Source organism: Gossypium raimondii, chromosome 1 (genome assembly GCF_025698545.1).
Source record: "Gossypium raimondii isolate GPD5lz chromosome 1, ASM2569854v1, whole genome shotgun sequence".
Classification (NCBI taxonomy): Eukaryota; Viridiplantae; Streptophyta; class Magnoliopsida; order Malvales; family Malvaceae; genus Gossypium; species Gossypium raimondii.
The window spans coordinates 12,437,418-12,581,596 of record NC_068565.1 but is presented as its reverse complement, the minus strand read 5'-3'; the positions used below and the strand labels follow the sequence as shown (position 1 = coordinate 12,581,596).

Here is a 144,179-nt window from a genome sequence, read left to right as displayed (position 1 = left end):
AATATGTAAATTACAAGTAATTACACTCAAATCTAATTTAAAAAAAAAAAAACTAAACGCCAGCAACAAAATCAAATTATACATAAAAACTCAAAATTTCCTCTTCTACAAAATATAATAGGGGATTTGAGAAAAGGAAGAGGGGAGCTCAACAATGTTGTTTTATGTCAGAGTCAATGTCAACATGGTGGTTCGAGCAACAGCGGTGGGGGACTTAAGAGAAGGCGTTTTTTTTAGAAATATATTCTATAATATTTTTTTAAAATATTTCTAGATTTTATACAAATTTATTATATTTTTTTGTAAATATTGATGTATTTCTATATAAATTTTGGTTTTTTTTTAGTATTAGGACCAAATTGAGACAATATGTAAATGTTGAGGGTTAATTTTTTTAAAATTATGACTAAATTGATAAATATGTGAAATTTGAGGGCTAAATTTGTTATCATACTAATTTTTGAATTGCCACCTCACTCTTCCGTCAAACATTTAACAACACTTAATGAAAATTAACTAAAAAGCCCGATTAGTTGAGTGACCATTTGGAAATTTTTAAAAGTTAGGTGACTAAAAAAGAAATTTAAGCATAGTTAAGTTATATGTAGTGTAGTTTACCTTATTATTTAAGAGTTTAAATGAGTTGGTATTACCCATCAATCAAGTGTCAATTGAAACTACCAAAAAAATCATTATTTTACAAAGTAACAAATATTATTTCGAGGAAATTATTTTTATCTTTTTTAATATTTTTATATAAAATATAAAAAATACATATAAATAATAAGATTTGAACCCAAACATCAAAAATTTTATTATCTCAACTTTACAATTTTAATATTTTGAACGGGGTGTATCTAGTGAGAGGGAGAGACAAGTGGAAGTGTCTCTGTTCGAGCCAAAGTGGTCAACAAAAGAGGCTTCTATCCCTGACAAGAGGCAAAGGACGGTTGTGCCGAAAAGCGAGCATGCATTTTGGAGGTATGGGGGAATTACCATTTGATAACCTAGTTCTCGTTTTGCTTATAGGAGTCCCTCACCTGAAAGGATCTTTAGGGATACTCCACCCGCTACTCCGAGGGGTAATCTATTTGTTACTCTTCCTCGGAGGCATCCTCATTTTGGAAGCGCTCCTTTTGACACGTCAACTTAGAATATTCCTTCCAGAAAGGCTCATTCCATCACTCTTTTACCCACTGTACAATTTCCCTCTCACATTACTAAAGGTGCTAATGGGAGTGAGCATCCGGATGGTTTGCACAAATTTGTTTCTGTTCCTTTGGAGGCTCCCATTCGGAAGGAAGCAAGGCGCAACTCTTTTGAAGTTGCTGGTAAGTTCTCCTAACTTTTGTGTGTTTGATTCTCAAGTTGGTTTGATGAGCTGATCAACTAGTTTGAAACAGGATTTAGCCTAGCAATCGTGCCTTACCTTGGTGCTAATCAAGCCACTAGGACTTCTTACACGCCCCTGGATGGCTTTCAATAAGGTAATCATTTGGTCTAGTAGAACTTGGTTGGTATGAGGCAACAATACCAATAATAAATGGGGACCTTACGGGGGTCCAGAGTGAAAATGCATGTTTGAAAGAGAAGAATGCCCAACTTCGGTTATGTGCTGAACTAGCAAAAAAATGACAAGCTTAGTTGCTAGAAGATAAGAAAAGGCTACGAAGAGCTTTGGTGGACCGAGACATCGAAGTGAAAGGCCTAAGCCTTCAGTTAAAACATATATGTGTGGCCTAGGAGAAAGACCGAAAAAGATAGGAGGATGCTCAAGTAACTGTTCTGAGTTCTGACTATTATCGTAGATCGGGTCATGCTAGCCATGCAAGTGGCATTTGGTCCCATTTACACTCATGGAATGAATTTTAGGCCTTTTTTCGATCTGATTAGGTGTGGCTGTCGGCTTGATTTTTACATCAACTACCCATTTGAAGACAATTGTCATTACTTTCGCCAGGAGATGAGGCATTTTGTTTTCTTTGGGAAGTCCTCCCGGAGCAACCCTTTTGAAGTGAAACTTGGAGGCATGCGTCTACTCTGGATGGTTTGGAAGAAGGAGAGGAAAATAGGCTTGTAGGTGAGGAGTCAAGTCTTTAAGCTTCCTAGTCGGAGCATTCACTATCTGAGGATAAAGACAATGCCTCTTTGTAAATGCTTTTATAATTTGTAATTTTTGAAAATATTAATAAAATTTTACTTTTGTAACTATTGCTTGCTTCCATGTCATACTTTTATTTCGTATTGCGTATTCGTTTCTTTCATCCTGAGGATATAGCTCATGTCTTCTTTGCAGATATTTTTGGGTGGTATGTTATATCTTTGCTTATGGGTGAATATCCTCCATCACTACACGGACATCTATTTATCACAGATGGTGCACCATTTCTTTGCTTGCTACAAGTTTGTTCTACACTGCATGTGATGCTTATGCCTTATACTGATAGTATAAGCAAAGATATTTTCTTTACCATTTTCTCTTACTCGTTATAAGTTTGTGATTCTTTGTTTTCATCAGGCAAACATTACTTGTTTCTCAGTGAATGGTTTAGCAGGCAGTTGAAACGATGTTTTGATTAAGGCATGCTGGGGAAGCTTCTAGAAGGGACAAAGGGGATGTACGAGTATTAAATACGCAATCTGAAAGTTGTTTATGGGGAAGCTTTCTATCACTGGTTAATAGTTAGGAAGGCTGATTGCTTGAAACATTTCATGCAATCGAGGTTTTTCCTATAAAATCTTTCCTTTTCCTTTCAATACTCTTATTTTGCAGTTTTCTATTCTTATTTGTTTCGATTATTTTTGCTTGAGAAACTCTAAAGTTACTTTGAGCAAACCTCTTACCATTTTTGCCTTGAAAACCTTAAAGTTACTCTGAGGAAATTCTCTCTGTCTCTTTCTCTCTCTGAACTTGTTCTATGGTTCCTTTCTAACTCTCCACCTCTTTAGCTGAATCAGCCTCCACAGAACCACCATTATCTAATCCCTTGTTGTACCTTGTATCAACAAATGGTATTATTATATCCTTACCTAAATTTGGACCCAGTTGAACCCTACATTGGGCCAACTAAGGTTTACTGAATAGCATAATTGAATAAGAACCCTCACCTTTTCTACAAATACCCCAAGATACGTAGGGGACGTTTATCCACTCAAAACCCTAATATACTAAGCTCTCGCCCTTTTTCTACTTGAGTCCCTTTACTTTTCTGAGCCTCAACCCTAGAATGGATGAATTGGCATTCCTCAACACATCCCCCTCTTTTCATTCTCTATCTTCGTTGATATCGTGTATCAACATATATAATTTTTTTATCACATTATAAATGCATTACGATTTCAATTGTACCCAACATTGTACTAACTAAAAGCAGATAAGTGAAAAGGATAGAAGCAGAGGCAGCACAGAGGAGACAAGATGAACGCAGATCAAAGGCAAAGCTGAGAAAGCTTAAGTGAATGAATTAAGAAACTAGGGAAGTCGATCGTCTAACATCACTCAACAATGCTCCCTCCTAACTTTACATTTATCTTTTGGATGGTGATTCACTAGTTTTTAACTTTTCATGTAAGGACCATCTTAAGAAATATTACATTAAATTAAGTTCCTTTATTTCATTTATATATTAAAACTTACTCTTTTTTTTATTTTTTTATTTTTTTCTTTTTAAACTTTAAAGCAGGGTGAAGCCAGAAAATTTTTAGGGGACCGAAATTAAATTGTAATTTTAATAGCCTATATATTTATAATTTTAAAGAATTAAATCAAAACTTTTATCATTTTAGGGGTCAAAGTGTATTTTTAATTTTACTAATTTAAAATTTTAAAAATTCTAAAAGTCTAAATCAATAATTTTCCAATTTAGCTACACCCTTGCTTTAAACAAATTTGATATTAATTAATTTTTTGGGACTATAATTAAATTACTTCCAAATTATTATTAAATTTTAAATCAAGAATGGGAGATGCGGAAGTTTGAACTTTTTATTTAATATTAAACAAAATTTGTAACCAAGGTAAATGTTTTGTAATTATACTGATAATTTTTTCTTTTTAAAGTAACATAAACATTTCTTGGGCTAAATTAGCTGAATGGACTCATTTTTTTTAGCTAGGCCTTTAGGCCATTTTTTATTTTATTTAGGGAAATAGAACCCATTGGATCCATCCATGCAGTTCTGTATATAGGCTTTCGTCGACTGTTGATTGGGCTAAATATGTAAGATAAAGTTGATGTGACATTCACCTAACTTTGAAAACAAGGTGAATGTGAATCTTTTGTCTTTATACTAATATTTGCATAATAATTCTTACCACTCACTTTTTTTAAGTTTTCTTTATTTAAATATTAAAATAAAAGTACTATTATGTTCACCCCGGGACGAAATTTCGAGTATATATAAATGCATACACACACAGCTAAGCTAACCCTTGGGGCTGGTAGTGTTTGTTTCATTTGGTTGTTTAAAGTTGCAGAGGCCGAGGAGGTAAATGGTAACAGAAATGGAACATTTGGAAAATTTGCCAAATCAGGGAAGCGAAAGGTGTTTGCAGGCAGCAGAGTTTTGAGGGTAGTTTTCATCATCTCATCACTCTACTCCCAGATTATTCGCTTCCCTAATTTGGACGATTTTACTTGCGTTCCTTCATCACCCCTCTCAAGTTTCTCATCGAAAATCAGTGGAGAGAACCTGGAAATATACTTTCACCTCTGCAAAAGTTTTCGAGCTTCAAACAGGTAAAACAGATAATTCTCTCTCTCTCTCTCTCTCTCTCTCTCTCTCTCTCTCTCTCTCTCTCTCTCTCTCTCTCTCTCTCTCTCTCTCTCTCAACCCTTCAATTTCCTCTGTTCCCTTTACGCTTTTCTTTGTTTCCATGAAAAGTTCGAGAAAGAAGAAAAAATTTGATATTAACTTAAGGAAAGTCATTGTTACTTTTATTTGATTCTTATATATTCGAGAAATTATTATACGCACTCTTCCCACTATATTTTTTTATGATTTTTTAATTATTTAATGATATTTCAATATTTTTTCATATTATTTACACATAATTTTTTATAATTTTTTATCTTAAACTCAAACTTAAATCTCGAACTCAAAATTCGAACCACAAACTCAAACCCTAAATTTGGATTCAAAATTTAGAGTTCGAGGTACGAGGTCAAGGTTGGAGGGTTGGATTTGAAGTTCGAGGTTTAGGATTTTTGGCTTAGAGTTTGGGGTTTGAAGTCCTAGGTTCATGATTTCAGATCCAGATTCAAGGTAAAAAAAATTAACAAAATTAAGTGTGAATGATATAAAAAAATTGTTAAAATATCACTAAATAATTAAAATGGGGCCGTGAATAATATGGTGGGAAGAATCCATCAAATAATTTATCATAATATTTATTTGAAGCTTTTAATGGTTTCTTGAATGATTTTAACATCCCATCACTCATGTGGTACAAGAGTAAAGTCAAATAAGGATTGTATCAAGAATTTCAATATGATCAAAGTTTGAGATTTGATCTTTAGAGAATTTGATGATAAAAAATATGTCACACTATATTGTAATAGAAATTCTATTGCATTTGTATGCATATGAAAATTATGTATTTAATATATATATGCGCTTAAAAATAACATATAATAAGTATTAAAGCGTATTGTTTGAAATTAATGATAATACATATACAATATGTACAAAATTAAAATAAAAAATTAATTTAAATTGCAAGTAAAAAGAAATCAGATAGGTCAATACATCAGAAATTTTGCAAGTAAAATTAATTTAAACCTATTACACAGTCTGGCTACACAGTTGTGTAACCCTTCCATACGACCATGAGACCCTCACATGGCCTAGCCATACGGCCGTGTGACCCATTCTTTACAATTTTGCTTAGAAATTTATGATATGTTTAGTCCTTGTATATCCCCTGAATTATTTTCAGAGTTTTATTCACTCAGTTAAGTCCCTGATATTGTTATTTTGAAATCTGCAATTTAATGACTAAAGTGCTATTGTTATATGGTATGACATGTGAATATTACATGCCTACTGTCAAAGTAATACTAAAAAATTGTTAGTGTTAATACTGTTACCACCCTATTGAGTACATGTTAAGCATGTCTACTGCTAGTGTTGAACTGAATACATGTTAAGCATGTCTACTGGTAGTTTTGAACTGAATACATGTAAAGCATGTCCACTGTTTTTGCATTGTTCTTTTACAAAGCATGTCATATTGCATTGCATGAGGTGAGACGCTATGCATGGAGGAAGAGTGGCAGTTTAATAATCTGCAAACTAGTAGTGGCTTATCCACAAACCAACTAGCAGTTTATCTGCAAATGTTTTATTTGAAAATATTGGTGGTTTACCCCCAATTTTTACAACCATGTGTAATAGTTCGATTTTCAGTGGTGTCGAAAATAGTGGTTCGAGGCCACCAAATTCGGCAATTAAGTTTGTAAATATTCTTATTTAATATTTACAAGTCAAATATGATTTTAAAAAATGTTTTTGAATTAGTAATTTGTGTTTTATAATGATTTATTAGGTCAAGTGGTTTTAGAAAGTGAGGTATCGGGACTTCGTTTCTGTAAACCGAACCGTGAATATTTTTATAAATATTTACGGAGTGTCATTAAGGTAGTATTAAATTTTCGTTAAAAAATTTTAACGTTTCAATATTTAATTAATTAAAAGGACTAAATTGAAAAAGGTGCAAAATTTACTAATTATAATATTTAAGAGATTCAATGACTTGATTAATAAAAGAGGAAGGACTTAAGAAGCAAATATACCAAAATTAAAAGGGTGAAACGGCATAAGGAAGGAAAATAATAAAATAAAGCCATTCAATGGCAAATTTATAATTTAATTGAAATTAAAATGAAACAAATTAGAAATTGAAAATTTTCTAGACATTTCTTCTTGTTTCGGTCTAAACTGCCATAGAAGAGAAAGTTTTAAGCTGGTTCTTCATATTTTGTTTTATGTAAGTTCAATTCTTACCGTTTCTTATATTTTTATAATTTTGAGATTGTTACAATTAGGTCCAACTAAATCTTACCTTAGTTTTTTATTTAACTAAAATTTTGGAAGTTTCCATTGATGAATATATATGATTTTAGTTATTAAATGATGTATTTGAGATATTAATTCTTATTTAAAAGTATTTTATTAAGTGTTTTGATGAATTTCCGATTGGGGACTAAATTGTTGAAATAGTAAAAATACAAGGATTTGTTGTAAAATTATTGAAAACATAGGATGTATTGAATGCCATGAATATTCAGCTAGCATGGGTTTGCATTAAAATAGTTAATTTGCATGATTTGGGCTTAGAGACTAAATTGAATAAAAGTAAAATTTAGGAAATTTTGTAAAATGTCAAAAACCAAATTATATGAAATGAATTGTTTTATTGTATAAATTATTAAATTGAATGAAATTATTAATTTAGATCAAGATCGGTGGAAAATCGAGGAAAATAAAAAATTACCAAAATGCCCCTAAATCTTGGTATTTTTGCAATTTAGCCAAGTAAGTTTGTACAGTAAAAATTTAATATTTTGTATAAGTTGATTAATGGTATTATTTATTTGTTCTATTTTTGGAAATGAATTATTGTTAGAATTATAAAATTGAATTGGATTTCGGTTTGATGGAACGCGGGATTTGAGTACATTCCTAAATTGTTGTATGATGGTATTGGAGGGAGATATCGACATATTAATCAAGTAAACCGGGGTTCAGCATTTGTTGCGAATTCTCGTGTTTTACTTTCTATTTGGAGTGATTGGGTGGACCAGCTCTTACGAGCTTCTGTTCAACTCTTATGAGCTTCCATTGGCGTGTTCTAGTGGACCAGCTCTATGAGCTTCTGTTGATGATGTACTCTTATCCGTAAGTCGTTCTTCTATGGAAAATCTTGATAAGGTAAATTTTTTAATGAGTTTGAAAGATTTGTTAATTATTGAATGACTAATGCCAATGTATAAATAATTATGGTTTGATATGTGAATAGTTATTTAAATAGCAATTATGTGAATTGGGACATTGTTAATCAAATAAAAGATGTTAGCATGTGCAATTTGAGTATAGTACGAAATGATGTTGAAATGATGTGCTAATATGTATGAATTAAAAAGGTTAACATTTGATAGTTAATTGAAATGGATTGAATTGGTATATAAATTATGAATGTGTTGATTATTTGAATTGAAAAGAATATATATATGTGCAAATATAATAATTGGATATTGGTTGTATTTGGAAGTGAAATTAAACCCTATTAACTGTATCGGGTGATTCGGATATAGATAGTATGCTATAGGATAGGAAGAGTTCAAGGATTTCTTCGATTTCGAGTCAATGAAGCACTAGGTGTCAATTTACTTCGGTTTAACCGATGAGACACTAGGTGCCAAATTGGTCTGTTGGTTGGATTCGTGTATCCGTCCAAGTCTGAGTCATGTTAATAGGGGTAATTAAATAAAACAGTACTATGATTGATATTGGATGATATTGTATGAGAATTGAAAATGGGATAGTGATTTGAAACATGAAAATGAGTTATATACATAAATGCACTAACTTGTGTATTGATGATGGTGATTAGGCTTATGTCAAGCTTGAGATTATTATTGATGTATATGCTTATGTCTAGTATTATACAAATGAAACGGTAAGTTTATAATTGAAATGTGATATGATGAAAAAGGGATTGATGAGTTGAATAATGCACTTATATATGAGAAATTACGTATGTTATGGTTGAACTTACCTATGTTATGAATAAATATATTAATTAGTTAATTGATATTTTTATTTAAGTTTATGTTTAGTAAATAGAATGGAAAATAAGTAAAGGAAGTTATTCGTAGTTTTATGAAAAGGTTAATGATGGTGTATAATGTTTATAAAATCCTATTAAGTTAGAAATGAATATATATATATGATGTTGATAGACTTACTCATTTATGAGTTGATGGTTATGTAGTTGATAAATCTTGAGGCATTGGAATAGCTTTATATTTAATATATAAATTTTATTATTGAATTGGAATATTATGTTTAAAGTTTGTACGAGCTTACTAAGCATTCATTGCTTACGTAGTTGTTTATCCTTTATTTCACAGATTATCGAAAGCTTGATTGGGTTAGAAACTTATCGGAGTTATATCATACTATCCATCAGTTCTATCAGTACTTTCAAATGTTTTAATTTTGGTTATAATGACATGTATAGGTTATTTTGGATAAATGTTGCCCTATATGTGTTTTGTTGAGATAAGCCACTTATTTGATTTGTGTTTTGGTATTTTGGTATGTGCATAATTTTCCTTATAATGTTGATGTGTGGAATGATTTGTGGTTGAATGATGAAAGGTAAAATAGTAGTTGAATATGCATATGAGGTATGTTTTATAACTTGGTGTGATTTGATACTATGCTATAGTAATGTATATGTATTTGATGTTATTGAATAAGTGATACAATTGGTACCAAAATTGGTACCAAATGTTAAGTTTTGGTAAATGATTTACATATTGTGTGTTAATGCAATTATACATAAAAGTTGGTTGCTTTATTGGTTACATGGATATTAAACATGTTTATAATTGTCATTTGAGGTGCCTAAGGGCGTATTGGTTGTATTTGAATATACTATATGTTTAAGACTTGACTTTGCTTGTTTTGGATTGCATAATATGGCTTGTTTATATGCATAATGTTGATTGTAGGTTGACACCAAATTGGGTGAGAAATATGGCTTGTAAAATGACTTATTTTCGTCCACACGGGTAGAGACACGAGCGTGTGTCTCAACCGTGTGTGACACGCGGCTAGGTGACACGGTCGTGTGTCCCCTATATCTTTTAAGAATGCAAGTTAGTATGCTCACACGGCCTAGTACACAGACATGTGTGTAACACCCCTAACTCGTATCCGTCGCCGGATTAGGGTTACGAGGCATTACCAAATATCAAGGTCTCATACTTAACAAAATGAATCAAATACCATAGCCGAATATAAATATGCATCATGTGTATATATATATCCTAATTCATCTCACCTAATGATCAAAATAATTTTCATCTTTTACAAAACAATTTACAAATCAATTTATACATCAAAACACAGGTCATTAACAAGCCACACCATATGTTAATCATGCTTTACTAAATAAATTACATTTTTAAATCATGCTTCAAAATTCAACCCTTTCATTCCCATTTATCTAATTGAATTTCATGTCATTCAAATACTTAAAATATTTTCAAACATATAACAACACATTTCATATACTGAGCCTATGGCAAAACATCCATTTCTATTCATTTATTTCATTAACAAATTACTAATTACGTAAAATAAGACAAACATAGGTAACCTACCCTGTTTTGGACAGCAATATACTCCAATTAAACAAGCATTTACACTAAATAATCATAGGAAGCATGTCCTATTTTGGACAGCATTGAATTTCAACATTCAAACCTAATTAATTCACAATTATTCGGACAGCAGTAACAACATTCGGACAACATTGATTTGTACAAAAATGATCAGCATTTAAGTACCAATTTAGACAGCATTGATATGCTCAAAAATGAACAACATTTAACCAACATTTGAACAACATTTAAACAACATTCGGACAACATTAGTATGCTCAAAAACGAACAACATTTAACCAACATTAAGACAGCATTTAAACAACATTCAGACAGCATTAGTATGCTAAAAAACGAACAACGTTTAACCAACATTCGGATAGCATTATTATCAAGCCATTTTCTCATGGCTATATGTATATATATACAGATCAAAACGACCCATATCGAAAATAGCTTATACATCATTTACAAGCCAACTCACATAGCTAAATTCATATCTCAAAATATATCATATTGACACTAGCGTATACATGCCATATACCATATATACACAACTCAAAAATACCAAGTAAATGGTTGGATAGTGTGGCGTAGTCTCTGACGATTCCCGAATCTGAGCTAGCCTTGAATTCACTATAAAACACAAGAAAAAAAACAAGGTAAGCTACAAAGCTTAGTAAGTTCGTACTAAATATACTCACCAATTCATAAAACACAAATCATCAATTTGAACAAATTAATGTATAATTCATGATAATATTAAACCTTCCATAAGCTTATTCGTATACTTATATGCAAAGTCTTAACCTTTTCTATTTGAACTTCATACTTACATGTACATACCTGTACAAACTCATAACGAACTCATACCTTCTCGTAACACTATCGAATACTCAATGTTTCGCACACTAAATGCCATCGCATAACAGAAGCTATTATAATCCTGCACATTAAGTACCTTACATAGCCGAAGCTATCTCAATCTTGCATGCTAAGTGTCATATATATAGACGAAGCTATTCTCAATTGCACACTAAGTGCCATAAACAGCCGAAGCTATCTCGAATCGCATACTAGTGCTAAACATAGTCGATTCATTGTCGAACATGACCGTATTCTCGTGTATACAATTTATGCAATATCAAAGCATTAAAAGCATAATTGTAACAATTTTTTTCACTTACGAACTTGCCTGGGATGCTAAAACAACGAATCGAGTCGTTTAGTCGATAACTTTAGTTTTCCTCCGATCTAGATCCGAATTCCACTTTTCTTGATCTATATAATATCAACTTCAACTTATTCAATCACTACTTTATTTAATTTAATCCAAAAGACACATTTGGGCATGTTTACACTTTTGGCCCCAAAGTTTCACATTTTTACAATTTAGTCCCTATTTCACAAATATACAAAATTCATGCAATTTAATACCTTCCTAAGTTAGCCAAATTTTCCAAGTGTACATATCAGCCCATATTTATCATTTATTCACACATTTAACCTCACATTTTCACAAATAAATCCTTATTTGACATTTTTGTCAAAAATTACTTTACAAAACATGTAAAACTATCATCAAGCTTTCATATTTCAACATTAAACATCAAAGAACACATATATTCAACAATGGCAACTCTCAAAATCTTTAAAAATTTTGAAATTAAAGGTACAATCTAGCTAGAATACAAAGTAATGATCTAAAAAATATAAAAATTATCAAAAAACCGAGTAAAGAACATACCCAAATCAAGCTTCAAGAGTGCCGAATATAAAGATTCAAAAAAATGGCTTCTTTTCTTTGGTACATTCGGCCAACAAGATGATTATGCATGCATTTTTACTTTATTTTTATTTTTATTTTTATTTTTTTAACCATTTATAAATTATTTACCAAATTAACCTTTATAATTTAATTTAAAAACCATATAATGCATGCCCAATACCGTCCACTCATATTTTCAATGGCACAATTTCATTTTAAGTACTTTACAATTAATAAACCATAGAAAATAAGTACTTTAACAAATAGAAAGCCACTTTTGCATTTTACGCGATTTAGTCCTTTTATAAAATTAACTAACCAATCGGTAAAATTAAATCACGAAATTTTCAAACATATCAAATAACATAATTTAAATACCAAAATTAATATTAAAATAATTTTACGACCTCGAATTTGTGGTTCCAAAACCACTGTTCTGATTTAGCTAAAACCGAGTTGTTACAACTCTCCCTCTTTAGGGATTTTCGTCCCCGAAAATCTTACCAGTGAATAGGTTTGGATATTGCTCTCTCATAACTTTCTCAGGCTCCCACGTAGCTTCCTCAACCCCATGTCAATGCCATAAGACCTTCACTAATGAAATTTTCATATTTCTCAGTTCTTTACCTCCCGATCTAAAACTTGGATCGGTTCTTCTTCGTATCTCATACCAGACTGAATCTCAATCTCAGACGGAGAAATCATATGTGAGGGATCGGATCGATATCGTCGAAGCATCGATACATGAAATACATTATGAATCTTTTCTAATTCAGGTGGCAACGACAATCTATAAGCAACCAGCCCGATACGCTCAACAATTTCATACGGTCCAATGAATATAGGACTTAACTTGCTTTTTCTGCCAAATCTAAGTATTTTCTTCCATGGAGATACTTTTAAAAACAATCGATCCCCAATTTGAAACTCAATATCTTTTCGTTTCAAGTCTGCGTACGATTTCTAACAATCTGACGCTGCTTTCAGACTAATCACGAATCACTTTCACTTTCTGTTAAGTCTCTTTAATTAAATCGACCTAGTGAATCTTATTCTCACTAAGTTCAGTCCAGTACAAAGGTGTTCGGCATTTGCGATCGTATAAAGCTTCGTAATGTGCCATTTTAATACTCGATTGAAAGCTGTTATTATACGCAAATTCAATCAATAGAAAATACTTTTCCCACACACCCTTAAACTCAAGAACACAACATCGTAACATATCCTCAAGTATTTGAATAACTCGCTCAGATTGTCCATCTTTCTGTGGGTGAAAAGTGGTATTGAAGTGTAGCTTTATACCTAATGCATCTTGTAGTTTCTTCCAAAACCGCGATCTGAACCTCAGATCTCTATTCGAAACAATAAAAATAGGTACTCCGTGCAATCTCACAACCTCGAAAATATACAACTCAGCTAACTTATCAAGAGAATAGTGAATTCGTACTGGAATGAAATGAACTGATTTCGTCAATCTGTCAATTATAACCTAGATCGCATCTTTCTTTCTCGAAGATAGGGGTAATCCCGACACAAAATCCATAGTCACTCTATCCCATTTCCACTCAGGAATCATAATCAACTGCAATAAATCAGACGGTACCTGATGCTCAGCTTTAACTTGTTGACAGATCAAACATTTAGAAACAAACTCTGAGATGTCATGTTTTATACCAGACCACCAGTAAAGCTGTTTCAGATAGTAATACATTTTTGTGCTTCCTGGATGAACAGACAAACGACTACTCTGAGCTTCATTTAAAATCATCTGAATCAACTTTGAATTTCTCGGTACACGTATTCGGCCTCTAAATCTTAAAAAATCATTAGCATCAACTCGAAACTCTGAATCAGAATTCAAATCACATTGAGCCTGTTTTGCTAACAAATCATTATCAACTTTCTGAGCTTCGCAAATCTGCTGCATAAATAACAGTCTTGCTTTCAACTCAGCTATAATCGAGCCGTCATCAGATAGAGCTAACTGAGTATTCATTGGACGTAGAGCAAACAAATATTTCTGACTTAAAGCATCAGCAATGACATTGCCCTTTCCCAAATGGTAGTCAATCACTAGCTCGTAATCTTTTAACAATTCCAACCATCTTCGCTGTCGTAGATTTAGATCTTTCTGAGTTATCAAATATTTTAAGCTCTTGTAATCAGAATAAACATGACATTTCTCACTGAACAAATAGGGACGCCAAATCTTCAATGCGAACACGATAGCTGCTAATTCCAAATCTTGCGTCGGGTAATTCTGTTTATGCGGCTTTAATTTTCTCGAGGCATAAGCTATTACTTTGTCTTCTAGCAAAACATAGCCTAAACCATTCAATGATGCATCACTATAGATTACAAATTCTTTACCTAATTCTGGATGTACTAACACTTGAGCCTCAGTCAAAAGAGCTTTCAACTGATCAAAACTTTTCTGGCACTTGTCCGACCACTCGAACTTAACATCTTTCTAAATTAGTCTCGTCAACGGAGTTATAATCATTAAGAAACCTTTTACGAATCATCTGTAATAACTGTCGAGTCTGAGAAAGCTTCGGACTTTAGATACATTTTTCGGAGGCTTCCAATCCAATATTGCCGAAATCTTACTCGGATCGACTCGAATACCCGATGCTGACACAATATGCCCCAGAAAACCAAATTCTAGTAACCAGAACTCACATTTACTGAAATTTGCAAATAACTGTTTATCTCGCAAAGTCTGTAGCACTATTCTCAGATGTTCAGCATGCTCATACTCATCACGGGAATAGATCAAGATGTCATCTATAAACACAACAACAAATCTATCCAAATATGGTCTGAATATCTGATTCATTAGGTCCATAAAAATAGAAGGTGCATTCATTAGTCTAAAAGGCATAACTAAAAACTCATAATGTCCGTACCTAGTTTGGAAAGCATTTTTTGGCACATCGGAGTCTTTAACTCGCAGCTGATAATAACTCGACCTTAAATCTATCTTTGAAAACACTGTAGCCCTTTTCAGCTGATCGAACAATCCGTCTATACGTGGCAGAGGATATTTATTCTTGATAGTCGCTTTATTTAGCTGTCGATAATTAATGCACATTCTCATAGTTCCATCTTTCTTTTTCACAAAAAAAACCAGTGCACCCCAGGAAGAAAAACTCGGTCGTGCAAAACCTCTATTTGTCAACTCTTGCAACTAAGCTTTCAATTCTTTTAATTCGGTCGGTGCAATTTTATACGGAGCTATCGATATCGGAGTTGTTCCCGACACTAACTCAATACCAAATTCAACTTCTCTGATCGGTGGCAAACCCGATAACTCTTCAGGAAACACATCCGAGTATTCAAACACAACTGGTACTGATTCAATCTTCTTTTCAGTCACTTTAGAGTCGAGTACATAGGAAAAGTAAGCTCCACAACCATTTCTCATATATTTTTGAGCTAACATCGAACAAATAACTACCGGCAACCCATTCAGATCATCTGACTCAATCTAGATAATCTCATTATTCTGACATCTCAAATCGATCGTCTTTCGTTTGTAGTTTACAATAACATCGTGCAGTGTTAACCAATCCATACCCAGGATTATATCAAATTCGTCGAATGGAAATAACATCAGATCAACCGGAAAGCAAAAATCTCGAATCATCAACGGACAGTTCTTGCACACTTTATCTACCAAAACACACTTGCCTAAATAATTTAATTTAAAAACCATATAATGCATGCCCAATACCGTCCACTCATATTTTCAATGGCCTAATTTCATTTTAAAGACTTTACAATTAATAAACCATAAGAAAGAAGTACTTTAACAAATAGAAAGTCAATTTTACATTTTACGCGATTTAGTCCTTTTATCAAATTAACTAACCAATCGGTAAAATTAAATCATGAAATTTTCACACATATCAAATAACATACTGTAAATACCAAAATTAATATTAAAATAATTTTATGACCTCAAATTTGTGGTTCTGAAACTACTATTCTGATTTAGCTAAAATTGGGATGTTACAATGTGACTTGGTCGTGTGACCAAGTCAGAGAGTTACACGAGTATGGACACGGGTTGGGACATGGCCGTGTGACCCCTGCAGCTTTGAAAATTTTTAATGTATTTCGAAAAATTTCCTGAGTTTTCGAATTAGTCCTGACTTATTTCTAACGCGTATTTTGGGCCTCGAGGGCTCGAATAAGGGACAGTATGTATGAGTTTGATTGGTTTCTAACATGAATGTTATGTTATATTTGATAACACTCTAGAATAACGTATCTTTATGTATTAATTATATATTTATTATGAGTATGACCCTACTAATTTGAGCAATTTATGATCTTTTATCTCATAGGGACTAAATTTGAGGCAAAAACAAAATTAAGTGCAAAAGTGTGAATTTAGAGATAAAATGGGCCAATGTGCGACACAAAGAAAAGTTTGTGCCAAAAGTGCAAGCATGGAGGGCACAAGGGTTGAAATGCAAAAAGAAGAGTTTTTATTCTATCAAACTATATTTTAATTATATTAGGATAATTAATATTAAGATAATTATTAAGGATTATCTAATTTTAGGATTTTATTTTATTTATCTTCAATTAAATGTATTTATCTTTTGGGAGTTTAAGTGGGATTAGACTATCTCCCCTAGCACTATAAATAGGGGTGAAGTAACTCAAAAAGAAAAAATCATTTTTCTATAAACACTTTCTCCCCAAAAGTCTAGGCTTTTGTTCTTCTCATATTTCCTTTCAATAAAATCTCTATTTTTATTATATTTATTTTCTTTTCCACCACAACCATGAGCCACTAAACTCATCTAGCCTAAAGTTGTCAATATTCCCCAAAAAGGGTTCTTGAGGCTTAGAGTCCGTACTTAGCCTCCTCGTTGAGTATTCATCGTTTCTCCGCACTACGGGGCTAACGCTTCCGTCCATGTCCCTTAAGAAGTAAGCTTTTCAACGTAAACAAAGGCGACCGCTTTGTATGTTTTGGGAAGGTTGCACAGTCGGTTCGTTAGCTTACTGCGTCAGAGGTTGGTGAGCCCAAGAGACAAAATGGCGTGGGATTCGCCATTGAGAAGCGTTGATCTAGCATAAGACGATCCCATGAAAGTAATTGTTGGCTAGAGTCAGGTTCCACTAAATCGTAAGTCTAAATCCTTGGAGCTGGTGGTCGTAGGCGTCCTCTTCCACTATAACTGGCTTATTCGGTTTAGGAAGGATCATCTAAAACCCGAGGATTGAACCCAAGGTGGAACGAGACAACTGGAGGCTGGAATCTCCCATAAGAATTTCCTTTCTCTCAACTCTATTTTTAATTTCTTGAATTTTTGATTCAATATTCTTAATTCTATTTTTATTTTATTTTTCATTTCCAGATCCAAACCTTTAATTCTGTTATTTTTATTTTTTTTCCAGGCACGCAGTTTTCTTGGGCAAGATTCTGCCGGGATTTCACTGAACAAGATATTGTGCAAATCCAGTCCCTAAGGATTTGACCCTACTTTCCTTTTACTATTCTTTTTCATTATTTATTAGGGATAGGATATTTTTGGTTCTTTCAACGACCGCATCAATATGAAATGTTGAAATTTCTGTCTGTTTGACCTGTAAACTTCGGTAATGCTCCGTAACCCAGTTCCGGCGAGGGATACGGGTTGGGGGTGTTACAACAAAGTGGCAGTTTAATTGCAAATTAGTAGTGGTTTATCCACAACTCGGTATGTACAGATGGATGAGTTCTATGGAACTCATAGTGTGGAGTGTAGCTGAGTTGGGTAGAACTGTTTTTGATAAATTAAAATTGCATTGTCATTCATAAGCATGTGCATACAAAACTCTAAATTCTGAAATATTATAGAGAAATGTTGATTGCAAAATCGATATTGTGATTTGCTAAATGGTTGCGATTAATCTAAGAATTGTTATTCCGTATGCGTTGTCTACTGTTCTACATCGATTTTCTTGTGATTGGACTCACACTGAGCATCTTAAGCTCATCCCTTTTAAATTTCCATTTTTATAGATAACCCACTAGATTAGGACACGGCATCCAGAAGGCTCGGGTCGGATAGTTTTATTTATTAAAAGTATTTTAGACATTATATTATAATTTCTACTATTTGGAATTGTATTGGTTTCTTTGAACTGTGGCATGGACTTAAGTTTTGGGTTTATTTGGCATGTATGACATTTAATTTAATCTTAGGATATTGAAAAATGGATTTTGAATTAATTGTGCATGAAATCTTGTTTTCAGTAAAACTATGTTAAATATCATTTTTTCTATTGCTTGATTATGTAAATGAGATTTGTAAATTATAAAAATAATATTGGAATTCAACTTTTGCAAAACAATCATTAAGACCAATTGGTTTTTGAAATTAAATTGTACCTTTTGGAAATACGCTTAGTTTTCCTTCAGAAACTAAAGAAAATGTTTTAAACAACTATTTTTAAACTCCATTAGCTCTGCTAGACCATTTTGGTGGTCAATGTAATCTTCCAAATTCGGTCTTAATGTCTAGACCGAGTTGAAAGGTTATAAACTTTGATAGGGAAGAAAGAGATGTTAACAAAGGATTATGATAATAAGAAGCTTTTTGATCTAACCAACAACTATGGGACTGCAATAAATGGTGAGACCATTATTAAGTACATTTGGTTCCTTGGTAATTTTGATCAGCATATAATAAAAAAATGTCAATGTTGTGGTAGATGCTTTAGCAAAATGGGTACCCAAAAATAATCTTGAGCTTCGTCAGCTTGAAGAATCTTTTCTTGAATTTGCAAGTTGTTTTAGTATAGACAATAGTATGTGTGCTAATATCCTTGGTAGAGTTGTATAAGAAAGTTATTTCATGAGCTCTTTTTCATAAAAAGAAAAAACATTGAAAAACATAATCTAAAAACACAGTATTTGTTTAAATAATGTTTAGCTTTATTTATCTATTACAATTTTAATATGTCAATATGTACTATTATTTATGTAATATATGTAATTTAAATTAAGTTTTAATTAAATATTATTTATTATTAAGTTTATATGACATTGATTATTAAAAATATTTTATATTAAAAATAAATTCGGTTGTTAAAATAAAATTAAACTATAATATTTTATTAACAAATATATTTATGTCATGAAGAACAATGTAGAATATAAATTTATAGATATAAAATAAATTCAATTAAACAATGAAAAGATAAGAAAATCTCAAATATATGTTTGTTTCATTGAAAATGACTTTTATGAAATATGTTTAGAGAATCGCTAACCAAAGAAAAAATATTTTACACAACTCCATCTAAATATCGAAAATATTAATTTTTCAAAAAATAAATTTGGAAATAATTTTCAATAAAACAAAGAAAACCTAAATCTTAAATTTCACACCAATTAATTTAAAATCCACTATATTTACTTTTAAATCATAAAATTGGTAGTCATGTGGTTCACATATTCACTTTTAAATCATAAAATTGACACCATATTCAGTTTTAAATACAAGCTTCTGTTTTCTTTTGACTCGAAGTTACCTTGTACTACGCAAAGAATAATTAAATATATTATCTTTAAAATGTTATTTGTCATCTTATTAACACCATTATTCTTTTTTACATCTGTCTCTTAAAACTTAAATATATTAAAATGTTGTAATTTTGTCATCTTATAAACATTATTATTTTATTTCTTAAGGTATTTATTGGAGCGAGTCCAGTAATTACCTATAGAAGCGAACCAGTAATTAATTCTTCGCATTCTGTAAGTCAATTAATGGGTAGATATTAATTACGAATTTTAAAGTTGGTCAATGCCTCTAAACACATGTAACCCTCGAAAACATATAAATGAAATCAATTTGGGAAAATGTGTGGATAATAAATCATAAATTTTCAACTAAAACATTAGAAAAGATAATTTAAAAATCTAAAGGTTGTAGACTATATTCACCAAAAGAAAGACATATGTGCAAGCTTTCAAATTTCAATTATATATGATTGGGAGCTAAGAAAGTAAAGTTCGGTATGATGGCAACTAGGAACGAGTTTGAAGATGGGTTGAAGAGGATAGAGGAACTAACAACCAATGCTGAGCAAATACAAGAAGAGGTATTAGCTCAAATACTAAAGAGAAATGCAGCAACTGAATATCTAAGTCGATACCTCCATGGCAAAACTGACAAGTAACTCTTCAAAATGAATGTGCCTATTGTTACCTATGAAGATATTAAGCCTTACATTCGATAGGATTGCCAATGGGGAGCCATCAAATATCCTTTTAGCTGAATCTGTGTTGGAGTTCTTTGGAAGGTGTAAAATTCTTGCCTCTGTTTATTTTGATCTATTGTTTCAACTGCTGCTTTCTCCTAACTCAATCTCCTTTGATTTGCAGCAGCGGCACCTCAGGAGGACAGCCAAAGTTGATACCTGTCACCGCTGAAACTCTTAAACTATTGCCAATTTCTTCTGCCCTGTTAACTGCTGTGATGAAAAAGTAAGAAACTGAGTTTATAATTATATATTTACTTTTAAATGATGAATGTAGATCACAATTTTTTTACCTCCATGTAAAATTCTGTTTTATTATTGTTTTTAAAGATATATATGTATTTTTTTTAAAGTTTGAACATAACAATTTACAAAGATTTCAATTGTTTGAAATTAATCATGGTGTGTTAGGAAACAACGTTAATTACTTGTTTCCTTCATAATGGATTTTTCCTGTCATCCATGAGTTATGGAAAGGATTAAGTGCCGAATCATATTGAGTTGGTGTACTTTTGTCAATGATTTATTGTTTAGTTTTGCTTTTGCCTGCTTGGATAATTGATTAAATGTGGGTTGACCTAAATGTAAATTCATTTACAGGCACTTCGGTAACTTAGACCAAGCAGTTAAAAGTCAGGAATTTCAGTTTGCCAAAGAAGAGACTGAAACTCCTTGTGGCCTCAAAGCAAGAGCTGCCACAACAAGCATGTACAAGAACAATGACTATAGGAACATTATCTCCAAGCATCATACAAGCCCTATTGAAGCAATCTTTTGCTCAGACACCAACCAAAGCATGTATTGTCAATTACTTGCTGATTTAATACAGCCAGATGAGGTTGTAATGGTTGGCTCACAGTTTGCAACTGCACTTCTAAGAGCTATCAAGTTTTTAGAAGGTTACTGGAAAGAGTTATGCTCCAACATAAGATCAGGTCAAATTAGTGATTGGATCACTGACTCCGGATGCAAAAATGCAGCATCATCGATCATGAAGCCTAATCCTCAGTTGGCTGATTCAATACATAAGATATGTAGTTGTGAATCGTCGGAAGGAATCATCAAAAAGCTATGGCCTAATGCAAAGTTTATTCGTGCCATTACCACAGGAGTTATGAGTCAATATGTTGAAACACTGGAATTCTATAGCGGGGGGCTCCCTTTAGTATCAAACACGTATGTTTGTTCTGAAGCTTTTTGCCGCATCAATCTAGAACCTCTAAGTGGACCTTCCTATGTCTCTTACACCTTTCTTCCCACTACGGCTTACTTTGAATGCCTTCCCGTGAACAATAACAGTCTATCATTGTCTCAAGAGGTTCAGTTTAATTATGCTTCTCAACATGAACCTGTAGAAAAGAAGAGCAATAATGAGAATATTGAACCTATTGATCTTGTACATGTGAAGCTTGGTCAATATTATGAACTACTGGTCACATCTTATGCAAGTAAGTTTTATTTTCCTCCATTTATTCCTACTGATTTCTTCTAAGTAGCATCATAGCAGAAATGGGAATTATCGATTTGATTAAATTCCTTTTACATTATTATTACAATTCCTTACTAGCTATATGTATATAAATTCGTGTAATGATATTCTTTTTCCTTTCAGGGTTGTATCGATATAAAGTTGGAGATGTTCTTAAGGTGACAGGGTTCCACAACAATACACCTCAATTCCAATTTGTAGGAAGCCAAAATGTTATTCTAAGTATAGATACGGATAAAACAAGCGAAGCAGACCTGTTAAATGCAGTGAGAGAAGCAAAGACTCTTCTTGATCCGCTCGGATTCATCTTGACAGGGTTCACTAGTTACGCTGATACATGTTCAATTCCTGGCCACTACGTCTTATTTTGGGAGCTCAAGGCAAAACAAGGCAACGATAGCATAGAGCTTGATCCAAAGATAATGGAAGAATGTTGCTATAGAATGGAAGAAGCATTGTATTATATATATAGAAGCTGCAGGAAGCGAAATGCAATTGCAGCTTTGGAGATTAGGGTAGTAAAACAAGGAAGGTTTGACACACTAATGGATTACTATGTGTCCCGAGGAGTTTCTACGAGCCAATACAAGACACCTAGTTGCATTAAGTCTAAAGAAGCCATAAACATTTTAGAGTCCAAAGTGATACGAAAGTTTTTCAGCCCAAAAATCCCAATGTAATAAGTTGTATGTCCCCTATATTATGAAGGACTCCAAGTCCTCGAAGGACTTTATTCTAGGCAGTAGTTTTACCTTTTTCCATTAGTGATGGGTTGTTTGGTTTATTATTTTTCAGACAAATAAAATTAGTGATATGTAAAATTCTCAAAGTTTAATGTGTGATAGAACTTTTGTTTTCTCCAGCTTAATCATCTGATAAAAGTTTGACATTAAAGTTTCCTGCTTAGTCGACTTAACATCCTTTTGTTTTTTTGCTGTAGCTTTTTACCTTTAAAACTATATAGTACTAGTCTGAGACCTTTAATTCATTTGTTCAATTTCAATCAAAAGAGATAACTAAAATTTTTGTTTGATGTATTGTGATCTTGAAACCCATTTTTACAGATGCTACTAAACATCCTCCATAACCAAGTTTTTCATTGCAGTGCAGAAAAATGTGATAAGTTCTTGGTGAAGAGAAAGAAATTAAACTTCTTTTTACCATCCATCTTCCTTTAATTTTAATTAGCATCGTCTTCATTGTTTGCTCTCAGATCTTCAGACTTTACTTGCTTTTACATATATATACACAATTGTTTGATAAGATTTGAGATAGGTCGTTTCATTAAATGAGGTTAACCTTGTTACATGTGACAAACATGCCACGTCATTTGTTTATTGTATCTATCATATCAATAAACATATTAAAAATCAAAAGTTACAAAATTATGATAAATCAAAATTTCTTTCATAAAAATAAAATTTATTTACAATTTATAAAATTTAAAATATTCAAAAGTAATAATTGAAAAGAATTAAAATTTGAAATATTATTTAAATTTTGATAAAATTACAAATATTTTATAAAATTTTATAAATTATTGAAATTTGCTTATAATTACTTTTAAATTTTATATATTTTCTTGAATTTCTAATTTCTTTGTAAATTTTGTAATTTTCCAATATTTTGGATAATTTTTTATATTATTTAGAATTTTTAATTTTTATTTAAGTTTTCAATTTTATACAATTTATGCATTGCATTTATACTCTCCACATCAATATTCGTTAATTCTTCGGTTTAGAAGGTTGACTCAATAATCAAACAATATTGTTTTAGCATCAAATTGAGAAGGAGTCCCCTTGATTCAATGTATGATGACACACCATTGGTGAGTCAATAAGATTCGTAATTATCAAATTTGTCGGAAAACAATTTTATGTAACCAATTGAATAATTTATTGTGTAACGACCCGATTTTTGTTAGTGTCAAAAAAGCTGGTTTCGAGATTGAATCTTCTAAGTCAAGCTAAAATAAGGACTTTATTTAGGAGCTCACTTGTCATCCATTTGATTAAATTATTAAATTAAGAGTAATTAATTATAGGATAAACATGATATTGAGAGTTCGGGTGAGAGAAAAACATTTAGCCATTCATACTTCTCTTCCTTCCACCAACATCATAGAAGAGAATGGAAAAAATTTCTTCTTATTCTCCTTTATTATCGTGAGCTTGATAAGGGAATCGTTAAGTTCCTTTTGTAAATTTTTAAGTCTTGTAACATTCTTTATCTGACTCGATCGACGGGCTCGAGCAATAAAGTGTCACATTCATTAACGGAGTAATTACTGGCAAATTCATAGTAAAAACATCATTTCACTTCATCAATCATGCAATCAGTCAATAATACAACATAGAATATGTAACAACTCGTTTTTCAGTGTTAACGAAATAATAGTTTTAGGACCACAAATTTATGTCGTGTCGACTTGTAAATATTATTTATAGAATATTTACGGAGTCATTAGAGTCGTATTAAAATTTGGTTAGGAAATTTTATTGTTTAGGTAGTTAATTTAAGAAAAGGACTAAATTAAAATTGTGTCAAATTTAGTGATTATTACATTTAAGTGATCAAATAGCTTAATTGCTAAATGAGGAAGTACCTATGTATCAATTAGTCCCTAATTATTAATGTTGGACGGCATGTTGAATGAAAATGAATTGAATATTATATGTTTAATGGCAAAATTGTAAATAAATCAAAGGTAAATTAAACAAATTAAAAGAAATAAGCATTTCTTCTTCATTTGTTTCTTCATCATTGCCGAAAAGCCATGAAAGAGTAGCTTGAAGAATTGGCCAAGTCTAATACTTTGCATGTAAGTGAAATCGATGTCCGTTTCTTGTAATTTTTATGTTTTTGTAATCGTTGCAACTAAGTCCAGCCAGCCCATACATTCGTTTTTGAATCTGTTAAAAATTTAGAATTTTTCATTGATGAATATTGAATTTTTTTTTTATGATAACTATGTGTTGGAAGCTTTGATTGTGGTATTTGGTTGTTTTGTGAAGTGATTTTTGTTAGATTTTGATTTAAGGATTAAATTGTTAAAATGTCAAAATTTTAAGGTTTGATGGTGAATTTGAGGTATAATAGGGACTTTTTAACGGCCTAGAATATTTGGTTTTGATTTGATTTCTATAAAATGGTCAATTTAATGATTTTCAAAGTTAAAGGATTAAATTATAAAAGTTAAGAGCAATTGTGTAATTTTAAAAAATAAAAGGGTATAACATGTAAATTAAATTAAAATATGGAATGTAATCTAATAATTGGAAATTTTACATTTTAGATCAAGACCCTGTTGATTTACACGGAAAAGGAAAAATTGTGGAATAGTCCCTGAACTTCTGCAACTATTACAACTTAGTCCAGGTAAGTTCGTACGGTTTATAATTTAATATCTATATGAAATGTTTGATGATATAATATGATATAATAGACATAATTTTTTTTATTGTTGATGTAAATTTGTTTGAAAAATATTAATGAATTTCAATACTTGGTCGGATGAATGCGAGATAGAGTACATTTGAATGACGGAGTGTTATGTGGGGATTGGACTGGAGATTGATGTGATGTGATATATATATTTTTCCTGAGTAGGCCGAGGTAACATTTGTTACGAACTCTTGTATTATACCCCATGTTTTGGCGTGTTATCAGATGGATTAGCTCTTATGAGCATTTGGCATGTTTTCATATGGATTGATGTGCTCGTATCTGTAAGTCATTCATCAAATCATAAATTATTGTATTATACTTATATAATGACTTTGAATGGCATGACATGTATATTTGATATCTAGAATTGATTATTTTGTGGATATGTATATTATTCTCGGAGAACTTTGGTTAAGCTTTGAATGGAGAGATGCATTTCACCGATATGTAGTTGTAGATGACAAAAAGCATGTGTTATTGGATCATTTTTTATTGAATTGTTATATTTACTTTGGTAAGATTTATTATTTTTGTACGTCGAACTTACTAAGCTTTAATAAGCTTACTTGTGTTATTTTTCGTTATTGTAGATAGTTTTGAAGGTTGGACTTTCGAATGAACACTCAAATCACACTATCCATCCATTTTCGGTAGTTTTTAGAATGTTATTTTGGATTATATGGCATGTAATAGGCTTGCTTTGTCATTGTTATTTTTTTATATGTAAATTTTTAATTTATGATCTTAAGTGCAAGTAGTTTACTTATTATGATATCTGTGAATGAAGGAAGATGTTTTTAGTTTAAGTTTTGAGGTGCCTATGATAGGCATATTGGTTGGGCCTAAGTTGTGTGAATTAACATGTTTTGGTTGATAATTCATTTTGTTGTACAATTGTATATACTTGTGGTACCAATGATGGTACATTGGTTAGGCACTTAGGATGGTTGGTTTAGCATGTTTTAAGATTGTATAATGTCAATTTGAATACGTTTAATGGTTGGTAAATGGATTACTTAGGGTCCAAGTAAGCTTGAAATGATAAACTTGCCTGCTAAGGTTCATTTAGGTGCACACAGCTTGGGACACGCCCATGTCACTTGGTCGTGTGCCACACACAATTTGAGGCACAATCGTGTGTTTTAATTCAATATGTTACATGGCCTAGCACACAGCCATGTGTCTCAAGTCAGAAAGTTACACAGTCTGGCCTACAGCCTGTGACACGGTTGTGTGGTCCAGCTCAGTGAGTTACACGGGCAGGGACAAGGGCTGAGACATAGCCGTGTGTCCTTATTTCGAAAGTTACACGGCTTGGGGCATTCCACAAGCCCGTGTGTCCCCTATTTTGGAAATTTTTCAACTTTTTCTTAAAATCTCTTATTTGTTTCGATTTACTCCCGAATCACTTATAAGCTATTTTTAGGGCCTCGAAGGCTCGATTTAAGGACAAAATGCATATGATTGGTTGGTTTTTAATAATGTTAATATATTTAATGATACAATGTTAAATGAATTTCAATTGATCAGTAATGATCTGTAACCCTAATTCGGGAAGATGGGTTAGAGGTGTTACAGAATAACATGAAAATTCTTTTCTGGGTCTTATGCAAGCATACGAATGCTTTAAAGTCAACTCGAGATCAAATAAAGACATTTTTGCAACACTCTTAAAATTTCAGATCAAATATTTTATAAATAAATATTTCAAATATTCAATCATATCATAAACACCCAGATATTATGATACACAGTTGAATCCGAGTTTTAATCGAGCTTATGAAAGCTTTTTTGTTGACCTGAGCGTGAAATAGGACCAAATTGTAAAGTTTTGGAAATCTAGGGCCAAAGTAGGGACTTCACCTCCTCCACATCGTGATGTCACCACATAGTTTGTCACATCACGACGTCAAGCCACCCAACGTCACCTATTATTCGACCAAGGTTGCGATAAGGAATTGTGGTCATCAAGACAATGACTGTTTTTGGCAAAAATCAAGTCATTTGGTACCTATTCCAAGCCAACTATACCATTAATCCATTTGGTACATAACTTCACCTTAATTTTCTGCACCATGCCAATGCATTAATCTATCCCTTTCTAAACCAAACAAACCAATATGCCTCAATTTGGCACCATTTCATACCAATCCATCCCAATCAAACATCAATTTATACATTTCATGCTTGTAAGCTATTCAAACCAAGTTTAACCATACCAAATCGAGTTCAATTATGGCAATTAGATGCCATACACAACATAATGCAAGTTTCTGATTCATACATCTATGCATATGAATGTTAAGTTCCGTAATTCCATACATACTAGGTTAACCAACAATCAATTCAACATTACTATTACATAAAACCTATGTACAAGCCACAAAATCGAGATTTAAATGATAGAAAGATTACCAAATCAATAACAAGATAGTGTGAGATCCTCAACAATCCGCTAGACACGTTCTGCAAGTTGGAAATCTACGGGGAAAAGGAAACGACGAGGTAAACATACCGAATGCTTAGTAAATTCATAGGCATTAAACCAAGTAACTTACCTCAGTTTATAATTAAACACTACATGTTACTTAGCTTGGTAAAGCTTGCCTAACATGGTAAATCAAATATAAAAAAGGTGAATTAACATTTAAACTCATCATATAACAATTCAAATATGAAATAAGCCAAATCACTTAGAATCACATTTCAATATCATTCCCAAAACCAATTCAACATTTAACCATATGAACATCATTCTCATAATATCATATCATTTTATTTATTTATCAACTATACATCCAATTTCAATTTAATGTCAATCATTATTTCATTTCATTATTCGAATTTCGAATCAAATTGATTGATTCATCACACTTCCATATCGACCATCCAGGCTTGTATAATCGGTTCGTATGATCTTTTACATGTTATCGATATCCGTATATCACAATGTGTCTATAAAACATCAAATCATAATATCAATTCAATTCGAATATCATTTATCCAATTTACATTTTGTATCCCTATTAACCTGACTTAAACTCAGACGAATACACAGATCCAACCAATCACACTAATTTGGCACTCAGTGCCTCATCGAACAAATCCAAAGTATATGCATTGCGCCCTGTGCTCACCGGTATAATCGAAATGATTTGGCACCCAATGCCTCATCGACACGTAGTAGAAGTAACCCTAAACTCTTCCTATCTTATAGCATGCCAACTATATCCGACTTTGTCCGAACAGATAATAGGGTAGCAATTTACTAAATTTCATTTATAACCCAATTTCTCAATTCAATGTTGTCATTTAATCATCCAATTATCAACTTATATGCATAATATTCTAACTCATCTAAAGCCAATTTTGCAATTACAACAATATACAATATTTTTAAATATATTCAATTTAGTCATTTATCTCAAAAATCAAACATAATCGTATCAATTTGATTCAATTCAACTAATCAATCTTATATTGCAATTCATTATATTCAAATTTATCAGTCAATTCTTTATGATTTAGTCGATATCTCACATTTTGTACCAAATCGTAAACAACCCAACTTTTAATTAAACATATTTAAATTTATAATTGTAAACACATAAAATTTAACACAAACATATGTTATGAACTTACCTGGTCAAAATAGCAACAAACAACTCTATAAGGATTAATCAACAAATTTTTTCATTTCCTCATTATCTTCGATTTGGCCCATTTTTTGTCTATTCAATAATTCAATTCAATTTATCAATTCCAGCTCTCTTATTTCATCCTACTATAAGCATTTTTCAGCTCAATTTCATTATTCTAATGCCCCTAAAATTTGTATTTTATTCAATTTAGTCCCTAAAATTGAAATTACCAAAACTTTCAAAATTAAGTTTTGATTTCTAAATCAATCTCAATTTCATCCTTCTACAACCCTTTATTATCTATAATTACATAAATTTCATGCCAATTTCAAAATATTACACTTTAGTCCCTAAGTTCAAAATTAACAATTTCCACTTTACGAATTAGTCCATTTTCATATCTAAGCTTAAAATCTAACCATTTAACATCAATTTCATCAAGAATTCAACAATTCAAATTTTTAGGAACTATAAACATTTTGAAAAATGACATGCAGGTTAGTTAAATCAAGCTACAACAATCACAAAAATGTAAAATTTACGAACAACGAGCTCAATTTGACTTACCATACAAGTGTCGATTGTTTGAAGCATTCGAATATAGCTTCTTGATGTTTTTATTTGCTATTTTGGTTTGTAAAGAAAGAATATGAACTAAATGGTGTTTTGTTTCTTCTATTTTTACTTATATACATATTATAATATTATAATTATACTTTTAAACATATATTTTATCAATATCACTCACTAAATCATCCACCAAGTTCTAAAATGGATTATTTCCCATTTTAGGCCTTGGTTTAATTACTAATTAAATCCTTAAACCTTTAAAATCCAAAGAGATTAACTTTTATAACTTCTATGATTTAGTCCTCATACCTTAATTAGTCACTAATTCAACGAAATTACCTATCCAAAATTCAATTCACCTATATAATAAATTTATAAATATTTAATAAAAATATTTACGATCTCGGTTTATGAAAAAAAGATCCTGATACCTCATTTTCCAATTCTACTAACTTTAGGGTCGAAATATTTATACATTAACTAACTATCCTATTACCAAATTCGTCAAACTAAAATTCAATATAATACTATAATTGAATCGTAATATTAATTAATAACATTTACAAACTCGATCAACGAAAAACGAGGTTCCAAAACCACCTTTCCAACACCACTAACTTCTGGGTTATTACAAGTCTAATATTCATAACTTTTTTGATGCATATTTGATATTGGCATAAGTAGTAGCTAACTGGTTTAAATGGTTAGCTTGTAGAAATTGTTATATGATTTGAGGTTGAGTTAATGATTTTGTGTAATTTTTATATATATACATGTGATACTAAAGGTTAGAAATAAGCATATAAGAATGATATATGCTGAAATAGTTGAATTGAGGCATTTGATGGATTATTTTAAGTGGTCTGAATAGGTACCATATAGACCTTGTAACACCCTATACTAGAGGTGATCATGGGCTGGGCTCAGAAAAAAATTTCAGCCCTCGTCCTAGGCCTGGGCCCTGCCCGGCCCGAAATATGGCCTGAAATTTTGTCCAAGCCTAGCCCGGGAAAAAATTCTTAATCCCGAGCCCGGCCCGGCCCGGCCTATTTTTTTAATAAACACCAAAAATTTATTTTAAAAATAAAAAAATAAAAAAAGTATTTCAAAAATATTTTAAAATTAAAAAAATACAAATTATATATTTATTATATATTCGGGCCGAGCTGGGCTTGGGCCAAAAAAGTGGTACTTGAGGCCTAGCCCGTTTTCTAAACAGGCCTCATTTTTTACCCAAACCCATATTTCAGGCCTATATTTTTACCCGAACCCTCCCATATTTCGAGCGGGCCATCGTGCTGGGCCGGGCCACCTTGCCCATGATCACCTCTACTCTATGCCCAACCCAATTTATTGGACCCAAATATAGGATGCCACAATACTTAACAAAAAATTTACAACTAGCGAAATCCACACTGAACATATTTCTTATTTATTTATTTTCTTATCTAAGTCAAAAGATTTTGAAGGAAACATAATTAAATACAACATGTTCTCAAAAGCAATATAAGACATTACACTTAAATATTTGTTAAAATAGGCTTAATCATGGCATAGAGTACTATTCATCATATATCCAAAAACGCCCCTCTGTATGCATAATATCGTACTTCAAACTGCCACATTGGAGCATTCTTGGCTTGGTCCCTTCTGGTGCACTAGTTCAATTCCAAAAATCTACATTACAAATAGATACTTGTGAGTTCAACAGAACTTGTAAGTCTCAACCAATATTACCTTTAAACATTGTTGTTTGATTCCTCGACATAAAGATTCTGGACTTCCTTTAAGACTTTGGCAAATACTTTTTTGATTCATGGTGGATAACAATACGCCAATTTCTGCACTTGAGCCCCTTATGCACATATCGCTCGATTGACAAATCCCAGACTTCGCACCTTATTGTGGATCCTAATTACATTATCTCTTTGAAGATATAAGTTGGATAGATTCCTTAAAATGATATACATACAGATACTACTCTTAGCGGATTCTTATACTGGCTTGGCAGACTGTCAACACTCTAGTCACACAGCATCTTCAAATTAATCCAAACAATGAACTTAGTTTGATGAATGCAATATTTTAGATCATCCAATAGAAACTCAAATGACTTTGATACATAATGTGAAAACTTCTAGGTTTAGCGGACATTTACACCACACGTAATTACAGATATGCCAACTCTTTGTCCTAGCGGGTTACCATGGTAGATTTATTAGTCGGTTACCCTATTGAAAACTCTTTCAAAAAATGCCTCAAAGGCATACCTAGATCCCACCATAAAGGCAGACTAAAAACTCGTCACTTAAGCATTACAGAATTTGCCATACATGATTTCCAGATAACTTGTGTCAAAGCCTTTCCAGATAACTTCGCCACTAAGGCTTCCCAAATATTTCCAGATAACTTCGCCACTAAGGCTTCCCAAATAATATGCCACATAGGCCTTTCAGGTAACTCGCTATAAAGGCTTTCCAGATAATATGTCACATAGGCCTTATTTGGTTTGCCACCAAGGCACCACATAAACTATCATGTTTGACAATATGGATTTGCTTAAACTCAGCATTACCTAAGGTTTGCCCATCATCGCCCCCGAGATACTTAGAAACCCTAGTAGATAAATACAGTTCATCCGTCATTTCCAAAATGTGCCATGGTCATGGTCATAGTCTTTCCACATATCTGCCATACTACCCTTTTTTTCATGCTTACTGTCCCGTCAGATGTCATCAAAGCATCACTGAGAGGTCCATTATCATATCACATATTTTTCCAACACTCAACTCGAACCCTTTTATCACTAACCATACTTTGTCATGCATCACTCAATTAACATAATCAACACATTTACATATATTTCTCTCATACCCATAATAGAGTCCTATTTTCTAACACATAACTTCTTATGCGTGCTTACCACACATTGTCATATTCAAGCAACATATTATACATTTCATTTACATACTTGCAGATGTTTCACAGAAAAGTTTCACACACATACATACAACAACTCCTCAAGCACAAATACAATAACATCAACCATACAAAGAATTATCATAAAATATCACACAGAAGTCGTGTCTAGAGACTCACTAGAGACCCACCTTTACCTCCGGTCTGAACTTCTGTTTCGGTTGTCCTTCTCAAACCAGCAGCAGCAATTGCTTAACAGATTATGGGATTTCCATTAAAATACTCATTATAGATAGTTTACTGATGTTTCAACTATATGCGACCCTCATGTAGGGCCTTCTTCTCACACCCTATTGTTCTTACATCTTTTAACATCCTTACTGTTCAACAATTGTAACATATAGAACTATAAAACTTGCCAGAAGGTTGAATCATCCACTAATTAAACGAAACCTTAGCTCTAGATTAGCAAAGAAGAATATAACATTTAGGTTAGAAAGAAGGACTAGAGCAACAAGTAGAAAGAAAAACCATCTCCTAAATCCCCCTCACCTATCACCTTATATAAACTCTTGGTCCCCCTGATTTCTCTACCAAAATCGAGCGTAGGTAAAAGAAAATTTGGTAAAGACCTACGTTACTATTTGATCAGTCATGGGGAAGGTCAAATCAATCCAATTAACTTCTAGCTAATTCTGTTACAAGAACCAACTTGAACAGTACTCATGCAAATCGAGCGTACTATACCTTGGCGGTGACTCGCATACAGCGTGGTCTTAAAGATAGTTAAGTCTCCTACAGCTTTCTCATGCACTTGGTAGGCTCTTTATGCTCAGCCAAAACTTTATGGCGTACTATTTCTTGAGCTTATTCTTTCTTCACTTGAAGATACCCTGTAATTAAATCCTTAGGCATCGTCAACAGGTGGATATTTTACGCCAGTATGCGTCAATACTCTAATTCGTCAGCAAGCCAATAGGGTGTCAGATTATAATACCATAGTGTATCAAAATATTTAACATGCATACCTCACTAGTCTTTTTGATCTTTTTTTTAGGTGTAAAAGACCTTTTGAAAATAACGAGTGACGTCGGGAAGTCAGGCCTTCAATGTCGCAATGAGGGATAGTCAATGAGTTATATCACAACCTAGAGCTCCCAAAGTCGCGATGTCAAATCGATAGTCTGAAAATTTTACAATTTGATCTTTATTTGACCTCATATTATCTAAAGAGCTTTTGAAAGCTCGTATATGATTGTATAATATGACTTAATAATGTTTTGAACTTAATAATATGTATTAACTATTAAAATAAATTGTAATTAATTGTAGTTGCTCAAACAATGAATGTGACATCCTCTAGCTCAAACCTGGTGATCGGATTGGGTATAGGGTGTTACATAAAATGTGGTTGATCTTTTCTCATTCAAATATATTTTTATTTTTTATTGCTTTTTTATTTTGGTGTTGTAATAGTATGAGTAACACTTTTGGAATTACCTCATCTCAAATCATTTAACATGTTTGTCTTTTTTCTTGTTGCATATATGTTATTGCTGAAATATTCTTTGAGATGTTGCAATTGTAACACCTAGTTCTGGCGGATCTAAAGTTTTAAGTGTATAGTAGTAAACAGTCTGTCTGGTGTGGTGTTATCCGCCTAAAAGATTGTTTTGGCACATACATATGGGCATATAGTAACCGCCATTAAAGTTAGTACGAATTTGATTTCATGATATTCTGCTATATTAAAGAGACGTTCGTGTTAATGGATAAAAGAGAAATATGGGATGAGTATTCACCAAATGTATAGTACGCATGGTTTGTATAGAATACTGTGCTAGTTAGACTTTAAGTAATCAGGTTAGAAATCAACTATATGGTTCAGCCTGATAAGTTTGATGAAAGGAACTTATTTATACTTTTCTCAAAAATTGCAAGCCAATAAGAAGGCAAGTTTCTATATGTATGACACTTGTTAAATTTCACTAAGCAAGATAAGTCATATTTATATGTGAGAATGTGTTTTAAAAGAGGTTCTTCTTTCTTTTCCTTCCTCTTCCTTAAGTGGTATATACTGAAACCTTCCTTAAATCTGACTGTATCCTACATCGATAATCTAGAGGCTAAGGTTCTTTTATGATTAGTAGTTACTTTGCATCAGGGTAAGTATTTCAGTTTTGCATATTAATTTTTGAATGAGTAAATCTATATTTGGTAATTGAATAGCGAGATTGTAAGCATAAGATTTCTGCATGGGATTGTTAACGATTGAAATTATAAGTAATTTGTATGTACAAGAGTATTAATGGTGAAATTATGCTTTTAAGAAATGGTTGTTGCTGGTTCGTGGTGGATATTTGGGTCTGGAGCTTTGAATTGTAGTAGGTGAGATTCAAGTGAGCCTATACTGAGTCCTACATGTATAGTATTCATATTGTGAGTCGTGTTTAAAAAATTGATTGAACGATGGATCCAAAGTCATGAATTGTATAATATGTTATGATTGGTGTACGAGTATTGAAACATTGAAGTATGGCTGAGTATGTATATGCTTGAAATGTATGTTATGATATGTGTGTTCTGTTTGGGTGTATATTAGTGAAGTAAAACGTTGAATTTAGATTGTGTCAATGTATGCAGAGTTTGTCAACAGAGTCTATGTCTGTTCACTACGGTGGTGTTTGATGGAGTCTGTTAGGACTGAAAATAGGAATTCTGAAGAAAAGTCCATGGCCATGGCACCCTCTGAAAAAGAATTAAGGAATGGTGATTACCCAATGGGGTTTTTTACGTGTCCCAGGACGATGATGGGAAAACTTCATGTAATGTGAGTTTAGGCAAATCCATTTTGTAAACACGACAACTAAGAATAACCTTTGTGGTGAACTCTTAAATAATAGCCTTTGTGGCGAACTTTAAAAGGAATTCATTTGTAGCGAACTCTAAAAGGAATGCTTTTGTGGTGAACACTGAATGGATCACCTTAATGTCATACACTATCTAAATGTCTGTATGGTGTTCTGCTAAGTCTATGTGGCGTGAACTGTCAAGAATATCTAGTAAGTAATGAAACTCAATGTTTGTCTTTATGGAAGAATAGAAATTAGGTATCGTCTTTTATGTTCACCCTTAACCCATTTTAAGAGGAAGAAAACCTCTATGGATGAGTGCTTGGTTCGGCTAGGTTCATTATAGTGCATGGTATGTGTTTTTTATCCCGTTTTTAATTATTTTTATGTTTTTGAAATCGTTTTAGCTTAATCTAGCTAGCCTGGGGGTTAATTTGCAAAACTGTTAAAGGCTTACCATGAATTTTTTTGAATGATTTTTTATGTTAATTGATAGATTATGAATCTTTGTTGAAAAATAAACAAGTTCTGTTAAGTGATTTTTGATAAATTTTAGAAATAGGGATTAATTTGTTAAAGGTATAAGTTCTAGGGTTTTATTGTGAAATGATGATAAATATGGGTTGTTTCAATGTCCTTTTCATATTTGATTAGCATGGATTTTGATTAAAATGGTTAGATTTTAAGTTATAAGTTTAAGGACTAAATTGTGAAAAGTTAAAACATTAGGGGCAAATTGGAAATTTTGCATAAATATGAAATGTGAATTAAATTGAGTACTAGAAGTATTTAATTGATTGAAATTACCTATTTAGATCAAGATAAACCATGTTCGGACTTAGATCGAGAAAAAGCTAAATCTTCGGATTAGTTCGGTCTAACTTCTACGCCCCTAGTCATCGAGGTAAGTTCGTAAGAATTGTAACCATTTTTATGCTAGTTAAATTGAATGTTCATTATGTTGGTTTGATATAAACAAACTTAAATATATATATATATAAATGCATCAATGATATGATGAATTGACGGATATCGAGTCCCAGTTGAACCTTAGGAATTCTTAGGATACAAATGACATGTCATTAGGGATTTCATGTTTCGAGTGCTGGTCTTAAATGTCCTACTGATGGCTGAGGTCCTGCATTTGTTGCGGATTCTCCACAACTCGTATGAGCAGCATCGTATAGCTTACATTCTGACCCACAGCTCGTGTGAGCAATGATGTAAAGGAAAAGTTACAGTTATATGTAAAGGCACACTTCGTGTGAGCTTTCCCGAGTATCTGATGTAATTCTAGATGTTCAACGGGTAAGAAAAGGGAACGAAATAGTAAGTATGCAAATGGATTGAATCATGATTTGGTGAAAGGATTTATGAACTAAATAATGTTGTGCATATGGAAATTTACATATCTTATTGTTGATTACAATTATGTTATGGATAGATATACTAACTTGTGAGTTGGTGATGTTAATTAGGCTTTGCTAAGCTTATGGAATTGGTGTTGAATTAGGTTTAATCTATGTATTGTATTATTGAAATGGTAAGTTATGTTTAAGGTTTATACGAGCTTACTAAGCACTCGTTGCTTACGTAGTTTCTTTTCTTTATTTTGTAAATCATCGGAAGCTCGATTTGGTTGGAAGGTCGGAGACCTATCACACTATCCAGCAATTATTTTTATAGTTTTTAAGCATTTTGGATAAGGTTAATAATGGCATGTATAGGTCTTATGTGTTGATGGTTTATGGTTTATGGTTGTATATAATGGTTGATTTAGAATACTTATGTCTTTGAAGTTTATGTTTAGTTGATGAATTTATAAAGCTTGTTAAGTAAGGTCTTGATGACTACTTTAGGGTAATTGAAATGCATGGTATTTTAGCATGCTTGTAACGGCTTGAAAGTGGTAAATGTGATATGATTTGGTAGGTGTTTGAATTAGGCTTAGAGAGTTACACAGCTTGGCACACAGTCATGTAACATGGCCATGTGACCCTATTCAGTGAGTTACACGGGTGAGGACATGGTCTTGTGTCCTTTGTTCAAATGTTACACAGTCTGGGTGATTCCACACGATCGTGTGACCCCTGTTTTCAATTTTTGCAACTTTTTCCTAAACTTTCTCAATTATTTCAAATTGGTCCTGAATTGCTTCTAAGCTATTTTTAGGGTCTCGAGGGCCTGATTTAGGGACAAAATTTATGAGAATTAATGATTTATGATATATTTAAATTATTGGATGTTATAATGTTTAAATGCTTTCGGTTGTACGGTAATGCTCCGTAACCTTAATCTGACGACGAAGATGGGTTAGAGGTGTTACAATGTTATACACAGTGAATTATCAGTATGGATATGTGTACAAAACTATATTAAGGTATGTCTAAGTGTGAATCGATAGTATGAAATTCTGTATAAGTATCCTCCATATGTATGTATCTACCCAAGATAATGTCAGTGAGCAATTGTTTAAGAAAAGAGCATGGGTTTAAGGTATGGATTGTTAGAAGTGGTTTCTAAAGGTATATTCTATTAAGAAAGTATTATGGGACAAGAGAATTATGAAACAATGGGGAGTATTCTCCAGTTAATTAGATATGAAAGATTAAGTATAACAAGGGTATGATAATTGACGTATACGAGAGTGATAAGATCATATGGTATTAGTCGTAGTAAATGATACAGAGTAGTAGTTGAATCATAGATATTCCCACAATATTACAAAGCATCCATCAATGTATGGTTCATGAGCTTACTAAGTTCTCTTGTACTTACAAGATTTGCTATTTCTTTTCAGGAATTGAGAAGAGACTTTGCTTGGAGGGACAATGCCAGAAGTACGCCAAGTTGGTGACAGAGTGGGTTGTTATGCATACAGGGGATATGTGGCGCAGTCTTGATTACGCCTTTGTGTTTGTCTTGAAATAGTTTCTAATTTGTAAAGATCTATATCAAATCTGATGTAATAAGTTATTTATCATATATTTAATCTAAATTTCCAAATGTTAAGTTTTTCTTTTGGAACTTCAAATACTAGGTTTAAAATAAATGAGAAAATGTTAACTGTTTTTGTTAAATGTTCTGTATTGTTTAGTAACACTCAAGATCCAGACCTGGTGAGTCGAGTCTGATTAAAGGCATTACAGCAACATTAGATGAAGGAAATTTAATTTTTCTCTATTTTTTATCATCCATCAAGTTGAAGCAATAATGTCTAATGCCCACCCTTACCCTTTCCATAGTGGTGACAAACATATTTTTTATTCTCCGTTTTACCTATCTCTATGGGAGGAAAAAATACTATTTAACCTTAAAAAATAGTAGGACATGTAGATTTGTGACCAATGTCAATATAACCTAGGTCTTTGTGTTTAGGTTCTACTCGTCCAACAACAAATGCCTCGTCAAGTTTCTCACTACAAGTCTCAAGCTTTTTGAGAATATCTATAGCAGCATTAGACACTTTTCAACAATACTCACCTTCACTTCTTTTATGCAAAAATATCATCCTTTTATGAAGCCTTCACTAAATTATTAGCTAAAGGTGCCACCTTTTCTTACAATCCTGCTATAGAGGTAGTTGTTAGAATAACAATTGAAATACTTGATTTGACATTGAAGGCAATACTTCTTTTAGGTTTTACCTTGACATTTTGGCCTATTCTAAGTTCAAGTCAAATGTTCTTAGTAAACTTACAAGTTCATCTAGACTCAAAGTAGTTATGTATTTGGCTTTCTCAACTGTAGCAACTTTTATGGAAAACCTTTCCGACAATAGCCAAAGCATCTTTCAAACCAATTTTGCCTCAGAAAAACATACATGAAAACAAAAGATTCATAATAAATCCCATATAAATGAACATAATAATAAGAAATAGTTTCTTTTTCATCAATTCTTACATTTTTAAACATAAAAGTAAGGATCTAAAGTTTAAACATGTGGACTAATATATTTCCTTCGTGTTGATTTTGGAGAATTGTCCAAGCATCTTTGGCGAATTCACACATGGATATTTTCTTAAATTTTTCCATAACTAGTCCACTAAAAATGTGAATTACCTTTATTCTTCAACTGTATATTTACCTTATTAAATCCAACCATCTTCAACAACTCTTGATGTGCTTTCATCAATGAACTTAATAAAATCCCTTATTTTTGCTTTCCAATAGGTATGATTTCCTCTCCAATCAACAAAAGTGGAGTGAGATGGAACCACCTTTCTTCATGGCTTACATAGATGTAAACCAGACTCGGGATCTCCTTCAATTATGCCTAAAATTAAGCTCCAATACCAATGAAAGCACATTGGTTTAAAGCTATCAAACTTTTCTATTGCAATTGATGTTGTAAGAATGGTTTTGACAAAACAATATTTGAAAGTAGAATAGAAACACAAAAGAGTAATAGGAAACAAAGATTGTTTATGAAGATCATATTAACAATCTTATCTCTATGAAACCTTTCTTTTAGAATTAATAAACTAATAATTTCGGATATAACAAATAATTTAATCCATATCTATCCGATTCTAACAAGGTTAATAGTAGCCTCATTATTATACAATTGTTTGCAAACATTATGCTTGAATATCTTCACTTACAAAGTAAATCAACTTTCCAAATAAATACTTAAGATAACAAGGTAAATCTACACACTAGAATGTTCCTAAAGATGAAAAAATATAGCTTTAACAAACATAGTACAATATTGTGGTAGCCAAGAGCCTTATATTTCCATAACAAGGTACCTCGATGTTCATTAAGTTGGGGGCTTATTGAATCACTTGGTAATTTTTTTATGCGAGAATTTTTCTTTTTTATCATTATAACATTGGGAGGGGATGACAAAGTGTGGACCTATATCAATTTAGTGTCGAATAGAAGCTTTAACTATTGCTGCAAACAAGAAATTTGAGAACATGATTTTAGCAACAAAAGTACACTTAATGTGGTTAGGTAAAAAATTACCAGTCAACTTATAGCATATAATTGATAAGCTGGGTTGCTGAGCTAATTAGGATTAGTGTAATTTGTTGAGTGAGTCAAAAGTTGTAACATATGATTAGGGATCTCAGCCCAATGTTGATATTCAGATCCTATCGGCTGCAACCTTTATTAGAGGACAAAGAGAAACAGTGAGGGACTGTGGGCAAATCAAGAAAAGCATCGAACATCTTCAGCCTCTCCTCAACGATAAGAAAAACAAGAGGTATCTGATTTCCTCCTCCTCACATCCAATCATTTCTCCCTTTGCGCTTCACGTCCACATCTTCGCCATTCCCATCCACCGTTACATAAACTCCTTTTCCCCCCCTCTCTCACAGTTTCCTTGTCTCTTTGCCTTCACAACTTACAACTCAGCCTCTCCACTCTCTTTCTCTCTTCGCCTCCAAATGGCTTCTGCCACCACTTCCACCACTCTTTCCCTCCTCAAAACCACCGCCTCCACCACCTCTTCCTCCGCCTCCCGCTCTTCTGCATCCCTCATCCGCCTTCCTTCCACGCGCCGCCACCTCAAGTCCTCTCCTCTCATCCACAGCCTAGGCTTCTCCTCCGCTGCTTCTGGGGACTCTCTGCTTTCCCTCCATGTCTCCTCCAAAGTTCGATCTTTCAAGGGAAAAGGGTCAAGAGGGGTTGTTTCAATGGCCAAGAAGAGTGTTGGGGACTTGACTGCCGCTGATTTGAAAGGGAAGAAAGTGTTTGTGAGGGCTGACTTGAATGTTCCATTGGATGATAGCCAGAACATCACTGATGACACCAGGATTCGTGCTGCTATTCCCACCATCAAGCATTTGATTCAGAATGGAGCTAAAGTCATTCTCTCTAGCCACTTGGTGAGTTCATTTCTCTTGATTCTACTTAGTTCTTGTATCTTGAGATTTATGGCCTTTAATGGTTAATTGACTTATTGAATCAATTGTCAAAGCTCAATAATGTAGTTTGATGGAAATAAAAGTTTCTAGGTTTGATTTAACCAAATACAAGTTCAATGGTCCCAAGTACATATGTCGATGAGCAGATAAATTGTGTTTGATAATGTGTGTATACCATAATACTGTAAATGGATGTATTTTAATTTTTCAGATAAATACGTAGCCATTTAAGCCTTCTACATAGAATAGTGGGTTCTTAACCATTTGGGCTTGAGCTGTAAGAATTGAAGCAATGGTTCATTGAATTTTCAGGGGCGGCCAAAGGGTGTTACTCCAAAATTCAGCTTGGCTCCTCTTGTACCCAGGCTTTCTGAATTACTTGGCATTCAGGTAATTAACGAAAGCTGAAAATTTTCCAGTTATAAGATGTTCATCCATTGTATGACAGTAACACTCATTAACTAAGCAGGTTGTCAAGGCTGATGATTGCATTGGTCCAGAAGTAGAAAAGTTAGTTGCTGCACTTCCTGAAGGTGGCGTTCTTCTTCTTGAAAATGTTAGATTTTACAAGGAAGAGGAAAAGAATGAACCTGAATTTGCAAAGAAGCTTGCTTCCTTAGCTGATCTCTTTGTCAATGATGCATTTGGGACTGCACATCGAGCACATGCTTCAACAGAGGGCGTTACAAAATTCTTGAAGCCATCAGTTGCTGGTTTCCTTTTACAGAAGGTAGGATATGGCATTCTAAGTTCTTGAAGAAACTTGGTTTGTTTTCAATATCTGTGTTCAAATAGACATGTTTTAAAGTGAAGTTATCATTGTTTAACTCTGACATTACATTTAAACTACTATGGCTTCTTTTTTTTTGTTTATGTATTATTATTGTTGTTACATTTTAACGTTTTAGGTTACCCTTATATTCATTTGGTATTCCTATCTTGTTACAGGAACTAGACTACCTTGTTGGTGCTGTTTCAATCCCCAAAAGGCCTTTTGCTGCCATTGTGGGTGGTTCAAAGGTCTCTTCCAAGATTGGAGTCATTGAATCACTCCTTGAGAAATGTGACATTCTCCTTCTTGGTGGTGGTATGATTTTCACATTTTACAAGGCACAAGGCCTATCAGTCGGTTCATCCCTGGTAGAGGAGGATAAGCTTGAACTTGCAACATCACTTCTTGCAAAGGCCAAGGCAAAAGGAGTGTCTCTTTTGTTACCCACTGATGTGGTTATCGCTGACAAGTTTGCCCCTGACGCAAACAGCAAGGTTTGTTTCTACTTTCTACCCCCCTTGAAGTTTGCAGAGCAATCTATGTAAAAGAAATCGCTAGTAATCACAGTGACCGGAGCTATAAGTGGAAATAAACTGTTCTTGTTAACCTTTATTCTCTTGTCTTAGCAAGAATAAAAACAAATTTTGCTACTTGCAGATTGTGCCAGCATCTGCTATCCCTGATGGCTGGATGGGATTGGATATTGGACCTGATTCTGTTAAGACATTCAATGAAGCTTTGGATACTACCCAAACCATCATCTGGAATGGACCAATGGGAGTGTTTGAATTCGACAAATTTGCAGTTGGAACTGAGGTATGCTTGAATTTCTTAACTGTGCACTTTAGCTCTTGATGATATTCCTGCATACGTAGAGTTAAAGGTATCCCTTTTCTACTAGTTGGATATACTTTTAAGTTCATAACCACTTGCTTTCCAGTCCAAACGAGCTGAAGCAAGCCTTCCTCCAATTACTTCTATAAATTATTAAAATTATAGAAATAATAAGTTAGGATGTATGCTTTTAAGTTGCCTACCTTTAACTAATAATAAGTTAGGATGTATGCTTATAAGGTTTTGAGATGACTGCTTTTATTTTTAATTGTTGTGTAAGTGAGTGAGAATTAAGATTGCTTTCTGCTTGTAGGCTATTGCAAAGAAGCTAGCTGAACTTAGTGGCAAGGGAGTGACAACAATCATTGGAGGTGGAGACTCTGTTGCTGCTGTAGAAAAGGTCGGAGTTGCTGATGTCATGAGCCACATATCAACTGGTGGTGGTGCCAGTTTAGAATTGTTGGAAGGGAAGGAGCTTCCAGGTGTGATTGCCCTGGATGAGGCTGTTCCGGTTGCTGTGTAAGATCGAATCAAATTTTCCACATCCTCACTGTTTAGTGATTTATTCACAAATGAAATGCTTTATGATGAAAGAGATCTTTTTGTAAATGTACAACATTAAATCACTAGTAGAGCCCTTTTCTGCCTCTTCCTTTCTTGCTCCTTCCTAAATGGTTGTCAGAAGAGTGTTGCTTAAATAAATTGCTTTATTTTTATCCAAACCTTTTCTTGCATTATGATATTTCTCGTAGCCGTCCTGTATGGTTCTCTTCTGCAAGTATTGTAATATGCCCCTTTTTTTCTTCCCTTTACATTGCATTTTATATTCTTTGTATTACAAAGTCAAAACCACATAAAAGCATGATTCGTGCTTCTGCTTGTTGAACTCTATGAAGCTAATGAGAATTCTATCTTACAAACTCTTGCAAACTCACAATTTGAATTTGATATCATTGTAGTGCCAAACTGTGAAACTTGAAGAAGACAGGGATATGATACCTTCTTATTACTTCTATTTTGAGCTGTTGGTGTAAATTAACCCCAAACTTTCGATCAAGTAGAGATTTATGCTCAAATTGTTACCAGAACCAGATATTTACTATTGTAAGCATGAAAAATTGCTCTAAGCATGTGAATACAAATGAACAGTGGTTTAACTTAACTGGTCTCCTGTGGGTGTAGAAATTATTCCATCAAGAGATTTTGCTATGCCTTTATCAGGTTTAAGCTTAGCAGTACTTTGGTTCCATGGCACTAGTTTTTTTTTTTTTTTTTTTTTACAATTAGAAGATAAAAGAACTCCAAATAAAAGTAGTGAAATCGAAGAGCAAAAGGCAACATAAAAGACCTTGCGTAAGTTTGATATCATCAAGTGCAAATTGACTCTTAACGTTCCTGAGATGGCAGTTATTATTTCAACTGTAGAAAGAGATAGAAAGGCCAAAATCTGATCAGAAATCTGTCAACAATAACGAAAGCCACATAAAAATGAGAGGCCTTTACTACTTGTACGCATCAACTTTTTGTTCTGGTCAAGTAATATGTCCTGCAGAGATCATGGGAAGCCCACCCCTGAAATGTGTGTTTGTGGCCATCATTGTAGCCATATATCATTTTCCACCAAAGCATCCATTCATTTCAAGTTGTGGGTATTATTCAAATATAAAGATTTTTGCATTATTATTTTATGAAAAGACTTGGCAAGCCAATTAATGTGGGTTCAACTTATAACACCTAACACCCAAGTAAACTTTTTAGAACTAATTGGCATTCTCTTTGTCTTCTCAAAGCGCCCAAGTTCAAATTTCAACATTGCTTAAAACTCTTATTTTGTGTTAAAGATATCAATATATACCCTCATTTTCATTTAATTTGTACCCTACAATGTCTGACCATATTTAGCCAAAATGGCTATCAATGCTTTTGCCTAATGTTGAGAGAGTGTAGAGTTAATTTTCATAGCAAATAAAATAACAAGTCTGGGATTTGGAAAATCGAGAGTTTCCGAGGTTTACTTTACCTAGCTTTTTAGAAAATCCAAAAACATAAACACAGGATAGGGATTAAAGCTGGGATGAATTGTTTCTATCATCTGGTTAAAAAAACAACCAAAAAGGGTAAACTACGAGATCATAAGCCCCGTTCGGTTAGTCCTGTGAAGAACCAAGTGAATAACTGTGAGATTCGGCTAACTTGCTTTGGCGAAGAGGTCATCGGCTCCACACTTGTCTCAGCCCTGTTTTGCGACAGACCACCTCCACTCAAAGATTAATACTCATTTCCGAGCCTGCATCTCTGCAGATAGCGGCCCGGGGACTTTCCTGGGTCCGAAGCTATGGTCATGACCCATTCACTCCGTTACAAGAGGAATCTAAAACATGTTATTATAAAGCTGGAAAAACTTATCTATGTAATCGACGTGGGTAAGGCACTTCTATATTGTTCTTTGTCCGTTTTCTCTATCATATGCAATTTATATAACATAAAATTTTTAATCATAATCATAATCATAATATATAAAAATATAAGAATGTGACGCAAATACATGAATTATAAATTTTAATAATCAGATGATAAGATTTGAAACCCATTTTTAAGAGGAAAAGAAAAAGAAAAAAATACATGCATTAATGTAAATGCAAGTCCGTTTATAATTGAGTTGACTCAAAACGGAATCTATTTTTGGAATTAGAATATCCCACATTCAATCGCTATCATCGAGAATCAGTCTTTTTTTTGGTCGGAAAGTGATTCGTGAAGCATCCATACATGGTCCTGCTCATAGCATCTGCCCCAAATACAGCGGGGTTATGATGCCGTAAGTTCGCCATAAGCTTTTAATAAAATTTCTAGCCATTTTATAAAACTTAGCCTACAATGTTTTAACATATCAAAATTTTTAATAAAATAAAAAAGAATTAGTTGAAAATTTTGGGTTATTCTCAAATTAATTTTAGTTTCTATATTTTAAATTTATTCGTATGAATAAGAAATCACCATATGAAAAATGTTTTTTTTATTATATGTTTAACAAAATTTGTTAGTATGTAATAAAATTTTGGTTTGTTATCTCAATACTAAAATTCCTAATAAAATATCAAAATTTCTAAGAACCTAAACCAAAATTTTATTTATTTATTTTCCTCTTTTTGACTTGTGATTGATTACTTTTTAATTAAGATCAATTAAAAGTGTCTTGCAATCACAAACAAGAACTTTTGTTTTTGTTTTTGTTAGGGATGTCGTTATTGTGAATCAATTTGATAACAATGATATTAAGTTCATTTTCTAGCTTATGAGCATTAATGCTATTTGCGAGTTGAAGTATATCTCTAAGTGCCCGTAATTCAACCTATACACTTATTACATGAGGTATGTGTTGAAATGAACCAATGATTCATTCCTTTCATTTCCAATGAGACTTCTAGCTCTTGCCTTGCTCAGCTCCTATGGAAGATCCATTACAGGTCAATTAATCAATTAGATGTAGATGTTGTTCATGTAACTCTTTGTCTTAGGGGTTGGGAGTTTCTTTGGAAGTGTAATTATTTATAAATTGCAATATATGTTATACTATACGTCGATAATGACAGTAGGAATGATCACAAAGCAATAAGAAAGAAAAATAAGAACACGCAGATTTTATGTGGAAAACCTTATCGAGAAAAACTATGGGCAGAGGAGGAGAAATTCACTAATGTTGAAAAACAAGAATACAAGAGGTTTTCGACTATGCACAGTTTTTAAGGGTTAAACAATCTTTTTTTTTCAATCAATGTCTAATAGAAGAAGTACAGTCCTATACGAATTCAACTTGTGCGACAAGGCTCGGACCTTCGCCCCCATAAATCCCCAATTTTGCCTCTCTATTTTATTTATTTAACAAGTGAGTTGCACCTCAAACTTTTCAGGCCGGATTAAATGGGATTCGGGTTACAAAACCCTAATAATATATATTTATTATTAAAATTGTAATGACCCGATTTCCAGTGGTATCAAAAAATATGGTTTTGGATCAAGCCTAATATTAAATAGGATTGTTTACAGAGTTCATATATTGTTGACTTGAAAATTGGCTAAGTGATTTAGCATAAATTATGCTTAATTAAGGCCCATGGACTAAATTGTAAAAGTCCAATCGCTATGGATTTTTAATTAGTAAATGGCTTGGGGACTTAAATTTCAATTCACTAAAGGTCCAAAATAGCAATTAAATCATGTTCAAATAAGACTTAGTGGATGGTGATGTTAAGTTAGTAAGCATGATTAGTAATAGTTAAATGCAATTAGTTAAGCTAAATTAAATCTTAGTTAGAAAAGAATATCACCTTTCTTCTTCACCTAAACTGACCACCATTGTTGAGCTTAAGAAAATCTTCCAAGCTTGAAAAATTTGACCATAATTTGTTAAGCTCATTTAGGTCATTTTCTTGTAATTTTTGTAGATTTGAGTTCATGAGAGCTTGATTTAGCTAGTCCATGTACCAATTTGTGAAACTATTAAAGTTATAGAAAATTTCCATTGTTAATTTCTTGAATATCTAGGTGTGAAATTGATAGAAATTAAGCTTAGTTTAACAAAAGGACTAAATTGTAAAGCTTATATTTTAGTTTCATACATTTAGGACCAACTTGAATAAAATGTAAAATTGTTACTAAATTTTGGTAGGAATAGAAAATAAAAGGTCCCTAATGAATATATGTGAAACCAGATTTTAATCCGAAGGTTTAGATCGAAAGTTATGCTCGTCTAGGATTTTGGGACTAAATTGAATAAATTATAAAATATGTGTAACTTTGTAATTGAATGTGAATTGATCTGGAATGAGATGTTGTTTATTGTTGGATTATTATTCGTAGCTAAAGACAACACAAGGTTATCGAAAGGGAAAGGAAAGGCGAGAGTCGACGACGAATAACTCGAGTCTTCGGTTTGTATTTCTATGATTCGAATCATTATAATTGTTGCATATTTATATTTTTTTGCATAGTATGATATTGAAGTGATTTGAAAATGATTATTTTAATTGAGTTGTTATTATTGAGATTGGTTATCAAAATAGAGGACTAAATTGAACAGAATTGAAAATAGTGTAACTTAATGAAAATATGAAATTGGCTTTGAATTAGGTTGAATCATATTATGTTATGTAATGAAGTGATAAAATGTAAATTGGGTTATATGATAAATTGGATAATTGGTTACTCTATTAACTGTTCGAGCAGAGTCAAATAGAGTTGGCATGCCATAGGATAGATTGAGTACGAGTTACTTTGGCTATATGTCGATGAGTGCTAGTCACATTTTCCTTCAAACGTTTCGATGAATGTAGGGCACAAGTTTTATTTCGGTTATACTGATTAGCGCTGGATGCAATTTTTATTTCAGTTATACAGATGAGTGTTGGATGCAATTTATATACTTCGGACATTCCGATGAGGCACTGAGTGCAAAATTGGTGTGTTGGTTGGGATACATGTATCTGTACAAGTCCGAGTTGTGTTAATAAGAAATATAAATGGTGAATTTGGTTGATTAATATTTGGAAAACGATTAAATGTTATAAAGTTAAATTACAGATATTTATAAACAATATTGATTGATAGCATGTGAAAGACCATGCGGATCGATTAACAAGCCTGAGGGCCAATATGGTAAGATAAAAAATGAAATAAATATTGAGAATTGAGTAGAAGTGCAAATATTATTTAATATAATTTGTGCAAATTGTGGCATATATAGATATATGTTGATATGTGATTGAGAATGAGCATGAATTGTATATGAATTGATTGTTATTAGGATATGAAGTTGAATGTATACAATTGATTGAAACTCATATTATTTTGACTTGAATCATGAACATACCACTGAGCTTTATCATTCAGCGTACGGTTTGTTTTCCTGTGCACAAGTTTAGGTACATCTCGAGGTCCCGAGCATTGAATCCAACATTCAAACTGAGATTCCTGACTCATCAATGTTTGTAAAGTCTCTTTTTGGTTCGTTATATGGCATGTACCTAGATAGAGTCAGTTTTGGTTTAAATTGAAAACATTTAATTTTTAAATGGTAACTTGACATGATTAATAGCTTGAATCCTTATGGCAAGAATTGGTATATAATGAAAGAAGCTCAATTATAGCCATTTTTGTTATCTATACATATGAATGAATAGGTGGATTTGGTAAATGCTAAGAATGGTATAAATGTGATATATCAACTTGTATTTTTGAACTCTATATGTATGAATGGTATATTAACTATGATAAAATTCATTGGATATGCGTTTTGAATTTTTAAATTGTATTGCAAATGAATTTGAAGTTTTATACGTGAATGTAAATAGCTACCAAAACTCGACCATTTGAAGTTAGTATGTCACGTCGCAACGTTGAGTGTCTATCGTTGCGACGAGACTAGGTTGCCACGCCACGACGTGACGTTGGGCTTGGGTCACTGCGATGATACCTACTCAGTATGTTGTGTCACGACGAATAACCCCTTGACATCGCGGTGTCAACCCAATAATTTGAAGTTCTTACAATTTGGTTATATTTCGACCTCAGGTTAGTTCTAGAGCTTTCGTAAGCTTGTATAAGACCCAGAAACTGTTGTATATTGTATTGTATGCATGATTGAGTTGAAAATTGATCATTTAATAGTATAAATTGAATGTAATTGATCGTAGTTGCTCTGGCAACAAATGTGACGCCTTGAATCTCGGACTTGGCAATCGAGTCATGTATTGGGGTGTTACAAAAATATTGACATAAATATTTTTTAATAATATATTAAGAATATTGTTTAAATTTAAAATTATTATTGTTAAATTTATTATTAAAAAATTATAATATCAAAAAATTATTAAAATAATAAATTATATTAAATATATTAATAATTTATTATATTATTAAATATATTTAATAATATTGTACGTTATAAAATTTATTTTAATAATTTAAAATTAAATAAAAAATATTATTAATATGATAATAAGCTTTATTGAAGTTAAACTTTATATAAAAATAAAATTACTCATAAATAAACTCTTTCGGAAGAAATGATTTATATTTTTTTAAAGAGTAAGTCAATTTACATGAAAAATGACTTATTTCCCACTAATCCATAAATCATTTTCCATTGATTTAGCTATTTTTCATGAAATTTACATAGGAAAATGAAAAAAAATTGTAAGTCATTTTCTGTGGAATAAATGCACCCTTAATTGATACAAAATTACATAAATGCGCAATTTTATAGGGACTAAATTGATTATTTGAAAAAGTTTGGAGCCTGAACTTAAGCTTAAAATAGAAAAGGAAAACCTATGTGCCGCTTCACTTGAATCATGGGGCTAAAATAAAAAAATAAAAAAAAAGTTAAACTACTCCCATGGTCACTCTAAAATAAGGTTTAACCTATTTTAATCACTTCAATTTTTTTCTCAATTTAGTCAGTCTAAATAAGATAATTGTGCAAATTAATTACTGCCATTAAAATTTTTGTTTTCTTTTAACGGATAACTAATATGGCACATTAGCATATTGAGTGGCATGTGGCATTTTTTTAACTTTTGACTAAAGTCTAGGGTCCTCCCTATAATTAGTCCAAAACCTTTTCCTCCTAAACTTTATAAAGAGGTCTCTAAGCTTTAGTCAAATGTAAAAAAAGCGCCACATGTTAGTCACTCTATAAGTTAATATGCCATGTCAGCAATCCGTTAAAGGCTAATAGAAATTTTAATGATAGTGACTAATTTACATAATTATCTTATTTAAAGTGACTAAATTGAAAAAAAATTGGAGTGACCAAAATAGTAGAGAGACTACTTTAGAATGACCATGGGTGTAGTTTACCCAGGAAAAAAACCTGCGTGCGCTTCGCTTGTATTAAAACCTTCTCGATCCTTCGTTTCTTTTGACTGTCTAGATATATCCGCCTCTCTCATCTTCGTAAGTACTCTCACTTTGAATACTCCCATTTTCTTATTGATTTTGCAGATCGGTTCTCTAATCCTTTTTTCGGGTGTAGCGTTGTTTATACGTTTGGTTGTTGTTGAAGAAGTGCTACTACCATGGCTACAAAGAAGAGCGTTGGGGACTTGAAGGAAGCTGATTTGAAGGGAAAGAAAGTGTTTGTTAGAGTCGATCTGAACGTTCCATTGGATGATAACTTCAACATAACTGATGACACAAGGATCCGTGCCGCTGTTCCCACCATCAAGTATTTGATGGGTCATGGCTCTAAAGTCATCCTCTCTAGTCATTTGGTACCTTTCTTTTATTCCTTTTCTTTAGATATGATTTCTTTAATAAAAATTTTCTTTTCATCCCATACTGGGTTTTTGGGTTTCTGTTTGCCTTGTGATTTATCTGCATGTTTTGATCTGGTGTTCATTAAGATCTGATTACTGTTTTTTTATTATGGGTATTTGTGGTTTTGAGATTTATTTTTGATTGACTGAGCTAGATCTGTCTGAATGGGATGGAGGCAGCATCATCTCAGTTTTTTGTTTATATCTTTTATGTTCGATCTCATTTTCTTTTAAATTCTAAAATCACCGCACGGAGATAGTATTTATTGATTTTTGATATATCTAACAAGCATGTTCTGTGGCTGATATTTTCATAGTTGCTATCTGTTTTTAACTCGTAAATTGGTTCGCCTTTGTTTTCTCTTGGTTCTGATTGTGAGCTTGGTTTATTATTTGCACAATTTTGGCAGCAATAGTTCATCTAAAACTATATAATTGCTTTGGCGAATGTTAAGGTAGGATGATTCTTCTCCTTGTTCCATTAAATGATAGTCTAAGCTCTTAAAGAATATCTGGGGCACGGGATGAGTAAGGTTTGTGTTTTTCAATATAAAAGAATAATGATTATTTTGAATCGTTTTAGTTTTAGCAATAGGATACATGCAAATCGTATGAAAATTCCTTTTATATGTCGACATTTTCTCTAGTTGAAGATTTCGTGATATATTTCAAATTGCTTTTTCAGGGACGCCCAAAGGGTGTCACTCCCAAGTACAGTTTGAAGCCTCTTGTGCCAAGGTTATCTGAACTCCTTGAAGTCGAGGTTAAAATGGCGAATGATTGTATTGGTGAAGAAGTTGAGAAAATGGTGGCTGCATTACCAGATGGCGGTGTATTGCTGCTTGAGAATGTGAGGTTCTACAAGGAGGAAGAGAAGAATGATCCTGAATTCGCAAAGAAGCTAGCTTCTCTCGCTGATCTCTATGTTAATGATGCATTTGGCACTGCGCACAGAGCCCATGCTTCCACAGAGGGAGTGGCTAAGTACTTAAAGCCTTCTGTTGCTGGTTTTCTTATGCAGAAGGTATTATGAATATCCTAAGTTTGAAAATGAAGCGTCTAATGATCCAGCGGATTGGTCTGATAGAAACCACTTAACCAGTCTGCTCGTTTTTTCAAGCATTTAGATAACATGTAATAGTGGAGAACTCTGTTGGGTTTCTTTGACATGCAAAGTTCTTTTTTCTTTTTAGGAACTCGATTATCTTGTTGGAGCTGTGGCAAATCCCAAAAAGCCATTTGCTGCAATTGTCGGTGGTTCTAAGGTATCAACCAAGATTGGAGTGATTGAATCACTCTTGGCCAAGGTTGATATTCTCATACTTGGTGGAGGAATGATGTTTACCTTCTACAAGGCCCAAGGATATGCAGTTGGATCTTCACTTGTGGAAGAAGACAAACTTGATCTAGCAACATCACTCCTTGAGAAGGCCAAGGCAAAAGGAGTCTCTCTCTTGCTCCCCACTGATGTGGTTGTTGCTGACAAGTTTGCTGCTGATGCTAACAGCAAGGTATGTGCTGATTATGCTTATCCTATGAGTGTGCTGAGTGTACTAAATCGCAATACATCTTACAGCAATATCCTGTACGGAAGCAGAGTGTACATATGTACCTAATTTCCAAGTGGATATGGAGAATTGCTGCTTCAGCGGATTTTGTTTTGATGGTGTTTGAATTTTGTAATGTTTTTGCAGGTGGTGCCAGCATCAGGGATCCCAGATGGTTGGATGGGCTTGGATATTGGACCTGACTCCATCAAAACCTTTAGTGAGTCTTTGGACACTACCCAGACCATTATCTGGAATGGACCAATGGGTGTGTTTGAGTTTGAGAAGTTTGCTGCCGGCACTGAGGTACGGTGAAGTGTGTGATTTACTGCTTTCATGAATTAGGTGGTCATGATGTGGTATCAGGTCTTTAAATTTGGTCATACTTAAAAATGGATTTTAATACTTGTTACGATGCAGGCGGTTGCCAAGAAGCTTGCGGAACTCAGTGGGAAGGGAGTGACAACAATTATTGGAGGAGGTGACTCTGTTGCAGCTGTGGAAAAAGCTGGGCTTGCTGACAAGATGAGCCACATCTCTACTGGTGGTGGTGCCAGCTTGGAGCTTCTTGAGGGCAAACAACTTCCTGGGGTCCTTGCTCTTAATGACGCTTAAACTTTTAATTTTGCACCTCTTTGCTTTTTCTGAACATTGTTCACTGCTGTAATGGTGGCTAGTATTTTTATCCAAGAGTGAATTTTAGTAGAGCTGAGGTTGTAGAGGCTGACAGGGTGGACTTGTTATAAATAAATTGGTTTCTCCTCATCATCCATCAGAGATGCATTTGGATTGGATGTCTTTTTTGTTATCCTGATTGTTAATGATAAAATTGCAGTAGTGCTTGTTCTATTATATCCCTCTTGGATTGAGAATTTGAGGTTGAAGATGATTGAATTCACTGCTTTTCTATCAATGTTAGCTGGAAGATTGGGTGAACTACACTCACTATAAATTAGTTACTCAATTTATGTGAAAATTATCAAAAATTTCTGAGAAGGTTTTTAAAGATCCTATTGTCAGCTGCACGACTTTCCAAGTTCTTTTTTTCTACTCATTGTTTTGGCTAAAATTGAAAAAAAAAATGCTTTTGGAAGAATGCCAATCGACTCAAAGTTTTGTTATTTTCAAAGAAAGAAAATAGTTATATATGCTTTATTTATTTGTAATGAATTGTTTGCTTGATTTATTAACTATATGTTTTTATGTAAAACTAATTATCTTACATTAACACCTTTTATTAAAACTTTTCCCCTTTGACTTCCCAGTTTCATCTAAAACTTTTATTTTGCTTTTCGCTTCTCTTTTTCAATTTTTGTTTCTATCTTTCATCAATTAAAGGGTAAATATTTGTAGTTTTTGTTTTTAAATTTTTCATACAATTTGATTCTTTTGGAATAAATTGAAATTTTCACTTGCATGAGACGTCTCAAGATTGGGATTGCTGCTAAAATTGAGGTTAGTTTATGGGGATCAATTTCATAGTGAAAGCTTTTATCAATTACTATGGCTTGGCTTTGTTTTGTTTTGATGGTAATAATTTATTTTATTTTTAAAGAGTTCTATAGGTAATTACACCATACATATATTACACTCGTATGGGAAAATATTTAGTGCATGGTCAATGTAGTTTTTAGACTTATTAAATGGAGTTCATTTGACCCACTTGAACTGGTCTGACCTGTGAAACCCATGGAGAAACCCATATACTTGAAATCTTGGTGGCTTAGTGAAACATTCTAGTAAAACTAGAGTTCCCAGGGTAAATAGTGTAAATCCTAAAAGGATAAGATTGTATAGAATTTAATTCCCTCAAGACTCTCAATTATAGATGAACTCTAATTTTGACCGTCGATGTAACTTAACGTTAGTTTTGGGGGAGCTCAACTAAAAATAGAGGCCTCTCCCTTCATTTGTATCATCCTATTGTACTTCATTTTTCTAATTTTTCTAAGTTAAAGAATATATTGAGAGCATTTACTCAAATATCTTGTGTGCATCACTTTCCTATGGCTTTTCAGTTTTCTCGTTGCTCTTTTCATTTCAAATTGCTTTCATTATATTTCTCAGTGCCTAAAAGTATTTCTGGAAGAATTCACACTCTGAGTTTTAGGTTGACTTAGGCAGATTTGAAGCAAAGTAACCGCCTAAGGTCACATGTTTTTCTAGACTAAAATTCTAGCCCCATGACAATTGGTATCAGAGTTCAGGTTTTGAAGGTGTCAGTTGAGATGTTAAAAGAAGTAGACGAGCAAGTTGAGGCAATGAAGACTAGTGGGAGGGCCAAGAAAGCAAGTCGGTCAAAGGATATGCTGTCAGCTTTAGATGGCAGGGTGGCCAAACTTGAGGGTCCCATAGGTGATGTGAAGGAGACCCTCAAGGAAGTTGATGGGCGTACCAGAGAGTTGGAATTGAGGGACAATCAGCTTAAGGACCAAATGGTTGAGGCCCTAAGTGAAAATATGGATGTGATGCAAGGGGTCCTCAACATCGCTATAGGTGAGCTGATTGAAAAAGAGGATGCTCCCGATGCTATAGTGTCGACTTTGAAGGAACATATTGAGGAGCTCAAGGGGGAGCTCAATATCTGCAAAGTTGCTTTGTGAAATAGAGTGTTGGTTGCGGCACCTATGCCTAAAGTAGATATCTCAAAGTTGAAATAGTTCAATGGGACGAAGATGTCTCGAAGTTGAAATAGTTCAATGGGATGATGTTCACAAAGGATGTAGACAACTTCTTTCTGGGGAATGGAGTAATACTTCTATGCTAAAGACATCATGGACGATGCTACCAAGGTAAATATTGTTGCCATGTATTTTACTGATGCTACTTTGTTATGGTGTCATCATAGGTCCATAGATGAGAGGTGAGGTGGTACCACTATTAGGACTTGGGAGGAGTTCCACAGAGAATTCAAGGTACAATTTTACCTAGATTATGCCAAGGATGAGGCTCGGGTTAAGTTGCGTCAGCTTACACAACAGCGCAAAGTGAGGGAGTATGTGCGAGAGTTTAGTGAACTCATGCTACAAATTTCTGATTTGGGTGAGAATGAGGCATTTTTCTCCTTCATAGATGGGCTAAAGCCATGGGTGAAGCAAGATTTGCAACATCGAGGGGTCTAAGAACTTTCCAAAGTTATGACTGTAGTGGAGTCCTTATTTGAGTTTATTTCAAGGAGAAACAAGTTCGAGTCTTTCGAGACCAGAGAAGAGGGCAATGGTGGTAGAGATGAAGAAGGACCAGTCGAGAATAATATCGACAATGGTGGTAATGGGAAACGAGCAAATGGAAAGTGGAAGCCCAACAAAAAACCAAAGGGGCCAATGAGGTGTTTTCTTTGCGAAGGTTCGTATATTGTGAAGGGCTATTCGAAATAATCCATGTTATCTGCTATCGAAGGGATGATGAGCAAGATAGAGAATCGGTGAGACTTGGTTTGATTGTGCATTTTGTCGATGCCAAGAGAATGAGAAAAATCCAATGGAGTGTTTCTTGTGTTATGGTCCGCATAGGATGTAGAACTATCTAGAGCGATCCAAGATATCCACAACCAATAAAGAATAAGTGGAGCCTATTGAGAGTAAGGTACTGAAGCTTGGGTCAATGATACTCAATTCTACGAAAACAAATAGGGACAACAAGTAGAAAAGGTTGATGTATATAGACATCAACATCGCAGATCAAAGGAAGAGTGCTCTTATTAATACGGGGGCTTCAAACTTGTTCATATCAGAAAATGTCATGTGTAAACTTGGTGTCTTGGTTCGTGAATCAACTAAGAAGATCAAGATTTTTAATTCTAAAGAGGTCTCAACTGTGGATGTAAGTAACACAAGGAGTTGAGCTATAGATTGGTTAATGGAAAGGCAGGGAAGACTTTGAGGTAATTCACTTGGATGATTATGACTTTGTTCTTGGCTTAAATTTCCTTGACAAGATTAATGCTATTTTGGTTCCTTTTGCCGATTGTATATGCATCTTGGATACTTGACAATAACAATTCGTTGTGCCGGCGAGACAAGACATGAGGGCGAAATGAAGGTACTGTTGGCAATCCATTTAGTCGAGAATGTTCATAAGAGAAAAAATATTGACTCGGTAGATTGAAGTAGTGCTACGAAGACCCCCTTAGAAATGCTAGAGGGGCAACAAATTAATATGAACCCTATTGAGTTATCAGTAGGGTTATAACCTAAGAGAGAAGTGGGTTGTGCATTGGACTTTGGGGGAGAAATGGCTATGCAAACTGGGTAACAGAGACAAGTAAATGCAACAAGTGATGTACATCTTCAAGTAGATGGGCTTCTCTATGGGTTTCACGAGTCACTCGGTATTTTTCTTCTTCTTTTTTTCTTTTTTTTTTCATTGTATTGAAAATTGGTTAAATATCACTTTTGCTCCCTTACTTGACACATGCTATTGTTTTACATTTAATAGAAAATGGTCAAATATCACTTTTTATCCCTAAGCCTAAAATTAAGATTTAATCTTTATTTTCTTACTCGGCATGTGTTCAATATATATATATATATATATATATTTTTTTTTGCAGTTTATATAAAATTGGTCAAATATCACATTTGGTCCCTCTACTTGACACGTGTTCAGTCTTTCTATTTTTTTGCATTTGATAGAAAATTGGTCAAATATCACTTTTGGTCCCTCTACTATGCCTAAAATTAAGATTTAATCTTTATACTTGAATTTCTACAATAACTTGGTCTCTATTTTTTTATAATGTTTAGTCCAAATACTTAATATTGTTGATAAATTTTTGATGAGAACTTTTGAAAAAATATTATTCTACAAAAAAAATTGGCATGATGAGTTGAAATAAGACTTTTAAAAATCCACATTAGCTACTAAAATTGTTAAATGTTAATTATTTAGACTAGCTAATGACATGATTTTTCCTCTTTTTTAGTTATTATAAGATAATGGTAAAATTGTAGTTTTGATTTCTCTACTATGCTCATTTGATATTTAATCTTTATTTTGATTAAAATGACCATGTAATTTTTAAGAGTTGTTAACACCATATTATATCCATTGCAGTGTCTTCAAACTGTCACTCCAACTCATAAATAAGAAGATAATGTATTTCAGCGCACTCGAACACACATCCTCCTACATTAGCAACACCATCCATACCAATTAAACTAAGCATATTCCCATGATTTCTATCCATCCATCCGCAACTTATATCCTGTTAATAGTCCATCAATATTATTACTACTACGTGAACTGTTCTTTTTTATACTAATTAACATTAATAAACTTAAGTTTTTTCGTTGGATGTTGGTTCGATTCTAGCAAAATGGAGAGTAGTTTAGGCAACAATAAAAGTAAAAAAGTCAATGCGGAAAATAGATTATTTCAACTATATATGTATAAATTGAAAATTTACATCTTTCACATCGAGTGGAGCTCGAAAAAGAAATTTGCATAAAATTTAAATGTCATTTTAAGGAGGTCGGGTACATGTGAATCCCACCTAATTAAGCCACTGATCAACAAATAGATGGAAATTAAGAGCAAGGCATGGAGAAGAATACAATTAAGTTAGCTTTAAAGAGTTTACTTAAAACATATTAAGTATTTGTAATAGATTTTTTTTATTTTTATGTTATTTTTAAAGCAATTACTATCTTTAATATTTATCAATTATTTATATACGAAGTGTTTTATATTTTTAATATTAATATCCTTCAACAATTAAAATAATATTCATAACAAATGTCTTTGTAACTTAACATTATTTTATACTTTTGTATTACACCTTTTATGTAATTATGCTTTATTATATTTAAATTAATTTAATAAAGAGGATACTTCATAATATGTATGTTGTTATAAGTGAAAAGCTATTATACAGGGTTAAAATAAAACATCAAAAATCGCTTCTTCTAGAAACTTGACTGTTATAGTGAAATGTTGTTATAGCAGGTGGCTACTATAGGAAGGGTTGATTGTACTTAAACTTTATCAATATGGGAGGATTCACTTACACCGATGATGGTTCATTTACGCCTATATAAAACTTAAGTGATTTATACCTTTTCGGAACTTTTTATACCAATACTTTAATAATTTATCTGTCCTATTTGATGCTTTGTTCATATAGATCATGCATATCAAGTTTGGTATAAAATTAAAATTTCTAACTATTCATCTATGTAAAAAACTTTTAACCATTAAATTTTTATTAATATAGACAATATTTTAAATCAATATGATAGAGATCTCAGATCGGTTTAAAATTTTTATGTATGACCATTACAAATTCTTAATAAATTCAACGAATTGTTAAAATCACCATGTAAGTGAATCAACTGCCCTATAAATATTAACAAATTAATAAAAAATTATATAATATAATCGACGAGTTTGTAGTATAGTGACAAAAAAATTATATTAAAATCAAATGTTGATTGACCCTAAATCTTAAATACCACGAAATGTCAAAAAAAGTCGGGTTTAGGTTTAAGAAAGCAACGTGCATTAATGGAAGCAACGGTTGAACTTAGTCCTTACTTACTCTACACCATATACAGTTTTATTCACATTTTACCCTAATTTCTGCTCAACTTGAAAACTCAAATCTTCCAAAAATTTCATTCATGGCCTCACCACATATCTTGATCTTTTCTTTGCTTTTAAGCTGTTCATCTGCTGTATCTTCACTTTCTCGTGGTTTAAAAGAGGGTTCATCGATCTCAGTAGAGCAAGCAAATGATGTTTTGACTTCAGCCGATGGCACTTTCAGTGCCGGTTTTCACCCTGTTGGAAACAATGCTTATTGCTTCGCAATATGGTTCAACAAACCTCCTTGCACCACTCACAATTGCACCATTGTATGGATGGCGAACCGTGACTTCCCTGTCAATGGCAAACACTCAAAGCTCACCCTTTTGAGATCCGGTAATCTTGTTCTAAAAGATACCGGACATGTAATTGTATGGAAGGCTGATGCTGTTTCGAACCTGACGTCGTCTTTGTATTTAGAACTATATGATAGTGGGAATCTCGTGTTGCATGATTCGGATGGTAGTAAGATTTGGCAAAGCTTTGATTCACCTACTGATACCCTTCTTCCTCTTCAGCCTCTCAACAAAAACACAAAGCTTGTGTCGTCTAGAAGCAAAAGCAACTTTTCTTCAGGTTTCGTTACTCTTTATTTTGATCCTAACAACGCACTTAACCTTGTATACCAAAGAGGTTTCAAGTGTTTATTGGCCAGACCCCTCGCTATTGAGTTGGGAAGCTGGAAGATCCATGTACAACACTAGTGGAATCGCGGTTCTAAGTTCGTTTGGCGATTTTAGTTCGGCCGACGGTATTAATTTCTTCCCAACCGATTTCGGCTCGATGATTCAAAGAATTTTGAAGCTTGATTTTGATGGAAATCTTCGATTGTATAGTCGAAAAGGAGAAGAAAATTGGGTTGTATCATGGCAAGCCTTCTCGCAACCATGCCGGATTCATGGAAGTTGTGGACCAAACAGTGTATGTAGTTATGTTCCTAATCTTGGTAGACAATGTTCTTGCATTCCAGGATATAAGATGATGAATCCTACAGATTGGACCTTTGGATGTGAACCAAAATTTGATCTTCCATGTAACCAAGCTGATGAATTTGGTTTTTTGAAACTCAGTCCATGTTGAATTTTATGGTTATGATTATGGTTTGTACCCTAATTATACCATAAAGATGTGTGAGGACTTGTGCTTGAGCATGTGTGACTGCAAAGGGTTTCAATTCAAACACTTTGAAGTGCACCGTTCGGATGGCATATACTGTTATCCCAAGGCACAGTTACTGAATGGAGTCGTTCCGACAATTTCGAAGGCGATATGTACTTGAAACTGCCAAAGGTTAGCCTCTCCTCCTCCAAAAAGGCGAGTGATCAAGATTACAAGCTAGACTGCTCCACGAAATTTGAGGAACTGGGTCGAGAATATCCAAAAAGCCATGAAAGTGAGTCTTTGAAGCTTGCTCTTTGGTCTGCAGGAGCTATCGGAATCGTCGAGGTATTAAGCTTTTTTTTCTTTGTGCTGTGGCTCTTGATAAGAACTCGCCAGAATTCGGGTCCGGTGCAAGGCTACTTTTTAGCTACATCAAGCATCAGAAGGTTCACTTATGCAGAGCTGAAAAAGGTTACAAAAAGTTTCACAGAAGAGATAGGGAGAGGTGCAGGAGGAGTTGTATTCCAAGGCAAGTTGTCCGATGGTCGAACTGCCGCAATCAAGCGACTCATCGATGCCAATCACCAAGGGGAAGCTGAGTTTTTAGTTGAAGTGGACACCATAGGAAGGCTTCATCAAATGAATGTGATAGAGATGTGGGGATACTGTATGGAAGGAAAGCACCGGCTTTTGATTTACGAGTACATGGAACACGGATCGTTAGCAAAAAGCTTATCATTTCAATCAATTGATTGGAGAAACAGATTCGAAATTGCTATAGGAACGGCGAAAGGACTAGCTTATTTGCATGAAGAATGTCTAGAGTGGGTTCTCCATTGCGATATAAAGCCTGAAAACATCCTCTTAGACTCCAGTTACCAACCCAGAGTGTCAGATTTTGGCCTTTCATGGCTTCTAAACAGGGGTGATGTTAAGTACTCAGGATTCTCAAGGATACGAGGAACCAGAGGTTACATGGCACCGGAGTGGGTTTCAAATCATCCCATCACCTCCAAGGTGGATGTTTACAGCTACGGAATTGTTGTGTTGGTGTTGGTAACAGGAAGAAACCCTGGAATGGGAGCTCACTCAAGTGAAGATGGTGAAGGGGGAGAAGACCAGACATCATTGGTGAACTGGGTGAAAGAGCAGATGAAAAGATCAACGGAGGCTGAGACATGGACAGGGTGCAAAGACATATTAGACCCTGCATTGGACGGAAAATGTGACATTGATGAGATGTTAATTTTGGTAACCATAGCCCTGAAATTTGTGCAAGAAGACAAAGATGATAGACCCACCATGGGACAAGTAGTTGAAATGCTTGTGTGCTGTGAAAATAATTTTGCTGCTAAGGCACTTTCAATTGCTAGAAGTTTGACTCATGCTTTGTAACCACTATGTTTTTACTATTTTTCTTTTCTTTGCGACAAATCTTTGTATCAGGTAGCTGCATAAATGTGTACTTTTAGCATATTTAAATTTTAATCCTTCAACTTTTAATTTCAAGAATTTAGCTTTCTATTTTTTATTATTTAAAAATCGAGATCTAATGCATAACATCATCAAACGATTTCCATTAAATTGGATGATGTAATTTTTTTATTAAGGAAAAATCCCAAAGTCTTGCCTCTGTGAATAACTGTATAAATTGAAGTTGGTAATTTTCTTGATTACTTGCAAGTCAATGAATACATATTTTTAAAAATAGAAAGAAAAAGGACTTCACTTGTGTGACAATTTGTGATTACTTCTAGAAATTACAATAATCATAGATTTATTTTTTAATTGAATAAAGAAAATATCAAGTTAGCACTTAGCAGTACAAATTTTATCAATTACAAACCCTTATCAACTTCAAACAAAAATTATATACCCTTAACATTAATCTCATACAAAAAATAATATGTAAAAGAATAGTTTAAATTCATATATTTGTAAACAATTTATTTAGAAAATTGGTTTTATTAAATTCACATATTTAGACAAATGGTTTTTGGGGTTCTTCACTGGTTTGAAAGGAGAGTTGAGATTTAAGATATATTTTTCTTGTTTTAACAGGTATATTCACAATAATAATAATAATAATAATAATAATAATAATTGAGGGACTGAATTTCAAATTTGTAAAATAAATGCAAAAACGATCGCGATGGGACTCGAACCCACAATCTCCCGCTCCGGAGGCGAGCGCCTTATCCATTAGGCCACGCAATCCCTTTGGTTTAGCAATTAAATAAAACGTATTTAAACATTGTCTTATTCCTTTATGAAGTTGGCAATTCGTATCCTGATATAGCTGAATAATAAATCTTGAAACATATGTTGGGCAGCTACCTAACAAATCCTCCTCTTCCTCACTATCCAATCTTTACGGCTCTACTACACTTTCAACTTTTTTTGTCTTTGATGTTTTTTTTTGGGCATTTGAATTTAGAAGTAAATATTTATTTAGATGTAGGCATCAATTTTTCCTTCAAATTTAGTAATATCTATACTGCTTGACCCATTTTGTGTCAATTGGTAGCAGAACAAATTAATATACCTCTGATAATTGATATTTTTATGTTACCTTTAAATTAAAAAAACACACACACACACACAACCTGAATAAATTTAGAAAAAGAAACTATACTTGAATCTAAAATATTAAAATATTGATGTTTTAATTTTAGCTAAAATTTTATTAGCTTTTTATATAATTTTTACACCAAAACTGTGGCATAAGTTAGCCAAAAACGATCCATCCTCGACTGCCATCCAACATTGGCAGTTGTAATAGACGTCCTAAGATCCAAACAGATATCAGTTGTAAGGCATAGAGTCATATATTAGACACCTGCAATAGAGGTGATAGCGGGAATTGGGTTGCCGCATGTAACTACCTCTAACCGTTTCTTATCCAGTCTTCCCTATTTTATCGCAACCCACCACTCTCTTCTCGGATTCAGTTTTTCCTTTTTTTAGTTTCTTTTTTGTATAAAGTTTGGTCTTCTAAAAATCGTTCCTGTCTCAAACTCAACAGGTAGTCAATCAGCACCAAAACTGATTTTTAACAGCTTTCTTCTTCTATTTCAGGTATGTTAAGCTTCTCTTTTACCCCTTTTTTTTCTGTAATCTTTTTCTACATTGGGTCTCCTGTAATATAAATTTCTTTTTCTTTTCTTTTCTTTTTTGCAGCATTTTCAACGGCTACGTACCATGGTTTTGAGTTCATATTTCGACTGCCAAACTGATGTGCCAATGTATGAAATAAAAACAGTTGAAGCTGAGAGTGAGACTCAGCTTGCTGCTGCAGATGGTCTTGAATGCTACTGGAATGCATTTGAGCTGCCTTGTACTTTTCCTGCTTCTTACCTTGACCCTCAAAACTACACTTCATTACTGCCATTATATTCCATTCCACCTGAAGTCATCCCATATGAAACTTTGAGCTCCTACCCATGCCCCAAACGTCATAAACTCATTGAAGACCATTACTGCTCAGACTTGATGCCTGGTGTCTTTGATGGGGTTGCTGTAAGTCCATGTCCACTGCTTGAAGATCATCAGATTAACTTGGAAGGAATGAAAACAGTGGGAAACTGCAACAAGATTAGCGAGGAAAAGTGTGTGACAGTGCAAAGCATAGCGGCAAGAGAGAGGAGGAGGAAGATTACTAAAAAGACTCAAGAGCTAGGGAAGCTTGTGCCTGGGGGGAGTAAGATGAACACTGCTGAAATGCTTCAATCTGCATTCAAATATATCAAGTATTTGCAAGCCCAAGTTGGAACCCTTCAAGTTATGGACTCCTTTCCGGTAATACTTCTTCTTTTGATAAGTCAATGAAAATGTTGGTAAGCAGAGGGGTTAATTTAAAGTTGAAAACAAATGCAGGAAAATGAGAAGAGGAGTTGGGACGGGAAAATGGAAATGGTAACAAGTCCCAAGGTACAGGAGAAGCTTTACATGGAAGATAAGTGCTTGGTAGCAAAGGATGCGGTTCTCTCTTTGACAACCCTTTTTAAACCTCCACTCTCTCATGAACTCACTCGCCTTTTATCTTTACCTTCCAATGACTGAAATAACTCTTTTAGTTTTTTTATCTGTAGTGTCTGTAGTTGAGCTTTTGTTTATTTTGTTTTAACATGTATATTGTATGAAATATTCATGCTTTGATGGATGTGTTTGTATTGCATTTTGTACTTCATTTCATTTTCAAAATGCCATTAATCTATTCAGCAATCTCTCTTCTTCAGTTCTGAAAATTACCTTTTCCACAACCAGCAAATTAAGCAAAAGACAAGAGACAAGTACTCGACGATAGAGATTAATTTGTTAAGGTAAAAGGAGCGCACCCGCAACAGAATATGCTTTCAAGGTGCACCACACTTGAGATCTTTTACCTTTACAAATTAACATTTACTGTATTTTTCAAACAAATACAAATACAATTATAATTTTAATTAATAAACTTAAAAAAATCATTTATTGGATTATTAATGAAAAAATTTAGATTTAAACTAAAATAATATATACGAAAAAAACTCATGAACTTAAACTCGAGAGATAAAAAATTTCTAGCTATTTAATCTTATAGACTAAAACCATCGAAATACCAAGATCATCAACCAACCAGTGGTACTGAATGAGTACACACCCCATGCGAAACTAGTAGAATAATCTTTTATTAAAAAAATTAATCCCTAATTTAAATTTGAATATTTAAGCAGTGGAGGTGGTCGTGGACCAGGTTCGACTTCAATATAATTTTAGGTTTATTTTTTTAGGTTCGTCATAAAAAAATGGGCTTAAAACTTTGTCCAAACTCAACTTGAATAAAAATGTTAAAATTCGAGTCCGGCCTGTTTGTATTAAAATTTTTTATATTATTATTTTTATATAAAAACAAATTTAAAAAATATAATACATCAAACATTAAAATAGATGTTTTCCAACCAACTGAAAATAAATTAAAAATAGTATTTAATATTTATGCTTAAATAACACTAAGATAATGGCAACTTAGCAAGTAAATGCCTCTAAAATAGTAGTAAAACAATAGTTTTACAATATCCAAATAATAACAACAAAATAGAAGGAATAACAAGATGGCAACAAAACAGTGACAAAACAACATCAAAACAGTGGAAACAACAACAACTTTTTTTTTTTGTAAATTCGGGCCAAGTTGAGCCGAGGTTGGGTCAAAAAAAGCTTATCCGAGGCTCGACTCGTTTAGAAAACAGATCTCATTTTTTACTTAAACCCATTTTTAAAACTATATTTTTATCCAAACCCTCCTACTTTTCGAGTAGAGCTCCACCGTGACAAAATCTAATTTTAACCCTTCAAGGTCCAGCTAACAATATTATTCGGGTTTAATGCTGGCAATAAAAAGATTTAAATTTTATTCTTAATTTTCAAAAAGGAATTATGCGGATCTAAATTGGTATTAAAGAAATACAGTATATATTTGTCAATAGTCTTACACAGGTTTATATATTATATAAAACCAGTTATTAAGCGAGTATCGAAGTAAATAGCGTAAAATTAACTATAAGTACATAGGATGAGGATCCAAATTGTCTTTTTATTTTATTCTTTTATTCGATATAGTAATTATCTTCTTTTACTTTCAATTAAATATTTCAGTGTTTACAATAATAATTTTATATTAGGTTTTAATGGACAAATGATAATTAATAAATTTATTAGGTTAAATTTTTTTCTATTTTATCCAATTAAATTTTGTTTAAACACTTGTAATGTTTTATCATGTTTATTTATACGATTAATATTTAATAATTTAACTGTTGAATTTATCAATATATTTATATTTGTTATGCATATAAATTTTTATATCGATATCGATATCTCTATTACATTGATCTAAAATATTGTCTATATTAATATATATTCAACGCTTATTTTTTACATAAATGCAACTTTAAATTATAAGTCTGAATGTCTTACAATTGCAATTTACATAAATGCCTCCATTATTTGTAAAAGAAAATTAGGTTTGTAGAGTCACCTCTACTCTTTCTAGACCTTAAGCATATCATCTCTCTCTTTTCTTTTAAATATTTTTATTTATAAATTTTATTCTAAAAGAAGCTGTTTTTTTCTTTCTCTCATTCATTTATTTTATTACATTGATTATCTTATTATTTAATTTTGCAATTATTTGATTTATTTTCTAAGGTACATTCATTAAACTTGCTTTTGTTCATCTTAATCAAGCCACTCAAATTTGACATATTAAACCTCAAGATAATGTTTATTTTATTTTTAAATTTTTGGGATAAAAGTTTATTGGATACTTGGAAAAGAAAATTGAGTAAAAAGGTAATTTTGGTATGTGTTAAAACATTAATATATATGTTACACTAATAAAACTTGAGCTGAGAATGGATTCTAATAGACTAAACTGATGTAATTAACAATTTCAACAATTGATTGTTTCACTTTTTTTTAATATTATATTCCAGTATGAGTACATAGCCTTGATATCTTTAACAAGTTAGAAATCATTAAATAAACTTATTAGGGTAAATTGAAGAGACTAGCTATTCACTAATATCGATATATATTTTTTCTTAATTTTATTAGTTGTAACAATTCAATTTTTAACGGTACTAATAATATAAGTAGTTTTGGAACTTTATTTTTCGATGATCAAGTTAGTAAATATTATTTATTAATAATTACGAGGTCATTACATTATTATATTGAATTTTTGTCTAATATTTTTAGCTATTTGGAAAGTTAGTGTTACACCCTAAACTTGGCCTAGATGTTTCGGCCGAATCTTGGAGGTTACATAGACCACACACAAATAAAATAAAATAAAATAAAAACTTGCCTTATTAAACAATGTTGATCTTGTAGAAATAATTTTATAAAAACCCGATTTATTTACTTTCAGAAATCTTTACAGTTGTTATGCGAACCTTTCTCAACACATTTGTTATTACCTTATTAACTTAGTCATCCAACAGAAAAATCGTTAACTTATCTTGGTTTGCAACAGTAAATATTCATAATTACTCAATTTTGAAAACAAAGGTGCAACCAATTTAGTTATTAGAGAAAACTTGCAGCTTAATTGAACTACCTTACCAAAGCCCTACAAAAGCTCAAAACCAAAAGTGAAGTCCCAAATATTATCACCAGTGAAAAAAGAAAAGTTCATGATTTAAAATCAAAATAAACCTTTGAAACCCAGTTTGCTTCTGAGAATCTGAATCAAAGTTTTCGAACATCGCCCAATCCTAGTCCTGGGGATTACATGTGAAGATAAAATAATTGAGTGAGCTAAAACCCAGCGTGTGTCATGGCCCAAAACATAACAGACAATGAAATGATGTACAGACCATACATATCAGAGCAGAAAATCGAATACAAGGCATACTTAGCATTGCAATGTCATACAGAATAATTTCTACCCCCGACCGCTACACACCATCTTAACTCATCCAACACACCAATTAGGGTTTTTAAGTACCCATCCAACAAACACACCAAATTAGTGGTCATGTACCACTGAAAATCATGCAGTCGAGCTTCTAGATATAATGCAAAAAATCGCCAAAAATGAATATTGCAGTTAAACTGCCAAAAATAGATTTTGCGAGTAAACTGCCAGAATCACAAAACATAGTCTATCAAAACTTCCTCTATATCGTATTCATAATCCACCCCAATGCACATGCAAACAATTTAATGCATGTTCAGATGTACTCAAACTAATCATGCTTATTTACGAACATAACATTTCAGAAACATGCCAATAGAGCATACAAATTACCAGATCAACAGCATGCATAAAATTTTACTCAAAGTTATTGAATATAGTCATGCTCATACACGACAACATACAATCGAACATACGATTTTGCATGATTCAACATGCTTTCAGAAAATTACATACAACTTATATAACAGATAGTGTTTATCGAACATTGTATATAATCACATAGCAGATACTACAATATTGCTAACCTCATGCAATTGACCCAAAATACGACCCTACTAAACTGTTCGAAATGGGCCTACACGCTCATGTGGCCCACACACCTTACCTGGCCAACCCGTGTGGCTCACATGGCCAGGCACATGCCCATGTGCCGTTGATTGCCACTTTCAGTTTTTCACAAATCTACAGGTTTTTGAGTTAGAGACACACCTGATTTTTTTTGGGATGTCAACACTACAACAGCAACTCGCGTTCCTTAAAGAGAAAATTGTTGAACTCAACTCGTAGGAGGAGTATGTGTCATACAATCTTCACCAAAATTCCCCTATCACGCACGGCCAGCAATGAATCCAGAAAAGGTGACAACACCGGTCAAAATAACAACAAAACAGAAGATAAAGGGGCGACAAAAGGAAAAATAAGAAAGGAAAAGGATTTGCTAAGTAAGAAAATACGGAAAAAAAAAGAATAATAAGAGTAGCAAAAGGAAAGAATGACAGAAAAAAATGTTCAGAATCAAAAGTGTGACGAAAACAGAAATGTAGAGGGAATGGGGGAGAAGGGGACGACACTAAGAGATCATTGAGGGATAATTCTCAATATTAAAAAAAATAATATTAGAGTATATCCCAAATAATTTGATTAGTTATTATCTTAATCAGATTGCTAAGAATTTAAATTTAACCCACTTTCTAACAGCATGGGCGGCAAAGTAAGATAGGAGCAAAAATAATTTTCACTTTAAGCACAACAAAATTTGAACTTGAGTTGCAAAGGGAAAGAGAATGCTTAACCATTAATCCAATAGACTCATTCTTGTTGATAAACATACAAAAATTAGAGACAACCTAAACGTTCCAAACCAAATATGGGATCAAAATACTAATAAAAAATTTTAAAGAAAGGGAATTGAACACAAGACTTTAAGCACACAACCAGACACTTAACCACTGAACCACTTAACCACTGAAATTGAAGTATCGGGACCTCGTTTCTGTAAATTGAGTCCGTAAATATTTTTATTAAATATTTACAAAGTTATTGTATACGCAAATTGAATTTTGGATTAGTAATTTTACCGATTAATGAATCTAAAGGGATTTAAGTGACAATTTAGCCAAAAATTAAGTGAGTTGGATGGTTAGTGCTATGTTTAAAGTTAAAATATGTTAATATTATAATTAAAATTTTATATTATATGTTACAATTTAAACAGACAAAAGTGGACACCATTATTATTTCTTTCTTCTTCAAGTGTGGGTGCCAAAGAGAATTAGGAAGACATGGTTAACCTTCAACCATTCGGTCAAGTTTCCAAGCTTTGCATGAGTATGTTATTCTAGTCTATTTTTCGTAATTTTTTATGTTTTTGATATCGTTGTAGCTTAATCTAGATAGTCCGGGTACTAAATCGTAAAACTGTTAAAGTTTTGAAATGTTGTCATTTTATGGTTTTTGATGTTTTTGCTATTAAATAGCTTGGTTATAAGCTTAGATTTGATTATGGACTAAATTGTAAAGTAAATTTTGTTAATTTTGAACTTAGGAACTAAAATGAAAATATTTTGAAATTAACATGAAATTTTTGTAATTTTTAAATTTAGAGAGCTATACAAGGATGAAATTGAAATTGTATTGAAAATTAAGCTTAAAATTTAAAGATGTAGTTATTTCAATTTTATGGACTAAGTTGAATAAAATATAAAAGTTTAGGAAAAATTGTAAAATGAAATTAATAGATCATATGCATGTATTTGAGTGTATTAAAGTATTTGAATTGATAAATTAAACTTAATTATCATATAGATCAAGGATTGAACCAATCAAAACATAATTACGTAAAAGGAAAAATTCAAATAGTCCTCGGTGTTGTATTTGTTGATGGTTTGGTTAGGTAAGTTTCTATGGTCTTACTTTATTAATTCTTGATATGTTGTATTATTTTGTTTTATTATTAGTTAGAAATGTTATATGCATAAAGTATTAGCATCAAATATTTAATCATAAAAATATGAAATATATGATAAATGTTGGGGATCGACTCAATTAAGCAACGAACAAGTAAAAAATAGCGGAAGAAATTGAGAAATTGAACACACAAATTTATCATTATAGTAAAATTATCTTTTTCCGTGGTTTTTTATTCTCTTTGGAGGGGTTTTTCTACGTTAAATTTGTGTGATCAATTTCTCAATTTCTTTCGCTATTTTTACTTGTTTGTTGCTTAATCGGGTTGATCTCCAACAAGTGGTATCAAAGTTAGACCAATTTTCGTAGATCAGCATGTTCAGAGATGGCAGCAACAATGTTTGACATTGAGAAGTTCAATGGTGTCACAAATTTCAATATGTGGTAAGTTCAAATAATGACAATTTTAGTTTAGACCGGCCTGAAAAATGTCGTTATCAGGAAAAAGCCTGAGAATCTAGATCAGATAGAATGAGAAAAGTTTGATGAAAATGCCCTGTCTGCAATCCAGTTGTACCTTGTGAATATGGTATTGCAGAAGGCATTGATGGAAAAAACATCATCTACCTTGTGTAAAAAGTTAGAAACTTTTTATGCGACTAAGTCTTTAGCTAACCATTTAGTGTTGAAATAATGTCTAATTACGTTCCACATGAACGAATGTGAGTTTCTTAGAGATCACATTAGTCAATTTATTACTCTTTTAAATGATTTAAAGAATGTTGACGTTAAGATTGGTGATTAAGATCAGGCTATGCTATTATTGTGCTCTTTACCCTTATCATACAAGTCTTTTAGGGAAACCCTGATTTATGATAGAGATAAACTCTCGTTTGAGAATGTGAAGTGTCATTTGTTGCAACACCCCTAACCTTTCTCCCTTACCAAATTAAGGTTACAAAGTGCTACCAAGCAAAACAAAACATTTAACTTCAATTCAAAACATATACCAACGAATACTAATAAAAAAATTATTGTAATCGCAATAATTAGCATTTAAAGATATGTAGTTACAAACAACATATATTGCAATAGGAATTTAATAAAAATTGAAAATAAAATTATTGCCTTAATTTGAGAATGTTTAAAATTAAATATCATTAAATTGATTACATTAAATAAAATATTCTAAGATTTGACCCTTCCAATTACACCAACTTTTATTCTACTATAAATATCCTCGGCTTCTTGAAACACAAAATATCAGTTTACCAAACGAAGTTTTGCACCAAAGAATTGTAAGGAATAGTTTATAATCTTTTAATTTTTCTTTCATTTCAGTTTTAAAGGTTTCTCTTTATGCTAATTAAAAATCACTTTGTAATTTTATATATTTGCTTTTAATATTAGTTCTTTGTAAATTTAAAATTATTGCTAGTAACTTTTTGTGTATTCAATTTTTCTTTAAATTATTCCGTTTATGGAAGTTAAATATTTACAAATTATTATAATACCCAACTAATTTTAATTTATTCTACATTATTCAAAAGTTTTGCAATTTTAATCTCTTTATAATATTATTGTAATTAGATTTGGATAAAAATATAGGTCAAAAAATGAGTTTGGGCAAAAAAAGGCCTATTTTCTAAATGAGCCGAGCCTCAAGTAAGGTTTTTTTGCCCTAGCTTGGCTCGAAATTGCAAAAAAAAAAGAGCTGTCATTTCACTATTATATTGTTTCTATTTTGTTGTTATTGTTTGGATATTGTATAACTTTTGTTTTATTGTTAATTTTGCTACTATTTTAGAGGCATTTGCTTGTTAAACTGCACCTATCTTAGTGTTATTTAAATATAAGGAATTTTTTTAATTTATTTTTAATTTGTTGGGAAACATTTATTTTAATATTTTTAGTGTTTTTGATGTATTATATATTTTAATTTTTTATATAAAATTTAATTTAAAAAATTTAATACGGTCGAATCAGACCTGAGTTTTAACATTTTTTTATTCGGGTCGGATTTGAGCAAAAATTTAAACCCATTTTTCAAGTTGAGTTGGGTCGAGCCTATCAATCGAGCTTAGAATTTTATTAGGGCCCGACCCGTGTACAACTCTATTTCTAATGCAAGATTACTTATAATTTTATTTTCTTAATATATGAAACAATTCAATGCTCTTGAAAATATATATTGAATATATATACGCACACAATCCTAGTTACATCGAAAGAATGTTGGTCATTTTTTAGTGTCTCTGGTTTGCCCACAATCTCTGCTGCTGGCAGTTGAAATTGTTAACAACAGCGCAGGTTATAGTAGAGGTGCTCATGGGCCGGGCAGCCCGGCTCGGCCCGACGGCCCGCCCGAAATATGGGAGGGTTTGGGTAAAAATATAGGTCCGAAATATGGGCTTGGACAAAAAAACGAGGCCCGATTAAAAAATAGGTCGGACATCGAGCACCACTTTTTTGGCCCGGGCCCGGCCCGGCCCGGCCCGAATATAATAAATATTTTTATTTTTTATTTTAAAATACTTTTAAAATACTTTTTTTAAATTTTTTAAATTTTAAAATTTTTTAAAATACTTTTTAAATTTTTTTAAATTTTAAAATATTTTTAAAATACTTTTTTAATTTTTGTTTTAATTTTTAAAATAAAATTTTGATATTTATTTAAAAAACGGGCCGGGCCGGGCCGGCCTGGGCTTATGAATTTTTTCCCGGGCCGGGCTTGGGCAAAATTCTAGGCCCATATTTTGGGCCGGGCCGAAATTTTTTCTGGGCCCAACCCGAACCCGGCCCGGCCCGGCCCATGAGCACCTCTAGGTTGTAGCCTCTGTTGATAATTTATTGTATGTTTGGGATTATGCCAAATGTGTGTTTGAGGCTATGCACATTCGAGAGACGGCAGAGATGTTGAGTGTGCATTTGTAGGCCAAGCCATCGCATGGTATGTTGAAATTTACACCATGTTTGGTTTGGTGTATTGGCATAGCCAATACACCCCTAATCGGTGGGCCCTATTTAATCCCCATTTAATCTGTTGTTTGGTTGGTTGTATTACCATTACGTCTCAAATCTGTTCCTTCCCTAATACACCCGGTCCCGTAATAGCTATTCCCCCCATTCAGCGCCGATTAGAGAATCCTTACCCATTTCTTATTTTCGTTTCCTTTTTCTGCCCTCATAGATTTCTGCTTCTTCTTTCATCGGCATTGCAGATCTATCCTCATTTCTTCTGCTTTCATAACAAATCCTCAACATTGTCTTCATCGGAGGCCGATTTCAGGTATGAATCTTTGCTTCAACATTGTCTTTGGCTTTCTCTGTTTTAATTTTTCTCTCCTTTATTGTTTTTTTTTCGTTTGGGTTTTGTTTGAATGCAAGCTTTTGTTCCATGGATTTGTTATCTCAATCGGCTGACACTTCATCAACGCTCTCTTTAGGGTTAGTTTCATCTTCGCCGCAGTCTATACTGGGTTACTATTGCCCAGAGATAGGATCATGGGATTGGATACTCCATCAGGAGGGAATACCAGTCATGGGTATTATACCCTACATGGTAGAAAAGTATCTTCTGCTTCAATTTTCTTTGAGAGTTTGCAATATAAAGTGAATCCACAAACTGGGTATATAGATTTTGAGAAGTTGGAAGAGAGGGCGCTTGATTTTAGGCCTAAGATATTGATTTGTGGTGGTAGTTCGTATTCGAGGGAATGGGATCGGAAGGTTTCGACAGATTGCGGATAAGTGTGGTGCTGTTTTGCTTTGTGATATGGCTCAAATCAGTGGACTTATTGCTGCTAAGGTCTGCAAGCTGTGAAGAACTGTAATTATTTGATAGGTTATTTGCTTTATGTGTTGCACTAAGGCTTTATTCATGATTTATAGCTTCTGAAATATACCTGTTTATCCTGAAAGTTTTGGCATTCATGTGGCAGAATTTGCCAATTTTCCTGAAAGTGTTGTTGCTCTTGCAAGAGAAAAGGCTGCTGAATTGGAAGATTTCTCACTGACTTCAATCATTTCAACTGATGCTGGACAAGAGGTTTGGCTGTTATTTTTTTTGTTATAATACTTGTCACAAGGCTATAATATGCCTGCATTCTGGTTCTGGACATGCAAAGCCTTTTGTTTAGATGATTTTCCTGCTTCAACTATGGTGTTTCGACTCCAGCTTCTTTTTGTCTTTTCTTTGGATGGACCAACTCCGCCTTCTGTTGTTGGATGCCTCCCTTAAATTAGTTAATAACATTGATATTACTTGCATCAATACAGTTGGTAGGACATAGGACTACTATTATAACTTGCCTTCCAATGGACCATCCATTCATTTCAAATATGACGTTCATATCTATTGCTGTTTGCTCCGAATGTTGTAGCTAAAGATAAAAAATTGGCATTACCTAAGGAGAGGTGATCGGTGTCTCTGGTAGCATTTCTCATTTCTTAAATTCATAAAATTAATAACACAGTAGACTTTGTTGAGAAAGGTGATGAAGCCGATTGTTTTTCATTGTAACACATATATTTGAGTTATATATGTATATAGTTTAGCTCTTATTCTAGAATTAGTTTGCTGTCATCAGTTGGAAAATTGCCTATGCTTTTGAAAAGGAGCTTTGATATGCCCTTTTCATCTAGAACAGTAGTTGCTTGGAATTCTAGACTTGCAACTTTTATTTCTTTTCCTGAAGTATTCATGGCTGGCCTTTTTTTGGTATATCTCCGGATACGAGTTTGAAGATGTCTCAAAAAACTTAAAAAACTGAACATACTCGAGTACGAGTAGCATAGCTTGCAAATGCGACTCTATGGTACTCTTATTTATATGTGTAGTTGGTGATGTTGAAATGGATGACTCATTAATATATCAGAAAGTTAATCAGTTACTACAATGTTTAGCTCTTTCTTAGTACTTTGAATTTGCCTATGTGTATAATGTGTCAACTGATGCTACTGGTGTAGAACTTAAGGCTAAAACTAAATTTTATATGATTTCTTCCAGGAGTTGAATAAGATGAAATTACTTTTTTTTAATCTGTGCTTCTTCTTTGCTGGAATTTACTTTTTTTTATTTGGAAATTATTTGTTTGGTTGTTGAGAAAGGAAGGGAAACTAAATCATGATATATGTATATATTTGTTTGGATAAATCATGATAGTTTGTTTTTTTGTTATGTTGTTTAACTTTGTTAGTTATTTGGTGCTAGAGCTGAAAACCCGAATCAAGAAGTACTTTGAAGGGGATGAAGAGGCACTCCCTTCAGTTCTTAGGCCATTTTGCGGAGAAAGTTAGCTGGGAAACATGAGGAGACCGATGATGAATTGATGGATGAATTAGAGGTGCAACCACGAGACGATGTGGATGATGAAGAGTTCGAGTCAGATTTTGATAATTTGTACTCGATTGATGAAGAGATACTTGCAATGTTTTTGATGAAATAAAGTGTGGATAGAAAACCTGTCAATACTTGCAATGTTTGTCCATAATGTTTGTAAATGAGAAATGACCCTAGTCTACATCATTTCTCAAAGCCCGCGATTGCATGTAAATGTCACTAGAAAGCTGTTGCTAAGGCTTAAGAATCTGTTTTATGAGTCAGTGTTAGTTGTTTCAAGTTCACTTTAATGTCACTCTGTTTACTGCTTTATAGTTTAACTTTTGTATGGTAAGTGATTTGTATACTAATTGTTTCTCTTGAATATGCATGCAGAACTTATATATTAGAAGTTACAAACACAGATTTGCTGGTTGATAACAAATAGATCTTTTTTTTTTTATAGTTTACCATGGTTGCTTTATGCTTATGTGATTGTTCATAGAAAATTTTTTTGGAAGAAGCCTATGCTTGACATTTGTTTAATCCATGTTTTCTTAGCAAGTATCTACATTATTAATCTATATTATATAGTATTATATATTATGATTTTATTAAATTCATATAAGAATATTTAATATTAAGAATTTTATTAAATTATATATATTTATTAAATTATATTTAATAATAATTATTTTAAATTATATTATATAGTACTATATATTATGATTTTATTAAATTCATATAAGAATATTTAATATTAAGAATTTTATTAAATTATATATTTTATTAAATTATATTTAATAATAATTATGTTAAATTATATTTTATAGTATCATATATTATGATTTGAGTAAATTCATATAAGAATATTGATTATTAATAATTTTATTAAATTATATATTTTAATTATAATATATTTAATAATAATTATGTTTAAATATGATTAAATTATTTATTATTGACATTAATAATCTTATTAAAATTTAAATAACAATAACAATAATCATTTACCAAAACAAATTTATGGTAAGGGTATTCTAGTCATTTTAGTTTTTTCCATTATGCTATTACACCTCTATTCCATTCAACCAAACACAAGATTGCTATTACGCCTCTATTCTATTACATTCAACCAAACAATTCATTTGCTATTACGCCTCTAATCTATTACGCCTCTATTCTAATACAGCGAACCAAATGTGCCTTAATGTCGACGCTTTGTTTTTTTGTCTTCAAACTTGACTAGTTTCAGGGGCGTAGCTAGGTGCTGCTAGGGGCCTAACCATCTTAAAATGGAAAGTTTTTTATTTAGGTCATTTAAAATTTTTACTAATAAAAGTAAAATTATGTTTTGTCCTCTAAAAATGATAAACAATTGATTCAATCATTTAAAAATTATAAAGATGTAAACTATTAAAATAGTAAAATTACATTTCTACTATTATAAAAATTTGCCCCTGACTAGTTTAGTTGCACTTATTCGAGACGCGGATGGCTGTTTCATTCGAACTTTTACACATATTTCTCTGCGTTGCGGAGGCTATGTCCATCCGCGAGGATTTGTCTTGGCCTGATTTTATACCATCATTATTTGTTGGGGCTTCAATTCCAACATTTGTGTTTCTAGTGGACGCGTCGAATTGCAAATAAGGTGCTGGGTAATTTTATCTACTGCATATAGTTCTTATTTTGTTTCTTGTCCTCCGATTTTGCATCTTGTAACCACTTTATGAACTGGTTGGACTCCAAGAATCTTAAAGTTAGGGTGTACAAGATAAACGTGTTGGCTTGGATTATAAATTAATGATGTTTTAGTTTTAAAAAAAATAAAAATAAAAACAAAAGAAAACTAAAATAATGTGAAATAATATTATTTAATAGATAATTTTAATATATTTATTTATTCACATGGTGGATTGGATATTTGATGTGCCCTACCCATTGTAAGACAGAGTTTGGGTTTAGGTTCGGTGCATCCAATTCTAACATTCAGCAATTTGCCTTTCTATTAAAACTGAAATAGAAAAACCTCCCGAACCACAACACATCATCTTCGTCTTCGATCCCTACCTTTTCATCAATTCACTCCCAAAATCCAAGGTGAGCTCTCTTTTCTCCTCACATTTTCTCCATTTTCTTTCTCTTCTTCTTATTCACTCCTATATCTTTTTCTTGATATATTTTCTTCTGCTACTCAAACACATGTTACTAGGTTTTTGCGTTATGCCTTTTCTCTTACAACATTCTTTTCTCACCTTCTTCTGATTTCGGTTTTTTATTTGAATATAACATTTGGGTTTCTTTCTTTTCCTTTTGCAGGAAAACAATAAAACTTTTTTTTTCTTTGCTTTAATTCATCTAGGTATTAAGTGATTGTTTTGAAGGGATTTGAAAATATGAGTGGTGCTCCAAAGAGATCTCATGAAGAAGGTGGTGCTCAATCTTCTTCTGCCTCCAAATACCCTCATGAGGATACTGCTAATTACCCTAAAATGCCTTCGTCTTCAGTACCCACTGAGTACCATCATCCTGCCCCTTATGACATGGGGCAAGATGCTAGAATGCCTAGGATTCCTAGAACCGAGCTTCGTGATTCAGGTAGAAGGTCACCTCTACAGCACTCCATGTATAGAATGCCTTCGTCTATTGCTTTGAATGATTCACATATGGATTCTCATCAGGGTTGTTCTGAGAGTAGGATGGAGTTGCGGGAGGCCAAGGACAACCGAGAGGTTAGGGTTGAGAGTCGAGAACAGAGAGTGGAACCAAGGGAATTCTATGCTGAGGCTGCAAAGAGAGAGTATCAAAGTGGGAAAGGTGAAAAGGATGGTAGATTTGAGAGTAGGGGAGATGAGAGTAAAGAATTGAAACATGATAGAGAGAATTATAGTGGTCCGAAGGGTGATTTGAAGGTGGAAAAGGATCTCTATGGTGGGGCTAGTATTCATTCGAGTTGGAAGGATCCAAGGGATTACCTTAGAGGAAAAAGGTATTCAGAGCCCCCAGGTGGAAACATAGATCCATGGCATATCCAACGTGCTAATTCACAAGGAACAGTTGAAGTTGTAAAGGAAGGTCCTGCTACTGAAGAAAGAGATTATGCTGAAGGTCACGAGGCTGTTGGTGAGAACAAGTTTGATTCAAAAGGTGATGATAGGTTTAAAGACAAGGATAGAAAAAGAAAAGATGGGAAACACCGGGATTGGGGAGATAGAGATAAGGAAAGAAGTGATCGTAGGAACAACACACATGTTGGTAATAGTAGCGGAGAGGTAAAAGAATCTGCAAGAGAGGAGAGAGAAGCAGAGAGATGGGAAAGAGAAAGGAAGGATTTGAAGGAAAAAGAAAGGCCAAAAGAGAGGGAGAAGGATCATATCAAGAGAGAGCCACTGAATGGAGCAGAGAAAGAAGGATTAAACAATGAGAAGGAATTAGGAGATGGATCTGTTAGAATACAAGAGCAGGAAAATCAGGCATCTGAGCAGAAAAAACAAAAAGAGTTGGATAGCTGGAAAAATGTTGATAGAGAAGCTAGAGATAGGAGAAGAGAAAGAGATGGTGACACAGAAGGAGACAGACCTGAGAAGCGCAGCAAGTGCTCTGACAAAGAATCTGATGATGGGTGTGCAGATGGTGAAGGGGCTACGGAAAGGGAAAAGGAAGGTTTTAATTCTGGAGTCCAGCAGCGTAAAAGGATGCTTCGTCCAAGAGGCAGCCCTCAAGTGGCAAGCCGTGAGCCTTCTTTTAGACCCCGACCTCAAGACAACGAAGGGTGTGTCTTCCTATTTTTGTAGTGTTTGTTTTAATTTCAAGCATATTTACCTTACTGCAGCTTACATGTTATATGAAATTATTCTCTTTAAAATCTCCATGCATTCTAGCCTTTGTAATATGCATTCCCTCTCTCTAATACTTTCCTTTTGCCTCCACCGCCTTCAATCTGCAGCCACTTTCTATATAATCCTTGTTCCAGCCTTCTGATTGGCATTGGTTTTACCATTGTTTGCAAATTAATTGGGTTTCCTATTTGTATTGGCTATTTTCAGAGATGTTTTGAAAGTCTTTAGAAGTATTCGTGATGCTATTGGTCTTATTGTTAAAAAATAATGTTGCTGATATTTGTTCTAAGGCATCGTACTTTCTCAGTTTCTATGCAATGTAATTGATGCCTAACTAATTACAATTTTTTTTTTTGTTCTGAGGGTATTTCCTGTCTTTCAGTCATTACACAAAGTGAAATTCATATAAATTAGCTATTATACAAGTTCTTTTTAAGTGAGTTTAAAAGTTCTATTGGTTGAAGCTTTGGTAGCTACATTTTCATTTTCAACAAGTTTTACTTTGGTATTTGCCCTTGTTATTTTTGCTTTCTAACCATAGTTTTTTTTTTGCATTGCAGATTTCAGGGTGAGATATGGTTTAGTGCATTCTGGATTTCAACATTTTAGCTGCAATTTTGTTTTCATATTTGATTGAAGGGGACATTATGATCTGGTGAAGTGAAGTTAGACTGATCTGAAAGAACCTATCCTAGTTGCAAAGCTTCTCTCGGCCTGTGCTTAACATGTGGACATTTACGTTTTGTATGTTTGAAGTGTCATTTATGGTGGTAGTTTTGGCTTGACCTTGCACGTTGATTTGGTAGATGAAGACTGGAACTGATGAAATTTTCTCTATATTTGATTTGCAGGCTGTATTAGGATGTATATTAGGTCGTTCCACAGTAATTCACTCAAGCCTTTAACTTAGAAGGGACAAGGCTAGTGAATAGTTAAATCAGTGACATCAAGATAGATGATTATTTCTATAGTTAAGTTTCTAAATACTAAAGGTTATAATTACTTTTAGGATTCATGGATGCTTAGAAGGAAGTTGGGTGAGTTAGAGATGACAGAAGCTCCAATGTATTAGAGCCTCTTGAGTGGAGGGAACTGTGTTACAGTTGTTATAAGCGTTGTCTTGTTTATAACATGGTTACCTAAGTAGGTCTTGTGAGTGATGAATAATTATTGTCGCTTCTTCTTTTTCCTACCTATTATATGTTGCTTGTTCAGTGCAACTGTGAAGTGGGTTGTTTGTGGTCATTGATTGAACAGAAAGGTTTTAGGCATTTCACTGGGGGTTACATTCTCTTTGTAATCTACTAATGTTTTTTGTGTTTCAGGTAAACCTGAAGTGTCTACTGTTGTTTATAAAGTTGGTGAATGCATGCAAGAGCTGATTAAGTTGTGGGAAGAATATGAAGCTTCTCAAGCTGATAAAAATGGTGAAAGCTCTCAAAATGGCCCTACTCTTGAAATTCAAATCCCTGCTGAGCATGTTACTGCCACAAATCGTCAGGTAAGACCCAAGAGATATTTTTTCCTTCTTTTGAGGATTTTGATCTTTTACTTGTGCAATTTGCAAAAGCTGAAAACTTTTATTAATCGTGATATTTTCTCATTGTTTTGATTGCTTTTTTTTTTTTTTACCTTGAGAGATCCTTATAATGCGATCTTGATGGTCTTGAAATTGGATTAAAGTTGTCAAAGACATTATCTGTTTTTTTTTTTGAAAAAATAAAAAATAAATAAGTGCATTCTCTGCAGGTCCGGGGTGGCCAGCTATGGGGGACTGATATATACACAGATGACTCTGACCTTGTTGCTGGTATGCTGTAATGGCAACATGAAATCTGTACTAACCTTTTGTTGGCCATGTGAATCATAGAACTGTTATCCTTTAACACATTTTCTGCATTGATGTTGTGATGATTCTTTATAGTTCTTATGCATACTGGTTACTGCCGTCCAACTGCTTCTCCACCTCCACCAGCTATCCAAGAGCTACGTGCTACTATCCGTGTGCTGCCACCACAAGATTGTAAGTCCAAATTCTGCTGTATTTTATTTTTCCAATAATTCCCGTAACATATGCCTCAGCAGCTTAACTCCATTAACATTAAACATAGTCACTAAAAATAAAGCACCATATGTGCTCTACTTTCTGGATCAATGCCTGGGTTTCAAAAAGCGGCGCAATAGCGGTATAGTGGCCGTTATTTCGTGGTAGTGCCGCCGACCACCACCACTAATCTCTTCAATAGCGGTGTGAAAATATTTCACACTATTATTGACCAATAGTGGCTGCAAAAAAGCAGGATAGCAAGGAAAAACAGGGTGCTATTTGCGCTAACTTGCCATACCTTAGGAGAAAAATGAAAACTACAGAGAAAGAGAGAGTGAAAACCACTGGAAATAGTTTTTAAGAGTAATAAACGAACATTCACTCATCAATTCACACAGCACAGGGTTTTTTTTCTTATTTTTGTAACATGTCGGGTATGGGTGAGAATGGGTTGAAGACAAAAATAGATGAGGGTTGTGTTTTATAAGAGTTAGTTCTTGAGAAGAGAGTTGAGAGCAGAAAGTTCAGATTTTTTACTAAACTCTAAGACAGTAGATAGAGAGAGATGAGAAGGGATGAAAACTAAAGCAGAGGCCAAAGAGTGGAGAAAGAAATGGGTTTCATAAATTAAATTAGTTTGATAGTTTATATTTGAATTGTTCTGTTCTTATTTTGGAAAGAGGAAAGCCATTAATATTATTTCACACGAGAGAATAATAAATGTTATATACTAAACTTTAATTTAATTATAACGGTCCAAATGAACGAAGCTTGTTCGAGAAGCATCTAAAGTTGTTTTGTTTTATTATTTATTTAAATAATAATTAAAATGGCATCTAGTTTATTATAAACTAATATTAATTTATGATAGTAAAAGTTAAAAGAAAGTTAAATATTTCATAATTTACTATTCTTAAAATTAAAATCTTAAACTTAGAACCATTCTTAAAATTAAAAACTAAATATTTTAATTAGATTTTAACTTTTAATAACTAAAGAAGTATTATAATATATACTTGAAATTATAAATTTATTTTGATGTTATGAATATGGGGCACTTCTAACATGAGCTTCACTGAAAAAGCTTATGAAAAGCTTTTACCAAAATATCTAACGATATTGGTAAATCCTTAGAAATATTGGTAAAGCCAATATTGGTAAATCGTTAGAAATATTAGTAAAAGCTTTTTCTAAGCCATTTTTAGTGGAGCTCATGCTAGAATTTCCCATGAATATTTAATAGTTTGCTATAATACTTTATAGAGTACAAATTTTACTTTATTTTTGTACATAAAAATTATAAATTGCAATAAAATGCTTTAAAAATGATTTAAAATAAGATTATATGATTAGACTTATAGTAGCTATATTATAAAAATAAATTGTGCGAAACAAAAAAAAATCACGACCGTGATGACTGCAATGTCTGCAATAACCCCGTTACATCCACAATCACGATAAATGCGATGCTACCAAGAATGCAACCACAACCGCATCTTAAAACCCTGCTTGTTGCTTTAATAAGGAAACATTTAAAGATAGATAAGCATTTAAAATTGATTAAAAAGTAGTGAAGTTTATTACGTAATAATTACGTTTTCTATTAGCTCAACCCAAAATAATGAGATGGACCAAAGTTGACTTGAGCTGAACCATTGTCATGGTTTGATTTTATTTTTTGGTTTCTTTGGTGGTTTTGTTTGATTAGCTCTTAGATATTCTTTATCTCAGGTACTCTATTTATTTCTATTATTTGTTGGAATTATGTTTTTATGCAACATTCTGACATTATAGGACCAATATTTGCTAGGCTACACCTCTAAACTTAGGAACAATGTTCGTTCCCGTGCTTGGGGAGCTGGAATCAGTTGTAGTTATCGTGTTGAACGATGCTGCATTGTTAAGGTTACAAGTTTCTGGTCTTTTTCCCCTTTATTCCATTAGTTTTTAATAAGTTTGTGGAAGTTGATATTTAAAATAAATGATTATAATATCTTTTGTTTCTTAAATATTGTGTTTTCTTGCTATATTTTATTTCAGAAAGGAGGCGGAACCATTGATTTGGAGCCATGCCTTACACATTCATCAACAGTGGAGCCCACCCTTGCTCCAGTTGCTGTAGAACGGACAATTACTACTAGGGCAGCAGCTTCTGTATTTCCTGCCTCCTTTGTTCATCTAATTTGTTGAAGTTCTACTTTTAGTTTATCTTGTGTTTTCTAAAGGAGCTGTTGTTTTAAATTGTTGTTTGTATTGCTTTATGTGACATGCAATGCTTTTGCCTTGGTAGACTTATATCTCATATCTTTTGGCATCAATAGCTTGTAACCCTGGTCAGAATTGGGAAATAGGTTTACAACTGTTTGGAAACATGACCATTTACAATGTCATACAGTTCGAACCAAGCATGTGTATTCGTGCGAGCCTTTTTTAGTCAGGAATAAATTATTGTGCAGAATGCAGGGTGTTGCAAAAAACTGTATGCTACAAGTATGAGGCAAAGGCGGAACCATTTGTCCCATAAGTTGGATATGTTGCCTTTTTCTTCTTAAGTATGGTATTGGTTTACATGGTATCTGCGTATTATTCTGGCAGCAGTTCGTTAAGAGTAATGATTCATATATAGTTAAGAAATGCAAAGCTTCATACTTTGTGTTCTTGAAATCTTTCTTTTGTTGCTATTAGTATCATCTAATATGTTATTTTTCTGTTTATTTAATAGAAATAAGCTCATGTGATGCTTTTCACTTCTCAGAATGCCTTACGACAGCAAAGATTTGTACGGGAAGTTACGATACAGTACAACCTATGCAATGAGCCTTGGTACCTTCAAGACTTATTTATGATTTCCTGTTTTGAGTTTTTCAAATTTGCATTTTGATTATAGATATATGGAGATTTTTAATGCACAAATTCCATCATATTTTAGAATTGAAATTTTAGATTTAAATTTAAGATTCTTAATTTTCTGTAGTTGTACAAGTTACTGATTCTTCCAGAAACCTTGTGTAGGATTTGAACATTATATTTCAGTATGTTTGGTAATGAGTTGACAAATTATTTTAAGTTAATCTGCAGATTCAGCTATGATCTTCTAGAAGCCTCTGAATTTATTTTACTTTGCCTTTTTATTTAGGGAGTTAGGTTAGCTAGTTTAAGTTCTACACCACCTAGATTTTATTTTGTTTTGGGGAACATTACAAAATAATTTCATACACTTAATTTTTGGCATATGGTGTTAATGAAAAAGAAAAATAAGGAATAAAATATATGTTTTAAATATTTTTCACATCTACTAATGCTATGTTATCCCACTCCATCAGTTCTATGTACCATCTTATCTTAGTTGGCAAAGAGATGCAAAGTGTTAAACCACATGGCAGTTTTCATCCAGCTAAGGGCTTTAATTGGATATAAATAACTGTTAAGGAGCTCAATTTATTGCAGTAAAAAGAATAGGCACTTTGATGATATATTTAATTAATTAGTCATTTACAGAACTATTTGAAAAGGATGGATCAATAGTACTTTGAAATAGAGTTTCAAAAAAGTGTTCAGCATTTTTCAGACATTTTGATTTCAAGTTTCTGCTTTTATGCTTGGAAAGCCAATTTTTAGCTTTTACAGAAGCTCAATGGCTCTTCTTTTTCTTTCCCTCCTGTAGGATCCAACCCTATCTTTGTGTTAGTTGAGCTTTTTGATGTACAGACTCTAGAAGCTGGGCCAAACTAGAAAATGTTCTTGTCACATTAGTATCATGTAATCGTTTTAAGATCATATGATATGATACAAGAAGGAAAGAGTTGAGAATATAGAGTGAAACAATGTTGCTTTCTCTGTTACAGAACCTGAAGTTTTAAGGACATTGAGTATGGAATGCCATAATTGTCTTTTGTTTAATTGCTTGTTATGCTGAACCTTAACTTTCGTTCTTCCATAAATGTTGTTGCCAATTCCACAGGATTAAGTATAGTATCAGTATAGTTGCTGACAAGGGTCTGAAGAAACCCCTTTATACATCTGCTCGTTTGAAGAAGGGTGAAGTTCTGTACTTGGAGACACATTCGTGCAGGTATTATTATTTGTATAAACTGTCGTTTGTGCAACAAGATTGATGGCTGCATTACTTATTTTGGCTTTTCTTCTTCCCTTTTTAATTTATTAATTACATTTTCTATTTGCTGCTAGCTTAATTTCTTAAATCTAATTTGATTTAACTAGTATATAACATTGACAAGAAGCATGGAAAGAACCTAATATCATATCAAGTCTCTCTCGTGGTTAGTGATGAAAGTTAATTTATCCGCTTGTGGGCCTGTTATGAGCTACTCGGATTCTAACAATTAGTTGAGCTTGAGCTTGGTGCTGCTTGGCTTATTATTTTCTTTGCTCATTTATATTCGTGAGCAAAGCTCTCTGAGCAGTTATTGAATAAACACCCACTCTATTAGCTTGTAAATATTTGATGGCATGTTTATGCATTCAAACTGATAATTCAAATATTGAAATATTACAAATGTAATTGAATATCACCTAAGAACATTCCAATTAAAAAGTAGTCTTAAAATATCAGATAGGTTACAAGCTTTGGTTGCTATCTGACTGTTGAATGGAAGGGTAACAAAGTTGAGAGCAAGATGTTCTACCTCCACTTACTCTTTTCTCTTGGCCCTGCCTTTACCTTTGCTTGGTATGGCATAGACACAAGTTTCTTAAGTTCTTTCTACTACTAATACTATTCAACGACTGATTTTTGATGAAAAAGGCTGACTAGTGGTTTTGCCAAGTTGGATTAGTTGCTTCTCTTCTCTTCCCCTTTCCTTATTTCTACCAGTGCTTGATATTCTGCATTAAAATTTTCAGTGATTTGCCAAAAACCATTTTTGATGTTGCGTATCTGCTAATATTTTTTATTTTTGTTCCTCAATTACCATACCCTATTACTTGGATTGTTTGCAAATTATTTAATTTCAAAATAACCAAATTAACCAAATTAACCAAACAATTTAAATGCTTTATCAGTTATTCATTTGATTGATTCTGAAAACAGTTCAATTCTTTCAGGAATTGTCTCACATTATTATGAAAATCCCGTGGACAAACTGAGTTAATGGACTGATGGATTATAATATTAATTGGTTTTCTGGGTGATTTGATCATTATAGTTAAATTCTTCTGGTTTAAGAGTTTTCTAACCTATTTAGAAGAGCTGAGCGCCTACAAACTCATAATAGTTGATGTGCTAACTATTGGCATTTTCTTTTCCTTTTTTTTTCCCTTAAATATTTTAAATTAATGTGAAGGTATGAGCTATGTTTTACTGGAGAGAAAATGGTGAAAGCTACAGTAGCGTCTCAAGCACATGAAGCAGATGCAGAGAAGTCTCAAAATCACCACTCGCATTCCTCAAATGGTGAAAAGAACGACTCTGAGAACACCCTGATAGATGTTTTCAGATGGTCTCGGTGTAAGAAGCCCCTTCCCCAGAAAGTCATGCGTTCAATTGGAATTCCCTTGCCACTCGAGCATGTAGAGGTACTTCCCGTTTCAGAATTTACTTCCTTGGCAACTCATGTTTCTTTGCAGCTTTTCCCATTTTAGCATCTTCCATTGTAAATTATCCTTTGAGATATTACCATAAAGCCAATAGGAATAAAATGCTCGAATTTGCAGTAGAAGCACATGATAATATGATAGAATAAGCTCGGAAGACCATCAGTACGTTTTAAATGACGGATATTGAAAGCTTAGGCAACTCCCAGATCACATATTCTTAGTTCTCCTACATCAGATAGTGTTAAGGCATAAATAATCTGTTTATTCTCCTTTTCAGTCTGCCAGATTGGTCCATCAAATGTAAGTAAAGGCATGAAAATTTAGTGACGGAGATTGTTGTGATGAAACAGGTATTGGTGGAGAATGTTGACTGGGAAGATGTCCAGTGGTCGCAAACAGGGGTTTGGATAGCTGGAAAAGAGTACACACTTGCTCGAGTGCATTTTCTATCTCCAAATTAGCTGTTATTTTTCGAGTTTGGTATCTTCACATGCACAGAGACCCTTTGTCATGTTCTTATGGAGGAGTAAAAAGTCAAGTGTTATGAAATAATATATTTTGAAGTGTTTATCACAATTTAGTCAAACCCAAGTTACTCATTTGGTGTAACCCTATACCCATCAATAGATATTAATTTGTTGTCATCCATAATTAGTCTAAATTAATGCATATAAATAATGTCAGATTGTCTAATGCACGCACGACAGAATCTATATCCCATTGCTTCATGTGTTTTTGAAAAAAGAATTATTTCGTTTATTTTTATTATGGACTTGGCCACCAATTTTTTCAAAAAGTTATTTTATTTTTTTGCATAAACTTCAATTTTATTCCAAAAGAATTGGGTCCATACCGAAACGTAAGTTTGACCAGAAACTTGGTCAAAGCTGATTATAAAAAAAGTGAAATTAAGATGGGTCTGATATAAATTATCTAAAAAAATTGAAATCAATAATTAAATACGTTTTAATTCATTAATATCGATGCATCTTTATTAAGCCAATTAATGTTGAAATTAATGTATTATGGTCGTCGTCGTTTGTCAAATTTTTAGCCCTCTCCCCTCTATAAACAAATTTTGTACTGAACTTAAGACTTGATTTTCTCTATAAACAAGCTTGGCGTTAATTTAAAACTTCATTTTCTCTAAATTTTCACTCAAATCATTTGCCACTTCAACAATTTATTTAGGAAGAAACTATTTTAAAAATTAAAATTAGGTATTGATGTGTTGAGTTAGATTTTTTGGACTCATGGTTTGGGTACCATACATATTTGCCCAAATTTGATGTTTCAATTTTGCTTAAACCAATCAATGTTTGTAGATGACACTTATTTAGGCTCATCTATAAATTTTATTATTATATATTGATTAATTATATATATTATTCAGATAAGTATAGACATATTTTACTACCCTTAATTTTCCTTCCATTAAAATTTCAAACATAAATATCTTATTATATATTTTTATGTAATATACCCATAGTTTAATGGCCTTATTTTTGTCTAATTTCAAATTTTTTGAGTCGAAGTCTCTCATATTTGAACTAGGATTGTTTGAACTAATCGGTCAAATTGGTTCAATCAAAGGTAAAAAATCGGTTGATTCGTGAACCGGTAAAAATTTGTTAATTTGGGTTAAAAAGTAGTTGAACGAGTGGTTGAAGCAATTTTTATAGTTTTTAAAAATAATTTATGTGTTTTAAATCATCTGGACTAATCAAACTAAAAATCGATAGTCTAACCAATTTAATTATTGATTTGGTTTCAAAAACATTGATTTGAATTGGGATAATGTAGCCCTTAGAGCCTTGTTCACTTTTTTAATAGGATAAGTGATGCGTGCAGCTATTGGTTTGCTTTCCTTTTGACATGCTGGTTTGGGTTTCTTATGATGTTGGGGGTCAGCAAATGCAACTATAACTTCTTGTGGGTCAGTCAACAGGAGGTTGAAAAGGATGTACGGACGGACCCATCCTTGATTCAGATACCATTAGTTTAAACTACCACACAGATGCTAGAATTCAACTAAAGATGGCTATCCTATTACTATATTTCAAATATAAAGGTGGGGTAGTGGGTTTGCTTTATTCCCCCCCGGCAATTTAGGCAATAAAATTATTATATTATGAAAAGAAGGGGATTAAGACACTTAATCAACATATACTAATGTCACAAAGAAACAGGCTGAAAGGTCTATTTTATATTTGATTCCTCACTTAGACATCAACTTGGAATGTCAAAAGGAGTAATCCTCATTCCTTTTTATACTTGAGCCCTTGCCTTTCCTTTGCTTCACCCCAAATTACTTCTGTTCCATCTTTCTCATCCATATCTGCTTTAGCGGCCATTGTCGGGAGATGAAGTTTGGCAAGGAATTTGCTTCTCAAATGGTGCCTGAATGGCAGGCAGCTTACATGGATTACGCTTGTTTGAAGATCCTTTTGAAGCAAATCCAACATTGTAAGCAAAAGACCACTCAACCTGATACTCCACCTCGTCTTCCACGAGCCTTAACTCTTTATAGAGCATTTAGTGGTTTAATACAGTGACAAAATCAACGTCTGAACTCTTTCAATGGTGAAGACACTGAAAACCAACCCATTCTTGTAAATTTTTGCAATGGAAGAAAAGGGTCTGGCAAGTATGAGACAACCTTTCTAATGGCTGCAGAAGAAGGAGGGGAATGTGAGCAGCAATTCTTTAGAAGGCTTGATAATGAGTTGAATAAAGTTGACAAGTTTTATCGGTCTAAAGTGAAAGAAGTGATGGAGGAAGCTCATACATTGAGCAAACAAACGAATGCTTTCTTTGCTTTTAGAATAAAAGTTGATAAAGTAGCTGCAAAATTTGATCATATTCATCCATCTCCTAGTATGAGCAAACAAACGAATGCTTTCTTTGCTTTTAGAATAAAAGTTGATAAAGTAGCTGCAAAATTTGATCATATTCATCCATCTCCTAGTAAGCAAATTTGCTATAAAAATTTTCACAATCTGTTCTGATTTTTTTGTTTTTTGGATAATTGAAAGAAATCTTTACACTAGGTGCAAGAATGGTTGCTATGAATGTATTTAATGGTGAAGTGCAATCGAATGATTCGATCGAAGATAATGAGAAGCACATTAGTGTTAGAACTAAGAAATCAAAATGTGAAACTTTGGCAGAAACTTAAGCAACAAGCTTAAATATCTTGCTGATCAAATAAGAAAATCGGCTTGAGTTTTGTGAACAAAAAAATTGCTTAACTGAAACCAAAAATGAATAAGAAGTTTGAAAGATTTCATTACAATGAATAAAGGCACAAAGCCATTACATATACCAAGCATTTCAGCTGGTCAAAAGATGAGAAATTACCTAAACATGTACCTAACTCCACTGAGTTGCATAGAAAATTGATAAACATAACTTGTATACTTGGTAAAGCTGATTTATCAATCCATCAACACCTAATTACATCATGTATGCTAACAACTTAGTTCATATTTAACTAAGTAACAAAACATTCATTTCAAGTAACAAAACGTAAGCATGATCTTCAGCAGCAACTTGCATGGCTCGGGCAACTTGGTCTACTTCATGTTCTGCATGTAAGCCAACTTCAACACTTTTCCTTGGCTTGCATGCTGCAAACTCCCAATTTGGCTCTCAAATCATTGAATCTTAACACACAAAGAGGCTTCGTTAAGTTATCAACAAGCTGATCTTCAGAACTACAATGAATCATTTTAACTTTTTGAGATTGTTCCATTCCCCTAACAAAATGAAACTTGACCTTAAAATGTTTTGTCTTCCAATGAAACACTGGATCCTTTGCAATTGCAACAACATATTGGTTGTCACGTTTAATCTCTGTTGCTTCCCTTTGGTGTAAATTCAAGTCAGCCATGATCTTTCTTAACCAAATTGCTTGGCTAATAGCTCCAACAACTGCTACATACTTTGCCTCAGCTGTTGATTGAGCAACAACAGTTTGCTTTTTTGAGCTCCAACAAAAAATGGCTGAACTAAGGGCAAACAGATACCCCGAGGTGCTTTTCATGTCGTCAATTGATCCAGCCCAGTCACTATCAGAAAAACCAAGCAGTTTCATGCTATCAACCTTGGTAAACCTCATCCCAAAGCTTTGAGTGCCTTTAATGTACCTTAGAACTCTCTTTGCAGCTTGAAAATGGTTCACATTGCAGCAATGCATGAACCTGGATAGGAGACTCACAACATACATTATGTCTGGTCTTGTGGCTATCAAATACAACAGGCATCCCACTAAGCTTCTATAGGTTGTCTCAGACACTTTCTCGAAATCACCATGGCTTGATAATTTTTCTCCAACAGCAACTGGAGTGCTAGTTGCCTTGCAATTTTGCATAGAGAACTTGCTCAGAATCTTCAAGGCAAATGCCTTTTGACTCAAGAAAATTCATTGCTGAGTCTGGGACACTTCCATGCCAAGGAAGTAGGACATTTTTCCCAAATCTGACATTTCAAACGTACTTTGCATTTTTCTTTTAAAGTCAGTCAGCATAGCCTTGTTTTCTCCTGTCACCAGCAGGTCATCCACATACAAGGAGATAATGAGCTGTGTTTCATCACCTTCCTTCTTCACATACAAAGTTGGCTCACTAATGCTTCTCTCGAACCCCAAGTTTTCCAGATAGCTGTCTATTCTGTCATACCAGACCCTTGGTGCATGTTTTAAGCCATACAAGGCTTTTCTCAGCTTGTACACACTATTTTCTTTGCCTAGAACTCAGAAACCTTCAGGCTGTTCAACATGGATCTCCTCATCAAAAAAGCCATTGTGGAAGGTAGATTTTACATCAAGTTGATGTATTTTCCACTACCTTTATGCAATCAATGCAATTAGCAGTCTAATTATATCAAGTCTTACCACTGGTGCAAATGTTTCAAGGTAGTCAATTTGATATTTCTGACTGAATCCCTTCACAACCAGCCTTGCTTTTAGTTTGTTCAAGCTTTCATCAGTATTATGTTTGGCTCGAAACACCCATTTTACTCCTATGACCTTCCTATTAACTGGCATTACAACTAACTCCCAGGTCTGGTTCTTATTAATCATGCTCTTTTCATTGAGCATGGCTTGCTTCCATCCTTGTTGAGCTTCAGCCTCTTCAAAGCAAGTTGGTTCCACAGTAGCCACTTCAGCTTTCTCATATATCTCACTCAAAGGTCTGGTTCCCCTGACTAGTTCATGGTCAATGTCCATTTCAGGATTATTGTGATCAGCTTTAATCTGATCTATCATCAAGTCTTCAGTAGTACTTTCAAGCTCATTCTTATCCCAGTTCCAGTTCAATCTCTAATCAAACATTACATCTCTGCTCACAAAAAATCTATTGGATGTAGGATCTAAAATCTTATAGCCTTTCTTCACACTGTTGTAGCCTACTAAGATGCCAGTGTGAGCCTTCTTTGCCAGCTTGTCTCTCTTGACCGAAGGAATGTGTGCATAGAAAATGCATCCAAAGATTTTTAGGGGACCAACTGATGGCTTGAAACCAAACCAGGCTTCAAATGGAGTTTTTTGAAACAAAGACCTGGTTGGCAGCCTATTTTGAAGGTAAATTGCAGTGTTAACTGCCTTAGCACAAAAATTCTTAGGCAAATTCCTTTCAAACATTAAGCATCGAGCCATATCCATTAAATTTCTATTCTTCCTCTCATTGACACCATTTCGCTGAGGTGTGTAGGTGTTGGTGAGCTGGTGCTTGATGCCCGTTTCATCACAAAAGCCCTGAAAGATTATTAAAGTGTACTTTGTGCCATTATCTGACCTTAATGTCTTCAGCTTGCACCCTAATTCTATTTCTGCTGCAGCTTTAAATTTTTAAAATACTGAGGCCACTTCTGACTTGTGCTTTAGAAAGTAAACCCAGCAAAACCTCGAATAATCATCAATGAAGAGGATGAAATACTTGCTACCATTCAAAGACTGTACTTCATAGGGCCACACACATTAGTGTGGACTAGTTGTAGCTTTCTAAGGTTCTCTAGGCCTTGTTCAAAGGAAATGGCTGTCTAGTTTGCTTTCCTAGCTGACACACTTCACAAACGTCCTCTTTCTCAACTGATTTTGTGAAGTTTTTAACCAAGTCCCTTTTGGTAAACTGAACCAGTGACTTGTAGTTGGCATGGCCTAATTTCTTGTGCCACAACTTAGACTCATCTAAAACAATTGTGTAAGCACTCTCTAAACTTTTGTTCCAATCCACAACAAAACTTCTGAGTTTGGATCCACTTGGATCATTGATTAGGCATTCTTTGTCTTTAAACACTACTGAGTAACCTTTTTCAAGCAGTTGAGCTATACTAAGTAGATTTCTATCAATTTCAAGCACAAACAGAACATTAGTAACTAGTTTGGTACTTGTAGAAGTGTGAATCAGTACATCTCCCTTACCTTCTGCTTTGATGTAGTGTCCATTGCCAACTTTTACTCTTTTGTTGAAGCTTTTGTCTAAGTTCTTGAAAATAGCTGCATCAGGAGTCATGTGGTTTGTGCAACCACTGTCAATCAGCCACCCTTTCTTGGCTTTTCTTCTGGCAGCTGAGCAAGAGGCTGCAAAAACTTGCTCTTCTTGATCACAGCCTTCTTCTGCCACTTGAGCTTTAGCTCTAGGCTATTGAGGCTGGTTTTGCTTCTGCTTGGCCTTATTTTGGCACACTTTCTCAACATAGCCCATCTGCTTGCAGATCTTGTACTGCACATTAGGTTTGAACCAGCAGTTTGCTTTTGGATGACTGAGCCTTCTACAGTGTGGGCATGGTGGATATTTTCTTCTTGCTTCATCTCTTCTAGGCTTATCTGACCAAGTATTCTTCCCTTTATAGCCAGAGGAGCTCGAGGCTGGTCTGCTCTTGGCTTGGAATGCACCTTCTTGATGATCTTCCTGTCTACTAGCTCTTCTTTGCTCCTGAGTATAAAGAGCATTGATTAGCTTAGTCAAAGTGATGCTTGACATATCTCTTGAGTCTTCAAGGGAAGAGATTTTGGCTTCATATCTCTCAGGTAAGGTTACAATAACCTTTTCAACTATTCTTACTTCACTGAACTGGTACCCAAGCAATCTGATGCTATTCACAATAGACATGATCCTGTCTGAGTATTGCTTCATTGTTTCTTCTTCCTTCATCTTCAAATTTTCAAAATCCCTTCTCAAATTCAAGAGTTGCTGTTGTCTCATTCTTTCAGTCCCTTGAAACTCCTTCTTGAGCTTATCCCAGGCCTATTTTGGAGACTCACAAGCCATGATCCTTGTGAAGATCAAGACTGACACACTGTTTTGGATGCATGACATTGCTTTGTATCTCTTGGCTCTATCATTAGAATGCTGACTGATCTGAGCCACAGTGGGGTTGGCTCTCAAAGGTGGTGGTTCAACATCCGAATTGACAACCTGCCACAAGTCAAATGCCTGCAGGTAGGTCTTCATTTTCACTACCCAAATGTGGTAGCCTTCACCATTGAACACTGGTGGTGGAGTTGGAGAGAAACCGGATGAAGACATGGTTTTGAGGATTGAAAAATAATGATAGGTCCACTAAGAAATGAGCTCTTGATACCAATTGTTGGAACTAAGAAATCAGAATGTGAAACTTTGATAGAAACTTAAGCAACAAGCTTAAATATCTTGCTGATCAAACAAGAAAATCGACTTGAGTTTTGTGAACAAAAGAATTGCTTAATTGAAACCAAAAATGAAGAAGAAGTTTGAAAGATTTCATTATAATGAATAAAGGCACAAGGCCATTACATATACCAAGCATTTCAGCTGGTCAAAAGAAGAGAAATTACCTAAACATGTACCTAACTCCACTAAGTTACATAGAAAATTGATAAACATAACTTGTACACTTGGTAAAGCTGATTTATCAATCCATTAGCACCTAATTACATCATGTATACTAACAACTTAGTTCATATTTAACTAAGTAACAAAACATTCATTTCAAGTAACAAAACGTAAGCATGATCTTCAGCAGCAACTTGCATGGCTCAGGCAGCTTGGTCTGCTTCATGTTCTGCGTGTAAGCCAACTTCAATAATTAGCCTAGAGATTGAAGAAGAAAATTCCAAGCATATGATGAGTAGTGACATTGCTTTATTAAACATACTGAACCATGTGAAGTTGAATGAAGCTATTCAGACACATTTTCCAACTACTAAACAAACAGAGCTCAACTTTAGTAAAGAAAACTTGAAGAGAATCGAAAAACAACTTAAGCAGGCGTTTATTGAATTTTACCACAAGCTTAGGCTTCTCAAGAAATACAGGTGACCATTGGCAATTACCGCCACAGTTTTGGTCTATCTTATTCAAACTTTTCATTTTTTTCTAAAGTAATCCACATTTATATCTGACAAACATAACTGTTAGTATCATCTTCCAACTATATGAAAAAACTTGGATTAAATTGAACATTATAGATATAGGTTCGTATATGAAATTCACTCTTGGATCTGACAAAAAAGTTATTCTTGTTTTTGGTTTCTTTTTCTTTGAAAATAGCTTCATGAATATTTTGGCGTTCTCTAAAATCATGAAGAAATATGATAAGGTACAAAGATATATTTTAGCCATTTGCTTCATTTTGTTGACCATGATAATTGATCAAAGACTACATGAAAGCAAGATATCCAACTCAATTTTCATTTTTATGATTTTTACAGATCAGTTCAAGAAGGGTATCAAGAAATTATATGAGAATAGTGGATAATTCTTATTTTGGCAGTTCTGATGAAGTAAATGCCTCACTGATAAAATATAACGTACAAGAATGACAACCTCATATATAGTACAAAATTGTGAACTTTTATTAATAAAAAATCGAATATGCATTTTTCTACACAAATTTTTCACTTAAAATGGTTCAGGTAACTTCTTTAAGTCCTTATCTGTATTACTTGTTTTGAATTGAAGGTAACCAAGCTAATGGAGAGGGTTGAAGCTACATTCATCAAGCATTTCTTGAATTCAAACCACTGTACAGGAATGAATAAGCTAAGGCCGAAAACTAAGAAAGCAAATCATAGAATATCGTTTTGTACAGGTAAATAAGCTCACTTGAGATCTTACAAGTAAAGAATTCATTGAGGTTGGTTGTGTTGAATGAACAAACATGAATTTGTAGGCCTCTTTGTTGGTTGCACAACAGCTCTGGTACTTGCTCTTATATTGATAATACATGCGCGAAATATCCTCGGTAAGCAAGGAAAGGCTCAGTACATGGAAAACATGTTTCCCCTTTATAGGTAATAATAATTGAATTAAAGTCAACAATTATATCAGACCATGAAAATGTTTCATTAGTGTACTTCAAAGTCTTATGCATTCTGTCAGCCTTGGTACCTTATGATTTAAATTTTAAACCATCTACCTAGTTAGTAATGCCTTATATCTTAAATTCACTGTTGGTATATAACCTTATTCGATTTAACATTCTTTCCATGTTTTTGGATAAATCTGAATTCATATTGCTCTGAAGTTTTTACTATTTTGTGAGAAAATAATCATAACTGTTCATTCAATGTATTGGACTACTATGTATTTGACAAAAGATACTTCATTTTTCTTGCAGTTTGTTTGCATTCATTGTTTTGCACATGATTTTGTATGCTGCGAACATATTCTTTTGGAGGTGGTATCGAATTAACTACACCTTCATATTTGGCTTCAAGGAAGGGATCGAGATTGGTTATCGAGAAGTTTTGCTCCTGAGTTTCGGTCTTGTAGCTTTAGCATTGGCTAGTGTCATCTCAAATCTTGATATGGAAATGGACCCTAAAACAGGAGATTACAAAGCACTAACTGAACTGCTTTCCCTAATCTTGGTCACAGTAAGACTTACTGAACTAAACTGATGTACATTCCTTGATCAATCTTCTTGTTTTAAACCTTTCTTGAAACTCAGCATGTTCCTTTTTATTGTCTCTGCAGCTTGCACTTGTTATATTAATCTCCCCATTCAACATCCTATACCGTTCAGGTCACTTATTTTTTCTCACAATTCTGTTCCATTGTATTTGTGCTCCTCTTTACAAGGTAAATTACTGAAGGACAAATCACTAAAGCTCAAAGAAATGGCTGGAATTTAAGAACAAAAAAAATGTACATTTTCATGGGTGCATATCTCTTTGTTGCAGGTCAAATTCCAAGATTTCTTCTTGGCAGATCAATTAACTAGTCAGGTAAAGGAGTGTGGTCTGATCTAAGCATGAATCTTCTACAATTACAAGATACCATCTTTAGATGGAAAAATGGTTATAAGAAATGTAGTTTGACTGTTTTATTGTAGGTGCAAGCCTTGAGAAGCCTACAATTCTATATTTGTTATTATTGTTGGGGAGACTATAAACATAGGCAGAACATTTGCAAAATGAACGATGCTTTTGTTGAAGTCAGCCTCCATGCAGCAGCCAAGGTGACCACCCAGGGAATGTGCAGCAAGCAGTAAGCTGAAACTGTTCTTGTTGCACTTAGTTACTCCAATGGTCATTTTGTATTTTAGTTAGTTTTAAACTTAGTTGGTTGTTGCATTTTGATGTAATTAGGTGTTGATTGACTGATAATTCATCAATACAACTTAAACAAGTTAAGTTAACAAGTTTCAATGTAATTTAGTGGTGTTAGGTAGTTGATTAGGTAAAAGCTTATTTGTTTTTGAAGTTGACTTGCTTATGTACTGGCTCAATGCCTTACTTTCAATGTTAATGATAATTTCAAGTTATTCTTGATTCAAAACTCTCTCTTTTTTTTGTTTTTCCACTTGAAAAATTCTGTTATTCATCAATTGTTTCTTCTGCAAGTCTCGAGGCTTGCTGTCCAAGCAAGATCAAAGCAGCTTGCTACTACCTTGAACACCAACAATTGGTATCTAGAGCCTTTGTCTTAGTGGACCTGTTGTAGCAAAACCAAGAAATCTGAATGGCTTCCTCAAGATTTTCACCAGCAGCCCTACGAATTTTCAATGGAGAAGGTTTCCATATATGGCTAGTCAAGATGAAGACTTACCTGCAGGCCTTTGATCTGTGGGAAGTTGTCAACACAGATGCTGAGCCAGCACCACTGAGGGCTAATCCCACAATAGCTCAGATCAGACAACATGCTGATGAGAGGACTAAGAGGCACAAAGCCATGTCCTGCATTCAGAACTATGTGTCAGATGTCATCATCACCAGAATTATGGCCTATGAGACTCCAAAATAGGCCTGGGACAAGCTTAAGAAGGATTTTCAAGGCACAGAGAGGACAAGGCAACAACAGCTGTTGAATTTAAGAAGAGATTTCAAGAACTTGAAGATGAGGGAAGAAGAAACTGTGAAGCAATATGCAAACAGAATCATGGTAGTGGTCAACAGTATAAGGCTCCTTGGTGAGCACTTTGATGAGGCAAGAATAGTGGAGAAAGTTCTCTCCACTTTGCTTGAGAGATATGAAGCAAAGATATCTTCTTTAAAAGACTCAAGAGATCTTGCTCGCATATCTTTGACTGAACTGATTAACACCTTTTATGCTCAGGAACAAAGAAGAGGTAACAGGGATGAAGACCACCAGGAAGGTTCCTTTCAAGCCTAAACCAGAGAGGCCTCGAGCACCAATGCTCATAAAGGAAAAAAGCTCTGGAAAAATAGGCCTAAGCTTGATGCTGCAAGAAGCAGTGACCAACCCTGCAGGCACTGTAAAAGGGCTAGTCATCCAGAAGATAGATGCTGGTTTAAACCAGATGTAGTATGCCAACATTGCAAGAAGAAGGGCCATGTTGAAAGGGTTTGTAAGAACAGAAACAAACCAAGGCAGAACCAATTTTAGCAGCCAAAGGCTGAAGCTCGAGTGGCTGAAAACAGAAGTGATCAATAAGAGCAAGTTTTTTCTGTTTCCTGCTTAGTTGCTGAGAAGAAGTGCTCTAAAGGCTTGCTATTGGACAGTGGCTACACTAACCACATGTCACCAGATGCATCCTTGTTCAAAACCTTAGACAGAAGCTGTAAAACCAAAGTCAAGGTTGGAAATGGTCAGTTTATAAAGGCTAAGGAAAATGAGATGTGCTAATATGCACTCCTACTGGCAACAAAGTCATATCGAATGTGCTATTGGTGCTTGAGATTGACAGAAACCTTCTCAGCATAGCTCAACTGCTTGAGAAAGGCTACTCAGTTGTGTTCAAGGGTAAGCAGTGTCAAATTGCTGATCCAAGTGGATCAAGCTTCATGACAGTCACTATGACTGACAAATACTTTGAGGTTCATTGGCCAAATGACTCAAAGTCAGCATACACAGCCTCTGCTGATGACTCCAAGCTCTGGCATCAAAGGCTTGGAAATGCCAACTTTAGATCGATGGCTCAAATGGTCAGTGAAGGCTTGGCTGAAAACTTCACCAACTTAATGGATAATGATGAAGTCTGTGAAGTATGCCAGCTAGGAAAACAGGCAAGACTACCATTCCCTACAAACACAGTATGGAGAGCCACTAAAAGACACTGATGTGTGTGGCCCGATGAAGACTGAATCACTCAGCAAAAACAGGTACTTCATCCTTTTCATTGATGATTTTACAAGATATTGCTTGATTTACTTCATGAAACACAAGTCTGAGGTAGCTCAAGTGTTTATGAAGTTCAAAGTTACTGTTGAAACAGAAACATGTTGCAAGTTGAAGTCAATAAGATCAGACAATGAAACTGAGTACACTTCAGCTCAGTTCCAAGCTATTTGCAATGATGCTGGCATCAAACACCAGGTAACCAATATGTATACACTTCAGCAGAATGGGGTCAGTGAAAGGAAAAACAGAAACCTGATGGATATGGCTAGGTGCCTGCTGTTTGAAAAGAAATTGCCCAAAACAATGAAGGATGAGGCAGTAAACACTGCTGTTTACCTTCAGAACAGGCTCCCAACTAAGGCTCTTGCTCACAAGACACCTTTTAAGGCTTGGTTCGGATTCAAGCCATCATTGGCTCATCTGAAAGTCTTTGGTTGCCTGTACTATGCCCAAATACTAGCAGTGAAGAGAGATAAGCTTTCAAAGAGAGCTCAGCCTGGCATCCTAGTAGGCTATAACTCAGTCAAGAAAGGTTACAGGATCCTGGATCCCTTGACTAGCAAGATTCAAGTAAGCAGAGATGTGATTTTTGATGAAAAGGTATGCTAGAATTGGGAGAAAAACGAGCCAGAAGCTATTTCAGAAGAACTGGTGCCTAATCAAGCTGAACCCGAGCAGCTTAGTCCTGAAATAGACATTGATGATGTGCCTGTCAGAGGAACAAGGCCCTTGGATGAAATTTATGAAAGAGCACAAGCTGCCACAGTTGAACCTACCAGTTTTGAAGAAGTTGAGACAGATGAAGGCTGGAAGCAAGCAATGGCAGAAGAGATCAGCATGATTGAGAAGAACCAGACTTGGGAACTGGTTGAAAAGCCTGTCAAAAGGAGGACCATTGGAGTAAATTGGGTCTATCAAGTCAAGCACAATGCAGATGAGAGTTTAAACAAGCTAAAAGCTAGGCTAGTTGTGAAGGGCTTTAGTCAAAGATATGGTTTGGACTATATGGAAACATTTGCTCCAGTAGCCAGACTTGACACAATCAGATTGCTTATTGCTCTAACTGGTCAAAACCAGTGGTCAATTCACCAGATGGATGTGAAGTCTACATTTCTCAATGGTTTCCTGGAAGAGGAGATATACATTGAACAACCTCCAAGTTTTGTAATGCCTGGTAGAGAACACATGGTGTACAGACTTAAAAAGGCCTTATATGGGCTGAAACAGGCTCCTAGAGCCTAGTATGCTCGAATTGACTCATATCTAGTCAGTTTGGGATTCAAAAGAAGTGCTAGTGAACCAACACTCTATGTTAAGAAGAATCAAGCTGAAACACAGCTTATTGTGTTTCTTTATGTGGATGATCTCTTAGTGACAGGAGGAGATAAGATCAGATTAGCTGATTTCAAAACAAAAATGAAGGAGATGTTCGAGATGTCTGACTTGGGTTTGATGACATATTTCCTAGGAATGAAGGTGCGCCAAGCAGAAGAAGGAATCTTTTTGGGACAAAAAACATTTGCTCTAAAGGTCCTATACAATTTTTTAATGGGGAACTGTAAGCCGACAAGCACACCTATGGTTGTTGGCATGAAGCTATCGAGCCAAGAAGATCATGAACCTGTTTGTGAAACTGTTTACAGGAGCCTTGTTGGTTGTTTGCTGTATTTAACAACAACAAGACCTGATATTTTGTTTGCTGTGGGTATGCTATCAAGATTTATGCATTGTTGTAACCAGAAACATTACCAAGTAGGGAGAAGATTGCTCAGGTACATCAAAGGTACCTTGAACCATGGAATACATTTTAGAAGGGTTGAAGAGCTGAAATTGATAGGCTACACTGACAGTGACTGGGCTGGTTCAAAAGATGATATGAAGAGCACTTCTGGTTATGCTTTTACACTTGGTTCAGCTATGATTTGTTGGAGTTCGAAAAAGAAAACAATGGTAGCTCAATCAACAGCAGAAGCTGGGTATGTAGCAGCTGCTAATGCTGTTAATCAAGCTGTTTGGCTGAGAAAAGTTCTCAATGATTTGAATCTGTAACATAATGGACCAACTAAAATTTATTGTGACAACAAGCCTCCTGTTGCTATTGCTAAAAATCCTGTCTTCCATGGTAGGACAAAACACTTCAATATTAAGCTGCATGTGATAAGAGAAATGGTAGAAGCTCGAGAGATCGAATTGATTCACTACAATTCTGAAGAACAGATTGTTGATATCTTCACAAAAGCTCTTGGTGTATCGAGATTCATGAGCTTAAGAAAGCAGTTGGGAGTCAGCAACATAGAAGCTGAGAGGAGTGTTAAAGTTAGCCTCCATGCAGCAGCCAAGGTGACCATGCATGGAATGTGCAGCAAGCAGCAAGCTGGAATAGTTCTTATTGCACTTAGTTACTGCAATGGTCATTTTGTATTGTAGTTAGTTTTAAACTTAGTTGGGAGCTACATTTTGATGTAATTAGGTGTTGATTGACTAATAATTCAGCAATACAACTTAAGCAAGTTAAGTTAACAAGTTTCAATGTAATTTAGTGGTGTTAGGTAGTTGATTAGGTAAAAGCTTATTTGTTTTTGAAGTTGACTTGCTTATGTATTGGCTCAATGCCTTACTTTCAATGTTAATGATAATTTCAAGTTATTCTTGATTCAAAACTCTCTCTTTCTTTTTGTTTTTCCACTTGAAAAATTCTGTTCTTCATCAATTGTTTCTTCTGCAAGTCTCGAGGCTTGCTGTCCAAGCAAGATCAAAGCAGCTTGCTACTGCCTTGAACACCAACAACTTTCAACACCTTCTACTTCGTTGTTGCAGTAGTTCCATATTGGTCTCGTTTACTTCAAGTATTTCTTCCAACTTAGATAAAATTATTAAGCTTCTTATCAGCCTTGGAGACTTAAAAACTTAAGTTCCTTGTGTAATATCAGTGCCTCAGACTCCTACATAAAGAGAAAGATCCAATGCAAGCATACAATGGATTCAACTACTTTTTTACAATTATTGTTGTTTGCACAAGGACTGCTTATAGCCTGAATGCCGAAACTGGGTGTCGAATTGTAGTTTGGATCTGTTCAGCCATAGCAGCTATCTATGGTACGTATTGGGACCTTGTTGTCGACTAGGGGCTTCTTCAACGCCACTCTAAAAACTGTTGGTTGAGAGATAAATTGCTTATCCCTTACAAAGGTGTATATTTTGGGGCCATGGTAAGAAGAAAAACATGTGCTAGTTCTAATTGATAATGAGACATTGCAGCATTGAGTAAGTAATTAAATTGGTGGATGCAGGCATTGAATATATTACTGAGATTTGCATGGATGCAAACAGTGTTGAATTTTAAGGTGTCTTTACATAGAGAAACATTAGCTGCTATTGTTGCCAGTCTAGAGATCATTCGTCGTGGCATCTGGAATATCTTCAGGTTAACCTTTAGATCAGCCTTGTGTTTATTCAATTAGAACCATTTATGTTTTCAGACCAATATAAAGATTCTGTATAAGAATATGAAGCCTTTGAACGTTGTGATAGCCATTTCCTATTGAAAATGAGTAGGTTGGAGAATGAACATTTGAACAATGTTGGCAAGTTCCGTGCATTTAAATCAGTACCATTGCCTTTCAACTATGAAGATGATGAAGATCGGGATGTTTAGGCTGCTGCAAAAAATACGAAATATTGGAAGTAGATAGCAAAGATGGAAAAAAATTTGTAAGAGAAACAACTAGCAATGCAATTGTTTCGGTGTTGAGTGGAGGAAGTTCTAAAATCATTTGCACCCAAATTGAATCATAAGCATATAGATGTATATTTCATCTAGCTTTACACTGTGGATTTTTGAAACTCTTTGCTAGTTTGGATTAGTTCATTAGATTGCTTCATTCTTTTTATATCACGTATGTTAAAAGTGTTGTTGAATCGTAATTGTCTTTATTTGTGTATAATTTTGTTGAATCAAACAGTTGTTGATTGCTTAACAAAATAAAGTGATTGAATGGAAGTTCTTAGAATTTTATTTTAATATTTTAAAATCAGATTTAATTGACTATTAAAATATTTTTATTAAATTTGTTGACGTGACATTTAGAAAAAAACTCATTTGTTTACTGATTGTTTCTATTGAAAAGTTACGAAATTTAAAATAAACTTCAAAATTCAACTATTTTAAAAATAATTTATAAAAATTATAAAAATAAACATAATGTGAATTTCTAAAATATATATATAAGTGTTAAATTATAAAAAATTTAAAATATTATCTAAAATAATAATTTTTGAATATTCTAAAATTATAAATTTAAAGCCTTAAACAATTAAATTACCGAATTAAGTTTATCATACTAATTATCTTTTTTTCCCTCTTATTTTGCTTTGAAAGAATTTTCTGCCATACATTTGAAAGAGTTTTCAACCATACATGACCTCAAATTTATATGATCTAGCTTGGAATTTACTCATATTGTGAACAAGATTTTAATTTTAATTTGTTTAATTTTTAAAATTTAGCTTGGACAAATTTATTCAGCTCAACTTGGATTTTATCTCACTCGATTCAATTTGTTGACCTAAAGCAGTTGCTAAATAACAAGCTAAGTGCTGGCAGTAGTGACTAAAAAGTTGACACTTTTGCGGAGCTTGGCTCAAAGAGAATTTTCCATTATCTTCAAACACTTACAACAAGTTAACCTAAACCTATCAGACCCCAGTGATAATTTCCTCACTCTTGCACCTTTGACGACTAGAACTCTCACCACTAAATTCTCCATTGACAACTTAGCTTGTAAAAGCACGAAACAAAGGTTTTACAACCAACTGCACTCACACAAATAATTTCCTCCGTTGAACATGTTAAGTACTCTCAAATTAAGTACATCAATCTATATAAGTCTCTCAATTGCATAGAAATTTGGAGATTTGCTAACACAATAACGATCTACCACAATCTCTGTAAGCAATAGTTAAACTAACTAAAAATAATATAATAATAACAGACAAGGTAAACACGACTATTAGTAGTTAAGAATTCAACGTTCCAATTAGATCCAACTTCCTTGATCCAAGGGATTAGATAGACTTGATCAAATGCTCCAAATATATTTCTCTTAGTAATATGATCTTCATTAATGGACTAGATATAATCCATGATCACAGCACAACCTAAAGATATAGTTTAATAAATTTCCAATCCTTAAATATGAAACGTTATTTATCTGTCAGAGTGGGTAAGGAAGTGTACACTTCCTCAAGCACATTTCGGCCATTCCATATTTTTCAACCACTACACTAAAACAGGATTTTAGCGGCGCTTTTTTAGGCCTTTAGCGGTGTCTTTTAGCGCCGCTAAAAGCATTACAGCATCGCTAAGTTTAGCGGCGTTTTTTGAAATAGACACCGCTAAATGTCAGGGTCTTTAGCGGCGTTTTTGGAAAAATGCCACTAAAGACCATGAACTATAGCGGCGCTTTCCCAAAAACGCCGCCGCTATAGTTCGAGACCTTTAAGGGCGCTTTTCCACAAACGCCACTATAGCTCAAGACATTTAGCGGTGCTTTTCCCACAAACGCCGCTATAGCTCAAGAGCTTTAGCAGCGCTTTTACCACAAACGCCGCTATAGATCGCGACCTTTAGCGGCGCTTTTCCGACAAACGCCGCTATAGCTCGATACCTTTAACGGCGCTTCTCACAAAAACACCACTAAAAATATAACATTTAAAAAAATTATTTTAATCAAATAATATTTATTTTTATGATAAATATTATATTATGTTTTGTTTTTTAAATTTGAACTTTAAATATACTTTAAGGATAAAAATATTATTTAAATTAAAATTTTTATGAAAATTTTAATTTTAAAACTAAATATAAAAATTAATGAATTTAATTTTAGAATTTAAAATAATAAATTTATAACACAATTAAAATCCAAAAGTTAGAAAAGTTGTCGTAAATATTAAAGTAAAATAAAAATTTAGAATCAAAACTAAAATAAATAATACATATGAGAAATAGATCGACTAGTTGAACTTGCCTATGACTATACACATCGCAAGATAATAAAAAATACAATGCATTTTCTTAATCAAGTAAATCTTGGTAATAAAAAATACAACGCAAACTACATCTGCTACATTCCTGGTTATCCAATCTTCATGTACCCTGCAGAATTGGGAAAATAATTATAGTGCATTAAAACAAAAATTGATATTGACAAGTTAAATATGAATGGGAAATAACATGAATGCAAAAATTAATACTCGAGGAAATTGACAACTTAGCTATCTCAACCATGGAAATGAATTAGATATTGAATAAGAGAGATTACAACAATGAAACCAATGAATTCCTAGTTTACATATGTATGTGCCACTGGACTTGTTAAGTGAAGAATGAGAACCAAATTTTTTTCAATGACTACAGGACATAAGACCAAGAGCATCAAAAGTTTCCAAACATGAAACAACTAATCTGTTAAGCAAGTCAGAAAATCAACGAGCTTATTATTTTAGCTAATAGTGGAACAAGGAGACAATTGAGATCAATTGAGACTAACCTCGGTTGAGATGCAGAAGTTTCGCGACAATCAGAAAAGATCACCTTGATATACTTATAATCTTCGCACCATAAATAATCAAAGTAATAATCATCGATATTATTCACCTTGTTGCCTAACCTCACATAATAATCAAAATAAATTTTAAAACCGCCCAGAAATTTTAAATAGATTACATCAACATATATTGAGCATAGCAACCTTCTAAAGAGAAAATCAAACAAATCAACTAAACGAACATAGAAAAATTGATGCTTCAAACCAAAACACCAGAGTTTACTTTACCTCCATCCCATGGGGTGTCATCAAGTCTGCAAATCCATCAAGTAAAGACATTAGCACAATTTAATAGAACTTTCATCTAAAAAGCAAGTACATAAAGATTCTCTAGTCTTATTTCATAATATACCCAAATATAACAGCATTCCAAAGCATAATGTTGTTATCTTGAGGTGCACCACTAATTCCTGCACAAAATAAATGATAAAAAAGGCCACAGTTCTTTAGCATAAACAACAAACAAATTAGATGAAATACAAGAATGCTTAGATGGCAAATATAAAACCAGCTAAGCTTACGAGCCAAAGCAGCATATAAAAGAATTTACCATTTAACCTACTAGTACATAAATGAAATTATTTTTTCATTATTGCAACTAATATAATCATAAATAATTTAAGAAAACAATTGAAAAACAAATCTTATCTACCTAAAGCATAAGAATTCAAAATCTTTTAGATTATTTGATAAATAAAATATTTTATCTTTCTTGCCAATAAAATAAAATACAAAACAAGAATCAAATTAGTTCAACTCCAAGTCCTTAGTCAAATCAGTTCAACCTCAAGTTCTTTGTCAAAAGAAAAGAATATATATAAAAAACCAAGAAAACACATACCTAGTTTGATTGGCAAAATGTCGTTTTCTTTGGTAGGTGACCATTGGGAAGATTAACAATTAATTAAGAAGATGAAAAGACATAGACCTTGAAGAGTTTTTGCAAGCAAATTGATTAAACTTCTTCTATGTTCGAATTTTTTGATATTCAATTCTTGTTTTTTATTTTATTTTATTGGTAAAATATTTTATTTTCATATGGCATATTATTTGAAGTACAAAATGTTTTCAGGCAGTACATAGAAACCCTTATCTACTTAAAGCATAGAATTCAAACAAAGGAACTGAGCTTCACTAAGTGATGGGCTAGCATGGAATATGTCCCCATGGGGAATATTGTGACAACTACCTCTTAGATACAAAAGTGGACAGAAAAAAGAAAACCAGAGTATATTCGTGTAGTGTCAGACCTCAGGAAATTTCATAATTGCTTGCTGAATACCTCCATGATCAAGTGGCAAAATATTGTAGGCAAACAACTCAGATCTAGCTTTAATGCTCTCTCTGTCAGCAAGGGCCTTCAAAGGAAAAAAGAGATATAACATAAGATGACAAGCATAGTAACAAAATCCAGATATTACAAAATATTATGGTAAGAAGGCTAAATCATAGGGGGGAAATAGAACCTGAGGACCAGCTATAACTGTCTTTAGTACTTCATACAACACATAAGCAATTCTACATGCATCTAGCAACTTCTCTCCATGCCTAATCCAGAAAGAAAAAGGAAACAGAACAAAAGTGAATAACACGTTAATTTCATGTAGAGGACATATTTTTTGTATAAAGTGCATGTCTTAAAAAGTAATTTAAAAACAAACTAATTATAAATTTTTTTCCTCTTTCTTTCCCTAACTTTTTTTTCTTTTTTCTCTTGTATTCTCCTTTCTTATCCTCCATTACTTTCCCAAATCCATCCTCTATGGGGAAGGAGTTTAGAACAAAAAGGAAAATAGAAGATTTTAGAGCTGCCATTTCATCACAAAGTCAACGACAATTAACAAAATTAGACCAACAAAAACAAACAAAAAAAAAAAAACAAATACAATTTGGATAACTATTTTGTAATTTTTTAATTACATGACAAAAATAAAACTTAAAGCATAATTGTAGCTTACCCAAAATTAATAAAACTTAAGTCATGAATAAGTATCTTTTGGCTTTGCATCATTGATTCATGTGAATAAAAGGCATCACTTCAGCCATGTAATTATTATATGCTTCTCAACCCCTTTCATGGAGTTATTCTAATAATATTGTTATTTAAAAGATAAATCATGAACAATACAAAGCAATATCTAGCACCAAACACAAAACAAGTATCAAATATGAATATAAATCCGACACATTATGTTATATATGTAGCATATATATGATAAAGTTATGTCATTGATGCCCTACACGCTCCCTTTTACTCATTAATGGCTACCAAAATGATTATTAAAGGACACTAAATAAACCCTTTTCTCACTTTAAACTGAAGTAAACAAGTAATAACAAAAAAAAAAAAGGAAAAAAGAGAGAACAATGATTAACAACATAGCCCATGTTAAATTTTTAATTATAGCAAAATCCATTTTTCTTAACAGTAAATTACAAACTTAGCTCAGCCAGTACTTAATACTTATGTTGCGAAAAATGGTCCTTGGTTCTGTTTAAGGTATGCATGACAACCCTCTCATTTCACCATCCCTGTAAAATGAAGCTAGAAGTCAAAAGATTTCGTGAAAATTACCATTCATTCACTACTTTTTAAATTCTTCAAATACTCTATTTTTTTCATTCACTACTTCTTTTTTTTCTACTATTGTATTTATGTAAATAGCAGCAAAATAATCCTGAACTGCAGAAGGCATGTTAAAAAGCACAAAGCGAAAACATAGAGAAGCTTCTTCATGTGTATATATATAGTATTAAGCAAATTAGAGATGTACCTTGAATTGAACCCCAAGACCGAAATTCTTGTGAAAAATGGAATGGTTCCTTTCATCAGCTTCATCGCCGGGAGAATACTTGACCCCACATGCACCAACTCCTCATTGTTGGACCGAATGATACCTCTATAGAATCCATTTTGTGGACTAATATGAACTACTCCTCACTTCGCAGACTTTCACGCTCACAAGGATTGGAACCGTAGACATTGGGTAGACCGACGTTCTAGCTAACAACTGAACTAAGAGCCCTTATTACTATTATATTACACACGACTGTAAAGACGCGATAAAGTAAGACACCCTGGATGGGAGGAAGGATAAGATAGCCAGCACGTCAGATAAGATGATGAGGAATCCTTAGACTTACGGGCTGGAATGTGCCGCTCCGCTTAGTCGACTGACAGGCATGGAGAAGAAAATCAGATTGACCTAACTCTAAATGAAACTGTGCATAACTTCTCTTCTTATTTAGATTTCTCCCATTGGAACCACATTCTTCCCTTGAAACCCTAGTCTCTGATATGGGTTTGTCGAACTTGTCATCGCCATATTCTTTTTTCTTGTCATTCCTTAAAAACTCCCAAAAGTAAATAAAATTAAAAAAATAAAACAAAACAAAAAACTAGGATATCAACAAACCCTTCTATCAGTTTCATCATTTCTTCCAGCGATATGTCTGGGTGATTCCATCCTATCTTCTGGTTTTCTTCCTTCAAGTCTGTTGTTGGAAATGGGAAATTTGGGGGATTTCAGCTGAAGAAAAACAAACTTTTATTTGGGGGATTTAGGGCGCATGACGGAGATGAGAAGAAGAGGGAGTAATGAGCGGGTAACCAAAATTTTTTTTTAGAAGTGAGCGGGATTTTGATTATCTTTTATTTGCTTCCACATTTGTGGTGTTTTAAAGAAAAAACGCCACTACCTAAACTGACCGTATTGAAAAATTGCAATACATGTTTGCGGCATTTTTATCAAAATACCGGTAATGTCTACCTTTTGCGACGTTTTTGCTAAAAATGTCACTAAAAAATTTAAATTCTTCTATCGAAATGACGCCGTTTTGGGAAATTTTAATACATAGTAATGACATTTTTTGCTGAAAACACCGCTAAAGCTCGCATATTTTTTTTATATTCAATTATTGTATCTTTCATATAAATTTTACATAAAAATTATTAAAATTTTAAGTAATATTTAAAAGAATTAGAAAAATTAGAAATTTTATTTTTTATTTCATTTTTATTTTTGTATTTTATTTTTCTTATAATTTGGTCCTATCCAAATTAAATAATTACCTATCTATCCATATTAAATATATCAAATGGTTTAGATTAAATATTTTTAAATATAAAAGCATTAATTAATTGTATAAAATTGTATCATTTAACAAATCTCAAATAAACCTTAAATCTTAAATTAACCATTCAATATACATAAAGTCTATCTATTATATATCTCTTAAATAATATAAACTATACTCATAATTTCAATATATTAAATTTATTATTATATCTTTTACAATTATGTAAGAACATATTTAATATATAAATAAAAAAACTAATTAATCTAAACCCTAAACCTTAACCCGACCCTTGAAATCCTAAATCCCTAACTCTTAACCCCTAACCCCCTAACTTCTAACCCTTAAACCTTAAATCCCAACCCTTAAACCATAATCCCTAAATCCATATATAATCCCCAAACCTTAAAATAGTAACTCCTAAACTGGCCTTAAATCTTAAATTAATTATATACCGTAAACCATATAAACCCTAAACTATAATGATAATTAATTAAATATTTTAAAATTAATACTATCTTATCTTTTTCAATTATATATGAAATTGTTAATATATAAATTTAAAAACACATTTAAAATATAAATAAAAAAATTAATCTAAACCCAAAACCCTAACTCGACCCATAAATCCCTAAACTCTAAATCCTTAACTCTTAACCCCTAAACCTCTAACCTCTAACCCTTAACCCCTAAACCCTAAACCTTAAATCCTAACCCTTACACCATAATCCATAAATCCATACTCCCTAAACCTTAAAATAGTAACTCCAAAACCGACCTTAAACCTTAAATAAATCATATACCTTAAACCAGAAATCCTAAACTATAGCGATAAATAATTCAATATTTTAAAATTAATACTATCTCTTTTATGATTATATAAGAAAATTTTTAATATATAAATTAAAAAATAATCAGTAATCATGTACCCAAAAAACTTTAAAATTATTTTAAATAATAGTATTTTAATTTTCCATGTGTTTTATTTCAAATTATTTCTACGTGTTATTATTTTTTTTGAAGATTTTAAATATTCAATTAGAAATAAATTGAATTTTATTTAATTAATATAAATAAACCAATTAAGATAAAATGTTTTTAGCGGAGCTTTTTCAAAAACGCCGCTAAAGCCCACAACATTAGCGGTGCTTTTTAAGAAACGCCGCTAAAACCCTGAGCATTAGTGGCGCTAAAACCCTAAGAATTAGCGGCACTTTTTTAAAAACACCGCTAAAACCCCGAGAATTAGCGGCACTTTTTCAAAAATGCCGCTAAATCCCAGAGCATTAGCGTCGCGGCGTTTTTCGAAAAACGCCGCTAATACTCGATCTTTAGTGGCGATTTTCGTAAAGTGCCGCTAATGCTCGATTTTTAGCGGCGTTTTTTGTCCAAAAGCCGCTAAAAGCCTGTTTTGGTGTAGTGAACAATCTCTCTTTTTTGTAATTTGTTGAATAAAACTCATACACACAGGAAACAATATTATCAAATAATTTTAACTCCTCCTTAATACATTGCCCTTAATTTAAAAAAACTTAACTTAAAAAATAAATAAGTAAATTAATCCAAAGTTTGAAATTTATATCAGTAATCAACAATGAAACAAGGAAGATAACGCAAAAATAGTAAGAACCATGCACTCATCAAAATAAAATTCATTAGTAGCAGCATCACAAGTAGCGATTTAAGGATTACAATAATCTGAACTAACCCCTCTAAAAAATCAACATATCATCATAAAAAATCATCATCAGAATTACTCCCCTTCAGCAACATCCTTATCTTAATCTCTCCCCTTCAACAACAACACCCACCATCATTACTCCCCCTTTTCGATCAACACAATTGTCAAACTAATCTTCATCAAGGAGAGCAAATAGATCAACACGCAGGGCCTTCTGCTTGTCTATAACCTTCTTGGAAACCTTGGTCTCTGCTTGTAATCCGATAACTTGCCTCTCATTCAACTCAAAGTAGGAAGAGAGTTCATCAATCATTCTTTGGTGAATGCTTGTAGGAATAACCTTGAGGCTTGAAGCAGTGGGCACTTTTTGAGTCTGATATGCTTCTTCCTTCTCTACATCATCACTATAAGAATCAGTGGCTTCTTTCTCTTGGTCGTTGATAGCATGTTTCCTTTCCAACCATTTATGGGAAAACTTTAATTGTGGCATTGGTTTCTAGAACTGTTCAGTAGCTCTAACAATTCGAGGATTATGCAAGATTTGGAAAATGAGAGAGGGAAATGACTAACATGTGTCTTGGATGAACTTTCTTAGCATTCTTAACAATTTCATCAAATACCAATTACCCAAGGTTGGACTTGACCATTTCAACCACCTTTTTTAACAAGATAGCCGCTCTTTTACTAAGTCCCTCTAGTTGTTTGGGAGTAAGTGATAGTATGTTTATTTTGCATATTTTATGTGTTTAAATAAATTAATTCTTGAAATAATTCTTGCTAAATTGCTGATTTTATGTTTAAATTTTGTCAAGAACGAAAATTGGAAGCTTTATTTCAAAGACAAGCAGAAAAAGATTAAATTAGAGCATGAGCAATAGAAAAGGGGCCGAATCGGAAATTTGAAGACATTTAAAGGCTGATCAGATTTTTGACTTTGTAAAAGCCATATTAGAAAAGAAAATCTGATATTTTATTTTGTGTAATTAGTGGGTAGGTCGGTTAGCCTAATTTTAATATATGGTTTGTGTACAAATAAGGTGTATGGTGGACTTTGAAAGACACACATTGAATACCCGGAAATTGAATAGAAAATCAATTCATTTCATTTCTTTTCATGCATGAAGTTGAAGTACAAGCATTCTACCAACTTCTATTTCCATTTCAATATTTTGGCTTAACTGCTTCCCAAGTCCTTTTTCCTTTCCATTTTCTACCATTTCCATTTAAACCATTTCCATACACCAATCAAGCATGACTAATTTCATGCTTCACTAAATTTCTAACTTAGTTTTAGGCTGGTATTCTTTCCGATCAAGAATCGTGAGAAATGAGTCCGCACTAAAAATCTTTCATAACGATATTCACCATCTCTCTAGAATATAGGATGGTACAAATTCGTCCCTTAAAGTTAGTTTGATTTCAACACAAAGTGCACGTTGGGTTGGAGTCATTTTGGCATACAGTTGGAAAGATGAGTCGTCCGTGTGTATTTGGATTCCTGTAAACAAGTTGGCGTGTCCTGATGGAGTCATACTACTGGGATTTTCGTCAAGGGAGATAGTGATCGGACTTAAACGTATTACGCGGTTGATGTAACACCCCCTAACCTTAAACCGTCGCCGAAACAGGGTTACGAGGAATTACCAGACATATCAGACAATCTACAAATAATTCTTAAACAAATAACAAACATATTATAATATAATCATAATTTCATATAAATATTTTTATTACTAATTGACTTCATTTTTTTTATTGTTTAAATTAATAAACTTCATTCATTCTATTTCAATTTGTTACCAAATATACCAAATATGTTATGATAATTCTATTTCCATTTCATTACGCCAAGTATCAAAATATCATTTTAGTATCATTTTCAACCAAAAGCATAAGACACTTTCAAGTGACCAATATAACACCTAAGTACATGCCACTTTACCAAAAGAAATATTACATCACCAAATTTTGTACTAGAGTCGGGATCGCTCTGGATGTTGAGCTGGAACCTTAATTTTTACTAACCTGCGCACGGAATCAACTGTACGCTGAGTATTTCATACTCAGTGGTATTACTATAATTCAAATTATAATATAATAACCAAGTAAATTAAATCATTTAATTTTAAAAAAATTTTCCAAACTAATTCATATTTTACTTTCATTTCTCAATATCTACAATTCAATTTGGCTTTCATTAGTTAATATCATATACTATCACATTGAGCCATTATTTATCTCATGAATATTTAGTTCATGCTTTCTATTCACATTTTCATATTCAATTCACATTTTCAAATTATATTCCACAACGACGTTTCTTTTCAATGGCTCAACTGATTCATTTCATTCGATTTAACTTTTCAATTAATTACCCCTATTAACAGACTTGGACTTTGGCAGACACGCGGATCCAACCAAACACACCAGATTGACACCCAGTGCCTCATCGGATAGTTCGAAGCAAAGTTGACACCCAGTGTCTCATTGGTCTAGCCGAAGTAAAGTGATACCCAGTATCTCATTGAATCTATCGGAAGTAAAATAGTGACACCCAGTGTCTCATCGACTCGAGGTCGAAGTATCCCTGAACTCTTCCAATCCTATGACATGCCAACTATATTCGACTCAGCCCGACTAGTTAATAGGGTTTCCAATTCTCAATTCAAACTCACTTTCATTTCAAAATTTACTTTCAATATCAAATTCACTTTTTTTTCATTCACTAATCAAAATTCAATTCAATAAAGTTACTTACCTCAATATTTACTTACCATAAATTAAATAAATTAAAATTAATTTTTGATAATGAATAACTTGAATTATAGTAATACAAACCAGAATTTCGCGATTACTCCTTGATAACTTTTTCATTTCCTTTCGGTGTCGATGTCTCGGGTTCTTTGCTAGCTACAAAAATTAAAATAATTTACAATCATTAATAAATCACTAATTTACATTAAATACTAACTTTCTATTTAACTCACTTAAATTCCAATTTTAGTCCTAACTAAATTCATCTATTTTTCCATTACAATTTATATCTTATTCCTATCCAAATTCCATATAAACTTAAATTTAACTATCAAATTTTCATCATAATTTCATAATTTTGAATTTCTTTCAATTTAGTCCCTACGACACAAAACTTATAGCCTAGTTTACAATTTAATCCTTTAATCAACTCTAATCAATAATTCTATCAAATAAACCCTAATTCAATCATTTATTCAACATGAACCCTACTAAAAATCTACTAATTTTCAAATTTTCAACTTAAATTCAATAATATTCAAGTCTAGAACTCCAAAACATCAAAATTATAAGAAAATGGACTAAATTGACTTACCAAATTAAACCCCAAGCTTTAAAAACCCTATTTCTCCCTTTTCTTTCTTTTCTTCTTTCCTTTCTCTGTTTCCGAATGGTTCTGTTTCTTTTTATGCTTGATTTTGTTTGTTTTATCTTTTATTTTACTTTAGTTTATTATATTATTATATCAACTTAATAATAATTATTATTTCTTAAATTGTAAGTAAATAAATATGTATTTTACAATTGTACGTATATGATTTATTACACTTGTACTTTATTATCACCATACATTTGTCAACTTATTAATTTGTTCATTTATCTAATAATATAATATCAATTAAATAATAATATTTATTATTATAATAATAAATATCTATTTAATAACAAATATAAATATTACAAATATTCACATATATATTTTACATTCGTATTTTATCATCACCGTCCACTTGTCATAATTTCAATTTATTTATCATATAGAAATCTTTTACTAATTAATAATAAATAATAAAATATCTTTTACTAATTATATATATAATACAAATGTACTCATTTAAATTAATACACTTGTATTTTATTTTTACCTTACACTTCTCTTTTCTTAATTTATTTCATAATATAATAATATAATCAATTTAATTTATAATATAATAAAATAATAACAATAATAATATATTTTATAATCAAACAATCATAAAAATCAAAGATTTTTATGCCTTGCGGCCTCATTCATTAGAATAGACTTAATTGCCTATTTAGTCCCCCTTATCTTCTTTTAATCTATAATTAGACTTTCATACCTTATTCAATTCAGTCCTTTTTCCTAATATCTATTAACTAAGCTAAATTCACCCAATTTGAACCTAATAAAACACTCAACTAGACTCATGATTACTCCTAATAATTATTTATGAACTCGGTTTACTAAGACGAAGGTCCTATAACTCACTTTTTCGGTGCCTGTGAATTTTGGGTCATTACAGTTGAGGCCATTAATTCGAGTTGGGTTCTACAGAACACAAGGCTGCTGGGGTCTTGAATTACGAACATGTAACACCCCTAACCCGTATCCAATGCCGAAATAGAGTTATGGAGCATTACAGGAGTTTACATTTCAAAACTATCAAAAATATAAACTCATTTACTTCACAACATCAATCATGGCAAATTTCATCAATAACATACATATATCCACATATCAACCATTTCAATCATTCAAAATACCAAATTTACAAGTCAAAACATAATGGCTAAAACATCAACCAAAAACACCTATACTTGTGCATATTTATCCAATATCAATTAACTTGTTTCCATACCAAAACATAACATAATTGCTACATAATCACCACACCACATTAGATTGATGCCATATCTATGTAACAATATGGATTTAAAGTGGAGAGATCAGTAACTTAACGAAAAGGAAAAGGCTGTGATGTGATTTTTTGGGGTCATTTTGAGACTAGAATCAATATCTTTGTATCATGGTGGTCTGCCACATTTTTAGTATATGCAATAAGTTTAAATTTCATAATGCTTAAAGAATTAACACTTAGATTCTAATTTTGTCCTTTTATTAGCGAAGATAATTAATGAAATCCGGGAGTTGAGCTCAAACTTGACTTTTAGAACGTTTCACTTTTAAATGTTAAGCTGAATTAGATGTGTAAATAGTTTTGTTTAAGATTGCTGGATTAGTATTTTTTATTCGGTTTGACTTCAAATTTGAATTTGAGTTGAAAATTTTTAATGCTAACTTCAAAAACCAATTAAAATAAAAAAAATTGATTAATTCTACAAACTACTCAAGTCCAATATTTGGATAGTTGAATTGCATTTTTTTGGAGCGAAACCCAAAAAACTTGTGTTTGATCTACACCATAGCAAAATGACATGTATTAATGAAATAATAAATTAAAAAAAAATAAGTACGAGAATTTTCAATACGAAATTAAAAGAATCTAAGAAGCAATTGTTTCGAGCAAATTATAGCACAAACCTTGGAAGTTTCTAAGTCATCAAGGAATCGAACAAAGTAAGCAGGGATACAAACCAAGTCAGAATGAAACCAGTTCTCCACAAATTCTGGCAAATATTGATTTATGGATTGTCCTACCATTCCAAAAATGACATATACCATGGCTAAAACTATCCCAATGGAGATCCATGCGTTCTCTAGATATTCTTCGGCCTTCATTAAGATATGCTCTAATATAATACTGCCACTACAAAAAAGAAAAATGTTTATTGTAAATTATCAATTCATATAAGTTACAATTAATATATATATGTGTATATATATACTTCATAAAAGTGGGGAGACGGTTACATGTATATATATACTTCATAAATTATTAGGATTTGCCATTTAATTGAGTCGTGCCTGTTCTTTAAGGTAGGGTAAAATATCGATGCCGTTATCTAGCAAAGCATCTCGAGCCACTTCACTACCACGGTTGTAGATGGCTTCGTAGAGAAATTTCATATACTCTGGAAGTTCCTCCATTGCCTTAAGATCCCATCTGCAATATTGAAATACTTTTAGCACAACAAGTCATTACACATATTTAGATTTTTATATATGCATTACCGATTTACTGCATTTGTGTATTTCTCAAGCTCATCCAGTAATCCATATGTGTCAAATATGCCATCTAATGGAGTTGCTAGGGATCCAAATTTTGTGACATTCCTCCTACACTTGGAAAATTGGGGACTCGGAGGAGAAATTCCCATTGCCCAAAAAGTAACACTCAATTAGCCTATCTCGAACAAAAGGAAGCCTTTCCTTGCACTACAACAAAATAGGTTTTTAGCGGCGTTTGAACAAAAAACGCCGCAATAAATCGAGCATTCACGGCACTTTTTAACAAACGCCGCAATAGGTAAGCAATAGCGGCGCTTTTTCTAAAACGCTGCAATAGATCAAGCATTAGCGGCGCTTTTCGGAAAACGCCACAAAAGGTTGAGCAAAACGACGTCGTTTTCTTTTTGAGCTTTAGTGGCATTAGCGGCGCTTTTTAACAAACACCGCAATAAATTGAGAATTAGCAGCGCTTTTTGAAAAACTCTGCTAAAGATCGGGCAATAGTGGCGCTTTTTGTAAAACGCCGCTACAGGTCAAGCATGAGTGGCGCTTTTTGGAAAACGCCGCAAAAAAGTTGAGCAAAGCGGCATCGTTTTCTTTTTGAGCTTTAGTGGCATTAGCAGCGCTTTTTAACAAACACCGCAATAGATAGAACATTAGCGACACTTATTGAGAAACGCCGCTAAAGATCGAGCAATAGTGGCGCTTGTTGGAAAATGCCGCAAAAAGTTGAGCAAAATGTTTTTTGTTGAGCTTTAGTGGCATTAGCGACAATTTTTAACAAACGCCGCAATAGATCGAGCATTAGCAGTGATTTTTAACAAATGCCGCAATAGATCGAGCAATAGCGGCGCTTTCTGTAAAACGCCGCTATAGGTCAAGCATTAGCAGCGCTGTTTGGAAAACGCCGCAAAGAAGTTAAGCAAAACGACGTCGTTTTCTTTTTGAGCTTTAGTGGCATTAGCGGCGCTTTTTAACAAACACCGCAAAAAATCATTTTATTTTAAGCTTTACGATTTAGGGTTTAGGATTTTAGGGTTTAAAGGTTAGTATTTAAGGTTTAATGTCTGTGGTTTAGGGTTTTTGAAAATCGTCGCTATAGGTCGAACTTTAGTGGCATTTTTTGGAAAACGCCACAAATGGTTTATTTATATTAATTAAAATATAAATTATTTTTAATTTAATATTTAAATTCTTCATAAAAAAATGACACGTAGAAAAAATTTGAAAGAAAAAACTTAGAAAAATATTTGTTAAAATGAAAAAAATTAAAATACTATTATTTAAAATAATTTGAAAGGTTTTTGGGTACATGACTGATTGTTTTTTAATTTATATATTAAATAATTTCTTATATAATCGTAAAAGAGATAGTATTAATTTTAAAATATTGAATTAATTATCATTATAGTTTAGAGTTTATGGTTTAGGGTTTAAGGTTTAGGAGTTACTAATTTAAGGTTTATGAATTATGGGTTTAGAGATTATGGATTATGGATTATGGTTTAAGGGTTGGGGTTTAACGTTTAGGGGTTAGGGGTTAAGGACTAAGGGTTTAGGGTTTATGTTTTATTATTTAGGGTTTAGGAGATAGGGGTTTAGGGATTATGGTTTATGGTTCAAGGGTTAGGGTTTAAAGTTTAGGTGTTAGGGGTTTAGGGTTTATAGTTTATGTTTTATGATTCAGTGTTTAGGGGATAGGGGTTAGGGGTTTAGAGATTATGATTTATAGTTTATGGTTTAAGGGTTAGGGTTTAAGGTTTAGGTGTTAGGGGTTAAGGGTTAGGTGTTTAGGGTTTATAGTTCATGTTTTATGATTCAAGGTTTAGGGGATAGGAGTTAAATGTTTAGGGTTTAGATTAATTAGTATTTTTTAATTTATATATTAAATAATTTCTTATATAATTGTAAAAGAGATAATATTAATTTTAATATATTAAAATTATGATTGTAGTTTAAATTTTTAAAAATTATATAAAAATTTTAAAATTTATATTAATTAAATTTTCAAAATTAATTATTTAAAATTGATATGAATTATATAATAATTAAATATAAAATTGTAAAAAAAAGTCAATCATTAGTGGTGTTTGGACAAAAAACGCCGCTAGTATATATTAAAATTTTTTAAAACGGCGCCATTTCACTACAGAAATTTAATTTTTTAGTGGCGTTTTTGTGAAAAATGCCGTAAAAGATATACAATTAGTGACGTTTTTTTACAAGTGCCCCAAATATTGCAATATCAATTTGACTTAAACGGCATCGTTTTTTTTGGGGTCTGTTGTTCTAAGTCTGAATCTCCGCCCCCCGACTCTCCTTCCATCTTTCTCCTCTCCAGCAAATCCCTAGATCTTTCACCCCTTCAATGTCTTTTGCCGGCCTTCTTCTCGCTCCAAGATCGCTTCTTGTTTGGGCTGATTGGTAAAAATCTCATCACCTTACCTAATTTCTCATTTGACTGGGTATATGGCTGTTCCTTTTTCTCTTTGATTTTTTCTTTCTTTAATGCTTGCTTTGTTTTTTCTTTCTCTTTAATTTCTTCATTGCTTCTATTGCTCTCTGTAGGGCACAACCCCGATTCTAAAGCTCTTGCGAAATTAAAAGCTTCTCTTTCAATCTCACAAATTAGGATTTTCCGTAACAAAATCCCTCATTAGTGTTTCCCTCCCATTCTTCAATTTTTCGAGCTCGGTAAGCTCTCTTTTCTTCTTCTTCTTTTTCCTCCCGAAATTTTTGTATACATAATCACCAATATCTTCTTTTCTTTTAATGCTGAATGTTTAATATGTATATATATATATTTCTTAATCAATCAACGTTTTTCTCCATTTGCTTTGAGCATTACTGCGTTATAATAACAAATAGTTCTTTGCAAATCTGTTTTTCTCTTTTGCTGGAATCTCTTATTGTATTCCTTCTATTTCTAAATTTTATGCCTTTTGGTTCAATTTCTCATTCCTTATTTTCTGCCTTATTGTTTTTCTTCCCTTTTCCCCCTTTTGGTTCTATAGTTGAATGTGATAGAGTGTAATTTTTGAACCCGTAAACCTAACTTGAGCATTCTACTTCAATCATGAAATTTGTCTCTGCCTCTGCATCATTTGTCTCTTTTCCCCCTTTTCCAAATTCATAGCCATAAAATGAAAATTTTCCTCCACTGGGATCAAATTCAAGATTCATGAATATACATGATTTAGAGGAAAATAGTAAGTTTTGTTAAAATAATTTAATTGTCAGAGTGAATAATTTGCAGACCACCAATCATAATAATGAAAATGATATTATTAATTCTTAAATCACCTTATTTCTCTAATTAAATCAATCAATTCAAACTAATAATCTGAATATTTCATTAAGTTTGTGTTAGTGAACATAAATCATTATTGAACATTTGCCTAACTTTTTTATTTTTATTTTTTTTGTTTCTAAAAGTTACGACTTTGAATCTTTTAGTTTCCCTTTCACCCTCATGATGACTTTTCGTTATATATAACTTCCGTGTTTATTAGAGTTTTTTTAAAAGGAGATTCATTTACGATTTTGTCTTTAAAATTAAAATAAATAATATCCGCTTAAAATAATATTTTAAAGTTTCTATTTTAAAATAATATATAATTTACATAACTTACATAAATATATATCATATCAAAACTTAATATTTGATTTTAATACTTAATATTTTTAAATGTTTTTAAAACTTATAAATATTTTTTATCAATATAATAAATTTGATCATTATTTAAATTTATTTTAATATAAAAATCAAATTACTATTTTTATATTAAAATGTTTGATTTTAATATTTAATATTTTTAAATGTTTTTAAAACTTATAAAATATATGTCATAACTTACATAACTTACATAACTTACATAAATATATATAAGATCAAAACTTACATAATTTACATAACTTTAAAGAATTAAAAAACTTGGGATCTTAACTTAATAACTATATATATATATATATATATATATATATATATATATCATATCATAACTTACATAACTCACACAACATACATAACTTAATAACTTATATATATCATATCATAACTTAATAACTTATATATATAATATCATAACTTACATAACTCACATAACTTACATAACTTAATAACTTATATATATCATATCATAACTTACATAACTCACATAACTTACATAACGTAATAACTTATATATATCATATCATAACTTACATAACTTACATAATACATAAATATATATCATATCATAACTTACATAACTTAATTATACTTATAAATAAACAACTTACCCATGTAATTTATTGTCAACTTTAGACTTCAAGAACTACAAAATGGACCGGTTTTGGATGAATTTGTCAAGGGTAAGCAACGACTATCGAAATAGAGTACAAACTGTTCTAAATTTTGCATTTCAAAATGCAAGCCAAGAGAATATGATTGTTTGCCTGTGTAAGAAGTGTGGCAACATCAATTGGCATTTTCTGAAGTTGGCTGCGAACATCTAATTGTTGATAGGTTTATTCAAGGGTATAAAAAATGGATTTTCTATGGAGAGTGCACACCTAGTAGAACCTCTTCAACGATTAATCCGACTTATCCTCATAATGCTTACCATCAGTCTGTTAGAGAAGATGACATGGAAGGTATGTTGCGGGATGCATTTAATATGCTTAGTCATGGTTTGCAATCATTTTCACTCGACTTTGTTGCATCCGATGATTGTAATCTTGGTGGAAATGCTTTTACCAAAACGGGAAGAAGTATACCTGATGAAGAGTTGAATGGAGAAGCGGAGAAGTTCTACACGTTACTTAATGAAATGAATGAAGAACTTTATGAGGGATCAAAATTTTCAAAAATGTTATTTTGTATTCGTCTTTTTCAATTAAAATGTTTGGGGGGTGGACCAGAAACTCTTTGACAATACTGTTAGAGTTTTTGAGAGATATGTTTCCGTTTGCAAAAATCTCTCATTCATGCAAAGATATGAAGAAATTGAGAAAAGATTTAGGCCTTGGGTACAACAAAATTCATAGTTGTCTAAATGATTGCATGTTGTATTGGGGTGATCGGAAAAATCAATAGTCTTGTCATGTATGCGGTAAATTTCGTTGGATGAATAGAAATACAGAAGATGTGAATGAGGATGAATATGATGCACGGTCAAGAAAGAAGCCAATTAAGATTTTACGATATTTTTCGCTAATACCAAGGCTTCAAAGGCTTTTCATGTCGTTAAAGACAGCCGAGTCTATGACGTGGCATCATGATGGGCGAACCAATGATGGATTATGAAGGCATCCTGCAGATTCTTTAGCTTGAAAATAATTTGACAGTAAATTTTCAAACTTTGCAAGCGATCCTAGGAGTGTGAGGTTTGGGCTAGCATCTGATGGATTTAATCCTTATAAAATCATGAGCACTTCGTACAATACTTGGCCTGTAGTGTTTGTTCCTTACAATTTGCTTCCATGGATTTGCATGAAGTAATCTTCCTTTATCTTATCTATGATTATCACTAGAGAGAAAGGTCTTGGAAATGATATTGACATTTATTTGCAGCTACTTATTGAAGAGTTAAAATAGTTATGGGCGGGTGTTGAGACATATGATGTATTGAGAAATGAGAACTTTAATTTACGTGCAGCTTTGTTGTAGACTATTAATGACTTTCCGGCTTATGCTAATTTATCTGGTTGGAGTACCAAGAGACATTATGCTTGTCCTTGTTGTGCTGCGCAAACATGTTCGAAGTGGTTATATAATGGGAAGAAGTTCTCTTATATGGGGCATCGTCGGTGGTTAGATGGAAATCATAGATTTAGATTTCAGAGTACTCTATTTGATGATAATGAAAAGTTTAGAGAAGCTCCTAAGCAGACCATTGGATCTGAAATCTTGTTCATGTTGAAAGATATGAATTTTAGTTATGGGAAGAGTCAACCGCCCAACACACAAACAAAGAGATGATCGAGGGATGAATTTGATGATGAGTTTGATGAAGAGGATGATCCTAATGAGGCGGACTTGTGGAAAAAAAAAGTATTTCTTTGAGTTGCCTTATTGGGAGCATCACATTTTACGACACAATTTGAATATCATGCATATTGAGAAGAATGTTTGTGAGAACATCATTGGGACAATTTTGGATGTCGATGGAAAATCGAAAGACTATCTTCAGAGTCGACTTGATTTAGTTCACAAGTACTTCTGAATGGAAAATATTGGTTGCTGCCTTCTATTTTTTCAATGTTGAAGAAAGAGAAAGAACTGTTCTGCATGGTGTTGAAGGATATAAAGGTCCCAGATGCGTATGCATCAAATATATCTCGATGTGTGAGTTTTAAAGATCGAAGACTATATTTATTAAAATCACATGATTATCACATCTTGATACAAGATTTACTGTTAGTTACTTTACGGTGTTGTATGTCAAAAAAGGTGACATATTGTATAATTGAACTATCCAATATAATGAAAGCCATTTGTGACAAAGTTTTGAATGTTGAAGAACTAGAGAAAGTACAAGATCGAACCACTTTGACTTTATGTAATTTGGAAAAGATCTTCCCACCTTCCTTCTTCACAATTATGGTGCACTTGTTAATCCATCTTCCTCATGAAGCAATACTTGGTGGACCCGTTTTCTATCGATGGATGTATCCTATAGAAATGTGCTAATTTATTTGTAAATTATTCATTCATTCACCTCTATGCATTTAGTTACAACTTTTGATAATGTTGTATATCGTGTTTAGGTTCCTATCTAAATTGAAGTCTTATTACCGTAAAAAACGTTATCTAGAAGGATCACTTGCTGAAGGTTACTTGGCAGAGGAGTGTATGACTTTTTGTTCTAGATATTTAGAAGATGTTGAAACAAGACTGAACAGACCAAGTAGAAATGTTGGGCTCACTGATCATGACTTGGCCAAAACTTATTTATTTCAAAGTTATGGAGAACCAATCGGTAAAGTTGAAATTGTAGAATTAGATGATAGATCGTGGGTACAAGCACATTGATATGTTCTTTTTCACCACGATTAAATGGAACCATTACGCAAGTAAGTTATAGAATTTGATAAATATTCATCTTTTTAATTTGTTTATCTTTTAACAAATTAAACTCTTTTTAACATAGTGAGTAGAAACAAATCTTGAGGTCTCATTCACGCTCCCGAAGATTACAACATCGAGAGATTAATAAGTTATTCATAGAATCTTTCCATGAATGGTTAAGCCAAACGGTATGCAATTGAAGCTTTCATTGACAAATAATAATGTTTTCTCATAACATTTATAATGCTCAATTTACTTTCGATTCAATAGGTTTGGAGTGGGAAGGATGTCAATGACGAAGTTAAATGACTTTCCCAATGTTTGAATAGAGTAGTAAAAAGATATAGTGTCTTCCTCATCAATGGATTTAAATTTCATACAAAATATCGCGAGAGATTGAGGAGAACTCAAAATTGTGGAATAGTTGTTAATTCTTCAATTACAAGTTATGCTAGTGCTAGGTATGGTAATCCTGTTGAGGGAAATGTGGAGTATTACGGACTTCTTACTGATATTATTGAGTTGGGTTACTGTGGCAAATGAAATGTTGTCTTATTTCGATGTGATTGTGCTGATGCTAATACTGCTCACAGAATTAAAAAAGATCAATTTGGTTTTACAATGGTGAACTCTCGATTGATTCACACTAGACAATGACTGATAGATGAGCCGTATGTATTTTCTTCTCAAGGGAAACAAGTTTTTTACTCGAAAGATCCAACTAATGAGGTTGGTACGTTGTACTCTGTAACACTCCTAGAGACTTGTTTGACATGGGCAATGGAAGTAGAGATGACATTGACGAAAGATCAGAAACTTTGTCTTTTGTAGAAAAAAAACTTAAATGAAAATATCCCTAGTACTAGTACACAATTTCAATGGGTTCACCAGAATGTTGATGAAGATATTTACGAATTATGATGTAGTAAGATTTTACGATTTCTTAATTATATGTAATATCATAATTTAAATCTTGGTCTTGTTAAATATTTCAACTATTATATATGTACTATTATTTTTGTAATTAGTTACTAAAATTTCAACTATTTTATGTGTATTGTAGATAAAATGCCTAGAAGAAGATTACGAGATCTAAGTATTGTTCAAAATACTCCAAATTCGGAAGAAACAAATAGTGAACAACAGACTGCTATTGGATCTTCGAATGTTCCGAATACACCTGACAAACTTGCAGAAATTCAAAGTAATGTTAAATTAAATTTACACGTGTTGACTTTTATTATTGATTTCTTTTTCAAATTCTTATATTATAATATACCATTTTTCTGCTGAAAGTGCTGGGACGCGCAGAGGTCGAGCACGTACGCTACTTAAAGATTTATATGAATTAAATCCTGTCAAGCGTGTCAAAGTATCTAAAAATAATCTTGCTCAGCCTGTTGGATCAGAAGCTCGACTTTTAGTAGGAGATTTGGACATTATAGCACGAAATGCCAATATGTTGCCTCTCAACTACGAGTCATGGCATCAAATGCCTGATTGTAACAAAAATAAAGCTCTCGATAATATTAAGGTAACAAAATGTGAATGTAATTTATAAAACTTTGGTTTAAGTTTCATTTATATTTACTTTCTAAACTTGTGTTTTTTGTAGGAGAGGTTTGCATTAGAGGTCTCGGATAATTATGTCAAGAAGGCATTGGGAAAAATATGAAGAGACTATAAAATTACTTTAAAGAAATAATATTTTAAGACAAAAACAACTCTCGAAGAGAAATTGTGAAATGTCCCGCCTAGAATGCTGAGGTATTACGTACTTCCAAACTGTTATAATTATTTCGGTTTATAGTATTTACTATATATGTAATAATAATTTTATAATGTAGGATCATGAACGAGTTGGAACAAGTAGCAGGCAAAAACAAAAATTCACTCACACAGCTGGGTCGAAAAGTTTTGCTTGTGTAGCTGAGGCCGAGGTATTTTTAATTTATTAATTGTGTCAAATATTTATTACTTTCTATTAAATAATATTTTTACTACTATATTGTAGGAACTGTCGTCTGGTCAAAAAGTTGGACGCCTTCAGCTTTTTGACATTACACAGGAAGAAAGATGAATTTCCTATGACTTCTGAAGCTGTAGAAATTATGGTATGTTTACTTAACAAAATCTGAATTATTTTAAATATTTATAGTGTTTAATTACAATGGTTTAATTCATTGTTTGTAATGCAAATAATGTTAAGTTATGTTGCATTTGTTTTTATTATATATTTTGTTTTTAACTCTTTGATTGATTTATTAGGAGAAACTAAAGGATAAAAAGGCAGAGTATGAAGTGGTTGCTTCGAGTGATAGTTCTGTTAATGTTGATGACATTGATAACCGGATTATTACTGAAGTTTTGAGTCCTAAAAGGTATGGTCGGGTTTGATTTCAAGGATCTTTTATTAACCCAACCCAATATTTTGGATCCAGCTCGTAGCAATACATGCCTTCGGGGAGTTAGGCTCAAGCTGAACTTCAAAGGTTAAGAGACCAGATGGCTTAGATGCAAGCGAGCACAATTGAGAAAATTGCTCAACTTAAAGCGGAGGCAGCAGCGAGGGAAGTAGAGTAGAGCAGAGCAGAAAGTACGATGAACTCCAGCTACAGCTTTAGAATGTGATGAAGATGCTTCAGTAGTCGCAAAATCCGTCATCTTAAACATTTTTTTTCTTTTTGTAAGAATATTTTTAACATTATAACTTTTAACATTAGTGTAAGAATATTTTTTATTATACTTAAGTTATCAATTTATATCATATATCTTTCGTTGAATTTGAAGTATCATTTAGATTTGCTATTTTTGGTTGAATTTCATGCTACAGGAAGGGTTGTATATGGATGAATATTAAATGTTACAAATCTGTCAAAGTTAGTGGTGTTTTCTTCATAAATGCCGCTAAAGTCATGTTCTTTAGTGGCTTTTGTGATAAGAGCGCCGCTAAAGGTCATGTTCTTTAGCGGCGTTTATGATAAGAGCGCCGCTAAAGGTCATACTCTTTAGCGGCATTTGTGATAAGAGTTCCGCTAAAGGTCATGATCTTTAGCGGCGTTTGTAGTAGAAGCGCCACTAAAGGTCATGTTCTTTAGCGGCGTTTGTGGTAGAAGCGCCGCTAAATTTCATGTTTTTTAGTGGCGTTTGTGGTAGAGGCGCCGCTAAAGGTCATGTTCTTTAGCGGTGTTTTTTAAATAAATGTCGCAAAATTTAGCGGCATTGTCTATAGCAGCATTTTTTACTGCGCTTGTAAAAGCGCCGCAAATAGTTTTAGCGGCACATAAAAATGCCGCTAAAGGCCTAAAAAATGCCGCTAAAAGCCTGTTTTGCTGCAGTATTGATATTCAAGTCCTTCCACCACCTGCTCATACATGTAGGACAATTTTATCATTGTTTTGATAAAAAAACCTCATTTTTCCCCTATAGCATGATCTTACTCAAATTCAAAAGCAAAAAAAGAAAAAAAATGATCTTACTCCACTAGCTCCTGCAGCTCCTTGAGATAAATGGATTGCAAGATGTTGTAGTACAACTTAGTTAACCCTACCAAAACTGAATTCATTCTATCATCATCATCATCTCTCTGGTTTTGGTAGATACCAATGAAGTCTCGTGCTTCAGTCCATGCCATTCTCCAATGTTGTGGGTATTCCATTGACTGTTGTACTTGCTCACCCATTCTCCTCTCCATCTTTTCCCTTAGTACTGATAGATGTTTAGCACTAAAGTTCTGTGCCTCATCTAAAACATCTTCTTCTGGCATCCTAAGGTATGATGCTCCATGTAAACTTAAAAGCCCTGCAACATTTTCTTTTAAGCTATCCATCAATTTCCCATCTCTATCCATGAACTTGTTAAACACATTTGCATTTACATTTTCACCCTTTAGATGAATATCACATTTCGGTCTTCAAAATTGATATAAAACTTGTTAACCTGTGGAAATGAATAAACCATTCTGACGTAAAATCCTGAATTGCATAGCTACAGTGTAAAAATCATTGGCGACATTTTGATCGGATGGATTTGGTTTTCAAAAAGGTAAGCCACTCCTAGTCGTTGCATCAGATCTAATTGGAAACGTGCCTCTTTCACGCTAGCAAGTAACTCCTTGGCACATTGCTTAAGTTCCTCGAGATGACTACCATGACTCTCAACCTAAAAACAGTTACCAATGAAAAAGGGCCACTTAAATCTAAAGTAAAAAACTGTAATTTTTTAGGTTGTTATTTTAAAAATATTTGAACAGAAACATCTCTCCAGGATTCTTTTCCAAAGGAAATAGTAGTGCTTTCGCATACTGTTATCCAATAACCTTCCAATATTTTCCAAATAAGTGTTTTTAAAAAAATATTATGGAGGACGAATTTTCAGTAAAACCTCTACATATTCTTGTAAAAGAACTTTTCAATAGATGACATTTTAAGCCATTCGATTCTCAAGATCCTCAAAAATATTATGAAAGCATTCTGGTTCAAACTGGATCAACATTTTTCAAACACTACACAAACTCAAAAGATCCAAATTTTATCACCTATTCAATAGTCCAAATAGTGAAAATTTTTTGACCAAGAGATTGGGGTGAAAACTCAAGTTCTCCAAAGAAATTGCTAGTCTAATTTACCACCAAAATAGACCACCACCCATATTTCACATATTGATATTACCAAACGGCCTAGGACAATGCCTTCTTAATGAACAATCAACATATGAGGCATTTCCAGCTCATATTATTCAAATATGGTATCCAATTCAAATTCCAAAATTTGTTTCAAGAACGATGGAACTGGTATAGACCATCATCTTTCCATATCTTACCGGAAAAAAAAATTATGGCCCAAGTTATTTGACACATTCTAGCCCGAACCAGACCAAAAACACATGTATAAAACCATGCATTTTTCTCAAAATTGTGCATTTCTTAGATTGTTTCCTAGATTTACTCTTATGAATAGGATCCATGTATTGAGATTCCATTATTAGTTCGAAATTCTAGAATGAAATGGTGGGACAAATTTAATGATGAAAAATATGATTCCAAGTACTTGGATAATTTTTTCAACAAAAATCAGAAATTATGTAAGTTCGTGGCCTCAGATAAAACAACAATAAAATTCTTTCAAGTAAAACCAACTGCTAGTGCAATGTTGGCTTAAGCCAAGACCAATAAGGAATTCAAAAAACTCATGGCTGAAATGTTCATCTCAATAGATTCTGGACCAGAAGACTAGAAATCCTCAACGTCTTTAATCAAAATAGTGGATCTTGCATACGATACCACTTCAGTAACTATCACCAAAACTAAAAAAAAATAAAAAATGATAATTTTTGAGAAAAGACAAAAGATGAACAGAGGAGATTCTCTTCAAGAAAACGACGAATGAATTGTAACAGCTCTAACCAATCTCCGTTGCCAAAGTCGGGTCATGAAATATTTTGACGTTAATTTAAACCTTTATCATTACTTACTCATAAATATCCAACCATGAATATAAACAATTAATCACATTGCAATTATAAAAATATATAGTTACGGGCCCTAAATCGAGTTTATGGGGCATTAAAAATAGTTTGGAAACATTCTGGGTCGATTCGAAACAAAACAGAAAAGTTAGGAAAAGGTTGAAAAATTTGAAAATAGGGGACACACGGCTGTGTGTCACAGCCCAAATCGTGTAGACATTTAAAATCCAGACACACGGTCGTGTCCCAGCCTGTGGTTCGCCTGTATGTGCATTCAATGTTAGGTCACACGGCCGTGTCATAAGTCGTGCCTCAGACCATGTAAATAACTATTTTAAGACACATGGCTGTGTCGCAGGTCGTGTGAAACCTGCACCTTAATCATTACGGTACACAACCGGGTAGATAGACCGTGTGAGACACATGGTCGTGTGATAGCCCGTATCCCAAGCTGTGTGCACCAAAATTTTCTTTTAAAACAATGTAATTTTTACATTTATCTTGGTTCCCAAGCCAAAACTAAAACCACATTAAAACCATGACCAAAATTGTCCTCAAACAATTCAAAAAAAAAAAAACGTACATATCAAAATCCTACAATTCATGTGCCTAACCAATGTGCCATTCAAAGGCACCTCAACAAGATTTTAACATTCAATAAAGCAAGATAAGTAGACACATAACTCAAACCAAGCTTTCACATTCTAACATCAACCAAATGACCAAAAATATATATAAACATGAGTACATATATATAGACTTTCTTCTAATACTAATTCAAGCACATCAATAGCATAATACCAAAGTGACCAATTCACTAGAATAACCATCATGTGAAAGCATTTACATAAATAACTCCAAACATCTATATGTATCAAATTCTATTGAGTCTTACTCGTAGTGATCATTTATCAAAGAATGACTCTGGTTATCAAATGATTGAACAATCGTGACCAATTTACTTACAATACTTAGTTGACATTCATAAAAAGCATCTAATAAATTATGAGTTCAATACATCCTGTTTAGCAGAAAGACGGATATTCCTTACTCATTATCAGACAATCACTTATTCACAAACTTTGTGTGGGGCTAATAGTTTTCATTTCTTGTCTCGTGGAAAACCTTTTTTGCTCCGCTTAGCCCTATCTCCCTTTAGGGGTATTTTAGTGATAGGTTCTATAGGAACCGGACGATCCTATTTGTTCAAATACCTAGCGACAAACTCCTATGTTCCTTTCATTACAGTATTTCTAAACAAGTTCCTGGATAACAAGCTTAAAGGTTTTCTTATTGATGATTTCGATATTGATGATAGTGACGATATTGATGCTAGTGATGTTATTGATGATAGATACGCTATTGATCGTGACCTTGATACGGAGTTGGAGCTTCTAACTATGATGAATGCGTTAAACTATGTTTTAAAGTAACCTTCACTGGAATTAACCATAACCAAAAGATCATTGTTTCAATATTGACAACCTAGGTACATGCCAAGACACAAAAGAAATATATCATCAGCTTGAGTTCGGGATTGATGTTGGATGACGAAATGTCAATCAAAAGTAGGTACCTAACCTGTACATAAGGTACTGATCAATTAACAAATACTTTACTTGACTCAAAGAGCTACAATTTCATTTAATAACCATCATTTCATAAATTAATTCATATAAAGCTTAATCCATTTTGGTTATCATTGAATTCAACCCAAGTATACATAATTATATATATCTTTCTTAATAATTCTCGTTTACCAATCTTCTTCAATGTTTTGATTAGACCTGATTTGTATGAGTCAGTTAGTGGATGGCACCCAATGCCTAATGGATAAATTGTAACAGAGATTTGCGTCTAGCGCTAGTTGGATAATCGACGATAGATGTGCCCAGCACTAGTCAAACGAATCGACGAAAGTTGCGCCCAGCGCTAGTCGAGTAAACCAACAAAGATAATGGTGTGCCTAGCACTAGTTAGATAAATTGACAAAGGTTGTGCCCAGCGCTAGTTGGATAAACCGACAAGTATAATGGTGTGCGCAACACTAGTCAAACAAATCGACAAAGATTGAACCCAGTGGTAGTTGGATAATCGGCAATAGTTGTGCCCTGCACTAGTTGGATGTACCAACGATGAGTTGCGCCCAGTGCTAGTCAGATAAATCGATAATTTCGATTGCATAATTCCACATTCCATCAATTCATAATCAATCTTTCGTATTAAATCAATTATGCTATATCCCATGATCGAATTTCATAACATTCATATAATTCCATAATATTTCATTCAAGCAATTTAAATTCTAGTCATTCATTAATCCATTTCTAATGCCACATTTCATATATATAATTCACAATTTCTTATTTCATAATTTAATCATTTGCATATATATAAATACAATTAAGATATCAAAGTAATAATTAATTATTTAAATTAAATAAATAGAGTTTGAGTTTAAAGACTACGAACTTACCGAATTTACGATAGTTCCGGTGATTGAGGTTGATTAATCAACAAATTTCTCCTTCCCTCGGTTAACGACCACTTTACTCTTTTCTTGATCTAAATACAATAATCTAATTCAATTAACTAACTCAAAACTTCAATAATTCAATTTAACAATAAATTATAAAATCATATTTCAAAATTTAACCCTTAATAATTGGTCACTACACAACTCAGTCCTTAACATAAAATTAACTTTTCTCATCCTCATTTAATTTCCATAGCTAATCGAATATACATATAATTCACTATCAGTCCCTAAATTTTGTTAAATTTATGATTTAACACCATGACATTTTAATTTATAACACTTAACTCCTTTAAAGCTAATACTAACTAAATCACTACTTAAAGTAATAATTTCTCATACCATACAATTTAATAACTCAACCAACAATTTCGAGAAAAATAAATAGTCTCAAACAAATGCTATATTTATCTTAATTTATCCATTTAGTTCCTCAATTAGCAGATTTTTATATAAATTAGTTCTTAATGCAAAATTTCCTAAATTCACTCTACAAGGTAGTCTCACTTAACTTCCAACCCCAAAATCTATCAAAACAACTTCAAAAACTTAAATTTCTCAAAGATAACCTTTTCCACAACATTAACAATGTTAAAATTCCAACATGGGCAATCCTAGCTTATGATCTCAAGGTTCCAAAAACATAAAATTTATGCAAAAAGGACCAAAGTTTACTCACCAATTTGGTTTCCAAGGGTTAAAGATTAAGGCCGGATATGCTTCTTCCCCCTCCCAGGTTCAGCATGCAAGAAATAATGAAGCTTAAATTTGTTTTTCTCTTCCCCCACTAAGCTATTTGTTTCTTTTATTTTATTGTCATTTTCATTTTATTTTATTCAAGTATAATTTAGTAACTTAATTGTTTCAATATAATTAACATACATATAATATATATAATATCCTCGTAGTCATCCACTATCAAAACCCATATAAATATTGGTCTGTTTATTTAATAAGTCCCTTAATCTAATCCCACTTTAAAATTTAATATTAATTACTATTTTTATCACCCATTTAATTTAGTCCTTACACTTAATTTTAAACACTAATAATTAAAATTATCTAACTATCATTCAATTCACTTCTAATGTAATAAAAAATAAATATAATAATAAACATTTACTACCTCGGTTCATAAAAATAGAGTCCCGAGGGTATGTTTCCCAACGCCTCTGACATTTAGGTCGTTACATGAACAGTGAAGATTCTTTGTGATGAATAGTAAAATTTTCTATGAATAGTAAAATTATGATCAATTATGGTCAACAAAAAAGATTGAATCTTTTTTCAAGAAAAGGGTGTCAGAAAGCAATAATGATAATTAGTTCTTCAACCTTCATAGTGGAGAAAAATCAAATAGCGAATCTTCCCATGCTCCTGAACGAGATATCAGGTCTTTTTAATTCCAAGCTCCTGAATGCGATATCAAGTCTTCCCAAGACCCTGAATGAGATATTGGGTCTTCTTAAGTTCTTGAACGTCCTCGCAAGGTACCAAGAGTCGAAACAATGGAGTCCGGCACTTTTTCTTTAGAACATGACCCGGGCCTTTGAAAATCTATTTGGGATTACTCTCCAAATCAATAGGACGAAGTCCGTTGAGCTTAAATTAAGTTTGGGCCATATCAAGCAATTCCTCCAAGTGAGGCTCCAACATCTCCTCAGTATATTGATAAGAATGAACGTCGATTTCTCTCATCTTGGTACAAGTTTTTCCTTAATTGGCTTGAGTTTTCACCAAGTAAGAATGTTGCATATAGCCTTCCTTGCTTTCTCTTCAACAAGCCATTTGGGTGTCATGGAAATACTTTTACAAGCCAAGGATTTTGATCATGGAAGAAGGTCAATGAAGGATCTAAATGTCCTTTTGTTACTCATGTGGGTAAGGATACAAATTCTTTACATAAGAATGCAATGAAAAATTATCTCGATCTTCAGAATTCATTGCAAAATATTGAGAGAATTATTGAGAAACAAAAATTTAAACAAGTTGCAAGAAATTGGCTACAACTCAAGGTCTAAATAAATGTTGTCAAGTGGCTTGTATTTCAAGGTTGTGGCTTTAGCTAATAAAAATCTTGAACTAATAAAACTCTTGACATTTTATAATGAAGATGTGTGGGAAACTGTCAGTCTGATTGTTCAAAAGGACATTCTTTCTATTTTTGCGAGTAAAATCTGGGGATTCATTTGGGAAGAGATTGGAGATTCAAATTTTTGTATTATGGTGGATGAACCTCGTGATGAGTAAAAGAAAAAAAAATGGCAATTTTCATGCGGTTTGTTAATAAAGAAGGATTTATACATGAATGATTCTTGATTTGGTTCATGTGATGAAGATCGGATCATTAGCTTTGGAGAAGGTAATCTGTGAAGTTCTTTTATGTCATTGCCTTAATGTGGATGATATTTGTGGTCAAGAATATGATGGTGCAAGTAATATGCATGGCGAATGGAATGACTTTCAAGCATTATTTGCTACAAAATGTCGATTTGCATACTATGTTCACTAACTCGCTCGTTGTCTCTAGTTAACTTTAGTAGCTGCATCCAATGAGGTTTTTCCTATTTGTTAATTTTTTTCATACTTGATTGGTATAATCAATTTGTTTGCTTCTTTAAGCAAGTGACATGATCAATTAAGAGACATTGAGGCATATCATATCGCAGAGTTGATTGACAGTGATGAGGTTGAAACTAGAAAAGGGAAAAATCAAGTCGGTACTCTCCAATGTCCAGGCAATACTCGATATGTAACACCTTACACTCAACCTAGATGTTATGGCCGAATCTTGAGGAATTACAATAACTTGTTTAAAACTCATAAATTTAATTGTAATAATGTAGAAAACAATGTTAACTTTTGATAAATTGTTTTCCAATTTTTAGGGAAAATACTCATTAAGATTATTTGTTTTATTACAGAAAACATTTGTGTGAAATCTTCTTCTTGCAACAGAATTTTCTAAGTTTTGAAATTTTGAAAACCGTGGCTTGATTTGTAAACAAATAATTTTGCAAATAGAAATATAATAGGACTTAATTTGAAAAAAGTCAAAACAAAAAAAAAGTCCAAAACAATCTACAGTCTGAAAGTCCTAAAAGTCCATTATTAACATAAAGTTCATGTTAAACTGTTTCTTCGAAAGAGTCCAATCTCGAGTTCCCGTATACCGACCACCTAGGTTTGTTGATTACTTAAGAGGATGAGAACAAATGAGTGAGCTTACGAACTCAGTGTGTAACTCAACCCATCGAACATAACAGATGTAGATACAAATACAGATGCAATTTTCAAATACAGAATCATATGCAATTTCAGATACAAAGTCAAATCCTACCCCCATTCGCTACACACCATCTTTGTCCATCCCTACACACCAATTAGGATAATAAATATAAATCCAACCTCACACACCTATAAGTGAGCATATGTCACGTTTTAGAATAGTGCAGTGAAGTCGCCAGAAATAATGCAATATTCTGCCAGAATCAGATAAGTGTGACCAAGCCACCAGAACAGATTTATGGTTTAAACCACCAGATAAGGTAGATCATTAAATTGCCAACAGTTCCTCTGTCATATCATTATCTCACCCCAATGTACATGCAGTACTGTATAGATATCAGATGCACATATGTCATACATGTTATACACATCAGATAATAATATCATGCTTTTAGAAATCACATAAACAGAGGCAAATTATCAGATTTCATAATATCCTTATGCATGACGATAATCAATTCGATTGTGATGGTCGGATAAAATATTTTAATTAAATATTAAATATTATTATTTGAATTATATAATTATTTTTAATATTCTAAAAGATGAAAATCTATAAATATTATATTAATATATAAATTGCATAAAATTAAAATAAAATAAAGTAGTAAATTACTAAAAAATTAATACATAAAATAAATACAATAATAGATAAAACGAGATGCGATTTCCCTAGATATTTTACATTTTCTCCCACAAGAAAACTTATAATGCCTACTCTATTTGTAATTCAATATATTACTCGCTTATTAAAAAATGAGTTAGTTTTTCCAATCCTCTTATACATTTTGTTAAGGATATTGAATAAAACATATCTATGTAACCATGATTATATGACCAATCATATATCAAATATATCATTTTATCCAATAAAATTCTTTTAGGACCCCTTTTCATAAATGAATTTAGTAAGTTTAAATTTTGTAAAGATGAATAAAAAGGTTCTTAATACATACATATCACATTTTACAACCTACGAAGTGACTAATCTGAAATTGCACTTTAAACACCCTAACTAAATATTACGAAAAATGGGCTTACACGGCCTAGCACACGTTCGCGTGGCTCACCCGGCTTGGCATACGGTCATGTGGCGACGATAGTGGCTTTTTCGGCATCGGACCGTTCGTTGTTTTTCAAGGTTTTTGTTACACACGTGATCATTTTTCGATGCCCACACTACAACCATAATTTCAATACCTAAAATCGACATTAAGAACGTGAGAACTAACAACGATAATCCAAATTTCGAGTCCTTAACTCGGTCACAAACACCAACAATGCAATCCTAACACTGAGATTTGACCTTAAATAGAAAATTAAATACTTTCCCTTGAGAAAACAGTAGCCTAAAATGGTGCCTAGGTTACTAGAGGAAAACCAAAACGATCAATTCTCAATTTAACAACTAACCCAAAAAGAATACTTATACAAATGATTTGAGGAAATAGATACACTATTAAAACAAAATAGCAACTACTTTCCAACAGGAGCACAGTGATTAACAGTGCGGAACAAATGGAAAATTGAAATAGAGACAGAAACAGAAACAGAAGAAGAATGAGAAATTTTAGGAAAAAGAAAATCAAAGAATTTTATTTTTCAATGAAAAACTAATGTGAAAAACCAAGAATGAGGAAAAACGGGAAAGAGGGAAAAGTGGGACAACAGTTTTTGAAAGAATTTTAGGGAAGTTTTGAAAAAAAATTTCAAAAAGATAATAACCCCCATGTAACAACCCTTTTTTAGTGATGTCGGAAACAATAGTTTTGGGACCATAATTTTGATGAGTAAATTATTATTTTATTATTTTAATCTTTATGAGATTATATTAAGGTTGGATTAAAATTTTGTCAAGAAATTTTGAAGTTTACTTAGTTAATAAAGTAAAAAGGACTAAATCGTAAAAAGTGTAAAAGTTGAGTTCTATTAGTTAAAAAGGTCTAAATGGATTTGGAAAGGGAATTTAATGGTAATTATACAATTCTTAAGGTTAGTGGACAAATATGAACATGATTTAGTTGATTTTAAAGTTAATGATTAAGGTTAAAATGGTAATTTGATAAATTAACTTAAACTAAAATAAGGTAAAGTGAGTATCATCTTTCCTAAGTGTTATCACCACCATTTGAAGAAAAGTGTAGCCATTTTCAGGCTTGGAGTGTCGGCTAGTATAAATTCTTGCATGGTATGTGTTTTTCACCTCATTTTTAATGATTTTTATGTTTTTGAGTCCGTTTTAGCTTAATCTAGCTAGCCCAGGGGTTAATTTAAAATTTTTTTAAAGGTTGAGGGACTTACCATGAATGCTTTTGAATGAGTTTTGATGTTAGTTGATAGATTATGAATCTTTGTTAAGTGATTTTTGATGAATTTTAGAAATAAGGATTAATTTGTTAAAACTGTAAATTCTAGGGTTTTATTGTAAAACTATGGTAAATATGAGTTTTTTCAAGGTCCTTTGCATCTTTGATTAACATGGATTTAAACTAAAATTGTTAGATTTTAAGTTATAAGCTTAATGACTAAATTGTGAAATGTTAAAATGTTAGGGGTAAATTGGTAATTTTGCATATATATGAAATGTGCATTAAATTGAATACTAGAAGTATTTAATTGATTGAAATTACCTATTTAGAGAAAGATAAACCACGTTCAAACTTAGATCGAGGAAAAGCTAAAGCTTTGGATTATTTTGATCTAAATACTACTCCCTAGTTATCGAGGTAAGTTCGTATGAACTATAATCGCTTAAACATTGTTTAAATTGAATGTTTATTATGTCGATATAAACGAATAAATATACAAATGTATCAATGCTATGATGAACTGACAGATACCCAGTCTCGGTTGAACCTTTGGAAATCTTAGGATACAAATGACATGTCATTAGGGATTTCATGTTTCGGGTGCTGGTCTTGAATGTCCTACTGATGGTTGAGGTCCTACATTTGTTTTGAATTCTCCATAGCTCATGTGAGCAGCATCATGTAGCTTACATTCCAACCCATAGCTCGTGTTAGTAGGCCCATTTCATAGCTCTTGTAAGCATTGATGTAAAGGAAATGTTACAGTTATATGTAAAGGTACACTTCGTGTGAGCTTTCCCGTGTATCTGATATAATTCTAGATGGTTCAATGGGCAAGAAAAGGGAACAAAATGGTTAGTATGCAAATGGATTAAATTATGATTTAATGAAAGGATTGATGAACTAAATGATGTTGTATACATGGAAATTTACATTTTTTATGGTTGATTTCATTTATGTTATGAATAAACATACTAACTTATCAGTTTGTAATGTTGATTAAGCTTTGCTAAGTTTATGGCATTGGTGTTGAATTATGTTTAATCTATGTATTGTATTATTGAAATTGTAAGTTATGTTTAAGGTTTTTACAGGCTTACTAAGCACTCGTTACTTATGTAGTTTCTTTCCTTTGTTTTATAGATTATCAGAAGCTCGATCGGTTTGGAAACTCGTCGGAGATCTATGACACTATCCAAAAGTCAATTCAATAGTTTTTTTGTATTTTGACCAAGATTTATAATGATGTGTATAGGATGTTGTGTAATGGTGTTTTGACATGTTTATGTTTTGAAGATTATGTTTGGTTAGTGCACTTTAATGCTTACCAAATCTTGTCATTTTTGGTCACTTGTTAAGGCTTGTAAACAAGGCACTTTATAGTATGTTTAGAATAGATTGATAATGGTCAATTTGTGGTATGTTTTGGTAAATAATTGAACTAGGTTTGTATGCATGAAATGTAACATATGGACATGTTTAGGTAAGTGATGTTTGGATGCTAATTGTGGTTCCTTTGAATGACATATTAGTTAGTTTAATTAGGGTCTTTGAAATGACAATTTTATGTGTGCTTGGATGATGTTTTGGTCCCTTGAAAGTGTGCACAATTGGATTGAATGTTTATGCATGGTTCGGTTATGAAATGGCTTGATTTTAGGTGAATTTTGGGTTCACACAGCTTGAGACACAGGCTGTCACATGGTCGTGTGAGGCACACAGATGTGTATAATTTGAGGATCTTCTTAGGGTTCAAGTTAGTGAGTTATACGACCTAACACATGGCCTGACACATGGGTGTGTGGGGCAACTCAGAAAGTTACACGGCCTAGCACACGGTTGTGTGACGCAGTCGTGTGACACAACCGTGTGACCCTACTCAGTGAGTTACACTGGTGAGGACACAGCTGTGTGTCCCTTGTTCAAAAGTTACATGGCCTAGGGTGATTCTACACGGCCTAGCCACACAGTCATGTGACCATTGTTTCTAATTTTTGCAACTTTTTACTTAACTTTCCATTTTTTTCAAATTAGTCCCGAATTACTTCCAAGCTATTTTTAGGGCCTTGAAGTCTCGATTTAAGGACAAAAAGAATGAGAATGAATGGTTTATGATATATTTAAATTATTAAATGTTATGTTGTTTAAATATTTTTGATTGTACGGTAATGCTCTGTAACCTTAATTCGGTGATAGAAATGGGTTAGAGGTGTTACAACCCACACCTCCACTAAATCTGGTACATTATCCCTATCAGATTCCCTAAACATTCAAATTCAATTCAATACATTATCCCTATCAGATTCCCTAAACATTCAAATTCAATTCAAACTTTACCATATAACAAAAAAGAAAATTCAACATCCAAGTCTAAACTATCCACAAACTCAATTCAAGCACCTAATGGCATGTATCTTAGGCAAAACACCAAAAAATGATACATTTTGGGCCTAGAAGTAACTAAACCCGAACAACATTTTGATACCAATAAATGTAACATTGTACACCCAACTCGGAAGTTGATTGGATGCAAGACGCCACATCTGTTATTGTAACACCCAAAACCTAACCTAGACGTCCAGACCAAGTTTAGAGAATTACATCATCAGTCTTAAAACTCACAGTTATCACACAATAACACAGAAGCATTCCCTATATAAAATCCAGCACACATTTAATTAAGGATGCAATTTCCCAAAACATCATATTATCATAAAATACCGAAAAACCTAATAGTAATTATTAAACGAAGAGTTAAAGCTTGACCTAGCTCCCGCAACGCCAATCCATTCAAGTTTGTGAACCACCTGCAATTCAATTAGAAACTAAATGAGTTGTGAACTCAATGCATAAAAGAGGTTCATTCACCTATAACACAATTTAAAGGGCATTTCGAATCCCTAGATTCGAGTAAGCAACAAAAATCATTCCAGTTCCGATACAGAATAGTTTAGTTATTGAAGTAGAGCAGTTTCAATTTCATTTACAAAACATATCAGTTTCATATGCAAGTTTTCCTACCACCAACCTCTACACACCATTTTTGGTCGTCCCAACTCACCATTAGGGCGTTCAATGCCCATCCAACCCTACACACCATAGATCGTCTGTCTGACATGTTTTATAGAGTTGCAGCTTAGTTGCTAAACCAGAATGCATCAAAGCGCCAATCTCAGAGTTACCCACACAGTGGATTAGCCACTAATTCAGATCAGAGTACTTCCTTCTTCACAGTATCACAACCCATGCATATGCAGTGTAAAAATTTCCACATATATGGAGTATAATTCAATATCAGAAATAGTTATCACAGTACACATACAGTTACGCTATATATATGTCAATCATAGAGCATCAAAGAGTCCTCGTACAATCAAATTCAGATCATTCACACATTGAGAAGGTCAAGATCAGTGTCGTCCACACACACGACCTCAGAAAATCAAGCTTCAGACCCAATTTATATGCCACACGGCCTGGACACACGCTCGTGTCCTTGCCCATGTGGTTCACACGGCTTGGATACATACCCGCGTGGTTCCAAACAAAAACAACGAGTTATACGGCCTGGACATAAGCCCGAAAGTTGTAAAAATTAAGATTTCTGGCATGCACCTGAAGTAGTTTTGTGTAGTTGCAGCGAAACGACCTTCCGAGGCCTAAAATTGACGATCAATAACCAATTAACACAAAATCATCGCAACTATCAAAGTTAACAATTCATCGACATAAGTCAACACGAAACCCCAATTCGACATAACCATTACCTTCGCACTCCAATGATGTTGACGAATTACAAGCATTAGAAGGACCATTGTCCTCAAGATTCTCTCCTAAATCAAAAAGAAAACATATAAACACGGATTCCGTCGGTAATCACAAAACTATTTTCTTGACAAAAGAAAGAAGTTTAGCAATTATTACAACAGAATTCACTGAGTTTTTCTGAAACAACTTACCAACCACAGTATTAGGAAAAACACTAGTCTAAGCAGGTGCTACGAAGTAAAAGAAATAGAATCTATAATACTACGAGTGAAAAGAAGTAGAAGGAAGAGAAAGAAAAAAGAAAATGGACATAAAGCAAAAAGAAAGGAAAAAAATAGAGAAAAGAGAGAGTACGGTAATTTTAATTGGTTTAACTTTCAAACAAAAATCTGACAGTTAGCAAAACTTTTCTTAGCGCATTCGCTAGGATTCGAACTTAAGACTAAAAAAGATACAAACAGATACTTAACCAATGAACCAACAAACTCATTCTTATTAAAAATTCACACAGAATTATACTTAACTATGTAATGCATGGATAGAGGTTATTCTTAAATGATAAAACTCTTAATGACACGGCTTGAACTCCTAACTCAAACACATGAACAGAGTACATAACCACAGATACAGAGATTAATTAGTGTAAATTTTCACAATTAAACTTTAAAATTTTGGGGCTTTACAATTACTAAGACAACTAGAATAAACATTAAAACGATCAATAAAGCTAAAACCAATTCAAGCATGCATATTAGCTTAAAAATAAATAAATATATTGATGATTGCTGTCGTGGTCTTAACTTAATGATAAGAAGGAAGTTTTGGAAACTTTAAAATTTTTAGTTCAAAATTTTTTTAATAATTGAAGAGGGAATGAGATTACTTGATATTAAACTTAAATTTTCATACTTAAAACATAATGGTCTTGCCAAGGAATCAAGTGGTTGTTGACTTAAATTCAAATATTATGATATAGAAATTCAGTTTAAATTTATTCTGATAAGTTATTATGATATTTCTATTTAGTTGTTCAGTGCTTTTATGAGTATATAACTCCTAAGTGTATTTTCTCGATTATGGAGGTGAGATTTCCATTTTTTCAGTTTTGTATTTGATTTTCACAATTGAATAGAAAAATTAGACTTGCAAGCATTAAAATTTTAGGGGTTTAAAATGGTAAATTTTAACTTAATCTTTTAAAAATTTGAAATTATATGATAATACAATTACAAAAGAATTGCACTGTAACTCTTCAAAATCTCATAAGGGTTTATTTAAAAATTTTAAAATAACAAGATAATACAGTAACAAAATTTTACTTTATTTTTTATAATTTTATAATTTAATTTTGATCACCCAAAATAAACTTCGAATTAAATCCTTAAAAGGCTGACTTGACTACAAACAATGCTAGAAAATTACATTTCATAATATATTTTCTCATTTTCATTTATTTACAAGTCTGATAGTAATTTGAAATGTTTTTTTTTCTTCTTTCTCAAGGATTCCGAGATTGAGTGGAGATTTGGGTAGGTGAGGAAGGTGGTGGGACAGCTGTTTCGACGACGAAGAAGTGAAAATGGTGAAGAGATCGGTGGCGTGGGTAATTTGCAGAAGGATCCCATAATGTTTTGACATTGGTATTTTTTCAGAGTAAGGATTTAGTTTTTTTTCCTTGTAATGTTAGGTTTTATAATCTTATGTTTTTATTTCATAATATTAAATAGTTTTATTCATATTTTAATTATTCTATAATTTTTAAATTTTAAAACATTAATATTTAGACATCTAACCACAAACATAATTTATTATAATCATAATGACTAATTTGGCCAACTCTAAATATGGCAAGTGACATCTTATCTCGGTGAAGATGGAAGTAACTACTTTTAATTGGTACT

At 33.0% G+C, this 144,179-nt stretch overlaps 8 protein-coding genes, 2 long non-coding RNA genes, 1 other non-coding gene and 3 pseudogenes across 17 annotated transcripts; 11 read left to right on the top strand and 3 right to left on the bottom strand.

Annotated features, from left to right (window-relative positions):
- Nucleotides 1-992: 992 nt before the first annotated feature.
- Nucleotides 993-2,208, top strand: LOC105787218 (uncharacterized). Its single transcript, XR_008193919.1, has 2 exons — nt 993-1,331; nt 1,404-2,208. It is a non-coding gene; the product is annotated as an uncharacterized LOC105787218 (long non-coding RNA).
- A 2,154-nt stretch (nt 2,209-4,362) lies between these two features.
- On the top strand, nt 4,363-9,706 carry LOC128041408 (uncharacterized). Its single transcript, XM_052631868.1, has 2 exons — nt 4,363-4,739; nt 9,135-9,706. Exons 1-2 carry the CDS (start codon nt 4,405-4,407, stop codon nt 9,148-9,150), a joined length of 351 nt encoding a protein of 116 aa, XP_052487828.1. The 5' UTR covers nt 4,363-4,404; the 3' UTR covers nt 9,151-9,706.
- Nucleotides 9,707-20,193: 10,487 nt separating this feature from the next.
- On the top strand, nt 20,194-22,657 carry LOC105782681 (indole-3-acetic acid-amido synthetase GH3.17). The gene is given in 5 exon segments (XM_012607585.2): nt 20,194-20,406; nt 20,408-20,475; nt 20,558-20,659; nt 21,034-21,881; nt 22,046-22,657. Coding segments are annotated over 5 exon segments (1,788 nt in total). The 3' UTR covers nt 22,603-22,657.
- Nucleotides 22,658-40,502: 17,845 nt separating this feature from the next.
- Nucleotides 40,503-43,998, top strand: LOC105782676 (phosphoglycerate kinase, chloroplastic). The gene is made up of 7 exons (XM_012607574.2): nt 40,503-41,191; nt 41,543-41,620; nt 41,700-41,960; nt 42,179-42,496; nt 42,660-42,818; nt 43,150-43,355; nt 43,796-43,998. The coding sequence occupies exons 1-7, from the start codon at nt 40,751-40,753 to the stop codon at nt 43,806-43,808; spliced, it is 1,476 nt and encodes a 491-aa protein (XP_012463028.2). The 5' UTR covers nt 40,503-40,750; the 3' UTR covers nt 43,809-43,998.
- Nucleotides 43,999-50,655: 6,657 nt separating this feature from the next.
- LOC105782611 (phosphoglycerate kinase, cytosolic) lies at nt 50,656-53,553 on the top strand. 2 transcript variants are annotated; one of them, XM_012607464.2, is made up of 6 exons: nt 50,656-50,792; nt 50,872-51,109; nt 51,840-52,178; nt 52,348-52,665; nt 52,849-53,007; nt 53,122-53,553. In XM_012607464.2, exons 2-6 carry the CDS (start codon nt 50,915-50,917, stop codon nt 53,314-53,316), a joined length of 1,206 nt encoding a protein of 401 aa, XP_012462918.1. In that variant the 5' UTR covers nt 50,656-50,792; nt 50,872-50,914; the 3' UTR covers nt 53,317-53,553. The 2 variants fall into 2 exon arrangements, with proteins under 2 accessions (XP_012462918.1, XP_052487821.1); XM_052631861.1 differs by having other exon boundaries at nt 50,780-51,109.
- A 5,640-nt stretch (nt 53,554-59,193) lies between these two features.
- Nucleotides 59,194-61,899, top strand: LOC105782598 (putative receptor protein kinase ZmPK1; annotated as a pseudogene).
- Nucleotides 61,900-62,531: 632 nt separating this feature from the next.
- Nucleotides 62,532-62,604, bottom strand: TRNAR-CCG (transfer RNA arginine (anticodon CCG)). Its single transcript has one exon. It is a non-coding gene; the product is annotated as a tRNA-Arg (tRNA).
- Nucleotides 62,540-64,449, top strand: LOC105782622 (transcription factor bHLH53). Its single transcript, XM_052629641.1, has 4 exons — nt 62,540-62,573; nt 63,413-63,465; nt 63,568-64,185; nt 64,264-64,449. The coding sequence occupies exons 1-4, from the start codon at nt 62,540-62,542 to the stop codon at nt 64,447-64,449; spliced, it is 891 nt and encodes a 296-aa protein (XP_052485601.1).
- An 8,698-nt stretch (nt 64,450-73,147) lies between these two features.
- LOC105782654 (uncharacterized) lies at nt 73,148-76,020 on the top strand. The gene is made up of 3 exons (XM_052631855.1): nt 73,148-73,544; nt 74,237-74,303; nt 75,454-76,020. The coding sequence occupies exons 1-3, from the start codon at nt 73,225-73,227 to the stop codon at nt 75,496-75,498; spliced, it is 432 nt and encodes a 143-aa protein (XP_052487815.1). The 5' UTR covers nt 73,148-73,224; the 3' UTR covers nt 75,499-76,020.
- Nucleotides 76,021-77,519: 1,499 nt separating this feature from the next.
- Nucleotides 77,520-87,671, top strand: LOC105782603 (uncharacterized). Its single transcript, XM_012607452.2, has 12 exons — nt 77,520-77,678; nt 77,898-79,350; nt 79,978-79,985; nt 80,743-80,918; nt 81,167-81,227; nt 81,342-81,440; nt 83,275-83,369; nt 83,505-83,618; nt 84,220-84,287; nt 85,426-85,536; nt 86,768-86,999; nt 87,371-87,671. The coding sequence occupies exons 2-12, from the start codon at nt 77,975-77,977 to the stop codon at nt 87,479-87,481; spliced, it is 2,451 nt and encodes an 816-aa protein (XP_012462906.1). The 5' UTR covers nt 77,520-77,678; nt 77,898-77,974; the 3' UTR covers nt 87,482-87,671.
- A 1,712-nt stretch (nt 87,672-89,383) lies between these two features.
- On the top strand, nt 89,384-103,328 carry LOC105786787 (phosphate transporter PHO1 homolog 3-like; annotated as a pseudogene).
- Nucleotides 103,329-105,505: 2,177 nt separating this feature from the next.
- Nucleotides 105,506-109,863, bottom strand: LOC105782629 (uncharacterized). Of its 5 annotated transcripts, none has more exons than XM_052631848.1 (8): nt 108,972-109,863; nt 108,662-108,729; nt 107,664-107,745; nt 107,480-107,555; nt 106,550-106,607; nt 106,426-106,451; nt 106,141-106,255; nt 105,506-105,746 (listed from the first exon to the last, which is right to left on the bottom strand). In XM_052631848.1, exons 2-8 carry the CDS (start codon nt 108,703-108,705, stop codon nt 105,605-105,607), a joined length of 543 nt encoding a protein of 180 aa, XP_052487808.1. In that variant the 5' UTR covers nt 108,706-108,729; nt 108,972-109,863; the 3' UTR covers nt 105,506-105,604. The 5 variants fall into 5 exon arrangements, 4 of the variants coding, with proteins under 4 accessions (XP_052487808.1, XP_052487807.1, XP_052487805.1 ...); XM_052631847.1 differs by lacking the exon at nt 108,662-108,729 and having other exon boundaries at nt 108,972-109,543; nt 109,614-109,863; XM_052631845.1 differs by lacking the exon at nt 108,662-108,729 and having other exon boundaries at nt 108,972-109,862.
- Nucleotides 109,864-112,124: 2,261 nt separating this feature from the next.
- LOC105786786 (trans-ocimene synthase, chloroplastic-like) lies at nt 112,125-130,762 on the bottom strand (annotated as a pseudogene).
- On the top strand, nt 120,155-127,630 carry LOC105782669 (uncharacterized). Of its 2 annotated transcripts, none has more exons than XR_008193880.1 (8): nt 120,155-120,284; nt 120,429-120,554; nt 125,975-126,115; nt 126,208-126,445; nt 126,527-126,678; nt 126,759-126,851; nt 126,926-127,025; nt 127,180-127,630. It is a non-coding gene; the product is annotated as an uncharacterized LOC105782669 (long non-coding RNA). The 2 variants fall into 2 exon arrangements; XR_001129878.2 differs by having other exon boundaries at nt 120,175-120,325.
- Nucleotides 130,763-144,179: the final 13,417 nt, after the last annotated feature.

Coding starts and splice junctions, on each gene's coding strand:
- LOC128041408 (XM_052631868.1), top strand. CDS start 4,405: ATGCATACACACACAGCTAAGCTAACCCTTGGGGCTGGTAGTGTTTGT.
- LOC105782603 (XM_012607452.2), top strand. CDS start 77,975: ATGAGTGGTGCTCCAAAGAGATCTCATGAAGAAGGTGGTGCTCAATCT. Junction 83,619..84,219: donor CTACTAGGGCAGCAGCTTCT/GTATTTCCTGCC, acceptor TTCACTTCTCAG/AATGCCTTACGACAGCAAAG. Junction 87,000..87,370: donor TGCCACTCGAGCATGTAGAG/GTACTTCCCGTT, acceptor GTGATGAAACAG/GTATTGGTGGAGAATGTTGA.
- LOC105782654 (XM_052631855.1), top strand. CDS start 73,225: ATGTTTGGTTTGGTGTATTGGCATAGCCAATACACCCCTAATCGGTGG. Junction 73,545..74,236: donor TCATCGGAGGCCGATTTCAG/GTATGAATCTTT, acceptor TGCTCTTGCAAG/AGAAAAGGCTGCTGAATTGG. Junction 74,304..75,453: donor CAACTGATGCTGGACAAGAG/GTTTGGCTGTTA, acceptor TAACTTTGTTAG/TTATTTGGTGCTAGAGCTGA.
- LOC105782629 (XM_012607503.2), bottom strand. CDS start 107,831: ATGCACTTTATACAAAAAATATGTCCTCTACATGAAATTAACGTGTTA. Junction 107,556..107,663: donor CAGTTATAGCTGGTCCTCAG/GTTCTATTTCCC, acceptor TTTCCTTTGAAG/GCCCTTGCTGACAGAGAGAG. Junction 106,608..107,479: donor TTTGCCACTTGATCATGGAG/GTATTCAGCAAG, acceptor TATTTTGTGCAG/GAATTAGTGGTGCACCTCAA.
- LOC105782622 (XM_052629641.1), top strand. CDS start 62,540: ATGGGACTCGAACCCACAATCTCCCGCTCCGGAG. Junction 63,466..63,567: donor GCTTTCTTCTTCTATTTCAG/GTATGTTAAGCT, acceptor TCTTTTTTGCAG/CATTTTCAACGGCTACGTAC. Junction 64,186..64,263: donor AAGTTATGGACTCCTTTCCG/GTAATACTTCTT, acceptor AAACAAATGCAG/GAAAATGAGAAGAGGAGTTG.
- LOC105782611 (XM_012607464.2), top strand. CDS start 50,915: ATGGCTACAAAGAAGAGCGTTGGGGACTTGAAGGAAGCTGATTTGAAG. Junction 51,110..51,839: donor TCATCCTCTCTAGTCATTTG/GTACCTTTCTTT, acceptor TTGCTTTTTCAG/GGACGCCCAAAGGGTGTCAC. Junction 52,179..52,347: donor CTGGTTTTCTTATGCAGAAG/GTATTATGAATA, acceptor TTTTCTTTTTAG/GAACTCGATTATCTTGTTGG.
- LOC105782676 (XM_012607574.2), top strand. CDS start 40,751: ATGGCTTCTGCCACCACTTCCACCACTCTTTCCCTCCTCAAAACCACC. Junction 41,192..41,542: donor TCATTCTCTCTAGCCACTTG/GTGAGTTCATTT, acceptor TTGAATTTTCAG/GGGCGGCCAAAGGGTGTTAC. Junction 42,497..42,659: donor CCCCTGACGCAAACAGCAAG/GTTTGTTTCTAC, acceptor TGCTACTTGCAG/ATTGTGCCAGCATCTGCTAT.